The sequence below is a fragment of the Hevea brasiliensis genome, chromosome 11, assembly GCF_030052815.1.
Source record: "Hevea brasiliensis isolate MT/VB/25A 57/8 chromosome 11, ASM3005281v1, whole genome shotgun sequence".
In the NCBI taxonomy this organism is placed as follows: Eukaryota; Viridiplantae; Streptophyta; class Magnoliopsida; order Malpighiales; family Euphorbiaceae; genus Hevea; species Hevea brasiliensis.
The window spans coordinates 61,901,345-62,045,523 of NC_079503.1; positions in this window are offsets into that span (position 1 = coordinate 61,901,345).

The following is a 144,179-nucleotide window of genomic DNA, read 5'->3' on the forward strand; positions in this document are numbered from 1 at the left end:
GACAAATATGGACTATGCATCCTAGTCAAAATTGTTAAAAAGAAATTAGGCCATAAATTTGAAATCCATGAAATATTCATGGATTACTTGAAACATGAAAAATAAGTCACCTAATTGATGTGAATAGATAGTTAGGGCATATATGCCCATCACAAATGGAATTCATAAAATATTAGTAACTCAACTTGAAATATAAAATTTGTAATTACATAAGTAGATTCTTGAATGTATAAATGAGAAAGGAAAAATGTTTTGAATACAATGGTACATGTGAACCATTGTTTAGAATTGTGATCAATATGAATAACATAATGAATGGATAAATAAACCATATTAATGTATGAATGAGACATTAGTTCTCATTATTGTAAAGAGGAGAAGTATTTTGAGTACAATGGTATAAAAGAATAATTGATGTGAATTGTGATCATATAAATGATCAAATGAATGTATGAATTATGATTGAAATTTATCATGAAATAATGAAGTCATAAAGCACAATATATTAACATTTTAAAATATCAAATGCCCTAGTATACCTAACAAGATTGGTTTGGATAGTTTGGCATGCCAATAGGGTATTGTTTTAGCAGTACTGCGAAAGGCTTTATGCTTGTATTCATGGCTTTATGCCCGTATTCATGGCTTTATGCCCGTATTCATGGCTTTTATGCCCGTATTCATGGCTTTTATGCCCGATTATGTGATTTCATGGCTTTTTAACAATACTGACTGCATACATGGTTGGCGTTCTGCGTCCCATGGTATGACGGCCGAGGCACCGGTGTCGGTGCCAACGACCGTTATCGATCCGATCGTCTAGTATAGGTTACTTGGGCGATCAATTAAAGTATTATTCAATTCGAGCTAAGTTAAGTTAAGTATAATGAAAATCCAAGTACAATTAAATTAAGTATTGAATGAATAAACAAAAGAGATTAGCAAAAGAAACATAACAAAAATATAAATTGCGAGCAAATGCAGACTTGAAATACAATACAGATAGAATAAATTATATACCTGCTAGTATTACTGATAAGTTATAAACTAAGCACTTCCAAAGAGGAACAAACTAGTATATAAGATCGTTGATACTAGAATTACCATACCAAATTAAATTGACTCGAGTATCCGAATTATCATTTATTTCTTTCTTTACTTGTATATATTATTTCTGGTTATATTATTGCACCACTAAGCGAAATGCTTAGCGCGATGGAATTGCTTCCTCGCGCAGTCTTGAAAGGTAAAACCAGATGGTATCGATGAGATTTTGGAGTCGGATCTGCGAAGTGTCGAAGAGTTCAAGATTGTCACCTCCTCGGAATGCATGTAGATAGGGCTCATTTTATGCATGTTATGTATATTGTTCATTCCAAGCACATTGTAAATTATTTGTATATCTTGTACAAAATAAACTCATGTAATTAACCTATGAATTATGGAAGCTATTCAAAGTAAGTATTTTAGTATGTGAATTGAATTTGAGTTATAATGAGATTATACTTGTGAATATTGAGATATTGAAAATCTAATGAGATTTCGAGAAATCAATCTGTATTGAGATACATTATGTTTAAAAATTTTGAGACTATTAAGTTTGAGAAATTGAGTATATATTGAAATTGTCTTTGGCGAGTTGGAAGAACTGTTAGTCCAAATTACAGCCGACACTTTGTCGGATTATCGTTAAAATTTTTGAAATTTCCAATTTAGTTAGATTTTGATAAAAGTAAAAATAGCCTAAATCTTCAATAAAGTTTTTGAATAAATAAATCAAGGACTGTAATGAAATCAGATAAAATAGAGTGCTCCGGCACACTGAGTGGCATAACTTGCTCGGCTGCTTGTAGTCGGGTAAGGGGTGTCACATTTAGTGGTATCAGAGCACGGTTTAGGCGTTTCTGGACCTAGATAGATTGCATATCATGCATTGCATTCATAAGAGTCGAGGTGACACTATTGCAGATCTGTATTTCCTGTTTATTTTAGGTTAAGGTATGGAATAAGAGAGTGAAGAGACAATGAGATAGCGAATGGAGATGAGAAAGAGACTGTATTTAAGATGAAAAAGGATAAGTACATAACTGTTTGAGGATAGGATTGAGACTAAGGAGAAAGTGAAGTAGGATAACAATGAAAGGTGAAGAAATAAAGAGGTAGTAGCTCCTTGGCTATTTACATTGGGTAAATTTCGAGGACGAAATTTAAATTAGAGGGGAAGAGTTGTAACACCCTCCCGGTAGCAACTCCGTACATTCTACTGTTTCGGTGACCGGTGTCGGTCCGGACAGCTAGAACGTCGGGAAAAATATTTAAACTAAAGTGAGGGACCAAAATTAACTCAAATATTAATAAGAAAAATATAGTAAAAATTTTAGAAATAAAATACAACCAAGTTAAATGAGCCGGTGCCTAAGCGATGGGTAACCAGAGGGAAGTTGCGGTTCTCGCAACGAGGAGCCCTAGACCCGGGGGAAAAATTATAAAATAATTTTTGAGACTCCAGAGAAGGGTCATTCAGGTTCATATGGCATTAGAATTCCAAGAAAAAATTAAGAAAAATTTTTCATTGATGCAGACAATTTTGACCGTTAAGCCAAGCGGAGGGCATTTTGGTCATTTCGCCTTGAGACGATTTTTGGCGAATTGTTCAGTTGAGTAAATAATTATTATGATCTAAAATATGAATAAATATTGCTAAAAATTAAATTGAAAATGATTAGAGAAGAGAAGAAAAGAAAATGAAAGAAAATGCTAATTATGACATCATATGTGTCATTTAAATTTCCTCCACCAATCACAATTTGTTAAACTTATTAAAAGAGATAAAATAGACCAAAAATATGAAAAACCAATCTGCATCTTCAACCTTGGGCAGCCTAAAAAACGTTGAGAGAGAGAGAGAGAAGAGGTTCCACCATTAAAGCTCCTTTAAGCTTCATTTCTCTCTTGTTTCCACTACTAGACCCTAAACCCCTTTCATTAAAACTTGTCCATAGCTCTTGGGAAAGTGTTTGGCAGCCTAGAAAGTGAAAGAAAGTGAAGTCAAGAAAATTCTGCCCTACAAGAGGTTAGTGCCTACTTATATATATACTTCTTTGATTCCATGTTAGAAGCTTGAAATAAGTGAGAAATTGTAAATTAAATGAATAAAAGTTAAGTGTATGCATCCCTTGAATTTTTGGCAGCCCTAAGGAAGGATGAGTTTGATTGTTTTAATGAATTTAGAGTGGATAGAAATGATGTTTAAGGTATGAATATGCATGGATGTTGAACTAGTGTGCTAATTGAGGTTTATGGGCAAATTGAATTGGACATTAGGGTTTTGAGAAGTGAAAAAATTTATTTGGCTTATGAAATTGTTAGAGCACATTTTAATGGTCAATTAGTGACCATTTTAGGTAAGTTGACCATATTATGGACTGAAAAATAGGATTGCAAAGTGAAGTTGTACGCTGCCCTAGGACAGCAGCAGAGGGACTGAAAATTCAGTCCACTTGCACTGCCATAACTTTGGCTGTGTAGGTCCAATTGATATTTGGCCAATTGGACATGAAACTAGGCTTATAATGGCACATTTTTGCTGAAGAAACCATGCCCAAAAGACCAAAGCAAGAGGACCAAAACTTGGCCCCAATCCGGACACCCTGCAACAGCACCTGCAGAAATGACCAAATGAACAGTAACTGTTCATTTGGCCATAACTCACTGTAGATTTGGTCAATTGACCAGAAATTTTTACAGCAACAAGTTAAGACATAGACAAACAACTTTCATGAAGAAACCTACCCAAAATTATGAGCAGAACCAAATCAAATCATTGAGCAAAGTGAAGTTTACTGTACTGAGATTTCCAGAATTTTCATTTGAGCAGCAATGTTTGGAGGACTATAACTCTCTCTAGAAAACTCGGATTTAGGCGATTCTTGAACCGATGGAAACCTAAGGCATAGTAGAACATTTCATATGAAGAAAGTTAGACCAAATTAGGAACTTAACTTGGTCAAATTACTGACCAAAGTTGGACCAAAATCTGCCAAAACCCAAAATCTTAGCAGGAACAGTACACGTGAACAGTAAACTTATTTTGGCCATAACTTGAGCTACAAAACTCCAAATGGAGTGATTCAAAAAAAGAAATTCAACTAGACAAAATAAGGAACATTTTCTATGAAGGAAGTTTTGTCAAATTCCAACAGTAAATCGACCAATGAAACAGTGAAACTTCGCAGCACCAAAACCGAAAATTGGTAATTTTGCCAAAATCACCTAAGCTTTGAGAAAGTGACCAAAACCAACAAGTTTTAAATGAAAAATGTAGTATGTTTGAAGTGTCAAAGTCAATGTACATATTTTTTATGCAAAAGTCAACATTTTAGTTGACTAATGAAGTGAATAGTGACATGAAAACTTGAAATAAGCTTGGAAATGGATTTGGTAATTGATTCCAACAAGTTTTAAATGCAAAATGTGGTACATCGGGAGTGTTAAAACTAATGTACCTATTGTCTATGCAAAAGTCAACATTTTTGTTGACCAATGAGGTGAATAGTGACACCAAAACTTGAAATTCAAAATTTGAAATTAGAAATGCATCTAGGTGACTTTATATTTAAATTGGCAATTAATTCTATTATTTGTAATACTCAAAATGTGGGATCTTGGTGTAATTAGAATTAATATATCCATTAAGTATAAAAAGGTCAACATTTTGGTTGACTAGTATGGTGAATAGTAATCAAAATGATTAGTGAATTAAGATGAAGACCTAGAACCAATTCTAAGCTTAAATGCTTAGAATTGTATGACAAATATGGACTATGCATCCTAGTCAAAATTGTTAAAAAGAAATTAGGCCATAAATTTGAAATCCATGAAATATTCATGGATTACTTGAAACATGAAAAATAAGTCACCTAATTGATGTGAATAGATAGTTAGGGCATATATGCCCATCACAAATGGAATTCATAAAATATTAGTAACTCAACTTGAAATATAAAATTTGTAATTACATAAGTAGATTCTTGAATGTATAAATAAGAAAGGAAAAATGTTTTGAATACAATGGTACATGTGAACCATTGTTTAGAATTGTGATCAATATGAATAACATAATGAATGGATAAATAAACCATATTAATGTATGAATGAGACATTAGTTCTCATTATTGTAAAGAGGAGAAGTATTTTGAGTACAATGGTATAAAAGAATAATTGATGTGAATTGTGATCATATAAATGATCAAATGAATGTATGAATTATGATTGAAATTTATCATGAAATAATGAAGTCATAAAGCACAATATATTAACATTTTAAAATATCAAATGCCCTAGTATACCTAACAAGATTGGTTTGGATAGTTTGGCATGCCAATAGGGTATTGTTTTAGCAGTACTGCGAAAGGCTTTATGCTTGTATTCATGGCTTTATGCCCGTATTCATGGCTTTATGCCCGTATTCATGGCTTTTATGCCCGTATTCATGGCTTTTATGCCCGATTATGTGATTTCATGGCTTTTTAACCATACTGACTGCATACATGGTTGACGTTCTGCGTCCCATGGTATGACGGCGAAACGCGGTGTCGGTGCCAACGACCCGTTATCGATCCGATCGTCTAGTATAGGTTACTTGGGCGATCAATTAAAGTATTATTCAATTCGAGCTAAGTTAAGTTAAGTATAATGAAAATCGATTACAATTAAATTAAGTATTGAATGAATAAGCAAAGAGATTAGCAAAAGAAACATAACAAAAATATAAATTGCGAGCAAATGCAGACTTTAAATACAATACAGATAGAATAAATTATATACCTGCTAGTATTACTGAAAAGTTATAAACTAAGCACTTCCAAAGAGGAACAAACTAGTATATAAGATCGTTGATACTAGAAATACCATACCAAATTAAATTGACTCTGAGTATCTGAATTATCATTTATTTCTTTCTTTACTTGTATATATTATTTCTGGTTATATTATTGCACCACTAAGCGAAATGCTTAGCGCGATGGAATTGCTTCCTCATGCAGTCTGAAAGGTAAAACCATGGTATCATTGAGATTTTTGGAGTCGGATCTGCGAAGTGTCGGAAGAGTTCAAGATTGTCACCTCCTCGGAATGCATGTAGATAGGGCTCATTTTATGCATGTTATGTATATTGTTCATTCCAAGCACATTGTAAATTATTTGTATATCTTGTACAAAATAAACTCATGTAATTAACCTATGAATTATGGAAGCTATTCAAAGTAAGTATTTTAGTATGTGAATTGAATTTGAGTTATAATGAGATTATACTTGTGAATATTGAGATATTGAAAATCTAATGAGATTTCTGAGAAATCTGAATACTGTATTGAGATACATTATGTTTAAAAATTTTTGAGACTATTAAGTTTGAGAAATTGAGTATATATTGAAATTGTCTTTGGCGAGTTGGAAGAACTGTTAGTCAAATTACAGTGACACTTTGTCGGATTATCGTTAAAATTTTTGAAATTTCCAATTTAGTTAGATTTTGATAAAAGTAAAAATAGCCTAAATCTTCAATAAAGTTTTTGAATAAATAAATCAAGGACTGTAATGAAATCAGATAAAATAGAGTGCTCCGGCACACTGAGTGGCATAACTTGCTCGGCTACACTGTAGTCGGGTAAGGGGTGTCACAGAATCATATTTAAATCTGATTTTTTAAAATTGATTCAATAAAATTCAGATATGATTTTTTAAAAAATATTTGAATGTGATTCAAATCTGATTTTTTTAAAAATGTTTGAATGTGATTCAAATCTGAATTTTTGAAGTTGTTTGAATGTGATTCAATTCTGAATTTTTAAATTTGTTTGAATGAGATTCAAATCTGAATTTTTTAATTTATTTGAATCATATTCAAATCTGGATTTTTAAGTTGAATATGAGATATTCAATTTAATTTAAGTATGTATGTTTTATTTAATTGTTAAATAGTGATGTGCATGATGGATGATCATGGACTATAAAAGACCAATGTGATTGGATTTATTTCTTTTATGTTTCTTTGGGATTGTAAATTAATTAATTTATTTTAATTTATTTTGGGCATGTATTATTAAGTTTGTAATATTTTTGGGTTGTAATTTCATTTATTTAAGTTCTTGTAAATTCGCCTTGGTATGCCAAGGATTACTATGTAATATTGGATTGCAAGAAGTTCAAGGAGGTCAAGAGCATTGGTGGTACCAGTGGGAGGAATTCAATATCAAGTGTTGATTATGTACTCCTTCATCAACTCTTGTAAAATGAATGAATGAAATGCACCTAGGAATGCCCTGATTCAATTCTTGGTGGCTCAGAATTGAATCCCTTAGAAAGTCCATGATCATACCATATTTACTGCTTATCCATGAATGCATGAGATTTATGGGAATGTATGCAATTATATGATATATGCATGCTAAATGGATAATGTGCAAAGTGAGACCTTAATAGTAATAAGGATGGCTATAAAATCTTCCAAACAAATGATTAAGTTGGAAATGCTATAATTAAAGTAATTATAACATAAGCCCTCCATTGGGGCAATTATTTTAAGAAATTTTAAATAGTTGCATGAGATGCAATTAATTTAAGAGATTTTCTTAAGAATAATTGTTAAGCATGAGATGTTGTAAATATGTAAATGGTTTGGTGGCCAATATTGGATGTACCTGAGGATATTAAAATTATTTGCATAATTACTGACTCAATGGGATCAACTTAACTAATGCAAGATAAGTCAATAATGGATGTACCTGAGATTTTGAGCATTAGGGGCTAGGTAAAGGATTGAACCTCACGTGAGATGTGATGGGCAAGGAGTTGCTCACTTATAGTTTATTGTAATTCCAATAATGGATGTACCTGAGGATGATCAATAGAATTATAAGAATTCAATCACGCACAAGAAATCCATCCAACTAGGATTTCCGTTTTCTACTCTGGAAGTGTAGGATTCGCTAAGTTAGTGGGAGGACCAATTTGATTAAAAGACCATAATCATTTTGGTTAATTACATGATACATTTACTAATTAATCTGGTTATTTTCTGCGATTAATTTTACGATAAAAATGAGCACAAAACAACCACCACCATCCAATATCCTTGCAAGCATACTTGATCACAATAGGTTGTCAGGACCTAATCATCGATTGGCTAAGAAATTTGAATCTTGTCCTGAACCTTGAACATATAGGATATGTTCTAGATTCAAATGTTCCTGGTCCCTTACCTCCAGAGGCCACACAAGAGGAACATGAAACTTTGGACAATTGGAAGGAGCATGATATGAGAGCTAAGTGTTACATGCTTGCTTCCATGAGTAATGAGTTACAGAAGCAACATGAGAACATGCAGAGTGCAAGTGAGATCCTCCTTCACCTACAAGAGTTGTATGGTGAGCACAAAGAGAATGCTAGGTATGAGATATCTAGATAGCTATTCCGTATGAGGATGTCCGAGGGATGTAATGTTGGGGATCATGTCCACAAGATGATTCGGTGATTGAGCAGCTTGGAACATCTTGACTTCAACATGGATTTCCATCTACAAACGGATTTGATCCTTGATCGCTTCTCGAGTCTTTTGGGAATTTTGTGACAAATTTCCATATGACTAAACAGAATGCACCTTAGCCGTTTACTCAACATGTTTGGTTATTGTCTAAAAGAATATGCCGTGCAATAAAGGAAAAGAGGTAGCTTTGGTTACATCTTCTTCACTGGAAAGTCCAATAAGAAGAAGGGCAATAAGAAAAAGAAACCTCGATTCTGGTCCTTCCAATAAAATAGCTAAACAGAAAAGGAAGACCAAAGCTGACAAAGGCAAAGGAAAGTGTTTCCATTGCCAACAGGAAAGTGTTTCCATTGCCAGTAAGAAAGTGTTTCCACTGGCCAGAGTATAGCAATCTAAATGAATGCAATGCCATGGTGAAAACCAACTCAAGTTCAAAATATATTTAGCACTTAAGGTTATGTCATGTTGCAGAAGATAGGATTACAAAATTGGAGAAAATGGGGATTTTATCCTCATTGGGCTCTGAGCCTACTCCAACTTGTGAATCTTGCCTTCAGGGTAAAATGACTAGATCACCTTTTGTTGGACAAGGGCTAAGAGCTGAAAATATTTTGGAGCTAATACATAGTGATGTATGTGGTCCATTTAAAGAAATGGCTAGAGGGGGTTTTCATTATTTTATTACCTTTACTGATGATAAATCAAGGTTTGGGTATTTGTATTTGATGAAATACAAACATGAATCCTTTGAAAAGTTTAAGGAATTTTAAATCTGAAGTAGAAAATCAAACAGGAAAAAGTATTAAAGCTCTTCGATCAGATCATGGAGGTGAATATTTGAGTACTGAATTTGATGAATACTTGAGAGAGCATGGCATTGTTTCTCAGCTGACTCCTCCAGGAACGCCACAGCTGAATGGTGTATCTGAAAGGAGAAATCGTACCCTATTGGATATGGTACGTAGTATGATGAGCTATACTGATATGCCAATCTTCTTTTGGGGATTTGCATTAGAATCACTTTGTATATTCGAATAGGATTCCATCAAAATCGCTTTCTTCCACACCTTATGAGATATGGCATGGAAGAAAACCAAGTCTTAAGCATGTTCAGATTTGGGGTTGTCCAGCTTATACCAAAAGCTGAACACTGATAAATTGGAGACCAGATCAGAAAAAGGTCGATTTGTTGGATATCCAAAAGATAGTTTTGGATATTATTTTTATTTGCCTACTTCACAAAAGGTTGTGATAAGTAGAGATGCCACATTTCTTGAACAACAGTTTGTTCAAGAAGGAGGCAAAGGAAGGCAAATAGAGTTAGAATTGGAGAGTTCTGACCAACCAACAGATCAGATGGATATAAATCCATCTAGTCAACCTATACCCATTGATGAAACATCTACAGCTGTTCCTCGTAGAACAACCAGGTATCTCACCCACCTGAGATATGGTTTTCTTCATGAAGAAGAACAAGAGTTGTCTACTCATGAAGAAGTAGATCATGGAGATGATCCACTTACCTATGAAGAAGCTATATCAGATATAGACTCTTCAAAATGGATTGATGCTATGAAATCCGAGATTGATTCCATGTATAAGAATCAAGTTTGGGATCTTGTTGACCCACCAAGGTATTGTACCTATAGGGAACAAATGGGTTTTCCGTAAGAAAATTGGTTACGATGGAAAGATAGAGACCTATAAGGCAAGGCTAGTAGGAAAGGGTTTCGCCAAAGGCAAGGAATAGACTATGAGGAGACTTTCTACTTTGTTGCCATGCTTAAATCAATTAGGATTTTATTAGCAATAGTGCATACTATGATTATGAGATTTGGCGGATGGATGTCAAACAGCCTTTTCTCAATGGATACATTGAAGAAAACATTTTCATGGAACAACCTAGGGGATTTGAATCCCAAGATGGTTCCAAGGTATGCAAGCTAAAGCGATCCATTTATGGGTTGAAACAAGCTTCGAGGAGTTGGAACATCCGTTTTGATGAAGCCATTAAATCTTTTGGTTTTATCAAAAATGAGGATGAGCCATGTGTATATAAGAAGGTTAGTGACAGAGCTATCACTTTCCTTGTCTTATATGTGGATGACATACTGTTGATAGGTAATGACACAGGTATGTTGACAACTATAAAGGTATGGTTGTCAAATACATTCTCCATGAAAGACTTAGGGGAGGCAACCTATATTCTTGGGATTCGCATCTATAGAGATAGAGCGAAAAGAATAATAGGTTTATCCCAAAGTCTATACTTGGAAAAGGTGTTAAATAGGTTTAACATGTTTGATTCCAAGAGAGGATTGTTACCAGTGAGACATGGTATCCATCTTTCTAAAGAGATGTCTCCAAAGACACTCGAAGAAAGAGATAAGATGGCCAGGATTCCATATGCTTCGGCTATTGGAAGTTTAATGTATGCAATGTTGTGTACTAGGCCAGATATCGCATATGCTGTTAGTTTGACTAGCAATTATCAATCCAATCCAGGTTTAGAACACTGGATAGCAGTCAAGAATATCCTTAAGTACTTGAGAAGAACTAAGGATTTATTCTTGATTTATGGAGGTGGAGACTTGCAATTAGATGGTTATACTGATTCTGATTTTCAATCAGATATCGATGATAGAAAGTCTACCTCTGGATATGTGTTCATTTGTAATGGAGGTGCAGTCAGTTGGAAGAGTTCCAAACAGAGCACGACTGCAGATTCCACTCATCGAGGTCGAGTATATTGTTGCATCGATGTCGCAAAAGAAGTCGTTGGATAAAGAAGTTCGTGATGTAACTTACAAGAGTTCCTTCCATTGAGTCGCCAGCCCACTACACCGTGACAATAATGGAGCGATACTGAGCTAAGGAACCAAGGTCTCACCGTAAATCCAAACACATAGAAAGGCACTACCACATTATCGGAGATATAGTTGGGCAAGGCGATATAGCCATGCAGAAAAATAACATCACCAAAAATCCAGTGATCCATTCACTAAGCCTATGTCACGCACTCGCTTAGACCGACATCTTGAGAAGATAGGTCTAAGATATTGTAATGAATGGCTCTAGTGCTAGTGGGAGATTGTTAGTAGTATGCCCTAGAGCATATCATTTAGTATGTATCTTGTACATATTTTTATTAATAAAAGGCATTACCACTTTTCTGTTTACATAATATATTTATGTGTAATAGAAAAGGTCCATTGATATTTTGTTAGAAATATTATTCTTAAGTTATTAAGAATATGAGTGACAATATTTCTAGCACAAAGTATCATAAATAGGTTCACAATCGAGGATACTTCATAATAAGGACATGACTTAACCAGAAAGATTGTATTCATGTTTGTTCCCAAGTTATTTATATGAGATATAAATAAGATGGAATGGTGAGTCTCATGCCATATAACAAACATGATAGGCACTTATAAATGATAAGTAGGTCGAACCAAGGACACTTATGACAAGCACATGGAGTTTACTCTTGTCAATGTTTTGTCATAAATCATATCGATGCATATAATCTTTAGACTGAGATAGCAGATTATCTTGTATATAGGTAGTTTGAGTTTGATACTGCTTTCATACTTGTACTATGTATGGGTATATGGGCATGTGTTGGCTCTTGCTAGTTATATATGGAGGTAGGTGTTGATCAAGATGGAATTTGTTCCTCTAAGTAAATAGAGATAAAATCTTATGTTCATTTAATTGTTCTTGATGTTTCAAGTTCCTGGCCAGGACAGATAGATTTATTCGTAAAAGAGTTTCGATGAGAAAAATCTTTTAATCAAGAACTGGAATTAAAAGAGAACATAATATTCATAGCAAATAGAGTTTGACATAAACCATGACTCAAATTGAGTTGGGATTTTGTAACAGAGAGATTCTAGTGCATGGTAACATATGATTATAGGTTCATTTAAGGTAAATCTTATTACTAATTGGGTGGCCATGGCATGCTATGCTAGGTGTTAACCATGGTCTATGAGGTTCATAAAATGATTTAGAGAAATCATTTATGGTAAGAAAGAGTTCTGATGATATTAAGAGTTGATATCATTTCTCATTGCCAATTAGTGATGAGCCTAGTAAGTCACACACATACACAAGTTATCACCTATTTAAATATGATTTAATTAATTAATTAAAGAGTTTAATTGATTAATTAAATAGATTTGGTTTGCAATTAAATTGCAAAGTCCCTAGCATGACTTGAAACCAAATCTAGATTATTGGATGTGTAGTATAAATTAAATTTATATTTAAAGTGTTTAAATATGAATTTAATTGATGAGAAATTAATTAATAGAGATTAATTAATTAATTTATATTTGATATAAATTAATTAGAAGAAGAAAATAATTGTTTTGGGTTAAGAACTCAAAATTAAGACACAGGGGCATTTTGGTCATTTCACAGTGTGACACGTGGCACCATGAGATGGTGACACATGGGATTACACATAAGCTTGCCAAATGTTTTTTAATCATGTAAGATGATTAAAATCAAGATTAAATATAGGTTTGACACTTGGCACAATGTGATTGGGTCACTTAAACCTAGAGCTAATCAAAAGGTGACATGTGGCTAGGGTTTAATGTGTTAACCTAGCTATTTAAGTGTGGTTATGAAAAGAAAAAATAACCAGCAGCCTCTCCTCTCATTTTTCATGCCACTTTGAGCCTCTCCAGTTATTTCTCTTCATCTCTCATCAATTCAAAGAGATTAGCCATCAATCTCTTGAATTAAGAACACTAGAAATTGTTTCTAGTGTCTTGTTTACATCTCTAATCTCTTAAAAGGCAGAACTTGAATTTCTAATTAATAGAAAAAGCTTTAGAGGCTGTTCAAGGGCTGCCATAGGTGTTCTTGGTGTGGACAAGCTAGAGGGACAACATTTGGTGTCCTGAAGACGAATCTCAAAGGCGCAGACACGCTGCAGTGCATCAAGAGGTTAGTGTAATCGTTCTTGATTTAATCTAGGGTTCTAAAATTAATCTGATTAATTTTAAAATCTTAAATGGAAAATACAGATCCAAAAACATATTAAAAGAGTTTTAATATGTTGTTTATCATTGAAATCAAATAGATAAAAATAAATCTTGCATGGTGCATGTGACCCTAGGTGAAAATTTTTGAATTCAATGGTATAATCTTGTGTTTTTCACGCTTCCGTTCCTAACATGCACCACTGAGTAAATTTTACTCAACGATAGCTTTTCATTACTGTCGCAGGTAGACAGACTGACAGGGCAGCAGACTAGGCTGCTAATGCTATATTGAGAGTTCATCGGGTATATTGATTATACCATATTTTGCATTTTGTATTGTAATGTATGTTCGCTGTATGTATATAGTGTTCTTGGTTTTGAGCAGTTGTAAATTTAAAATTGTACATTGAAGTTGTAAAATAAGTTGTAAATTATTTTGACTTGTAAAATTTGTGATATATTTCTTTTATCTTAGCCTTTGAAAATATTGAAAAATTACTGTGGATTTGAGTTGAGAAACATATTGAGTTGATTAAATGTTGGAGTTTGAGATTGAGAAATATATTTGAAGTGCTTTTTACAGGTTTTTGAAGAATTATTTTATTCCAAAATACAGATGGCACTCTGCCAAAATTTTTACAAAAATTACCAATAATCCAAATGTGTTAGCTGTTTCACTTCAGTTCAAAAAAGAAAAACTTTTTAACACCTGTAAATAGCGCTCACCACTGTAAAAAGAAGTAAGAAAAGTTTTAAAATCCCTTGTAGTGTATTCAATGGGTTATCAGTAGACGAAGTTGGTAATTCATTAGGTATACTACGGGATCATGTTAAACCTTACAGAGGGGTAGGGTGTGACACTCCTACAAGATTAGGAAGTAGAATTTATAACCAGGAGTGGGAGATGTTACGGAAATGATGACGCAAAAAAGAAGAAGGGGAAAGTAAAAATGGGAGAGCCACAAGAAAATATGGAAGAAGGGGCTGTAAGGGTTGAGAAAAGGGAACCTAGTGAAAAGAAAGAAGAAGAGGAACTGCTACTACAGATCATGAAACGAAGTGAATATGACATCATTGAGCAATTAGGAAAGACACGCTCGAATTTCCTTGCTGTCATTGATTTTAAGCTCGGAAGTGCATCACCATGCCTTGCAAAAAGTTCTCGACCAGGCCTTTGTGACCCCCGACATCACACCGGGGCAATTTGAGAAAATAGTTAGGCAAATTCAAGCATTCAATTTTGTTACTTTCTCGAAAGATGAAGTAGACTCGGCTGGCTTGAAGCATACCAAAGCTCTGCATGCGACAGTTAAGTGTAAGGGGTGCATAGTCGCTAAAGTTCTAATTGATAATGGATCTGCCCTCAATATCTTGCCTAATTCCACCTTAGCAAAACTACCTATTGATCCATCAGCCTTGCGCCAAAGTGCCATGGTAGTAAGAGCCTTTGACGGTACAAAGAGAGAGGTACTAGGGGACATCGATTTGCCGCTTCAGATCGGGGCATGCACTTTTAACATCACTTTCCAAGTAATGGATATTAAGCCAGTATACACCATGTTGTTGAGGAAACCCTGGATCCATTCGGTAAATGTGGTACCTTCAACTTTGCATCAGAGGATCAAATACATCATGAGCAGTAAAATCATCACAGTAAGAGGGGAGGAAGCCATGCTAGTCACTAAGCATCAATCGATTCCTTATGTAGAAACAACCGAAAGATCCTTGGAAAGTTCTTTCCAAGCACTGGAGTTACAAGGAACTACTCTGAAGGATGAAGGAGCTGCGGTAATTGTTGCAAAGGTGATGTTGAAGAGTGGCTATGAAAAAGGCAAGGGATTGGGCACTGCATTACAGGGGATTATTGAGCCTATACCAGCTATTCAGAAGATCAGTCGCTTCGGCTTGGTATATGATGAAGATGCTTTAGTGGATGGAAGATTTTGGATGAGGAATATGCTCAAGGATCAAAGGTTTGACAGAACATTCGGGAAAGTGAAAGTTGTCCCAAAAATCACAGATGTTTTCAACAAACCAATCATCGAGAATCCAGAAGAAAGTGAAGAGTCTCCTTTAAAACCATCCATTGATGTCATACAACTAGACTCCATGTCCGAGGCGCTGATTTCACTAATCGCTGAAGGGCAAGAGCTTGATAATTGGGAAGCAGAAGATATCCCTGTGCTTAATCTCGAGTAAAGTACATTTTGTTATCAACACTTGATCATTCTGTCTATGCTGACAAGTGTAATGCTGTAAATGGACCATTTTTTTTATGATAAAAGTATTGATAAATTAATAGCGCATTTTGTGTCCAATTCTCTTTTCCTAATAGCGCATTAAAATCCATTTTTTTTAATATACTCCACTTTCATTTCTCCAGGGCCATTGACCAATCCATACCTAATAATTCAATTGACTCTGAAATTCCATATGTTAACTTTGAAATTCCCATAACTGCCATTGGTTTGAGTGATTCCGAAGAAGAGTATGTAGAAGAACAGGGCGAAAGAGATGAACCTTCCCTGGTGCCTTGTAGGAATGAAATGCACACCATAAATCTAGGGACTGAGGAAATGAAAAGGGAACTTAAGGTCGTGAATAACAGAGAATTAGAGAGTATGGTCAGTTTGCATAAGGAATTCATTGATGTATTCTTGTGGAGCTATGATGACATAACAGGATTGGATCCTCAGATAGTAACACATAAAATCCCTCTGATTCTTGGGACGATTCCAGTGAAACAGAAGTTGAGAAGAATGAACCCCGACATGCTGCTCAAAGTTAGGGATGAAGTCAAAAAGCAGTATGATGTAGGATTCCTAGAAGTGGTGAAATACACCCAGTGGATAGCTAATGTTGTCCTTGTAATGAAGAAGGATGGAAGAGTAAGGGTATGTGTTGATTACAGGGATTTTAATAAGGCAAGCTTGAAGGATGATTTTTCTCTCCCACACATAGATGTGCTGGTAGACAATGCTGTAGGGCTGGGAAGATGTTCATGTATCGATGGGGCATCGGGGTATAACCAAATCCCCATGGATGAGGGGGACAAAGACAAAACTGCTTTTATCACCCAGTGGGGGGTATTTTGCTATCGGGTGATGCCCTTTGGATTAAAGAATACTGGAGCTACCTACCAACGCACCATGGTCACATTATTCCACGACATGATGTACAACGAAGTAAAAGTATATGTGGATGATATGATCATCAAATCCAGAGAGGCAGAAAGTCAAGCACGGGTGTTGAGAAAGGTGTTCGAAAGGCTCAGGAACTATCAACTGAAGCTGAACCCGGCTAAGTGTGTGTTTGGGGCCAAGTCTGGTAAGCTATTGGGATTCATAGTAAGCGAGAAGGGAATAGAAGTGGATCCAGACAAAGTTCGAGCCATTCAAGAAATGCCATCCCCAAAGATAGAAAGGGAGGTGCGTAGTTTCCTGGGAAAACTGAACTACATTTTGAGATTCATCTCCAATCTCACTACTAAAGCTAAGCCCATTTTTAAACTACTCAAGAAGAATAACACTGCCCAGTGGGATCAAGTTTGTCAAGAGGCTTTTGAAAAGATTAAACAGTACCTGTCAAATCTGCCAATATTAGTTCCTCCAGTGACGGGAAGGCCATTGACTTTGTACATGGCAGTTCAATAAAGTTCGATGGGATGTGTGCTCGGAGAACACGATGACACAGGGAGAAAGGAAAAAGCCATTTACTATCTAAGCAAAAAATTCAACAAATGCGAGTCGAGATACTCATTCCTAGAGAAAACTTGTTGTGCATTGGCATGGACAGCAAATCGACTCAAGCACTACATGTTGAATCATAAAACATGGCTCATCTCCATAATGGACCCAATCAAGTATGTATTTGAAAGTCTGTTCGTGCCAGGAAGGATAGCAAAATGGCAGGTCATACTTTCTCAATATGACATTGTCTACATGACCAGAAAGGCTGTGAAAGGAAGCGTGATTGATCTCCTAGCAGAAAACCCGATCCAGGATTATGAAGCCCTGGATTTTGAATTCCCCGATGAGTATATTAATGAAGTCAGCAGTGATAACAAAGAACCGAATTATGTATGGGAAATGTATTTTGATGGAGCAGTCAATTTGTCCGGTAATGGGATTGGGGCAGTTTTGATATCCCCAGATGGAAAACACTTCCCAATAGCTATCAAGCTAAGGTTCAACTGCACCAACAACGTTGTAGAGTATAAAACCTGTGTGATGGGTTTACAAACTGCCATTGAAATGAAGATCAAGAAATTAGAGGTGTACAGAGATTCAGCCTTGATCATTTACTAAGTCAAAGGGGAATGGCAAACTAAAGACCCGAAACTGATCCCGTATCAAAAGTATCTCCCAGGATTGATCAAGAAATTTGAAGAGATTTCCTTCACTTACCTTAACCGTGACAAGAACCAATTCGCCGATGCCTTAGCCACTCTAGCTATCATGACTCAGATGGAAGAGGGACAGATAACACAAGTGTTACAAATCAAAGCAAGGAGTGAGCCGGCGTACCGCTTCATGATCGAAGAAGAAACAGATGGTAAACCCTGGTATCATGACGTCTAGGTCTATATCAAAACCATGGAATACCCTCCCGGGGCAAGCAGAAATGAAAGAAGAATGATCAGGAGATTAGCACTAGGATACTTTCCCAGTGGTCAAATTTTATACAAAAGGAGCTCTAATGGCCAATTGTTAAGGTGCGTGGATGCAAAAGAAGTAAGGAGGATCCTTTTTGAAACTCATGAGGGGAATTACGCTACTCACACCAATGGGCATATGATGGCCAAGCAAATCATGAGACGGGGATATTTCTAGACTACTTTGGAAAAAGACTGCATTGAGTACTTTTAGAAGTGTCATAAATGTCAAATTTATGCTAATCCGATAAATGTCCCGCCTCATCAGCTTTTTAATCTTGTCTCACCTTAGCCTTTTGCAAAGTGGGGCATCGACGTAATCGGTCATATTAATCCCAAAGCGTCCAATGGGCACAGGTTCATCTTAGTGGCTATTGACTACTTTTCCAAATGGGTTGAGGCAATGTCATATGCTCATATCATGCAAAATACATTCCTTAAATTTTTCAAGAATAATGTTATCTGCTGATATGGTCTTCCTAGCGAGATTGTCACTGAGAATGCTAAGAATCTGAATGGCCCAAAGATCCAAAATTTATGTGACCAGTACAAAATTCGGCATCTCAATTCATCACCATATCGTCCCCAAATGAACGCAGCAGTGGAAGCCACTAATAAAATTCTCAAGAGAATAATCAGGAAAATGACCGTTACTTATAAAGATTGGCATGATATGCATCCCTTCTCCCTTCATGCTTATCGGACCTCCATAAGGACATCGACTGGGGTAACTCTATATTCATTGATCTACGGAATGGAAGCTATTTTATCGATAGAGGTGGAAATTCCCTCCCTAAGAATTCTAAAAGAGTCGGAAATCTATAAGTTAGAATGGATTCAGTCGAGGTTAGATCAGCTGAATCTAATAGACGAGAAAAAACTAACAGCGGCGTGTCATGGGCAATTATACCAAAGGAGAATGGCTAAAACATTTACTAAAGACATTCGCTCGTGCAAATTCTAATCGGGAGATATGGTTTTCAAAAAGATCCTCCCAAATCAAAATGATCCTTGGGGCAAATGGTTACCAACTTATGAGGGACCTTATGTGGTTCAAAAGATATTTTCTGGCGGTGCACTGATCTTAACTCATATGGACGGGGAAGAATTCCCAAGACCCGTGAATGCAGATGCTGTAAAAAGATATTATGCCTAAAAAAAAATATAGGAGTGAAAACCCAAAAGGGCACTCCTAGCAAAACGTGTGAAAGAGGGTGAAAACCCACAGGGGCGCTTTCTGCAAAATGAGTAAGGGGTGAAAACCCTAAAGGGCATCTTGAAAAAAGTGAGCAAAAAAAAAAAAAAATAAAAAAGATCATCCTCTAGGTGTGAAAACCTAAAAGGGCGCTCCTAGGACCAAAAACTAGAGAAATATAAATGGGTGCCCAAGACCAGAAGAGGTAATAAGTCACCACGACACGAACGTTCGTCGGAGGATTACTTGAAATGGTGGCAGTTAAGGGAGTTCAAAGTTAGCTAAAAGGAATTTGTGAGATTTATTCTTGTACCCTTTTCCTTTGAAATTGTACCTTGCTTTTTAAGCCATAATAAAATTGTTCCTTCACTCTAATTTTTTTTTTCTTATATACCTTGATTTATACGCTATTAATTCGTTAAAACTTTATTATAAGATCAGGATTTGAATATTGGTAACCTCATATACTTTGCTATGAGATTTGCAGGGGATAAATGATGGCCGGGTGATTGGTGTAAAAAAAAATAAATATATAGGAGTGAAAACCCAAAAGGGCGCATTCAATTAATTAATTAAATCATTTAATTAATTAATCAAATTAATTTTGCTTTGATCATATTGTTCTTATGTGGGTAACTTACTGGGCTCATTCCTTATTGGCAATGAGAATAATATTAACTCTTTAATATTATTGAAACTATTCCAAACTCAAAATGAAATTCCCTTTTCATTTAAATTCTCGCAAATCTTGATTGACATCTAGCATGATATACCATAACTACCCAATTAGTTATAAATTATTCCCTAATTCATGAACGTTGATCATACATGCTATGCACTAAAATCTCTCCATTGCAAATTCTCGATTCTAGCTAGAGTCATAGTTTATGTCAAATTCTTATGCTTAGAATCAAATGTCCTCATTTTAATTTTAATTTTTTTTATTAATGAGACTTTCCAGTTATAAACTCTTTTTTCACTAAGTCTACTTTTCCTAGCCAGGAACTTAAATCATAAAAACCAATTCAAATGGACATTGGATTTTATCCCTATTTACTTAGGATAATGGATCCCATCTTGACTAACACCTATCTCCGTATATAATTAGTCGGAGCTAATACATGCTCATATACTCATACATATTACAAGTATGAAAACAGTATCAAACTCAAATCACCTATATACAAGATAACTGTGTTATCTCAGTTCAAGGGATTATATGCACTGTTGTGATCTAGATGACTGTAGACACCATATTTTGGCCGACCTTCGAAGGCAAGATTCTTTTAAAATTGAAACTTTATTAACCGTTCTCGACCAATGTCCCAATCACAAATAGCTTTTCCAAACCTACTAATCACTCGTACCTGGAACAAATTGATCTCACGCTCAACCTAGATTGCTTTCCGATCCCTTGGTCTTTATCAGATGAGTTCGAGTCAATATTGGATCTCCGGACCATCCAATCTTGCTTGCTGTTGTTCTCCAACCTCTCTATGTACAAATATCACAAAATTCCATTTGACTAATATTATGATCGGGCTTCTCGCTCGAATTGCCCTGATATTCCTCAAAATGAAGTTAAGGTTTTTATCCGGTCTAATACTGGTTTCGACCTTAAAAGTTAAAGTCAGTGTCAAATCTTTGTAATTCTAATATTCTAAAGTTCCATTCGATATTTGGTCATGGCTCCGTCTAATCTCATGTTCGCGTGTAACATTTTTTCGATCTCTTGGAGTAATTTGATATCTTTTGATTAATAGTCACTCTCAGGTTTAATGTTCAACTGCATTCAATCAATTAAGTACTCAGACAATTTAGTTTGGATGCTTTTCGATCTCATCAAAGACTTCAATTCATTTTAAAAATAAAAAATATATACAAGTCAATTAGCAAGGGGAGTCTTCTCCGCCCTGTACCCCAGTTACATTCCTCTCTCCCTCCTCACCCTCGTGCTCCTCATCGCTATCCTCTTCAGCCGCTGGGATGAGCTTATCCATCCAGGAAAAGTCCTCCTCACGGATAATGCTTCTTTAGCTAGGACAGGAGGTCGTTATGGGCATTCACATATGCCCCAACCTCTTTTGCAGTGCCCTCCTCCTCCTTTTCTTGGAGCTCCTCCTTCTTTGCTTGAAGTTCCTCAGAAAAATGAGTGAGATCGGCAGATCGACAAGCCTGAGAGACTTCAAGTTCTCGCTCTACTTCAGTTATCCTCTCTTCGCAATACTTCACCCGATCTTCCAGTTTGATGATGTAATCATTGGCAGTGGAGAGCTGAGCCTTTGCAGTTGATAAATCTTGGACCGCCTTAAGAATCTCTTTCCTTAAGACGTGGGCTTTTTCTCTAATCACGTGTTGGTTTGCAATAGCCTCCAAGCCCAAACTCATTGTCTGAGTTAGAATATAGTCAATACTCTCCTCAGCCAACTGGTTCCAATCTTCTTGAAAGCATATGGAAGCGCCCATGACCTTGGATAGACTAAGATTCCCTCGGGTAGAGTGGTTTCTTTCCAGTGATTAGATAAGGAGTTGAGCTCCTCTGGAGAGCGTTCTAACAGTAGGGCCAGAAGACACCCGTTCTACATTGAAAGAGATCGGAGGAGGTGGACATTCAATTTGCTGAGGTGGAGAGACGACGACCTCTACTTCCGAGGCTAGCTGCTCCTAAGGTCGAGGAGGGGAGCTCGGTACTTCTACCAAGCCTCATCGAGGTGTTTGAGCAGCGGTGGCAGTAGCCTTTTTCATCACTCGTACCTTTCGGGAGACCTCCCTCTTTTGCTTGCGGCTCTCTTTGGAAGCGTTATCACCCACCATACCTGCACAAAGAAGAAGTCAGTGAGTTCGCTAAGATTGAGAGACTAGAGATCTGGATTGTACCAGTAGTAGGACCGAGGTCAGAAAGTTAAAGCTCGTAATCTTCATGGGAGATCAGCCGCATCATCCACCATTTTAGTTCGGCCATGATCGCATCTAACCACGAATATTTATGGGTGGCCGCCTGAGTTTTTAATTCTTTCACCATGGCATCTTCGTTTTTATTCAAAGTAAGTTTCTTAGGGACTTGACAGACTAAATAATTCTAATTGCGTGGGATTCCCCCAAAGTCGTTTCGATCCTTGCTCCTAAGGATGAAAAATCGATCCTTCTAGTTCTTCAGTGAAGAAGGGAGATCAGTGAAAAGTCCATAGTTCGGCTTTGCCTGAAAAAACCAAAATTCATCATTCTTTCTTTAGGTAAGCCTATGCAGCTAGGAAAAGATCCTAATCGTGGGCTTTAGTCTTTTGGCTCGGTAGAGACCTCTGAAGGCTACTAAAGTCCGCCAGGAGTTCGGATGCACTTGAGCAACCGAGATATTGTAGAATTTTAGGACGGCCTTGTAAAATCCATCTAAGGGAAAATGGAGCCTGGACTTCAGCTGCTCCTCGCACACTGTGATAAGATCGCCTTCTTCAAAGAAGTGATCGGGCTGATGATCGCCATGGCATCTGATTAGTTCAAAAGAGTCAATCCGCAGATTGTATTCTTGATTATGGATTGGAGATCAGTCTCTGTCACACCTTACCCCTCCGTAAGGCATAACATGATCCCGTAGAATACTTAATGAACTACCGAACGTCACCTATCGATAACTCATTAAGTACCCTACAAGGGATTTTAAAACAATTTTCTTACATTTTGGAAGTGGTGAGCATTTTGGTAGGAATTAAAAACCATTTATTCAAGTTTAAATACTAGTAAAAATTTTTTGTCTATTTTAATTTTCCGCAAATTCTATAAAAATTTTGACAGAGTTTCCTCTGTATTTTGAGAAAACTGTTCTTCAAATACTTGTAAAAAGCACTTCTAAAATTTTTTCTCAACCACTACTTCAATTTCATACTCAATCCCAATCAATTTCTCAACACATTTATCAACTTTCAAATTTCAAATCCACTATCCAATGATCATCAAAATATTAGCAATCCATTTCATTCAAATTAAATAAAATAGTTGTACTCATTTTTCATTAGAGACAAAATAATTTATCTACATTCTTACAAAATTTACATCAAAAGAAATACAACTAAACTTTATTACCAACTTCATACAAATTTTTGTACAGCTGCTCAAGACCCATTTACATGTTCATACATTTATGTGCAATATATACATCAAAAGAAATATTTACAGTTAGGGTATAAATTATACCCGAAGACTTCAAGCTGATGACTCCTCACACCTCAACAGCTCAGTCTGCTGCTCCTCTAGTCTCTGTATCTGCGACAGCAATAGAAGCTATCGCTGAGTACTAGGACTCAGTGGGGCACAACATACTAAAATAATCTTTATGCAAAAATAAAATCACATTTATTCAAAAATTTGACTAAACATGAGAATTAAGTACAAATCATGCATTGTGAGATTTTAAATGCAAACCAAGTTCATTTCAAAGTATCAAAACACATTTCATAAAACCCACAGTTAGATCATGCCATTCGAAACAAATAGAATCTCAATAGCCAGAGGCTAAAGAGAAATCACATCACAAGGCTAGCTAGCTCAAATATATGGATATCCATTCACATCCTCTTCTACTGGCACACCTCAACACTTCTCCAGAGAAGGAATCAAAATTCGAAACTAATTACCCCCACTAATCGTGCTAGTGAGGTGTTCAAATATATGGTCATGACACTGTGGTTTCAAAACTTATCTTAACAATTTGCTAAACATTGTCATTTCAAATATACACAGTAACTTTCACAATTTAAATCAAACATATAAGAATGCCATAATCCAATATTTCACATTATTCAAAACAGTATGTAAAAGATGATTATAAAAAGTATACGTTGTGCACAAACCTCAAATGAGTCGCCTTTTGGCCTTAACTCGGCTCCTCGGGTTCTGTCCCGGTATTCTTTTCCACTGAAACACACAATTTTATAGTGTTTCAGTACCATAATTTAACATAAATCCAAAAATAAATTTAACTCCACTTATACCTAGCTCTAACGTGCTAATTTCGACGTTCTTGAAATTTTTGTGTTTCGGGTTACTATTCACTATACTATTCAAGTCAAATTGTTGAATTTTTAAGGCTTAATAGGTATGGGAACTCCAACTTCACCCACATACCACATTTTGGCCACTAAACTTGTTGGTTTTGGTCATTTTCTCAAAGCTTAAGTCATTTTGGCAAAATTGCCAATTTTCGGTTTTGGTGCTCCGAAGTTGCACTGTTCCATTGGTCAATCTACTGTTGGAATTTGGCAAAACTTCCTTCATATAAAATGTTCCTTATTGTCTTAAGTGTATTCTCATTTTTGGATCACCCCAATCGGAGTTTTGGAGCTCAAGTTATAAGCAAATTACTATTACTGTTCATGCTATAGAATTTGGTTCTGCAGATTTGTTGATCTAACTTCATTCAGTAACTTGATCAAGTTAAGTCCATAATTTGGTCTAATTTTCTTCATATGAAATGTTCTACTATGTCTTAGGTTTCAATCGGTTCAAGAATCTCCTAAATCGGAGTTTTCTAGAGAGAGTTATAGCCATTGAAACTTTACTGTCCATATGGCAATCTGCAGTTCTGCAGATTCAGGTCACCAAATTTGCTCAGTAATTTGATTGGGTTAATGGCATAATTTGGGTTGGTGTTCTTCATGAAAGTTTTAGATCTATATCTCATCTAACCTCTGGTAAAATTTCAGGTCATTTTGACTTGCCTAGCTCGAGGTATGACCAAATGAACAAACACTGTTTATTTGGTCAGTTTGTGCAGAGGCAGCCTACGATTTTCCGACTTCGGCCACTTTGTTCACTAGGTTTTAGTCACTTTTTGGGCATGGTTTCTAAATGCAAATTGTGTCATTTAGTGCCTATTTTCATCCCCAATTGGTCCCATATCCATTGGACTTGTAAAATTCCATTTTTGGTCCCTCAAAGTTGACTTTTGGTCATGGTGCATAGCCAATCCGAATTTGACTTTATTTCCAACCATTCCAACACAACTCATTTGGTTACAAATGACCATTTTTCACTTAAAATTAGGTCAAAGACATCATTTACTCATTTCTCACATTTTTGGTTCATAAACCCTAAGTCCAAACCCTAACTTTCATATCTTACTCACTTGTTAAATTCTAAATGCATTTTTAGTACTCATGCCCTCACTTACACTTAACCACTTCATTATTTGTATCAAAATTACCCATTTCAACATTAGTTTGCTGCTGGCCAAAATTCCTAGGGTTCTAGATAGGCATGATTTTGCATGTTTTCATGTATTTCTAACCACTTTCATCTTACTTCTATACTTATAATTTAATCAAAATTAAGGAAGAGAGCTTACCTCAAATGGAGCTTTCCAACTTCTTGATTCTTCAAGCTTCTTTCAATTTTTCTCTTTCCAATCTTCTTAACAAGACTCAACTACAAGTTTTAATTAAGAAACTTATAAATTTTATGCCTCAAATCTTGGGTTTAAGAAGCTTTTTAGTGAGCTTCAATGGAAGAGGTTAAGAAAATGAGAGAGATGAGAGAGGAGATGAGAGTGGCGGAAATGAAAAAAAAGGAACCAATTTTTTTTCTTTTTATTTTGTCTTTTAATTATTAAGATTTATCCACAAATTTTCAATTATTTAAATATTAGGTTTATTGCATCATGCATGATGTCATACATGATGTAATAACCTTTTTCAACCTTTTTTTTTCTTTTTTTTTCTATTAGTTCTTTAATTTAATTCTCAATTACGAAATTTTCTTTTCTTTGATTTTATTTGACAGTTAGGTCAGGAGTCAGCTCTCGGGATCAATTGACCAAATTGCCCCTCGTCGGTTCATCCCGGTTTGCAAATAATTCCATATTTCTTTCGGTTCCCTGACCTAATTATTTGACTGACTTAACAGTTCTTTTTCATGATTTTCTCTTTTCCAATGTGTCCATAAGGGTCCTAAGGACCGCAACGTCACTTTTTACGGTTCAAAATTTGAGTTTAAAACGACTACGCAGTCGTTCCCGAGGAGGTCACTCATCGCTGTGACTCTCGGCTCGTTTAACTTCTTATGTTCTGTTTTTCTTATTTATAGTTAACTAATTAAACATTACTAATTATTTGTGTTTATGGCTTCTTAAGTTGTCTTACGTGTGGCTCTAATCTCCTTAATTGTCCGGACCGACACCGGTCACCGGAACAGTGAAATCTACCAGGCTATGCAAACGGGGGTGTTACAATTCTCCCCCCGTAAATAAATTTCGTCTCGAAATTTTACCTGGTATCAATCTCTGAACAGCTGTGGGTGCTGTCTCCTCATGTCCTCTTCTTGTTCCCAAGTAGCCTCCTGGCCCGAATGATGTTTCCACAGCACTTTCACCAACGGTATCTGCTTGTTCCGTAGCTGCTTCACCTCATAAGCCAGAATCTCTATGGGTTCTTCTTCATATGTGAGGTCTGGATTCACTTCAATTTCTTCTACTGGTAGTACATGAGATGGGTCTAATCGATATCTCCTCAGCATTGACACATGGAAGACAATATGTATCTTCTCCAACTCTGTAAGTAGTGCCAAACGATATGCCAAAGGACCCACTCTTTCCAGAACCTCATATGGCCCGATAAAACGAGGACTTAGTTTCCCCTTTCTGCCGAATCTCATAATCCTCTTCCAAGGAGAAACCTTGAGGAAAAATTTTTCACCCACTGCATACTCAATATCCCTTCTTTTCAAATCAAAATAGGACTTTTGACGGTCTGATGCAGTTTTAAGTCGATCTCTGATCACCCTGATTTTCTCTTCAGTCTGTTGAACAATTTCAGGTTCAATCATTTTTCTTTCACCCACGTCATCCCAACACAACGGGGTTCTACATTTCCTGCCATATAAAGCTTCATATGGAGGCATCCTAATGCTTGATTGGTAGCTATTGTTGTAAGCAAACTCAATCAAAGGCAAGTGTGTATCCCAACTACCCTCAAAATCAATCACACAAGCCCGTAGCATGTCCTCCAAGATCTGAATTACCCTCTCAGACTGGCCATCTGTCTGTGGGTGGAATGCAGTACTGAAGTTCAATCTAGTTCCTAGGGCTCTCTGAAGACTACCCCAAAATGTAGAAGTGAACCTAGGATCTTTGTCTGACACGATGGATACTGGCACTCCATGCAGTCTCAAAATCTCATCGATGTATAACTTGGCCAATCTTTCTAAACTATAGTCCATCCGAACTGGCAGAAAATGAGCAGATTTAGTCAGTCTGTCAACAATGACCCAAACTGCATCATGACTCCTCTGTGTCCTCGGAAGTCCCATCACAAAATCCATCATTATTCTCTCCCATTTCCACTCTGGTACTGGTAGTGGATGTAACAACTCAGCGGGTACTTGATGCTCTGCCTTCACTTGCTGACAAGTTAGGCATTTAGAAATAAACTCTGCCACATCTCTTTTCATACCCATCCACCAGTAATGCTCCTTTAGTCCTCTATACATTTTTGTGTCACCAGGGTGCATGGCAAAAGGAGACTCATGTGCTTCCTTCAAAATGATCCTCCTCAATTCAACATCATTAGGAACACATATTCTACCCTAATGTAGCAGTAAACCATCATCTCTGATTGAGAATTATGGTTTCTTGCCCTGTCAGACTTCTTCCATCAGCTTCTGATATTTCTGATCATTTTGAGCATCCCTTCTGATCTGATCAATCAACACTGGCTGTACATGCCATGCAACTGCTGTCTGCCCATCATCATTAATCTCTAAGCTGGCATGCAATGATCTCAACTCGTGTACCAAGGACAAAGGAGTAACTCATAGACTTGCCATAGTCTTGCGACTTAAGGCGTCAGCCACAACATTAGGTTTCCCTGGCTGATAGTCTATCAAACAATCATAGTCTTTTATCAACTCTAACCATCTCCTCTGTCTTAAATTCAACTCTTTCTGGGTGCCCAAATACTTCAAACTCTTATGATCTGTATAGATGTAGCACTTCTCCCCATACAAATAATGTCTCCAGATCTTAAGAGCAAACACAATTGCTACAAGCTCCAAATCATGTGTTGGATAATTCCTCTCATGCGGTTTTAGCTGGCGTGATGCATAGGCAATGACATTTCGATCTTGCATCAACACACAACCTAACCCGTTGTGAGAAGCATCGCTGTAAACTGTATATTCTTTACCCGGTGTAGGTAAAGTCAGGACTGGAGCTTCAGTCAAACATCTCTTCAATTCATCAAAACTCTGCTGACATTTGTCCGTCCACTGAAATCTTACATCTTTTCTAAGCAGCTTGGTCAATGGAGATGCCAACATGGAGAATCCCTTCACAAATCTACAGTAGTATCCAGCTAAACCCAGAAAACTACGAATCTCTGTGACATTTCTGGGTGGCCTCCAATTAAGGACAGCTTCAATCTTACTTGGATCTACCTTAATGCCCTCTTCTGATACTACATGCCCCAAGAAAGATATTTCCTTCTGCCAAAATTCACACTTCGACAATTTGGCATATAGTTGTTTCTCCCTCAAAGTCTGCAGTACAATCCGCGGATGTCTATCATGCTCTTCTGCATTCCTCGAATAGACCAATATATTATCTATGAATACCACAACAAACTGGTCGAGGTATGGTCTGAAGACAGTGTTCATCAGATCCATAAAAGCAGTCGGAGCATTAGTTAACCCGAATGGCATAACCAAAAACTCATAATGGCCATAGTGGGTTCTGAAGGTAGTTTTAGGAATACTCTGCTCTTGTACTTTCAGCTGATAATAACCTGATCTCAGGTCAATTTTGGAGAACACAGCTGCACCCCTCAACTGATCAAACAAGTCATCAATACGGGGTAATGGATATCTGTTCTTTATTGTCACCTTATTCAACTGCCGATAATCAATACACAAGCGGAGAGTGCCATCTTTCTTCTTTACAAACAACACTGGTGCTCCCCAAGGTGACACACTAGGGCGGATAAAGCCCTTGTCAAGCAACTCCTGCAACTGTACTTTTAACTCTTTTAATTCTGCAGGTGCCATTCTATATGATGTTATGGAGATTGGGTCCACACCAGGCATAACATCAATCTCAAACTGCACCTCCCTTTCTGGAGGTAATCCTGGCAATTCATCAGGAAATACATCCGGAAAATCACATACAGTAGGGATGTCCCTTAGTGCTGGACTCCCCACTTGGGTGTCTATCACATGTGGTAAGTATGCTTCACACCCCTTTCTGATCATTCTTACGGCGGTCTGGTGAAATGATGTTTGATGGCAGTAAATGCCTCTCCCCGTGTATTACCACATCACCGTACAAAGGGAGACCAAAAGTGACTGTCTTCAGTCTACAGTCAATCATGGCATGATGCCTGGCTAACCAATCCATGCCCAAGATAATATCATACTCTCTGAAGGGCATTTCAATCAAGTCTGACAGGAAAACATGTCCTTGAATCACCAAAGGACAATCTCTATAGATTCTGTTGACCCGGACCTCTTGTCCTAATGGACTAGTTACTAGCACTTCAAAATCCATTTGTACACATGGAATAGCAAGTGAACTAACTATGCTAGCACTAACATATGAATGGGTTGAACCCGGATCAAACAACACAAATACTTCTTGATCAGAGATAGAGAATGTACCAGCTACCACATCAGAAGTCTCAGCCTCTTCTCGCTGTCTCATTGTGTAGATTCTGGTTGAAGCACTTCCTTGTCTGGATCGACCAAGCGTGCCTGATCGACCAATCGTGCCACTGGCACTGAGCGGTGCCTCTACCTCTACCTCTTCCTCTGCCAACTGACTGTGAACCTCTGGGAGCAGGACTCTGAATAGATCCCTCGGCAGTAGTAGGAGCTGGACTATATCTCGAAGCACTAGTACAGTCTTTAGCTATATGGCCCTTGCCACATGATTAAGCGAGCTCCAGTGGCCCAATAACACTCCCCCCCATGAATCTTGCCACAAGTCTCACAGGGGCGGGCAGAATGTGAACCCCTGCTCGACTGCTGACCAGACCTAGGGGGTCTCTGTCCGGAGAATCTTCTTAAATTTTATGGCTCAAATCTTGGGTTTAAGAAGCTTTTTAGTGAGCTTCAATGGAAGAGGTTAAGAAAATGAGAGAGATGAGAGAGGAGATGAGAGTGATGAAAATGAAAAAAAAGGAACCAATTTTTTTTCTTTTTATTTTGTCTTTTAATTATTAAGATTTATCCACAAATTTTCAATTATTTAAATATTAGGTTTATTGCATCATGCATGATGTCATGCATGATGTAATAACCTTTTTCAACCTTTTTTTTTTCTTTTTTTTTCTATTAGTTCTTTAATTTAATTCTCAATTACGAAATTTTCTTTTCTCCGATTTTATTTGACAGTTAGGTCAGGAGTCAGCTCTCGGGATTAATTGACCAAATTGTCCCTCGCCGGTTCATCCCAGTTTGCAAATAATTCCATATTTCTTTCGGTTCCCTGACCTAATTATTTGACTGACTTAACAGTTATTTTTCGTGATTTTCTCTTTTCCAATGTGTTCATAAGGGTCCTAAGGACCGCAGTGTCACTTTTTACGGTTCGAAATTTGAGTTTAAAACGACTTCGCAGTCGTTCCCGAGGAGGTCACTCATCGCTGTGACTCTCAGCTCGTTTAACTTCTTATGTTCTGTTTTTCTTATTTATAGTTAACTAATTAAACATTACTAATTATTTGTGTTTATGGCTTCTCAAGTTGTCTTACGTGTGGCTCTAATCTCCTTAATTGTCCGGACCGACACCGGTCACCGGAACAGTGAAATCTACCAGGCTATGCAAACAGGGGTGTTACAGTATCTCTAAGGACTAACGATAGTTTATCAACTAGCAGGTTCTCCTTTCTTGAAGACGTTCCTCGCTTCAGTCTGGTAGCTGGACCAGTTACTGGAATGATGGCTGTACTGGATCGTCTGCTTGGTCTAATCGCGTCACCTTCTTCCGAGGTCCATGAAATATGGATGGAAGGCGGGCTCGTAGCTCTCTGACCCTTGGTACAGCTTTCACAAAATAAAAAGGAAAATTGATCGAAAAAAGATTAAAGCCCTTACCGGAGTGTGAATCGGTGCCTAAAAACCTTAAAAATCGAAAGGAAGTGTTGAAATCGCTAGGGGAAGGTCTGAAAATGACATAAGGTTAAAGCAGCCCTATACATCCCGATCTACACCATTGATTATAATTGTAAGGATGGATTTGGAGCCCTCAGATCAAAAGCAGATGACAGATTCAGCGCCTTTGGATCCATTTCGTAAGGCGAGACCCTTGACCTTTAGATTAAGGGAAGAAAAGACATATATTCTGAATGGAATCCCGACCCTCCATTTTGATTCTCTTTAATTCTCAGACATCAGTCCTTTTGAATCTAAGCCTTCCGTCTCCCCCTGATAAGATCCTGACCCTTCATTTTGGACACCCATTCCCTATAAATACCTGCATGCAACACTGTAGAAAAAAGGTGGTGATTATCGTGGAAAGACTCTAGACTTTGATTCAGTCTTGCTGCTTGTCATTTGGAGCTTTCAAAGTGTTGAGAAACTTTAGAAACCAGTTTTCTGAAGCATCAAAAGGAGATCTAAATCCTGAGATTTTCATTTTCAATACCTGTGCACTACTCTGTGAAACTATCTTCGCACCGCCTCATTCCCATCACTTTATTATTTGGGCATTGCCTTATGTGCTTAGCCTCATTTCACTTTATTCCTATTACCTCTGGTAAGCTCAAGCTCTGCGGCCGTCAGCTTTCACCTCTCCAAGGTTTGTGGATACTAGAGTTAGCTCGCCTGTCTCCCCAACTTTCCACAGGTAAGTGTCTAAACTGCCATTTTGTTGAATATCCTTAGTCTATTTTCTCCAGTTTTCTTTTAAAGTTTCTTTTATATCCAGTCACACTAAATCTCAGAATAGGTTATCTTGGCCCGTAGTTATTTCTTGTGTCTTTATTCTTATTCATTTGTAAATTTTATTTATCGTCACCTAGTTTTCATTCCTTTTGAGAGTAAATGTTTGAGTCATCGGTGACTCATAAATACTCTAAATAATATAGGTAGGAGTACTTTAACATGAGAATTTTTGGTCTAAATAAATGAAAAATGATAAAGGAAGATAGGTGTAGCAAAGGTCGAATAGGTTGAAGATAAGATTAGGTCAAACAAATAAGTTATGAGATCAGGCCTTGGAACGAACCAAGACGATAAGACAATAGATCGGGAATCATGAAAAGTTTGAATCTCGGGCGAGCGACTAAAAAGAGATTGGATGTTGCAAACCAGATTGTTCTGATAAGTCGATCATGCAAAAGATCGGCAAGGAGTTCGGCCTATCGTCAGCCATCTAGTTATAAAGTCCTGTAGGCTAGGAAAAGCATTACATAGGGGTTTCTTGTGTCTTCAATATTTCATTCCTGTATAAAAGGGACCAAGAAAGACCCTTTACTTGAATCCCTAATTAGAAGTTCTTATAAAACATCATTCTTATTAATATATTAAGAGATCAGGGGAGAGTTCTTACCCGAACTCAGCCTAATTTTTTAACGCAATATATTTTTAACGTAATATATTAAGAGATCGGGGGAGAGTTCTTACCCGAACTCAGCCTAATTTTTTAACGCAATATATTAAGAGATCGGGGGAGAGTTCTTACCCGAACTCAGCCTAATTTTTTTAACACAATATATTAAGAGAAAGGGGGAGAGTTCTTACTCGAACTCGGCCTAATTTTTAATGCAACATATTAAGAGATCGGGGTTGAGTTCTTACCCGAACTCAGCCTAAATTTTTTTAACGCAATATATTAAGAGATTGGGGGAGAGTTCTTACTCGAACTCAGCCTAATTTTTAATGCAATATATTGAGAGATCGGGGGAGAGTCCTTAGCCAAATTCTCAGCCAAAATCTTAATAAAGTATATAGAGATTAGGGGAGAGTTCTTACCCGAATTCTCCGCCAAAATCTTAATGAAATATGTGGAGATCGGGAGAGAGTTCTTACCCGAAATCCTTCGCTTAAATTTTAATAGAATACATTAAGAGATCGGGAGAGAGTTCTTACTTAAATTCTCTTAGCTTAAATTTAAACTAAAATATACTAAAAGATTGGGGGGAGAGTTCTTACCCGAGCTCTCGAATTAAATGCTTAATACACCAAGGGATCGGCGGGAGAGTTCTTCCCAAAGTATCCCGAATATTAGGTTGAGGCCAGATGAGAGTTCTCCTTCAGGCACTCATATTTATAGGACAAAAATTTCTCCGAGAATATCACAACTTCAGCATTCATATTAACCCCCTAAAAATCTATTACATAACACCTATTCACTGAAGGGTCATCTCATCTACTTGTGTTCTTGGGCAACCTGAAATAGTAAAATATCAAATATTCCTTTTATCCATACAAAAGATTAACATCATCATTCTAACCCCTAAATTATCAATTTATAAAAAGCACAACACTAAATCTGCTTACCCTCATTGAGGGATGAGGTGGGGTGCCTAACACCTTCCCCACCCATATACGGACCTCGAACCTAGAATCTCTGTTTTCAAAGTGGATTTTAATTTTTACAAATGGTTTTCTTTAATTTCCCTCAAAATTAATGTGGCGACTCCTTACTTTTCCCACTTTGATGAGAATTCATTCGGTGACCGCAAATCCCTTGCGACAATGACTATATACTGATAAGAGTAAACTCCATGTACATTGATATGCTTAAATTGTACAGATGTTTTTAAACACATTTGTATACTATCTCATAGCATTTAGGTAAGTAATCTCATGCATAGTAGTTGATTTCATTAGTTTTTGTAATTTTATGGCTTTTAGCCATTCTGACATTATGTTGATACTTGGCCTTGTGCCTAATGTTATTACAGCTTATTAGCTGTTCTGTTGCACACCGGGAGATGCAGATGTGATCGATGGTGTGACTGCCCGAGGTACTAGATACCTAGTGCCAGTTTACCCATTTATCCAGTCCAGTCATCCAGTATAGGTTACTTGGGCAACCAAAAATGAAAGTGAATAAATTTAATAAAATTATGAATATAACAAGTACAAAATAAATAAGATTACCAATAATGACTGAAAAATTGTTTGTATAAGACATCAAGACATACACTACATATTTATTTTATGTTATTTCTTTTTATTTTATTATTGGCACCACTAAGCATTATTGCTTAACGCGTTACTTTTTGCCACACTTAGGTTCTGGAGAGATCGACCGAGAGCCCAGTAGACCACAGACTGAGTGAGATCTTCTGCAGCTCTACATAGTGTTCATGTCACCTCACCATCATCAGTGCATTGGTAGGACACTAGGTTTTATTTTGGTATTTTGTAATTAACTTTTATTTTCTCATGTGTAATTAAGACTTATGTAATGTATTTTGGGTATTGATGTAAATAATGGAAATTGTGTTTATGAATGAAAAAGTGAATATTTTTTTATGACTTTTATATGAATATCATATGAAATGAATGATGAGAAATGGGAGTATATTTGAGAAATATTGAGATTTTGTTGATGAAATGGAGTTTGGGATTGATTGAAAATTTTGGAAGTGTTTTTCACAAGTTCCGAAGAACTGTTTTATCCATTTTTAGCCGACACTCTGCCGAATTTTCTATAAAATTTACGGAATCTCAAATAAATTATAATTTCAGTAAATGACTTAAATGAAATATATTGTACTTCATAACTTTGATAAAAATAAATTAAGGAAGAATAAAAATGATTGAGATAAAATAGGGTGTTTCGGTACACTGTGTGACATATCTTACTCGGCTATACTGTAGACGAATAAGGGGTGTCACATTATATCAACATTCCCTTCATTGAAGCACTCTCTCAAATGCCATTCTATGCCAAATTTCTTAAGCAAATTCTGTCAAAGAAAAGAATACTGGAAGACTATGAGACAGTTGCTCTAACAGAGGAATGCAGTGCCATACTGCAAAACAAACTGCCTCCAAAGTTGAAAGACCTAGGAAGCTTCTCCATACCCTGTCTCATTGGCAACAAGAAAATAGACAAGGCCCTCTATGATCTTGGGGCAAGAGTGAGTTTAATGCCTCTATCAATATGACAAAAGCTAGAGATCGGAGAATTGAAGCCCACGACAATTTCATTGCAATTGGCTGATCGATCTGTTAAATATCCTGTGGGCATACTTGAGAACATCCCCATCAAAGTGGTCAAATTCTTCATTCCAGTAGACTTTATTGTCCTTAAGATGAAAGAAGATGTTCAGATCCCTATCATCTTAAGAAGACCATTCTTGGCAATCGCTGGAGTAATCATAGACATCAAAAATGGGCAATTAACCCTTAAGGTAGGAGAAGAAGAAGTTGAATTCAACTTGTTTGACACAATGAAACACAAATTCGAACCTGACGAATGCTTCAAGGTTGACATAATTGACAAACAAGTTAAAGAAGAATTTCATAAGATACATCCTAAAGATCCTCTTGAAGCATGCATTGTGCATAGCCACACAACGAATATGAAAACACAGAAATAGCAGCCTGTGCACAATAGTTAGCAGCTCATCCACCCCTACCCTTGGCTCAAGCTTCTAAGATGGAGAACTTGAAGGAGGAACAAACCAAAACCAAACCAGAGAGCACCACTGAACAGGTAGAGCTTAAACCTCTCCCCTCCTCACTAAGGTATGCATTTCTGGACTCAAACTCTAAATATCCGGTTATAATCAATGCTAGTGTAACACCCCTATGTTCGATAGTACGTTCTACTGTTTCGGTGACCAGTGTTGTCCGGACAGCTAGGATGTCTAGAACTACACTTCGATATGAGTGAGGAGACATAAAATAATGAAATACAAGAAAAGAAAATAGAAGAAAAATAAAGGAAAAATAATAGCAAAGAAATGCAACCAAGTTAAGCGAGCCGAGAACCCTAGCGATGGGTGACCGCATCGGGAAGTCACGGCGTGGACCGTTGACTAGCCCTGGACTGCGGGAAACCCTGGAAAATATTTTTAAGACTTATAGAGAAATCAATTGAAGTATAAATACCATTAGAAATATCAAAGAATAATTAATTAATTAGTACAAAGAAAAGTGAGAAATCGAAAAATGGACAAAATCCGGTGTTACCGAAAAATCGGGAATGCAACCGAAACAGGGGTATTGTGGTCATTTGATACCCCGAGTTCTCTTTTGACCTAAATGTCCACTAAAAATAAATAATATTACATCTGGAAAATATAATAAAAAATTAATTTAGTGGTACCTAATGTAAATAGCAAAAATGGGGTTCAAATTGGGTAATTAACATTTAAAACATATAATATAGTTAAATTAGGGTGAGTGGAGCACTATGGATTAAAATATTCACTAAGTGGGCAGATGTATACTCATTATACTTCATCTTCAACCTTTCAAAACCACCATTGCCGAAATGAAAAGCTTCCAAAATCCTCCATGGCCGCATTGTTGAAAGCTTCCTAATCTCCTCCATTTTCACCTCCAAATACCAAAGTTTCTTCACTAATCTTGATCCCCACCTCACAAGGAAGAAGTAGATACTAAAATCAAGGGAGTTTGGTGAAGATTTAACAAGCCCCAACAATAGGTAAGTGTTTAAATTGATTTATTTCTTAAGTAAAGTTTATGGGAAGCTTGAGATGAACAAATTGATGAAGAAAATTTGAGGTTTTGGTGAGTTGTTATTATACACTAGTTAGGCAGCCATGGTACTTAAATAACTTGAATTATTTTCACATGCATTTGATGGGTATTAGTGTTGATTAAAGTAAATCAAAGTTTAGTAGGTTAATTATTGATGTATGTTAAATTGAACACTTGAATTGGAAATTTTTGTTGAATTTGGAATTGTATGCGTGATTGTCTAAATGGACAACCATGGGATTGTACACTAAATGAAATATTATTACATGTATTGTGGAGAATTAACTTTGACTAATGTGATTCAAAGTTTTGGTAAGTTAACTTCATGTATATGGAATGGTGATCAAGTGAAAAATTTGAGTTTGAAGGCAATTATGAAGGTATACCATTGTAGCAGTTTGTTAACTCTTGAAGAATGCTGGAATTCATGCTTGGTTTATGGAATAATAATGTTGAATTGTGATAGTGGTTATGGCAGTTTGAGTGTATGTATGATGGTGTGAGGTTGGACATGTAAAAGTGTTATGGTTAGGTGATTGAATTGTTATAAATTGGGTTTGAAAAATTCTGTACTAAATGATGCACAATGAATGAAATTGTAAGCTGCCAAAATGACCTATAATATGTTGTGAATTATGTTTAGGTTATGGTACAACAAGAATTGGCTTGAATGTTGAGTTTGGTAAGTGTTAAAAGTGATCCTTGATGAGTATAAACAAAATGTAATAGGGCAGTTTGTGTTTTGGGCTTAGAACCTTAAGTGTGTAGCTCCAATTGGTATGAGACCAATTGAAGGTGAAACTAGGCACAAAATGTGCCAACTTTCATGAAGGAAGCTTGCCAAAATTCTGTTTGCAAGGTAGCTTGAAAAATGACCAAATCTGAATTAAGTGCAAATAAAGCCTGAAAATTGACCATTTGGGCAGCAGTTAGTATTTAGGCCATAACTCACTCACAACAGGTCAAATTGACCTGAAATTTTGACCATGAATAGTTAAGACCCCATATCTACAAGTCTTATGAAGACACCAAAGCCCAGAAATGACCATAAGCAAGTCAAACAGCTTGCACAAGTTCGGGTCCAAAAACTGGCCGAACCAAAATTGACCTAAAATGACCTAAAGTGACCAATTTTAATGCAATTTGACCAGCAATAGTAAAATGACCATAACTTGGTCTAAATAACTCGAAATGACCTGAAATTTTTTCCCGCATGCAATAATTCATAGATCTAAAAGTTTTTAGTTTTGACCGAAACTCGAAAACCGAGGGAACTAGGTCGTCTGGCTAGGTCAAACTAGTATCCCGGAATCCAGCAAATTGCAAGAAAATGCAATATACAAGGAAATGTATTTGGTAACATGTACCAACCCTAAAAGGCTATCGAATGTGACATATTAGGAACATTAAAACCTAATTTACCTAGAAAGCATCGAGGGTCATCATATTAAGTTGACCAAGCAAATAATAGCATTCAATGAATTACTTATCAAGCATTATCGTTAGAGACAGTTTAATTAAGTACTGAAACACTTCAAATTGTGTTTCTCAGTTAGCAAAGACTCAGGGAAAGGGAAGGAAACACTGAGTCAAGACCAGGAGACAGTTATCAGATGTTTGTGCACAATAGCTATTTCTTTTGAATATTCTTTCAATTGAAATGAATTATGACTATTTGTACATTATTGTTTTAAATTGTGGAAATGTGTTTGAATGGATATTTATTGCTTGAAAAGCATTGTAAATGGTTTGAAACTGTGAAAAATTGGTTGAATGACATTGATGGATACTTATTGATTGAAAAGCATTAGAAATGGTTTGAAACCACAGCTATCATGTATATTGATTGTATTCCTCGCTAGCTTGTCTAATGGGACGAATTGAATTCCCTCTCTGGCTGAAGTGTTGAGGTGTGTGCTTGTTGAGGACGAATCGAATGTGTACTCATATTTTTTCTAGCTAGCTATGTTATTCCTCATTAGTCATCGACTTTTGGGATGAATTGAATACCTCATTAGCCATCGGCTTTGGGACGAATTGAACTTTGGAACATGATTAAGCTGTGTGTGATTTATTGATATGTATTCTGAGATTGTGAAATAGAGTTTAAATTCTTATTGACATTCACTGTCTTTTGAATTTAACTATGTTTTGATTAATGAAATTTATTGTGATATTGAGAAATGGAGTTTAAATTCTTGTTGACATTTACTGTCTTGAATTTAACTATGGTTTTAAGTATCCACTATTTATATGATTATGATTTGTGATTTAAAGTTGTATTTGGTTAATGTTATGCACCACTGAGACATTGTCTCAGCGATAGCTTTTCATTACTGTCGCAGGTAGACAGACGGACAGGGCAGCAGACTAGGCTGCTAGTGCATATAGCGAGAGATCATCCGGTATATTGAGTATACCACATTTTGCATATTGTACTGTAATGTATGTTCACTGTATGTATATATTGTTCTTGGTTTTGAGCAGTTGTAAATTAAAATTGTACATTGAAGTTGTAAAATAAATTGTGAGTTATTTTGACTTGAAAAATTTATACTATATTTCTTTTATCTCATCCTTTGGAAATATTGAAAAGTTATTGTGGATTTGAGTTGAGAAATATATTGTGTTGATTAAATTTTGGAGTTGAGATTGAGAAACATATTGAAGTGCTTTTTACAAGTTTTTGAAAAACTATTTTATCCAAAATACAGAGGGCACTCCGCCAAAATTTTTACAGAAATTACTAATAGTCCAAATGTGTTAACTGTTTCACTTCAGTTAACAAAAGTTTTAACACCTGTAAATAGTGCTCACCACTATAAAAGAAGTAAAAAAAGTTTTTAAAATCCCTTGTAGTGTATTTAATGGATTATCAGTAGACGAAGTTGGTAATTCTTTAGGTATACTACGGGATCATGTTATACCATACAGAGGGGTAGGGTGTGACATGTTTTAGTAGTATCAAAGCTAGTTTTTAAATTCTGTTTTCACATGTTATTTGAATATTCCTTTCTTCATTGTACAACTGCTCAATATCATTGTTTGATACATACAGTACATTACATTATAAATATGCACTAACGGGAGTAAATCTCCTTGTGTTATTTGTTCAGGAGATCTAAGATCCTCGCATTGTCCATGGAAGAGGGTGATTGTTCAGTCGATCAATCTATAGAGTCTGAAGTGCAAGGGAATGCCCTCGCCCTACACAATGTCAGTGCTTCAGCAGCACCAGCCCCCGCATTACTGGTAATTCAGATAAAAATATGTCCTTGATGCTTATGTAGACCAGAAGCTGCAAGAGTTCCTAAGTCTGAAACAGGGAAACAGATCAGTGGCTGAGTATGAAAGGAAATTTTCCCACCTGAGCCATTATGCAGTAAGTTTACTTGCTACCAGCAGGGAGAGATGCAAGAGGTTTGAAACCGGCTTGAAGCCCAGTATCAGATTACAGGTGGTCGGATTCAAACACACTAACTTCTCTGAACTTATTTCTCAAGCACTAGAGTTAGAAAGAATTGAATCTGAAGCAGCTCCTGAGAAAAAGAAATCAGAGAAGACAGAGAAAGAGGGAAAATCAGTAGAATAGAGTTCCAGTGGTCCTACTGGAAAGAGGAAGAACCATGGGGGACATGGCAGAGGTGGCAAGAAGTCTGGTAGGGGAAGAGATTCAGGACAGAAACCTCCTCTATCTGGTTAGCAGAGTACCAGAGGTTCCTACCCTCCCCGCCAATGTGAAACTTATGGAAGAAATCATGGTGGGATATGCTACAAGGCTATTGGAGCCTGTTATAACTGTGGAGGCACATGACACTTTGCCAAGGACTACACCAGTAGTTGCAGAGTTGGACCACCTTCTACTATTGCAGAAGGGTCAGTTCAGAGCCCTGTCACTAGAAGTTCACAAGCACCCAGCAGAGATAGAGGCAGGGGTAGAGGTAGCCCAGCAGGCAGCCAAGGCACAGTGAAACAGTCAGAGCAAGACAGTGCTCCAGTCAGAATCTATACAATGAGGCAGAGAGAAGAGGCTGAGACATCTGATGTTGTGGCTAGTACCTTCTCACCTTTTAATCAAGATGTGTTTGTGTTATTTGATCCGGGTTCTACCCATTCTTATGTGAGTGCTAGCATCATTGATTGCATTGTTGTTCCATGTACAAAAATGGACTTTGAGGTGCTAGTAACAAGTCCGTTAGGACTGGAGGCCAGGGTTAATAAAATGTATAGGGATTGTCCTTTGGTGATCCAAGGACACACTTTTCTATCTGATTTCATTGAAATGCCCTTCAGAGATTATGATATCATCTTGGGTATGGATTGGTTAGCCAGGCATCACGCCATGATTGACTGTAGGCTGAAGACAGTCACTTTTGGTCTCTCTTAGTACAGTGATGTGGTAATACATGGGGAGAGGCAACTATTACCATCAAACATCATTTCGGCTGCACTAGCCAGAAAAATGATCAGAAAGGGGTGTGAAGCATACTTGGCACATGTGGTAGACACCCAAGTGGGGAGTCCAACATTGAAAGACATCCCTACAGTATATGACTTTCCAGATGTGTTTCCTGATGAATTGCCAGGATTACCTCCGGAAAGAGAAGTGCAGTTTGAAATTAATGTTATGCCTGGTGTGGATCCAATCTCCATAATGCCATACAGAATGGCACCAGCAAAGTTGAAGGAGTTGAAAATACAATTGCAAGAACTACTTGAAAAGGGCTTCATCCGCCCTAGTGTGTCACCTTGGGGAGCACCAGTGTTGTTTGTTAAGAAGAAAGATGGTGCTCTCCGCTTATGTATAGACTATCGATAGTTGAATAAGGTGACAATAAAAAACAGATATCCATTGCCTCGCATTGATGATTTGTTTGATCAGTTGAAGGGTGCAGCTGTATTCTCCAAAATTGATTTGCGATCTGGTTATTATCAGTTGAAGGTGCAAGAGTAGAGTATTCCAAAAACTGCTTTCAGAACTCGGTATGGTCACTATGAGTTTCTAGTAATGCCATTTTGGTTAACAAATGCTCCAGCTGCTTTTATGGATCTGATGAACACTATCTTCAGATCATATCTCGATCAATTTGTGGTGGTGTTTATTGATGACATTTTGATATATTCGAGGAATGCAGAGGAGCATGACAGACATCTGAGGATTGTACTGCAGACTTCAAGGGAGAAACAGCTATACGTCAAATTATCGAAGTGTGAATTTTGGCTAAAAGAAATCTCCTTTTTGGGACATGTTGTGTCAGTTGAATGGATCAAGGTAGATTCCAGCAAAGTAGAAGCTATCCTTAATTGGAAGCCGCCCAGGAACATCACAGAAATTCGCAGTTTTCTAGGTTTAGCTGGATATTACCGTCGGTTTGTGAAAGCGTTTTCTATGTTATCTTCTCCACTGACCAAGCTGCTTCGAAAAGATGTAAAATTTCAGTGGACAGATAAATGCCAGCAAAGTTTTGATGAGTTGAAGAGGTGTTTGACTGAAGCTCCAGTCCTTACTTTACCTACTCCGGGTAAAGAATACACAGTTTATAGTGATGCTTCTCACAATGGGTTAGGCTGTGTACTGATACAAGATCGGAATGTCATTGCTTCATGCCAGTTGAAACCGCATGAGAGGAACTACCCAACACATGATCTAGAGCTAGCAGCTATTATTTTTGCTCTTAAGATCTGGAGACACTATTTGTATGGGTAGAAATGCTACATTTACACAGATCACAAGAGCTTGAAGTACTTAGGCACCCAGAAGGAATTAAATTTGAGGCAGAGGAGATGGTTAGAACTCATTAAAGACTATGATTGCTTAATAGACTATCAGCCAGGAAAAGCAAACGTAGTGGCTGACGCCTTAAGTCGCAAGACTATGGCAAGTCTCAGAGTTTCTCCTTTGTCCATGGTATATGAATTGAAAGCACAACATGCCAGTTTAGAGATTGATGATGAGGGACAGACAGTAGTTGCATGGCATGTACAGCCAGTGTTGATTGATCGATCGTAATGGTCGCTCGTAATGATGATAAATATCAGAAGCTACTGAAAGAAGTCCAGCAGGGCAAGAAACCTGAATTTTCTGTGAAAGATAATGGTTTATTGCTACAACAGGGTAGAATGTGCGTTCCTAATGATATGGAATTGAGACAGATCATTATGAAGGAAGCACATGAGTCTCCTTTTGCTATGCACCTTAGTGGAAATAAAATGTACAGAGGGCTGAAAGAGCATTACTAGTGGATGGGTATGAAGAGAGATATAGCTGAATTTGTTTCCAAATGCCTAACTTGTCAGCAAGTAAAAGCAGAACATCAAGTTCCAGCTGGTTTGTTACATCCTTTGTCAGTACCAGAGTGGAAATGGGAACGAATAACTATGGATTTTGTTATAGGACTTCCAAGAACACAGAATAGTAATGATGCAGTATGGGTTATAGTTGATAGATTGACCAAGTCTGCTCACTTTTTGCCAGTTCGGATGGACTATAGCCTGGAAAGATTGGCCAGATTGTACATATATGAGATTGTAAAACTGCATGGTGTGCCGGTATCAATTGTGTCTGACAGAGATCTTAGGTTCACTTATAGATTTTGGGGTAGTCTTCAGAGAGCCCTAGGAACTAGATTGAACTTTAGCACAACATTCCACCCACAGACAAATGACCAGTTTGAAAGGGTTATTTAGATATTGGAGGATATGCTACGGGCTTGTGTGATTGAATTTGAAGGTAGTTGGGATACACACTTGCCTTTGATTGAGTTTGCTTATAACAACAGCTACCAATTAAGCATTGGGATGCCTCCATATGAAGCTTTGTATGGCAGAAAGTGCAGAACTCCCTTATGTTGGGATGAAGTAGGTGAAAGGAAGATGATTGGGCCAGAAATTGTTCAGCAGACAGAGGAAAAGATTATATTGATCAGAGATAGACTCAAGGCTGCATCAGACCGTCAAAAGTCTTATGTTGATATGAAGAGAAGAGATATTGAATATACAGTGGGTGATAAGGTATTCCTCAAAGTTTCTCCTTGGAAGAGGATTATGAGATTTGGCAGAAAGGGAAAACTGAGTCCTCATTTCATTGGACCATATGAGATTCTGGAAAGAGTGGGTCCTTTGGTATATCGGTTGGCATTACCTCCGGAGTTAGCAAGGATACACAGTGTCTTCCATGTGTCCATGTTAAGGAGGTACAGATCAGACCCATCTCATGTACTATCGGTTGAAGAGATTGAGGTAAATTTAGACCTCTCATATGAGGAAGAACCCATATAAATTCTGGCTTATGAGGTGAAACAGCTGAGGAATAAACAGATACACCTGGTTAAAGTGCTGTGGAACCATCATTCAGGCCAGGAAGCTACTTGGGAACGTGAAGAGGATATGAGGAGATAGCACCCACAGCTGTTCAGAGACTAATGCCAGGTAAAATTTGGAGACAAAATTTATTTTAAGGGGGGGAGAATTGTAACACCTTACGTTCGGTAGTGCGTTATACTGTTCCGGTGACTAGTGTTGTCCGGACAGCTAGGATGCCTAGAACTACACTTTGATATGAGTGAGGAGACATAAAATAATGAAATACAAGAAAAGAAAATACAAGAAAAACAACGGAAAAATAATAGCAAAGAAATGCAACCAAGTTAAGCGAGCCGAGAACCCTAGCGATGGGTGACCGCACTGGAAAGTCACGGTGTGGACCGTTGACTAGCCCTGGACTGTGGGGAACCCTAGAAAATATTTTTAAGACTTATAGAGACATCAATTGAAGTATAAATACCATTAGAAATATCAAAGAAAAATTAATTAATTAGTACAAAGAAAAGTGAGAAAACGAAAAACGGACAAAATCCGATGTTATCGAAAAATCGGGAATGCAACCCGAACAGGGGCATTGTAGTCATTTGACACCCCGAGTTGTCTTTTGACCTAAATGTCCATTAAAAATAAATAATATTACATCTGGAAAATATAATGAAAAATTAATTTAGTGGTAGCTAATGTAAATAGCAAAAATGAGGTTCAAATTGGGTAATTAACATTTAAAACATATAATATAGTTAAATTAGGGTGAGTGGAGCACTATGGATTAAAATATTCACTAAGTGGGCAGATGTATACCCATTATACTTCATCTTCAACCTTTCAAAACCACCATTGCCGAAATGAAAAGCTTCCAAAATCATCCAAGGCCGCATTGTTGAAAGCTTCCTAATCTGCTCCATTTTCACCTCCAAATACCAAAGTTTCTTCACTAATCTTGATCCCCACCTCACAAGGAAGAAGTAGATACTAAAATCAAGGGAGTTTAGTGAAGATTTAACAAGCCCCAACAATAGGTAAGTGTTTAAATTGATTTATTTCTTAAGTAAAGTTTATGGGAAGCTTGAAATGAACAAATTGATGAAGAAAATTTGAGGTTTTGGTGAGTTGTTATTATACACTAGTTAGGCAGCCATGGTACTTAAATAACTTGAATTATTTTCACATGCATTTGATGGGTATTAGTGTTGATTAAAGTAAATCAAAGTTTAGTAGGTTAATTATTGATGTATGTTAAATTAAACACTTGAATTTGAAATTTTTGTTGAATTTGGAATTGTATGCGTGATTGTCTAAATGGACAGCCATGGGATTGTACACTAAATGAAATATTATTACATGTATTGTGGAGAATTAACTTTGACTAATGTGATTCAAAGTTTTGGTAAGTTAACTTCATGTATATGGAATGGTGATTAAGTGAAAAATTTGAGTTTGAAGGCAATTATGAAGGTATACCATTGCGGCAGTTTGTTAACTCTTGAAGAATGCTGGAATTCATGCTTGGTTTATGGAATAATAATGTTGAATTGTGATAGTGGTTATGGCAGTTTGAGTGTATGTATGATGGTGTGAGGTTGGACATGTAAAAGTGTTATGGTTAGGTGATTGAATTGTTGTAAATTGGGTTTGAAAAATTCTGTACTAAATGGTGCACAATGAATGAAATTGTAAGCTACCAAAATGACCTATAATATGTTGTGAATTATGTTTAGGTTATGGTACAACAAGAATTGGCTTGAATGTTGAGTTTGGTAAGTGTTAAAAGTGATACTTGATGAGTATAAACAAAATGTAATAGGGCAGTTTGTGTTTTGGGCTTAGAACCTTAAGTGTGTGGCTCCAATTGGTATGAGACCAATTGGAGGTGAAACTATGCACAAAATGTGTCAACTTTCATGAAGGAAGCTTGCCAAAATTCTGTTTGCAAGGTAGCTTGAAAAATGACCAAATCCGGATTAAGTGCAAATAAAGCCTGAAAATTAACTATTTGGGCAGTAGTTAGTGTTTAGGCCATAACTCACTCAAAACAGGTTGAATTGACCTGAAATTTTGACCATGAATAGTTAAGACCCATATCTACAAGTCTTATGAAGACACCAAAGCCCAGAAATAACCATAAGCAAGTCAAACAGCTTGCACAAGTTCGGGTTCAAAAACTGGCCGAACCAAAATTGACCTAAAATGACCTAAAATGACCAATTTTAATGACCATAACTTGGTCTACATAACTCGGAATGACCTAAAATTTTGCCCTGCGTGCAATAAGACATAGATTTACAAGTTTGTAGTTTTGACCAAAACCCAGAAACCGAGAGAACTAGGTCGTCCGGCTAGGTCAAACTAGTATCCCGGAATCCAGCAAATTGCAAGAAAATGCAATATACAAGGAAATGAATTTGGTAACATGTACAAACCCTAAAAGACTATCGAATGTGACATATTAGTAACATTAAAACCTAATTTACCTAGAACGCATCGAGGGTCAACATATTAAGTTGACCAAGCAAATAATAACATTCAGTGAATTACTTATCAAGCATTATCGTTAGAGACAGTTCAATTAAGTACTGAAACACTTCAAATTGTATTTCTCAGTTAGCAAAAACTCAGGGAAAGGGAAGGAAACACTGAGTCAAGACCAGGAGACAGTTATCAGAGGTTTGTGCACAACAGCTATTTCTTTTGAATATTCTTTCAATTGAAATGAATTAAGACCATTTGTACATTATTGTTTTAAATTGTGGAAATGTGTTTGAATGGATATTTATTGCTTGAAAAGCATTGTAAATGGTTTGAAACTGTGAAAAATTATTTGAATGATATTGATGGATACTTATTGATTGAAAAGCATTGGAAATGGTTTGAAACCACAGCTATCATGTATATTGATTGTATTCCTCGCTAGCTTGTCTAGTGGGACGAATTGAATTCCCTCTCTGGCTGAAGTGTTGAGGTGTGCGCCTGTTGAGGACGAATCGAATGAGTACTCATATTTTTGCTAGCTAGCTATGTTATTCCTCATTAGTCATCGACTTTTGGGACGAATTGAATACCTCATTAGCCATCGGCTTTTGGGACGAATTGAACTTTGGAACATGATTAAGCTGTGTGTGATTTATTGATATGTATTGTGAGATTGTGAAATAGAGTTTAAATTCTTATTGACATTCACTGTCTTTTGAATTTAACTATGTTTTGATTAATGAAATTTATTGTGATATTGAGAAATGGAGTTTAAATTCTTGTTGTCATTTACTGTCTTGAATTTAACTATGGTTTTAAGTATCCACTATTTATATGATTATGATTTGTGATTTAAAGTTTTATTTGGTTAATGTTGTGCACCACTGAGACATTGTCTCAGCGATAGCTTTTCATTGCTATCGCAGGTAGACAGACGGACAGGGCAGCAGACTAGGCTGCTAGTGCATCCAGCGAAAGATCATCCGGTATATTGAGTATACCACATTTTGCATATTGTATTGTAATGTATGTTCACTGTATGTATATATTGTTCTTGGTTTTGAGCAGTTGTAAATTGAAATTGTACATTGAAGTTGTAAAATAAATTGTGAGTTATTTTGACTTAAAAAATTTATACTATATTTCTTTTATCTCATCCTTTGGAAATATTGAAAAGTTATTGTGGATTTGAGTTGAGAAATATATTGTGTTGATTAAATTTTGGAGTTGAGATTGAGAAACATATTGAAGTGCTTTTTACAGGTTTTTGAAGAACTGTTTTATCCAAAATACAGAGGGCACTCCGCTAAAATTTTTACAGAAATTACTAATAGTCCAAATGTGTTAACTGTTTCACTTCAGTTCACAAAAGTTTTAACACCTGTAAATAGTGCTCACCACTGTAAAAGAAGTAAGAAAAGTTTTTAAAATCCCTTGTAGTGTATTTAATGGATTATCAGTAGACAAAGTTAGTAATTATTTAGGTATACTACGGGATCATGTTATGCCTTACAGAGGGGTAGGGTGTGACAGCTAGCGTGTCTAAGATAGAAGAGGAAAAATTCCTAAGAGAATGTAGGACTCACAAAAAGGCCATAGGGTATAAAATAGAAGACCTGAAAGGGATTAATCCCTTGATTTGCATGCATAGGATACCTATGGAAGAAAACAGTAAACCTACTGTCGAGCACCAAAGAAGACTTAACCCAAACATGAAAGAAGTAATCATGAAAGAAAATTTGAAACTATTAGATGCAGGTATCATATACCCAATTTTTGATAGTAAATGGGTTAGTCCAGTACATGTAGTTCCTAAGAAGGGTGGGACAATTGTTATCCAAAATGCAAACAATGAACTGATCCCTACTAGGGTCGTCACTGGTTGGCGAATGGGCATAGATTATAGGAAATTAAACAGTGCCACCAGAAAAGGCCATTTTCCTCTCCCTTTCATTGACCAAATGTTAGAGAGGTTAGCAAAACACTCTTACTTATGTTATCTAAATGGGTACTCGGGATTCTTTCAAATTCCTATTCACCTAGAAGACCAAGAAAAGACCACATTCACTTGCCCTTATGGAACCATTGCATATAGGAGAATGCTTTTTGTTCTTTGCAATGCCCCTGCTACCTTTCAAAGATGCATGATGGCTATTTTTTCTGATTTTATTGAAATATCATGGAGGTTTTTATGGATGATTTTTCTATCTATGGAGCTACTTTTGATGATTGTCTAGCTAATTTATCTAAGGTGTTGCAAAGATGTGAAGAATCAAGCCTGGTCCTAAATTAGGAAAAATGCCACTTCATGGTAAGGGAATGTATAGTTCTGGGACATTTGATATCAGAAAGAGGAATTGAGTTTGATAAGGAAAAAATTGAGATCATTGAAAACATGCCACCACCAACATCAGTCAAGGGAGTGTGAAGCTTTTTGGGACATGCAGGGTTCTACAGAAGATTCATTAAATATTTTTTCAAAATATCTAAGTCACTTACCAACCTGTTAAGTCAAGATGTTCCCTTTGATTTTGATGAAAATTTCCTTATCTCTTTTAACAGGATCAAAGAAGCCCTGATCTCAGCATGAATAATGCAGCCACTAGATTGGGAGCTACCATTCGAGGTGATGTGCGATGCGAGTGACTTTGTAGTTGAAATGATGCTTGGGTAAAGAAAAGATAAAAACTTCATGCCATTTATTATGCCAACAAAACACTCAATGATGCACAAATCAATTATGCCACCACAGAGAAGAAATTCCCAGCAGTGGTGTTTGCAATGGACAAATTCAGATCCTACTTAATTGGGTCGAAAGTCATTGTATTCACAGATCATGTTGCCATCTGGTACCTTTTGAACAAGAAAGATGCGAAACCAAGGCTGATTCGATGGATTTTACTCTTGCAAGAATTTGACCTTGAAATCAAGGAGAAAAGGGAACCGAAAATGTAATAGCTAACTACCTCTCCAAACTGAAACTAGAAGACATAGGGGACATTGAAGATTTTCCAATCAATGATTCATTCCCTGATGAGCAATTACTAGCACTCTCCCTAGCTCCATGGTATGCTGACTTTGTTAATTTCCTTATATGCAGGATTTTGCCACCCAATATGTCTTACTAGCAAAGGAAGAAATTCCTACATGATGCGAGATACTACACATGGGAGAAACCTCTGATATACAAGAGATGCAATGATGGACTAATAAGAAGATGCATACCAGAGGAGGATATGGAGAGCATCCTCCAGCACTACCATTCATCAGTATATGGAGGACACTTTGGCACCACAAAAACAGCAGCTAAAATTTTGCAAGCTAGATTCTACTGGCCTAATCTATTCAAGGATGTGAGATCCTTCGTGCTAGCTTGTGATCAATGCCAAAGAACAGGTAACACTTCAAGAAGGAATGAAATGTCACTGCATGGTATACTTGAGGTAGAATTGTTTGATGTATGGGGGATAGACTTCATGGGTCTATTCCCCTCTTCCCATGGAAACAAGTATATTCTGGTTGATGTTGATTATGTGTCAAAATGGGTAGAAGCAATAGCCACACCAACCAACGATGTTAGAGTGGTCACAAGGTTCCTTAAGAAGAATATCTTCACAAGATTTGGCACAACACAAGTAATAATTAGTGATGGAGGAAGTCACTTCTGCAACCAATAATTTGAAACACTATTGAAAAAGTATGAAGTGACTCACAAGGTGGCCACACCTTATCATCCTCAAACCAGCGGCTAAGTAGAAATCTCAAATAGAGAACTGAAGCGAATTCTAGAGAAAACTGTAAACCGATCCAGGAAGGACTGGTGCATGAAGTTAGATGATGCACTATGGGCATACTACACTGCATATAAAACCTCAATTGGCAAAACACCCTTCAGTCTGGTTTATGGAAAATCATGCCATCTCCCTTGAACTTGAGTATAAACCTTACTGGGCAATTCAGATCCTAAACTTTGACCTCAAAACTGCTGGCGAAAAAAGGCTCCTACAACTGAATGAGTTAGAAGAAATTCGATAGGATGCGTACATAATGCCAAAATCTTCAAAGATAAAACCAAAAGATGGCATAACAGGCACATAGCAAGGAAAGAAATAAAAGAAGGAGACCTTGTCCTATTATTCAACTTTAGATTGAAACTCTTTCCAGGGAAGCTAAGATCAAGATGGTTTAGACTTTTTAAGGTCACTCAAGTCTTCCTGCATGGAGCAGTATAAGTGTGGAGAGAAACCTCAGGAGCATTTAAAGTCAATGGGTAGAGGCTAAAGCCTTACTTTCAAGGAGAACCCATAGAAAAGGGAGTCAACTGCACCTTCGACTATCCATCGGACAGACCGTGATAGAATGAAGGCAAAGTCGAGCTAATGACTATAAACAAGCACTTTTTGGGAGGCAACCTAAAATTTCTAATTTTTCTTTATTTCTTATTTTAATTTTGTTAATATTTGTTCACATTTTCTTTTGTAGGAACCCCAAAAATCTCAAATCCGAAAAAGCAAGGGGCAGAAGAGAATAAGAAAGAAGAGGAAACGTCAAGTCAACTCCACATTAGAGGAATTTTAACACAATCAGGGAAGTAACCATGCACTTAATCCTTGCATTCATCTCATTCGTATAAATAGGAATTCTCTAGCATGAATCAAGAACTTAAAACAGGAGAGAAAAGAAAAGCCAGAAAATTACACCCCGTGTAACATTCTGGAACCCGGAAAAAGGATACAGGAAGTTACACGGGTCTCCCGGCTAAATTGCACGGTCCGTGTAACATCGTCAACAAGGTAACTTGGAGGACGGTAAGTTACACGGGTCCTTAAGCCAATTTACAAGGCCCGTGCATCTTAGTATGAGTAACAAAATTTTGGACAGTAAGTTACATGGGTCCCCGAATGGAATTACACGGCCCATGTAACTCAGCAGAAGTGACGAAATTTCGAGCAGAAAATTACACGGCCCTACATGACGGGACCGTGTAGTGATACATGACCCATGTATCATGTCGCAGACGCGACTCCTGGGGTGCAAAATGCGCTAAATGAAGAGTCCTAATGACTCTTTAAATGCACCTCTCTTCCTTAAACCGCTCCCCATGCAAAAACCTTTCCTCTCCACCCTTCCTAGTCTATAAAAACCCCTCAAATCTCCTCTCCCTTCACCAAACCCTAGTTTTCTCTTTCCCAAAACTGATCAATGGCTCCTGTAAAATGATCTGCATGAAGAATGGGGTCTTCCTCAAGGCAAGGTGGAGAATCCTCGCCTTCTCCCCCTCAGCCGACACCCCAATGCCCAAGAACAAGGGCAACCTCTCCTTAACCAACCCCTCCTCAACCACAACCCTCTCAACCAGCCCCACCATAACCCCAGCCACGAGCCACTCCACAACCCAAAATCTCTAATCCTTGGAGATTCCGTGATGATGCCCACAAGGCCATGTGCACCCGGCTTCACACTCGGAAAATTAGCTCCACAAAATACATGGATTTCATGCTACTGGAGCAAATCAGGCTGCAAGACAAGATTAATGGACTCCTCGACAATGTCGGGTGGACAAGGTTTGCCCAACTCCAATTCCCCGCATACCGGGACACCACACTGGAGTTTCTGGGTAGTTTCAAGGCCACCTTATGGCCCACCGACAGGGAAGATAGAGGCAGAATTGAATTTCACTTCCTTGGTGTCGACCGGGTAATGAATGTAGATGAGTTCAATGCCATCTTCAGCTTCGACAGCACCGGCCACCAAGAGATCCCTCGGAACTGCATGCTCTACAATAGCATTGACTTCTGGCATCCACAACCCTGAACACGGAGCCTTATAACTCCAGCAAGTCAAAATCCTTGGGTATCACCAGTCCAACCCTGCGTTACATGCATTGGTTACCAGTCCACACCATCATGGGCCATAGTGACAGCCTTGGTGTAGTAAATGCCAATGAGCTCTTTTTCCTGTGGTGTATGGTCATCGGGCAGCACTGCAGCACCGGCTTCTCTTTGTGCAACCACCTCTACCGCTTATCTCACCAGCCTACCATGCACATCGTGCTTGGTGGTCTCATCACAATCATCGCCCTCCACTTTGGATTCATCTTAGGACATCACATGCTGGGCTTCGTCAGCGGAACATCAAAAATCGATCAAACCATCTACATATCCATGGGGATATGTAAGAAGGTCGGCAACACCTGCTACCTGCTTAATACGAAAGGGAATGCCATCCCTTGGGGAGACGAAGCACAAGAAGGGCCTAGCGAGACCTCGCAGCCATAGACGAAAGCCTAAGAGCCATTCTTTCATGTGTCCCCCGCTCAAGTGCCTCCATACACACCACCACCCACGGACCCGGTCCTCGCATACCTATAGCGTATGGAGACCACTATCAACAATAGGATGCAAGCAATTGAGGACAGCCTCCAGGAAGCCCACAATAATCTAGACATGCTAATGGAGAGGCTCGATGAAGAGGAGCCATCGTCGCCATCATCACCATCAGAGACCTTTTAGAGCTAGGACTATAGGATAGGTTCTTTATTGTAAAATCTTACATACCTTAGTCCTAAAATGTAATCATAGGTCTCTTTTATTTGCTTTTTGTCCAACCTTTCCATGCTTAATACATAATATGCTTTCTTATTATTTTTGTACGATTTTCTTTAATTTTACATATTATGTTGACATTGAGGACAATGTCCGATTTGAGTTTGGGGGGGTATGTAACACTCCTATATTCGGTAGTGCGTTCTACTGTTTCGGTGACCAGTGTCTGTCCAAACAGCTAGAATGCCTAAAACTACACTTAAATATTAGTGAGGAGACATGAAAAAATGAAATACAATAGAGAAAAATACAAGAAAAATAAAGGAAAAATAAGAGCAATGAAATGTGACTAAGTTAAACGAGCCAAACCCGTAGCGATGGGTGATCGCACCGGGAAGTTACAGCGGGGATCGTTGACTAGCCTTGGACCACGAGAAACTCGGGGAAACATTTTCGGGACCAAATTAAAGATCTACAGAGGTGTAATTGATATTGGAAATGTCAAAGAAAATTTAGTAAGTCAATATAAACAAAAACGAAAATTAAAGAAATCGGCGGGTCAAGAAGTTAATTGATAGCACCGAAAAATTCGAAATGCAACCCGAAGGGGGGCATTTTGGTCATTTGACACATAGAGTGGACTTTTGACCTAAATTTCAACTAAAAATAAGTGATACTAAACTTTAAAAATGTCAAAGAAAATTAAAAAATTAGTACAAAGAAAAACAAAAAAAAATCGAGAAATAGACAAAAATTGGTGTTACCGAAAAATCGAGAATATAACCCAAAGAGGGGCATTTTAGTCATTTGACACCTAGAGTTGACTTTTAACCTCAATTTCCATTAATAATAAGTGGTATTAAATTTAAAAAATGCCATGAAAAATAAGAAATTGGATATATAATAGAAATAGTAAAAAATTAGTGGCAAATTGCAGTTAAAGGGACTTGGATTAATTTAATCATTTAATTATCAATTAGTGCTCCACTAACCATGAATTATGGGACCTATATTAAGCAAAGTGGACAGAATTTCAGTCCATCTTCAACCTTCCATATACCTAGCCGAATACATCCACCATTAAACCTCCAATGGCCAAAGCTTGATCGACCTTCATGCACTCCATTTCTGGCCACCTTTCATACTAATTTCCTTCATTAATCTTTGCCTACTCAACTTGGGGAAGCTATTGGGAGCAAGAAAGGAGAGTTTTGGTGAAGATTTAGCAAGCTCCAACAAGAGGTAAATGTCCATTTTCTTCCCTTGCTTAATTAAAACTTGTGTTGAGGTTGTGGGTAGTATTTTGGTTGAAAAATTGAAAGAATTACTTGAGTAATTGTTGGGTGTAACTTTTGGTAGCCATGGATATTGAAGGAGCTTGATTTCTTTTTACATGTAATTGGTAGGTAATGAAGTTAATTAGGTTATGATGTTATGTGTAAGTAGGGAATTGATGTTTAGAGTTAGAATTTTGAAGTAGATTTTGAAGGATTGTGCAATGTTTAATTTGGCAGCGTGTTAACTTCTTGAAGAATGTTGGAATTCATGAAGTTGTTTGATGCATTGTGGTCTTAAAGATTGCTAAATGTGTATGTAAATTAGTAGTGAAGTTATATGTTATGGTAGTGGTGAAGTTATATGTTCTGGTTAGAAGTGATTATGTGTATATATTGTTAGAATTGGATTTAGTGAATTAGAATTGTAATTGGTGTATTGTCAATTGGTTATATATTGCCCAAACTAACTATAATGTGAAGTGAGGAATGGATTTGGTACCATACCAAATTATAATTCGTATGAGAAGTTTAAATTTGGCAAGTTGAATGTATATGTGATTGGTGTTTGAGAAAAGTGTAAAGGGCAGTATACAATTTAACTTATAACCCTAAATGTGTGACCCCAATTGGTATGAGGCCAATTAGAGGTAAAACTAGGCACAAAATGTGCCAACTTTCATGTTGGAAGCCTACCTAAATTCTGTCCAGAAAGTAACATGAAGATTAACCAAATCAGGATTGGTGACTTTGCAAACCTGAAAATTGACCATTTGAACAGCAGTCAGTATTTTGGCCATAACTCACTCAAAACAGGTCCAAATGACCTAAAATTTATACCATGGAAAGCTTAGACATAGAGATACAACTCTTATGAAGACACCAAAGCTAGAAATGACTAGAACCAAGTCAAAATGCTTGCACAATTTGGGTTACAAAAACTGGCCGAATTGACTTTGACCTAAAAATGACCTAAACTTTGCAATATAAGTGCAACTTGACCAGTGTAACACCCCTATGTTCGGTAGTGCATTCTACTGTTCTGGTGACCAGTGTTGTCCGGACAGCTAGGATGCCTAGAACTACACTTCGATATGAGTGAGGAGACATAAAATAATGAAATACAAGAAAAGAAAATAGAAGAAAAATAAAGGAAAAATAATAGCAAAGAAATGTAAGCAAGTTAAACGAGCCGAGAACCCCAGCGATGGGTGACCGCATCGGGAAGTCACGGCGTGGACCGTTGACTAGCCCTGGACCGCGGGGAACCCTGAAAATTATTTTTAGGACTTAAATAGACCCCTATTGAAGTATAAATACCATCAGAAATATCAAAGAAAAATTAATTAATTAGTACAAAGAAAAGTGAGAAATCGAAAAACGGACAAAACCCGGTGTTACTGAAAAATCGGGAATGCGACCCGAACAGGGGCATTGTGGTCATTTGACATTCTGAGTTGTCTTTTGACCTAAATGTCCATTAAAAATACATGATATTACACTTGGAAAATATAATGAAAAATTAAATTAGAGGTACCTAATGTAAATAGCAAAAATGGAGAGTTAAATGTGGGAAAATGAAACTTATGAATAAACTAATATTTATTTTAAGCTTAGTGCTCCACTCACCCATCAAAGTGGACCACTAACTCACCATTTGGACAGATTTCATCTTCTTCCTCACCTTGCCAAAAAACTCGCCGAAATGCTCTCAAGGGAAACCACCATTGCCGTCCACCTTGGAGCTCCATGCATGTGAGATTCAAGCTCCTTTCTTGGCACTTTCTGTAACACCCCTCACCCGTCTACAGTGTAGCTAAGCAAGGCGTGCTACACGGCGTACCGGAGCACCTGATCTTATCTGATTTCATTATAGTTCTAGATTTACTTGTTTAAAAACTTTATTTGAGGTTTAGGCTACTTTTACTGTTTATCAAAATCTGACTAATTTGGAAATTTCAAAAATTTTAACGATAATCCGGCAACGTGCCGACTGTAATTTGGACTAACAGTTCTTCTGAACATGCCAAAAACAATTTCAATATATACTCAATTTCTCAAACTTAATAGTCTCAAAAATTTTCGAACATAATGTATCTCAATACGATTATCAGTTTCTCAGAAATCTCATCAGATTTTCAACATCTCAATATTCACAAGTACAATCTCATTATAACTCAAATTCAATTCACATATTAAAATACTTACTTTGAGTAGCTTCCATAATTCATAGGTTAATTACATGAGTTTATTTTGTACAAGATATATAAATAATTTATAATGTGCTAGGAGTGAACAATATACATAACATGTATAAAATGAGCCCTATCTACATGCATTGCTGAGGAGGTGACAATCTTGAACTCTTCTGACACTTCTGAAGATCTGGACTCCAAAAATCTCAGTTGACAGTCTACTGGTTTTACCTTTAGTACCTGCACGAGAAAGCAATTCCATCGCGCTAAGCATTTCTGCTTAGTGGTGCAATAGTATAACAAGAAATAATATATATACAATTAAAGAAAGAAATAAATCATAATTCAGATACTCAAGAATCAATTTAATTTGGTATGGTATTTCTAGTATCAACGATCTTATATACTAGTTTGTTCCTCTTTGGAAGTGCTTAGTTTATAACTTTTCAGTAATACTACCCAATATACAATTTATTCTAACTGTATTGTATTTCAAGTCTCTACGATTCTGCAATTTATATTTTTGTTATGTTTCTTTTGCTAATTTCTTTTACTCATTCATTTAATACGTAATTTAATTATACTAAAATTTCATTATACTTAACTTAACTTAGCTTCCTGAATTGAATAATGTTTTAAATGACTGCCCATATAGCCTATACACTGACCAGACTGGATAAACGGATATACTAGCACTGGGTACCTAGTACCTCGGGCCGTCACACCATCGGTCATAAAGTATCTCCCGGTGTGCAAACAGTGTGGCTAAAAAGCCATATAATCAATCAGGCATTAAGCCGAGTATAATAACACAAACTGTATAGCCATAGGCTATTAAAATCATAATATGGCATAATAAGCCATAAAACACAGTACGACGTAAAGTCATTTACAGAACAGCTGTCAGAATCCTATTGGCATGCCAACCTATCCAAACTAGTCAACTAGGCAAACTAGGGCATATTACAAGATTAAATATTTATTTCTTTATTTTCAGGATTTACTGGTCATTACACAATTCACTGGTCAATGAAAATATTAACCTTTTTATACATCATGGATAAGTTGATTCTAGTATCAACATGTCACAATTTGCATTTCAATATGCTGCCAATATAGTGCAATTTACCATTTTTACAAGTTGGCATTCATTGCCAAATTGCTTCAAGCATTATTGTATGTAAATGTCAAATTCTCAAATTTTGTGTGCTAGATTGGTCTAGCTTAAAGTCCTATTTCTCTTGGTTTTTAGCTTCAGTCAAAGAAGCAAAATTGTAGCTCTATGTTTCATTGCACGCAGGGCAAAATTTCAGGTCATTCCGAGTTATATAGACCAAGTTATGGTCAATTTACTAAAACTGGACAGATTGCACCTTTAGTGCAAAATTTGGTCAATTTCTCAATTTTTGTGTGCTAGATTTGTCTAGCTTAAAGTCCTATTTTCCTTGGTTTTTAGCTTCTGGTCAAAGAAGCAAAATTGTAGCTCTATGTCTCATTGCACGCGGGGCAAAATTTTAGGTCATTCCGAGTTGTGTAGACCAAGATATGGTCAATTTGCTAAAGCTGGACAGATTGCACTTTTAGTGCACAATTTGATCAATTTTTAGGTCACTTTTGATTCGGCAGTTTTTGTGCCCAAACTTGTGCAAGCCATTTGACTTAGTTATGGTCATTTCTGGCTTTGGTGTCTTCATAAGACTTGTAGATATAGATCTTAACTATTGATGGTCAAAATTTTAGGTCAATTGGACCTGTTTTGAGTGAGTTATGGCCTAAACACTAACTGCTGCCCAAATGGTCAGTTTTCAGGCCTTAAATGCACTAATCCGGATTTGGTCACTTTTTAAGGTCAGTTTCTAGGCAGAATTTTGGCAACATTTCTACATGAAAGTTGGCCTATTTGGTGTCTAGTTTCACCCCATATTGGCCTCATACCAATTGGGTTCACAGTTTGGCACTTATGGCCTAATTTAGGTGTTGCCTTCAATACACAACCTGCACAAAGCACATACACTCCCAATTTGATGTTCCTTCTCCTCCTCATTACTACAATATTCAATCAACAACACTTCCATATATATATATATATATATATATATATATATATATATATATATATATATATATTGTACACAATTCCAGCAAAAATTCTAGGTAGAATACTCAAGTGCACAAGGCACACAATACACCATTAAACTTCAATATTTACATCCACCCAAATTCAATGTGCATTAACACTTATGTTATATAAACACTTTCATTTTAACTACACATGCTGCCCACAATTTAACACCATTACATTTCATTAATAAACTACATATTCACACACACAAATTCATGATTTAATAGGTTGTCCAATATGGCAGTTTGCCCAAAGCATTAAAGCTCCATTTCACACCCTTAATTCAAATGTTCTAATTCAACAATTCACATTCAATCAATTCAATTCCTATACATATATCCATATCAAACTTCATCTTTAAACTCATCTACATCATTTAAACACATCAAAATCCCATGAATTTCTTGGCTGCCGAAATGAAGGGCTCACCAAATATACATTAATTTATTTAATTTCTTCACAAATCAACTCACCCAAAGCTCAAAACAAGATCTAATGAAAGAAAATGGGGAGATTAAGCACTAACCTTAATTCAAGAACTTCCCAAGCTTGTGAAACTTCAAAATTTTCCTTTCTTTTTGCTGCCTATAGCTTTCCCATGAGGTGAGGACCAATTTTAATAAAGGGACTCTTGAGTTTTAAGTGGAAAATGATGAGTTTGGTGAGCTTGCATGGAACTCATTCATGGAGGAAAGGAAGAGCTCCATTTCGGCCATTTGAGAGAATTGAAGAAGATGAAGTGAGTTAGTGGATTGTTCCTTGTCATCTTATGTATTTTATATGCCCACTAACTTAGGTTTATTATTATTATAATTCAAAGTTCAATATTTGCAAATTAATCCCCCACTTTTTCCTTTAATTGCTTTTCATATATAATTTCTTATTTTCATGAAATTTTAAAATTTAATGCCACTTATTTTTAATGGACATTTAGGTCAAAAGCCAACTCTAGGTGTCAATTGACCAAAATGCCCCACTTCGGTTTATATTCCCGATTTTTCGGTAATACCGATTTTTGTCTGTTTCTCGATTTTTCTTTTTTCTTTGTACTAATTTATAAATTTTTCTTTGATATTTCTAGTGTCAATTGCATTTCAATAAACCTTTATTTATGTCTCAAAATTAGATTCAGAGGGTTCCCCGCGGTCCTGAGGTCGGCAACGGCCTTCCCAGTGCGGTTACCCATCGTTGTGGTGCCGGTTCGTTTAACTTAGCTTCATTTTCTCTCTTTCATTTTTTTTTATTTTTCTTGTATTTTATTTTTATTTATTTCATCATTATATGTCTGTTCACTATCACCGAAGTGTAGTTTCAGACATACTGACTTGCCTGGATTGTTATTTGACTACTGGAGCAATAGAACGTACAAAATATGTACAGTGGGGATGTTACACTTTCCTTCATTAAAGATTGTCCATACACCTTGGGCAGTAGATAGGCAATAAGAAGACCAAGTTTTGGAGAGGTTTTGAAGAGTTTCCAAAGTGGTAAGTTTGTGTTTTTGGTTATTGCTTCATTAAAGTTAGTAAGAATGTTATGGCTACTTGAATTATGGAGAGATTTTTGAGGTTTGATGTTTAAAGGGAGAGATGTATTTTTGGCAGCCATGGAAACTCCTTAAGGACAGTTTATTCTTGCTTGTAAATAGTAGATTAAAGGGTTGATTAAGTGTTTATGTGTGTAGGAATTTATTTAGGTGATGTATATTAAGTATATGTAAATGTGTACTTGAATTTGGAAGCTTAGAAATTAATGGAGTGTGATGTATGAATCGGCAGTTTGAATGGTGAACCATAAAAATGTTATTTCATGTTTGGTTTATGGAATATTAATGTTGAATTGTGGTACTTGTTATAGCAGCTTGTGTATATGTATGATGGTGTGAGGTTGGACATGTAAATGAGCTAGGTTAGGTGATTGAATTGTTGTAATTTGAGCTTGAAAAATTCTGTACTATATGGTGCATATAGAGTGTGATTGTAAGCTGCCAAAATGACCAACAATATGTTGTGAATTGTGTTTAGGTTATGGTACAAACTAGAATTGGCATGAATGTTTAGTTTGGTGAATGTTAAAAGTGTCCTTTGATGAGTAATGAATAAAATGCAATAGGGCAGTTTATGTTTTGGGCCTAGAACCTTAAATGTGTGGCTCCAATTGGTATGAGACTAATTGGAGGTGAAACTAGGCATAAAATGTGCCAACTTTCATGAAGGAAGCTTACCAAAATTCTGCTTGTAAGATAACTTGAAAAATGACCAAATCCGGATTAGTGCAATTAAGGCTTGAAAATTGACCATTTGGGCAGCAGTTAGTGTAACTCACTCAAAACAGGTCCAATTGACCTGAAATTTTGACCATGAATTAAGACATATATCTACAAGTCTTATGAAGACACCAAAGCCCAGAAATGACCATAAGCAAGTCAAACAGCTTGCACAAGTTCGGGTCCAAAAACTGGCCGAACCTAAAATGACCTAAAGTGACCAATTTTGATGCATTTTGACCAGCAATAGTAAAATGACCATAACTTGGTCTACATAACTTAGAATGACCTGAAAATTTTCCCCGCGTGCAATAAGACATAGATCTACAAGTTTGTAGTTTTGACCGAAACCCGAAAACCGAAGGAACTAGGTCGTCCGGCTTGGTCAAAGTAGTATCCCGAAATCCAGCAAATCGCAATAAAACACAATATACATAGAAATGAATTGGGTAACATGTACCAACCGTAAAAGGCTACAAATGTGACATATTAATAACATTAAAACCTAATTTACCTAGAATGCATCGAGGGTCGACATATTAGGTTGACTAAGCAAATAATAGAATTTAGTGAATTAATTATCAAGCATTATCATTAGAGACGGTTTAAATGAGTACTGAAACACTTCAAATTGTGTTTCTCAGGTAGCAGAGACTCAGGGAAAGCGAAGGAAACACTGAGTCAAGGCCAGGAGACAGTTATCAGAGGTTTGGGCACAATAAACTCTATTTCAGCATTTTATCCTTGAAAAATTGATTTAGTACGCATTATGAGTTTAAGAACTTTTGTGTTGCCACTTTGTGATGAGATTGTAACTTTGGAAATTAATTTGATTTTTGTATGCAATATTTGAATAAAATGATTGAAATGGATTTTTGATTCACACTTAGCATGACAGTGCCTTATTATTCCTCCTCCATTTATGGGGTTGAGATCGATTATTTTCCTCCCTCTCTGGTTTATCAGTTGAGGTTGTAGATCGGATGAGTACTCATTAGCTAGCTGGCCACCTCCCTCATTGATTTCGATTGGTGGGGTTGTAGATTGCTTTGTCGTGGTGTACAACGCGGCATTGATCGGAAATTTGTGTTATGGCTTAAGTTATGTATGAATTGGCAACACTGTGTTCTTAAATTATTTGACTAAATTGTGTTATTATGAGCTTTCACAATTTGTGAAATGGAGTTTAAATACTTATTGACATTCACTGTCTTTTGAATTTAACCATGTTTTGACTTATTGAGATTTATTGTGATATTGTGAAATGGAATTCAAATTCTTTATGACATTTATTGTCTTGAATTTAACTATGGTTTAAGTATCCACTATTTATATGACTTATGATTTGTGATTTAAAGTTATATTTGGTTAATGTTGTGCACCACTGAGACATTGTCTCAGCGATAGCTTTTCATTGCTGTCGCAGGTAGACCAACGGACAGGGCAGCAGACTAGGCTGCTAGTGCATTTAGCGAGAGATCATCGGGTATATTGAGTATACCACATTTTACATTTGTACTGTAATGTATGTTCACTGTATGTATATATTATTTTTGGTTTTGAGCAGTTGTAAATTAAAATTGTACATTGAAGTTGTAAAATAAATTGTGAATTATTTTGACTTGTAAAATTTGTACTACTATATTCCTTTTATCTCATCCTTTGGAAATATTGAAAAGTTATTGTGGATTTGAGTTAAGAAATATATTGTGTTGATTAAATGTTGGAGTTTGAGATTGAGAAATATATTTGAAGTGATTTTTACAGATTTTTGAAGAACTGTTTTATTCAAAATACAGAGGGCACTCTGCCAAAATTTTTATAGAAATTACTAATAATTCAAATGTGCTAGCTCTTTCACTTAAGTTCAAAAAAGTTTTTAACACCTATAAATAGTGCTCACCACTATAAAAAGAAGTAAGAAAAGTTTAAAATCCCTTGTAGTGTATTTAATGGGTTATCAGTAGACGAAGTTGGTAATTTATTAGGTATACTACGGGATCATGTTATGCCTTACAGAGGGGTAGGGTGTGACATGTTTTAGTGGTATCAGAGCTAGTTTCTAAATTCTGTTTTCACATGTTATTTGAATATTCTTTATTCATAGTACAACTGCTCAATATCATTGTTTGATACATGCAGTACATTACATTATAAATATGCACTAACGGGAGGAAATCTCCTTGTGTTATTTGTTCAGGAGGTCTAAGATCCTCGCATTGACTATGGAAGAGGGTGATCATTTAGCCGATCAGTCGATAGAGGCTGAGGTGCAAGGGGATGCCCTAGCCCTACACAACATCAGTGGTTCAGCAGCACCAGCCCCCGCAGTACTGCAGTTTCCTGCTCAGTTTGCTCAACAGATAGCTGCAATGTTCCAACAAATGGCTGGTAATGTGCCTATTCAAGTCCCAATACAGACACCAGTGGTCCAACCACAGTTTTCTGCTAGGCAGTATGACAAATTGATGAAATGTGGGGCTACAGAGTTCAAGGGGACAGTTGTAACACCCTCCCGGTAGCAACTCCGTACATTATACTGTTCCGATGACCGATGTCGGTCCGGACAGCTAGAACGTCCGGAAAAATATTTAAACTAAAGTCAGGAACCATAATTAACTCAAATATTAATAAGAAAAATTTAGTAAAAATTTTAGAAATAAAATACAACCAAGTTAAATGAGCCGGTGCCCAAGCGATGGGTAACCCAGAGGGAAGTTGCGGTTCTCGCAACTAGGAGCCCTAGACCCGGGGAAAAATTCATAAAATAATTTTTGGGACTCCAGAGAAGGGTCATTGAGGTTCCTATGGCATTAGAATGCCAAGAAAATATTTAGAAAAATTTTTCAATCGGTACAGACAATTTTGACCTGTTAAGACAAACGGAGGGCATTTTGGTCATTTCACCTTCAGAGACGATTTTTGGCCGACTTGTCCAGTTGAGTAAATAATTATTATGACATAAAATATGAATAAACATTACTAAAAATTAAATTGAAAATGAGTAGTGATGAAAAGAAAAGAAAAATAAAGAAAATTAGGGATAATGACATCACATGATGTCATTATCTTACTCCCAACCAATCACAAGTTAACAAGCATTCTTAAAACACTTAAAAGAGTCAAAATAGACCAAAAGAAATTTTGGTCTTCTTCTTCTCCTTCAGCCAGCTGAAACCCTTCTCCCCTCTCCCTCCATTGATTCTCAATCAAAGCTCAATTTCTCTCTTTGTTTCACTACTAAACCCTAGACACCTTTCATTAAAACTTGTCCATACCTCTTGGGAAAGTGTTTGGCAGCCTAGAAAAGGAAAGAAAATGAAGTTTAAGTTTGGAAAATTCTGCCCTACAAGAGGTTAGTGCTTATTTATGTATATATTTCTTTTATTCCATGTTAGGGACTTGAAATTAATATGAAATTGTGAATTAAATGGACTAAAACTCATGTGTATGTATACCATGGAATTCGGCTGCCTAGTGAGGGTTATGACTTTGATGGTTTAGATGGGCTTAGAGTGGATTAGAGAGGGTGTTTAAAGTGTGTATATATATATATATATATATATATATATATATATATATATATATAAGGAATGAAAGTGTTAACTAAGGTGTGTGGTGTGAATCATAATGGGAAATTAGGGTTTTGGGAGTGAAATTTGGACTTGGCTTATGAAATGATGAGTGAACATTCTAATGGTCAATTAGTGACCATTTGAGGTAAGTTAACCATAATTTGAAGTGAACTAGAGTGTTACAAACCAAATTGGTAGGCTGCCTAGTGACAGCAGCAGGTGAAGCTGTGAGTCCAGCCTGTTTGGACTGTCATATCTTTGGATGTGTAGGTTCAATTGGTATTTGGCCAATTGGAAATGAAACTAGACACATAATGACACAATTTTGCTGAAGAAACCATGCCCAAAAGACCAAAGCAAGTGGACCAAAAACTGGCCCCAATCCGGATACCCTGCAACCAGAATCTGCAGAATGACCAAATGAACAGTAATTGTTTATTTGGCCATAACTCATTGTAGAATGGGTCAATTGACCTGAAATTTTTACAGCAATAAGTTAAGATATAGACAAACAAGTTTCATGAAGAAACCTACCCCATATTATGACCAGAACCTATCCAACAAGGCAGTGGCAGTCACTGTTCACTGCACTGTAGATATGGTCAATTCTGTAGTTTTGCAATCCGGCCAGCTGTGGTTTTTGGACCATATCTGGAGTTACAAAACTCCAAATGGAGTGATTCAAAAAAAGAAATTCAACTAGACAAAATAAGGAACAACTTTCTTGTTTACCAGTTCCTCAAATTCCCACTGTAACAGTCACTAATGGAACAGTAAATTTAGGGTACAAAAACTGAAAATTTTGCTCCCTTAGTTCTAAGCTTAGAAATGGTATTGGTAATTAATTCCAACAAGTTTTGAATGCAAAATGTGGTACATTGGAGGTGTTAAAACCAATGTACCTATTTTCTATCCAAAAGTCAACATTTTTGTTGACCAATGAGGTGAATAGTGACACCAAAACTTAAAATTCAAACATTGAAGAATTCAAAAGTATCAAATGCTCTAGTATACCTAACAAGATTGGTTTGGATAGTTTGGCATGCCAATAGGGTTCAGTTAACAGTACTGCACATGGCAATATGCCATTCTGTGATTTTATGGCTTTTAGCCATTCTGACTTTGTGTTGATATTTGGCCTTGTGCCTATTGTCATTACAGCTTATTTGCTGTTCTGTTGCACACCAGGAGATGCACATGTGACCGATGGTGTGTCGGCCGGAGGTACTAGATACCCAGTGCCAGTTTACCCGTTTGTCCAGTTCAGTCGCCCAGTATAGGTTACTTGGGCAACCAAATGAATGAAAGTGGACAAAGTTAACGAAATAAATGGATATACAAATACAAAACAAATAAGAAATATACATTCAATGCATATTTATTTCTGTTATTTCTTTCTATTTTATTATTTGCACCACAAAGCATTATTGCTTAGCGCGTTGCTTTTGCCACGCGTAGGTTCTGGAGATACTGATCGAGAGCCCAGTAGACCACAGACTGGGTGAGACCTCCTGCAGCTCTGCATAGTGTCCGTGTCACCTCACCATCCACAGTGTATTAGTAGGACACTAGGTTTCATTTTGGTATTTTGTAACTAATTTTTTTTTTTTATTTTCTCATATGTAATTGAACTTATGTAATGTATTTTGATATTCATGTAAATAATGAGAATTGTATTTGTGAATGGAAAAGTGAATATCTATCTGTGACTTATACATGATTATCACATGAAATGAATGATTGAGAAATGAAATTGAAAAGTGTTGAGATTTTGATATGGGAGTTTGAAATGATTGAATATGATTATAGGAAGTGTTTTTCACAGGTTCCGAAGAACTGTTTTCTCCATTTATAGCCGATACTCTGCCGGATTTTCTTTAAAATTTTCGGAACCTCAAATAAATTATAATTTCAATAAATGACTTAAATGAATTATATTTCACAAGTTATATTCAAAACTATGATAAAAAAAATACTTAAGATAAAATAGAGTGTTCCGGTACACCGTGTGACATATCTTACTCGGACACACTGTAGACGGGTAAGGGGTGTCACATTTAGTGGTATCAGAGCACGGTTTAGGCGTTTCTGGGCCTAGATTGAGTCCATACCATGCATTGCATTTGTAAGACTCGAGGTGACACTAATGCAGATCTGTTTGTTTTTCTTATTTTGAATAGGATATGGACCCTACATCTGAGAGGGCAGTTGAGGAGGAAGTGGAGAGTCATGCTCCACCTGCAGCAGCTGAGACTGGGGGTGTGGGAGAACCTGCTCCACCAGCTCAAGCAGAGCCTGCTCAGCCTCCACAGGCCATGTTCCAGCAAATGGCCGATTTCTTCAAACAAATGGCTGGAGTAATGCCACCACCACCACCACCTCCACAACCAAAATCACATCTAGAAAAATTGAGAAAGTTTGGAGCAGTGGACTTCTTTGGCAAGAGAGAAGATGATTCTGTTGCAGCCGAGAATTGGTTGAACAGAACAGGCAGAGTTTTAAAACAACTCCACTGCACTCTAGAGCAAAACTTGGAAGCTGCCATATCCTTGTTACAAGATGATGCATATGAATGGTGGGATACTGTGTCCAGTGAAGTACAGCCAGAAATAGTAACTTGGGACTTCTTTCTCTCCGAATTTAAGAAGAAATATGTGGGTAGTGTATACCTGAAAGAGAGAAGAAGAGAGTTCATTAACCTGAGGCAGAGGCAAATCGGTGGCGAGTATGAGAAGGAATTCGTCAGATTGAGCCGCTATGGAAGGGAGATAGTCCCTAATGAGGCTGAAAGGTGTAAGAGATTTGAAGAGGGACTAAATGACAACATAAAGATCATGATCACTGCCTTGGGAATTACAGACTTCACCAAGTTAGTGGAAGCTGCAATAAAGGTTGAAAAAGTAAGAATCAGTGAGTAGACTAGAAGGGAAAGACAGCAGAAGAGGGACCCAGGTCAGTCTAGTTCATCTCCTGCATTTGGGAAGAAGTTCAAGGGTCCACCTGCACAGAGTTCAGGTCAACCACAAGGTCGTGGTCACCTCAGGGCCCAGCCACGCTTACCCCTAGGAGAGGTCAGTCCACACCATCAGTGGGCAGCTCTCCAGGGATGGGGTTCAGGGGACCAGCCCCAGCATCTTCTGCGTGTCCGCATTGTTTGAAATGGCATAAGGGGGAGTGTTGGAGAGTGACTGGTGCCTGCTTAAGGTGTGGGTCAACAGAGCATCAGTTGAGGAACTGTCCACGCAGAACTACTACAGCTGCTCCAACACAAGCAGACAGACCTACTCCTGCACCACAAAGGGGTAGGAAATCTGGCAAATCTGATGCAGTGGGACCATCACAGAGGCCTGCATCTGAGCCAGCAGAGAGGCCAGATAATAGACCACCTGCCAGAGCTTATGCCATGAGAGCTTAGGAGGAGCAAGATGCCTCGGATGTCATCAGGGGTACGTTCTCCCTCTACAATACACATGTGCATGTATTGGTGGATCCAGTAACCACTCATTCATACATCTGCATCAACCTACCCATAGAAAGGGGGATACTAGTAGGGGAGAGTGACCAAGACATTCTGGTCACTAATCCATTGGGCCACAGTGTTGTGGTGAACAAAGTATACAAGGGTTGCCCGTTAAGGATTCAGGGGTATGAATTCTTGGCAGACCTAATTGAGTTGCCCTTCCATGAGTTTGACGTGATTTTGGGAATGGACTGGTTGTCACGTCATCAGGCAATAGTTGATTGCAAATTGAAGAGAATTTCTTTGAAAACTTCTGAAGGTAATGAGATCACTGTTGTGGGTGAAAGGACAGATTTCCTGTCCAATGTTATCTCAGCCATAGTTGCAAGAAGAATGATGAGAAAAGGCTGTGAAGCCTACCTAGCAGATGTGGTGGATACTAGGCAGGCTAAGCCAAACCTGAGTGACATACCCACAGTAAAAGACTTCCCAGATGTGTTTCCTGAAGAATTACCTGGTTTGCCACCATAAAGGGAAGTTGAATTTGCTATTAAGACACTGCCGGGTACAGCACCCATTTCCATTGCTCCTTATAGGATGGCACCCACTGAATTGAGGGAGTTGAAAACTCAGTTGCAAGAGTTACTTGATAAGGGGTTTATACGCCCCAGTGTGTCACCATGGGGAGCTCCAGTGCTGTTTGTAAAGAAAAAGGATGGGACTTTGAGGCTATGCATCGATTACCGGCAGTTGAATAAAGTGACTGTGAAGAACAAATATCCGTTGCCTAGAATTGATGATCTGTTTGATCAGTTGAAGGGAGCAGGAGTATTTTCCAAAATTGATCTCAGATCAGGGTATCATCAGTTGAGGGTAAAGGATGCAGATGTGCCAAAGACTACATTCAGGACCCGATATGGGCATTATGAGTTCCTAGTGATGCCCTTTGGCCTAACAAATGCACCAGCAGCATTCATGGACCTTATGAACCGTATCTTCCATCCATACTTAGATCGGTTCGTAGTGGTCTTTATTGATGATATTTTGGTGTATTCCAAGACCAGGGAAGAACATGATGAGCATTTGAGGATTATTCTGCAAACCCTGAGAGAAAAGAAGCTGTATGCTAAGTTATCCAAGTGTGACTTTTGGTTGAATGAGATTGCATTCCTTGGACACATAGTGTCAGCTGATGGGATTAGGGTGGATCCCAAGAAAATAGAAGCAGTGATGGAATGGAAGCCTCCCAGGAATACAACTGAGGTCAGAAGCTTCTTGGGGCTAGCTGGGTATTACAGGAGATTTGTGAAGGGATTTTCCTTAATAGCCGCTCCAATGACCAAGTTATTACACAAGAATGTCATATTTGACCGGAATGACAAGTGTCGCACAGCTTTGAGAAGTTGAAGGCTATGTTGACAGAGGCACCGCAGCACACACCAAAGGTCGTGAAAGGACTTTGTGGTCTACAGTGATGCCTCTCATAACGGGTTAGGTGTGTACTAATGCAAGAGGGGAAGGTGGTCGCTTATGCTTCCAGCACTAAGGCCACATGAAATGCAATTACCCTACCCATGATCTAGAGCTTGCAGCAATTATCTTCGCACTAAAGATATGGAGGCATTACTTGTATGGTGAAAAGTGCTACATTTACACAGACCACAAAAGTCTGAAATATTTGCCAACTCAGAAAGAACTCAACCTTAGACAGAGACGGTGGATTGAATTCCTGAAGGACTATGATTGTGTAATTGACTACCATCCTGGGAAGGCAAATGTAGTTGCTGATGCTTTGAGCAGAAAATCCATGACAGCTTTGAGATCATTGAATGCCCGTCTATCTTTGGTTCGAGATGGAGCTATTTTGGCTGAGTTGCAAGTGAGGCCAAACTTGTTACAGCAGATTTTAGATGGGTAGAAGGTAGATGAGAAGCTAATGGCTATTATGAGCAAAATCTCAGAGGGAAAAGCAACTGACTATGGGTTGAAAACAGATGGGTGTCTGTACTACAAAGGAAAAGTATGTGTACCAGATGATGGGGAATTGAAGGCCAGTATTCTGAAAGAGGCACATACCAGTGTTTATGCTATGCACCCAGGAAGTACAAAAATGTATCATGATCTGAAACTTCAGTGTTGGTGGCCTGGTATGAAGAAGGACATAGCTGACTATGTGACTAAATGCTTGACATGTCAGCAAGTCAAGGCAGAACATCAAGTTCCATCAGGTTTGCTACAGCCTATACGCATACCTGAATGGAAATGGGATCGGGTCACCATGGATTTTGTGAGTAGTCTACCTCTCACCCAGAAGAAACATGATGCAGTATGGGTGATAGTTGATAAATTGACAAAGTCAGCACACTTTCTGCCAGTTAGGACTGACTACTCACTGGAGAAGTTAGCAGAATTGTATATCAGTGAGATAGTTAGACTACATGGAATTCCACTTTCCATCATATCTGATCGAGACCCAAGGTTTACATCGAGATTTTGGAAGAAGTTGCATGAGTCCTTGGGTACACAACTCCACTTCAAAGACAAAGATTCCATCCTCAGACGGATGGGCAATCCGAAAGAGTAATCCAGGTAAACAATTGAACCAATTGAATTAATACAACTATTGAATTAAAATGATAATAATAACATGAAATATATGTTAGGTCCTTGAGGATATGCTAAGGGGTTGTGTCATTGAGTTTGAGGGAAGTTGGGATAGATACCTCCCACTGGCAGAATTTGCATACAACAATAGCTACCAAGCTAGTATCCAAATGGCCCCGTATGAAGCACTGTATGGGAGGAAATGTAGAACTCCAGCAGTCTTGGACTGAATTGGGCGAAGAAAACTGTGGGGCTGCACTGTGAAACAGATCGAGGAGAAAGTGAAACTAATCAAAGCCAATCTGAAAGTTGCCTCGCATGCATGTAAATCTTATGCCGACCTGAAGAGAAAAGAAATAGAATATGCGGTTGGCGATAAAGTGTTCCTCAAAGTGTCACCGTGGAAGAAAGTATTGAGGTTTGGAAGAAAAGGTAAGTTAAGCCCTAGGTTTATTGGCCCATATGAAGTCATTGAACGTATGGGTCCAGTGGCCTATAGGCTAGCTTTACCACCGTAGTGGACAAGATCCACAATGTGTTCCACGTGTCCATGCTCGTAAGATACCGCTCGGATCCTTCACATGTCATCTCCAGGAAGAAATTGAAATACAATCGGATTTGACATATGAAGAAGAACCTCTACGGATCCTGCTCTGAAGTGAAAGAGTTGAGAAATAAGCGATTCCATCGTGAAAGTGCTTTGGAGGCACCATAACACCGAGGAGGCAACTTGGGAAAGTGAAGAAACGATGAGGCAATAGTTCCTCAACTGTTTAGATCGGGTAAAATTTCGAGGACGAAATTTAAATTAGAGGAAGAGTTGTAACACCCTTCCAGAGCAACTCCGTACATTCTCATCGCTCCAGAATCCAGACGGGTCCGACAAATAGAACGTCCTAAAAATATTTAAACCAAAGTCAGAACCATAATTAACTCAAATATTAATAAGAAAAATTTAGTAAAAATTTTAGAAATAAAATACAACCAAGTTAAATGAGCCTAGTGCCCAAGCGATGGTAACCTGCAGAGGAAGTTGCGGTTCGCAACTAGGAGCCCTAGACCCAGGGAAAAATTCATAAAATAATTTTTGGGACTCCAGAGAAGGGTCATTGAGGTTCCTATGGCATTAGAATGCCAAGAAAATATTTAGAAAAAATTTTCAATTGATACAGACAATTTTGACCCGTTAAGCCAAACGGAGGGCATTTTGGTCATTTCGCCTTCAGAGACAATTTTTGGCCGACTTGTCCAGTTGAGTAAATAATTATTATGACATAAAATATGAATAAACATTACTAAAAATTAAATTGAAAATGAGTAGTGATGAAAAGAAAAGAAAAATAAAGAAAATTAGGGATAATGACATCACATGATGTCATTATCTTACTCCCAACCAATCACAAGTTAACAAGCATTCTTAAAACACTTAAAAGAGTCAAAATAGACCAAAAGAAATTCTGGTCTTCTTCTTCTCCTTCAGCCAGCCGAAACCCTTCTCCCCTCTCCCTCCATTGATTCTCAATCAAAGCTCCATTTCTCTCTTTGTTTCACTACTAAACCCTAGACACCTTTCATTAAAACTTGTCCATACCTCTTGGGAAAGTGTTTGGCAGCCTAGAAAAGGAAAGAAAATGAAGTTTAAGTTTGGAAAATTCTGCCCTACAAGAGGTTAGTGCTTATTTATGTATATATTTCTTTTATTCCATGTTAGGGACTTGAAATTAATATGAAATTGTGAATTAAATGGACTAAAACTCATGTGTATGTATACCATGGAATTCGGCTGCCTAGTGAGGGTTATGAATTTGATGGTTTAGATGGGCTTCGAGTGGATTAGAGAGGGTGTTTAAAGTGTGTATATATATATATATATATATATATATATATAAGGAATGAAAGTGTTAACTAAGGTGTGTAGTGTGAATCATAATGGGAAATTAGGGTTTTGGGAGTGAAATTTGGACTTGGCTTATGAAATGATGAGTGAACATTCTAATGGTCAATTAGTGACTATTTGAGGTAAGTTGACCGTAATTTGAAGTGAACTAGAGTGTTACAAACCAAATTGGTAGGCTGCCTAGTGACAGCAGCAGGTGAGGCTATGAGTCCAGCCTGTTTGGACTGCCATATCTTTGGCTGTGTAGGTTCAATTGGTATTTGGCCAATTGGACATGAAACTAGACACATAATGGCACAATTTTGCTGAAGAAACCATGCCCAAAAGACCAAAGCAAGTGGATCAAAAACTGGCCCCAATCCAGATACCCTGCAACCAGAATCTGCAGAATGACCAAATGAACAATAATTGTTCATTTGGCCATAACTCATTGTAGAATGGGTCAATTGACCTGAAAGTTTTACAGCAACAAGTTAAGATATAGACAAACAACTTTCATGAAGAAACCTACCCCAAATTATGACCAGAACCTATCCAACAAGGTAGTGGCAGTCACTGTTCACTGCACTATAGATATGGTCAATTCTGCAGTTTTGCAATCCGGCCAGCTGTGGTTTTTGGACCATATTTGGAGTTACAAAACTCCAAATGGAGTGATTCAAAAAAAGAAATTCAACTAGACAAAATAAGGAACAACTTTCATGTTTACCAGTTCCTCAAATTCCCACTTTAACAGTCACTAATGGAACAGTAAAATTAGGGTACAAAAACTGAAAATTCTGCTCCCTTAGTTCTAAGCTTAGAAATGGTATTGGTAATTAATTCCAACAAGTTTTGAATGCAAAATATGGTATATTGGAGGTGTTAAAACCAATGTACCTATTTTCTATCCAAAAGTCAACATTTTTGTTGACCAATGAGGTGAATAGTGACACCAAAACTTAAAATTCAAGCATTGAAGAATTCAAAAGTATCAAATGCCCTAGTATACCTAACAAGATTAGTTTGGATAGTTTGGCATGTCAATAGGGTTCAGTTAGCAGTACTGCACATGGCAATATGCCATTCTGTGATTTCATGGCTTTTAGCCATTCTGACTTTGTGTTGATATTTGGCCTTGTGCCTATTGTCATTACAGCTTATTCGCTGTTCTGTTGCACATCGGGAGATGCACATGTGACCGATGGTGTGACGGCCCGAGGTACTAGATACCCAGTGCCAGTTTACCCGTTTATCCAGCCCAGTCCTCCAGTGTAGGTTACATGGGCAACCAAATGAATGAAAGTGGACAAAGTTAACGAAATAAATAGATATACAAATACAAAACAAATAAGACATATACATTCAATGCATATTTATTTCTGTTATTTCTTTCTATTTTATTATTTGCACCACTAAGTATTATTGCTTAGCGCGTTGCTTTTGCCACGCGTACGTTCTGGAGATACTGATTGAGAGCCCAGTAGACCATAAACTGGGTGAGACCTCCTGCAGCTCTGCATAGTGTCCGTGTCACCTCACCATCCACAGTGCATTGGTAGGACACTAGGTTTCATTTTGGTATTTTGTAACTAATTCTTTTTTTTATTTTCTCATATATAATTGAGCTTATGTAATGTATTTTGATGTTCATGTAAATAATGAGAATTGTATTTGTGAATGAAAAAGTGAATATCTATTTGTGACTTGTACATGATTATCACATGAAATGAATGATTGAGAAATGAAATTGAAAAGTGTTGAGATTTTGATATGGGAGTTTGAGATGATTGAATATGATTATAGGAAGTGTTTTTCACAGGTTCCGAAGAACTGTTTTCTCCATTTATAGCCGGTACTCTGCCGGATTTTCTTTAAAATTTTCGGAACCTCAAATAAATTATAATTTCAATAAATGACTTAAATGAATTATATTTCACAAGTTATATTCAAAACTATGATAAAAAAAATAATTAAGATAAAATAGAGTGTTCCGGTACACCGTGTGATATATCTTACTCGGATACACTGTAGACGGGTAAGGGGTGTCACAACAGTAGATCCTCTAGAGGCAGAACAGTGGTTAGAGAGGATGGATAGGGTATTCAAGAAACTGCACTGCACAAAGGAGCTCAGATTTGAATATTCAGTATCTTTGCTACAGGGGGATACTTATGACTGGTGGAAAACCATTCCCCACAGTCTGGTAGAGCCTGCAGTGCTAATATGGAATGACTTTCTCAGGGAGTTCAGACAAAAATATGTCCCTGATGCTTATGTAGACCAGAAGCTGCAAGAGTTCCTAAGTCTGAAACAAGGGAGTAGATCAGTGGCTGAATATGAAAGGGAATTTTCCCGCCTAAGCCATTATGCAGTAAGTCTACTTTCTACCAGCAGGGAGAGATGCAAGAGGTTTAAAATGGGCTTGAAGCCCAGTATCAGATTACAAGTAGTCAGATTCAAACACACTAACTTCTCTGAACTTATTTCTCAAGCACTAGAGTTAGAAAGAATTGAATCTGAAGCAGCTCCTGAGAAAAAGAAATCAGAGAAGACAAAGAAAGAGGGAAAATAAGTAGAACAGAGTTCTAGTGGTCCTATTGGAAAGAGGAAGAACGATGGGGGACACAGCAGAGGTGGCAAGAAGTCTGGTAGGGGAAGATATTCAGGACAGAAACCTCCTCTATTTGGTCAGCAGAGTACCAGAGGTTCTTACCCTCCCCGCCAATGTAAAACTTGTGGAAGATATCATGGTGGGATAAGCTACAAGGCTATTGGAGCCTGTTATAACTATGGAGGCACAGGACACTTTGCCAAGGACTGCACCAGTACTCGCAGAGTTAGACCACCTCCTACTACTGCAGAAGGGTCAGTTCAGAGCCTTGTCACCAGAAGTTCACAACCACCCAGCAGAGGTAGAGGCAGGGGTAGAGGTAGCCCAGCAGGTAGCCAAGGCACAGTGAAACATCAGAGCAAGACAGTGCTCCAGTTAGAATCTATGCAATGAGACAGAGAGAAGAGGCCGAGACATCTGATGTTGTGGCTGGTACCTTCTCAACTTTTAACCAAGATGTGTTTGTGTTATTTGATCCGGGTTCTACCCATTCTTATGTGAGTGCTAGCATCATTGATTGCATTGCTGTTCCATGTACAAAAATAGACTTTGAGGTGCTAGTAACAAGTCCGCTAGGACAGGAGGTCAGGGTTAATAGAATGTATAGAGATTGTCCTTTGGTGATCCAAGGACACACTTTTCTGTCTGATTTCATTGAAATTCCCTTCAGAGATTATGATATCATCTTGGGCATAGATTAGTTAGCCAGGCATCATGCCATGATTAATCAGAGGTCAAGATCACTTTTGGTCTCCTCAAGATGCTGATGTGGTAATACATGGGGAGAGGCAGCTATTGCCATCAAACATCATTTCGGCTGCACTAGCCAGAAAAATAATCAGAAAGGGGTGTGAAGCATACTTGGCACATGTGGTAGACACCCAAGTGGGGAGTCCAGCATTGAGGGACATCCCTACAATATATGACTTTCCAGATGTGTTTCCTGATGAATTGCCAGGATTACCTCCAGAAAGAGAAGTGCAGTTTGAAATTAATGTTATGCCTGATGTGGATCCAATCTCTATAACACCATACAGAATGGCACCAGCAGAGTTGAAGGAGTTGAAGATACAGTTGCAAGAACTACTTGAAAAAGGCTTTATCCGCCCTAGTGTGTCACCTTGGGGAGTGCCAGTATTGTTTGTTAAGAAGAAGGATGGCACTCTTCGCTTATGTATTGACTACTGGCAGTTGAATAAGGTGACAATAAAGAACAGATATCCATTGCCTCGCATTGATGATCTGTTTGATCAGTTGAAGGGTGCAGCTGTATTCTCCAAAATTGATTTGTGATCTGGTTATTATCAGTTGAAGGTGCAAGAGCAGAGTATTTCAAAAATTGCTTTCAGAACTTGGTATGGCCACTATGAGTTTCTAGTAATGCCATTCGGGTTAACAAATGCTCTAGCTGCTTTTATGGATCTAATGAACACTATCTTCAGACCATATCTCGACCAGTTTGTGGTGGTGTTTATTGATGATATTTTGATATATTCGAGGAATGCAAAGGAGCATGATAGACATCTACGGACTGTATTGCAGACTTTAAAGGAGAAATAGTTATATGCCAAATTATCGAAATGTGAATTTTGGCTGAAAGAAATCTCCTTTTTGGGACATGTTGTGTCAGCTGAAGGGATCAAGGTAGATTCCGGCAAGGTAGAAGCTATCCTTAATTGGAAGCCGCCCAGGAATATCATAGAAATTCGCAGTTTTCTGGGTTTAGCTGGATATTACCATCGGTTTGTGAAAGGGTTTTCTATGTTATCTTCTCCACTGACCAAGCTGCTTTGGAAAGATGTAAAATTTAAGTGGACAGATAAATGTCAGCACAGTTTTGATGAGTTAAAGAGGTGTTTGACTGAAGCTCCAATCCTCACTTTACCTACTCTGGGTAAAGAACACACAGTTTATAGTGATGCTTCTCACAATGGGTTAGGCTATGTACTGATGCAAGATCGGAATGTCATAGCTTATGCATCATGCCAGCTGAAACCGCATGAGAGGAACTACCCAACGCATGATTTGGAGCTAGAAACTATTATTTTTGCTCTGAAGATCTGGAGACACTATTTGTATGGGGAGAAATGCTACATTTACACAGATCACAAGAGCTTGAAGTACTTAGGCACCCAGAAGGAATTGAATTTGAGGCAGAGGAGATGGTTAGAACTGATTAAAGACTATGATTGCTTAATAGACTATCAGCCAGGGAAAGCAAATGTGGTGGCTGACGCCTTAAGTCGCAAGACTATGGCAAGTATCAGAGTTTCTCCTTTGTCCATGGTATATGAATTGAAAGCACAGCATGCCAGTTTAGAGATTGATGATGAGGGACAGACAGTAGTTGCATGGCATGTACAGCTAGTGTTGATTGATCAGATCAGAATGGTTGCTCAGAGTGATGATAAATATTAGAAGCTACTGAAAGAAGTCCAGCAGGGCAAGAAACCTGAATTTTCTATGAGAGATGATGGTTTATTACTACATCAGGGCAGAATGTGCGTTCTTAATGATGTGGAATTAAGACAGAAGCACATGAGTCTCCTTTTGCTATGCACCCTGGTGGAAATAAAATGTACAGAGGGCCGAAAGAGCATTACTGGTGGATGGGTATGAAGAGAGATATAGCTGAATTTTTTTCCAAATGCCTAACTTGTCAGCAAGTAAAGGCAGAACATTAAGTTCCAGCTGATTTGTTGCATCCTCTGCCAGTACCAGAGTGGAAATGGGAACGAATAACTATGGATTTTGTTACTGGACTTCCAAGGACACAAAATAGTCATGTAACACCCTTATGTTCGGTAGTGCGTACTACTGTTCCGGTGACCAGTGTTGTCCAGATAGCTAGGATGCTTAGAACTACACTTCGATATGAGTGAGGAGACATAAAATAATGAAATACAAGAAAAGAAAATATAAGAAAAACAAAGGAAAAATAATAGCAAAGAAATGTAACCAAGTTAAGCAAGCCGAGAGCCCTAGCGATGGGTGACCGCACCGGGAAGTCACGGCATGGACCGTTGACTAACCTTGGACCGCGGGGAACCCTGGAAAATATTTTTAGGACTTAAAGAGACATCAATTGAAGTATAAATATCATTATAAATATCAAAGAAAAATTAATTAATTAGTACAAAGAAAAGTGAGAAATCAAAAAACGGACAAAACCCGGTGTTACCGAAAAATCGGGAATGCAACCCGAACAGGGGCATTGTGGTCATTTGACATCCCGAGTTGTCTTTTGACCTAAATGTCCATTAAAAATAAATAATATTACACTTGTAAAATATAATGAAAAATTAAATTAGGGGTACCTAATATAAATAGCAAAAATGGGGTTCAAATTAGGTAATTAACATATTTAAGCATATAATATAATTGATTTCATGTGAGTGGACCACTAAGGACTATAATATGCATTAAGTGGGCAGATTACTCCACTAAAACTTCATCTTCAACCTTTGAAGACCACCATTGCCGAAATGAAAGCCTTAGAAACCTCCATTGCCAAAATTTGAAGGAGCTTCACCATCCTCTTCATTTCACCTCCAAACACCTAGGTTGCTTCATTAAAGTTTATCCCCACATCACAAGGAAGAGTTTGATAGCAATTTCAAGAAGTTTTGGTGAAGATTTAAGAAGTCTCATCCATAGGTAAGTTTGAGTTTTTGATTGTTGCTTTGTTAAAGTTTGTAAGGGTGTTATGGGTGTTTAATTTATGGAGAAATTTTTGAGGTTTGATGTTGAATGGGAATATGTACTTTTGGCAGCCATGGAAACACCTTGAAGGCAGTTTATTTGTGCTTGTAAATGGTGAATTAAATGATTGATTAAATATATATTGTGTAGGAAATGGTTTGGGTGATGTATACTTAGTATATGTAAATGTGAAATGAAATTTAAAGCTTGGAAATTAATAGAATGTAAATGTACCATTGTGGCAGTTTGTTAACTCTTGAAGAATGCTGGAATTCATGCTTGGTTTATGGAATAATGATGTTAAAATGTATTGGTTGTTATGGCAGTTTGAGTGCATGTATGATGGTGTGAAGTTGGACATGTAAATGAGCATGAATTGGTGATTGAATTGTTGTAAATTGAGTTGGACAAATTCTGCACTTGTTGGTGCACATTGAATGTAATTGTAAGCTGCCAAAATGACCTATAATGTGTTGTGAATTATGTTTAGGTCATGGTACAACCAGAATTGGCTTGAATGTTAAGTTTGGTAAGGGTTAAAAGTGATGCTAGATGTGTATGAAAGAAATGCAATAAGGCAGTTTGTGTTTTAGGCCTATAACTTTAAGTGTGTGGCTCCAATTGGCATGAGACCAATTGCAAGTGAAAATAGGCACAAAATGTGCCAACTTTTATGAAGGAAGCTTGCCAAAATTCTGCTTGCAAGGTAGCTTGAAAAATGACCAAATCCGAATTAAGTGCAATTGAGGCCTGAAAATTGACCATTTGGGCTGCAGTTAGTGTTTAGGCCATAACTCACTCAAAAGAGGTCCAATTGACCTGAAATTTTAACCATGAATAGTTAAGACCCATATCTACAAGTCTTATGAAGACACCAAAGCCCAGAAAGGACCATAAGCAAGTCAAACAGCTTGCAAAAGTTCGGGTCCAAAAACTGGCCGAACCTAAAATGGCCTAAAGTGACCAATTTTGATGCAATTTGACCAGCAATAGTAAAATGACCATAACTTGGTCTACATAACTCGGAATGACCTGAAATTTTGCCCCGCATTTCATAAGACCTAGATCTACAATTTTTTAGTTTTGACTGAAACCCGAAAACCAAGGAAACTAGGTCGTCCGGCTAGGTCAAACTAGTATCCCGGAATCCAACAAATTGCAAGAAAATGCAGTATACACGGAAATGAACTTGGTAACATGTACCAACCCTAAAAGACTATCGAATGTGACATATTAGTAACACTAAAACCTAATTTACCTAAAATGCATCAAGGGTCGATATATTAGGTTGATTAAGCAAATAATAGCATTCAGTGAATTACTTATCAAGCATTATCGTTAGAGACAGTTTAATTAAGTACTGAAACACTTCAAATTGTGTTTCTCAGTTAGCAAAGACTCAGGGAAAGGGAAGGAAACACTGAGTCAAGACCAGGACACAGTTATCAGAGGTCTGTGCACAATAGCTATTTCTTTTGAATTATTTTCAATTGAAATAAATTATGACTATTTGTATATTATTGTTTTAAATTGTGAAACTGTGAAAAATTGTTTGAATGATATTTAATGGATACTTATTGATTGAAAAGCACGGTAAATGGTTTGAAACCACAGCTATCATGTACATTGATTGTATTCCTCGCTAGCTTGTCTAGTGGGATGAATTGAATTCCCTCTCTGGCTGAAGTGTTGAGGTGTGTGCCTGTTGAGGACGAATAGAATGAGTACTCATATTTTTGCTAGCTAACTATGTTATACCTCATTAGCCATTGGCTTTTGGGACGAATTGAATACCTCATTAGCCATCGGCTTTTGGGATGAATTGAACTTTGGAACATGATTTCAAGCTATGTGTGATTTATTGATATGTATTGTAAGATTGTGAAATGGAGTTTAAATTCTTATTGACATTCATTGTCTTTTGAATTTAACTATGTTTTGATTACTGAAATTTATTGTGATATTGTGTTAAATTCCTTATGACATTATTGTCTTGAATTTATCTATGGTTTTAAGTATCCACTATTTATTTAACTTATGAATTGTGATTTAAAGTTGTATTTGGTTAATGTTGTGCACCACTGAGACATTGTCTCAAATGATAGCTTTTATTACCGTCGCAGTAGACAGATGCAGTAGGCACAGACTAGGCTACTAATATATCCAGCGAAAGATTATCGGGTATAATGAGTATACCACATTTTGCATTTTATACCGTAATGTATGACCACTGTATGTACATATTATTCTTGATTTTGAGCAGTTGTAAATTAAAATTGTACATTGAAGTTGTAAAGTAAATTATGAGTTATTTTGACTTGTAAAAATTGTATTATATTTCTTGTATCTCAGTCTTTGAAAAATTACTATGGATTTGAGTTGAGAAATATGTTGGAGTTGAGATTTGGAAATATATATTTGAAGTGCTTTTTACAGGTTTTCTGAAGAACTGTTTTATCCAAAATGCAGATGGCACTCTACCAAAATTTTTACAGAAATTCCAAATAATTCAAATGTGTTAGTTTTATCACTTCAGTTCAAAAAGGTTTTTAACACCTGTAAATAGTGCTCACCACTGTAAAAGAAGTAAGAAAAGTTTTTAAAATCCCTTGTAGTGTATTTAATGGGTTATTAGTAGACAGAGTTGGTAATTCATTAGGTATACTACGGGATCATGTTATGCCTTACAGAGGGGTAGGGTGTGACATGTTTTAGTGGTATCAAAGCTTGTTTTTAAATTCTGTTTTTACATGTTATTTGAATATTCTTTCTTCATAGTACAACTGCTCAACATCATTGTTTGATACATACAATACATTACATTATAAATATGCATTAACGGGAGGAAATCTCCTTGTGTTATTTGTTCAGGAGATCTAAAATCCTCGCATTGACTATGGAAGAGGGTGATCGTTCAGTCAATCAATCTATTGAGGCTGAGGTGCAAGGGGATGCCCCAGCCCTACATAATATCAATGGTTCAGCAGCACCAGCCCTTGCAGTACCGCAGTTTTCTGCTCAGTTCGCTCAGTAGATGGCTGCAATGTTCCCACAAGAGGCTGGTAATGTGCCTACTCAAGTCCCAATACAGACACCAGTGGTATAACCACAGTCTCCTGCTAGGCAGTATGATAAATTGATGAAATATGGGGCTACAGAGTTCAAGGGGACAGTAGATCCTCTAGAGGCTGAACGGTGGTTAGAGAGGATGGATAGGGTATTCAAGAAACTGCATTGCACAGAGGAGCTCAGATTTGAATACTCAGTATCTTTACTATAGGGGGATGCTTATGACTGGTGGAAAACCATTTCTCACAGTCTGGTAGAACCTGCAGTGCTAACATGGAATGACTTTATCAGGGAATTCGGACAAAAATATGTCCCTGATGCTTATGTAGACCAGAAGCTACAAGAGTTCCTAAGTCTGAAACAGGGGAGTAGATCAGTGGCTGAGTATGAAAGAGAATTTTCCCGCCTGAGCCATTATGCAGTAAGTTTACTTGCTACCAGCGGGGAGAGATGTAAGAGGTTTGAAACCGGCTTGAAGCCTAGTATCAGATTACAAGTGGTCGGATTCAAACACACTAACTTCTCTGAACTTGTTTCTCAAGCTCTAGAGTTGGAAAGAATTGAGTTTGAAGCTGCTCCTGAGAAAAAGAAATAAGAGAAGACAGAGAAAGAGGTAAAATCAGTAGAACAGAGTTCCAGTGGTCCTACTGGAAAGAGGAAGAACCATGGGGGACATGGCAGAGGTGGTAAGAAGTCTGGTAGGGGAAGATATTCAGGACAGAAACCTCTACTATCTGGTCAGCAGAGTTCCAGAAGTTCCTACCCTCCCCGCCAATGTGAAACTTGTGGAAGAAATCATGGTGGGATATGCTACAAGGCTATTGGAGCCTGTTATAACTGTGGAGGCACAGGACACTTTGCCAAGGACTGCACCAGTAGTCGCAGAGGACCACCTCCTACTACTGCAGAGGGGTCAGTTCAGAGCCCTGTCACCAGAAGCTCACAACCACCTAGCAGAGGTAGAGGCAGGGGTAGAGGTAGCCCAGCAGGCAGCCAAGGCATAGTGAAACATTCAGAGTAAGACAGTGCTCCAGTCAGAGTCTATGTAATGAGACAGAGGGAAGAGGCCAAGACATCTGATGTTGTGGCTTGTACCTTCTCAATTTTTAACCAAGATGTGTTTGTGTTATTTGATCCGGGTTCTACCCATTCTTATGTGAGTTCTAGCATCATTGATTGCATTGTTGTTCCATGTACAAAAATGGACTTTGAGGTGCTAGTAACAAGTCCATTAGGACAGGAGGTCAGGGTTAATAGGATGTATAGAGATTGTCCTTTGGTGATCCAAGGACACATTTTTCTGTCTGATTTCATTGAAATGCCCTTCAGAGATTATGATATCATCTTGGGCATGGATTGGTTAGCTAGGCATCATGGCATGATTGACTGTAGGGTGAAGACAGTCACTTTTGGTCTCCCACAGTATAGTGATGTGGTAATACATGGGGAAAGGCAGTTATTGCCATCAAACATCATTTGGGCTGCGCTAGCCAAAAAAATGATCAGAAATGGGTGTGAAGCATACTTGGCACATGTGGTAGACACCCAAGTGGGGAGTCCAGCATTGAAAGACATTCCTACATTACATGACTTTCCAAATGTGTTTCCTGATGAATTGCCAGGATTACCTCCGGAAAGAGAAGTGTAGTTTGAAATTAATGTTATGCCTGGTGTGGATCCAATCTCCATAACGCCATACAGAATGGCACCAGCAGAGTTGAAGGAGTTGAAGATACAATTGCAAGAATTACTTGAAAAGGGCTTCATCCGTCCTAGTGTGTCACCTTGGGGAGCGCCAGTATTGTTTGTTAAGAAGAAGGATGATACTCTCCGCTTATGCATTGACTACCGGTAGTTGAATAAGGTGACAATAAAAAACAAATATCCATTGCCTCGCATTGATGATCTGTTTGATCAGTTGAAGGGTGCAGCTGTATTCTCCAAAATTGATTTGCGATCTGGTTATTATCAGTGGAAGGTGCAAGAGCAGAGTATTCCAAAAGCGCTTTGTAACTCGGTATGGCCACTATGAGTTTCTAGTAATGCCATTCGGTTAACAAACGCCCACCGCTTTTATGGATCTGATGAACACTATCTTCAGACCATATCTCGACCAATTTGTGGTGGTATTTATTGATGACATTTTGATATACTCGAGGAATGCAGAGGAGCATGATAGACATCTGCGGATTGTACTGCAGACTTTAAGGGAGAAATGACTATACGCCAAATTGTCGGGTGTGAATTTTGGCTGAAAGAAATCTCCTTTTGGGACATGTTGTGTCACCAAGGATCAAGGTAGATTCCAAAGAAGGTAGAAGCTATCCTTAATTGGAAGTCGCCAGGAACATCACAGAAATTCGCAGTTTTCTGGGTTTAATTGGATATTACCGTCGGTTTGTGAAGGGTTTTCTATGTTATCTTCTCCACTGACCAAACTGCTTCGGAAAGATGTGAAATTTCAGTGGACAGATAAATGTCAGCAAAGTTTTGATGAGTTGAAGAGGTGTTTAACTGAAGCTCCAGTCCTCACTTTACCTACTCCGGGTAAAGAATACACAGTTTATAATGATGCTTCTCACAATGGGTTAGGTTGTGTACTAATGCAAGATCAGAATGTCATTGCTTATGCATCAATGAGAGGAACTACCCAACACATGATTTGGAGCTAGCAGCAATTGTTTTTGCTCTGAAGATCTAGAGACACTATTTGTATGGGGAGAAATGCTACATTTACACAGATCACAAGAGCTTAAAGTATTTGGGCATCCAGAGGGAATTGAATTTGAGGCAGAGGAGATGGTTAGAACTCATTAAAGATTATGATTGCTTAATAGACTATCAGCCAGGGAAAGCAAATGTGGTGGCTGACGCCTTAAGTCGCAAGACTATGGCAAGTCTCAGAGTTTCTCCTTTGTCCATGGTATATGAATTGAAAGCACAGCATGCCAGTTTAGAGATTGATTATGAGGGACAGACAGTAGTTGCATGGCATGTACAGCCAGTGTTGATTGATCAGATCAGAATGGCAGCTCAGAGTGATGAAAAATATCAGAAGCTACTGAAAGAAGTCCAGCAGGGTAAGAAACCTGAATTCTCTATGAGAGATGATGGTTTATTACTACATCAGGGTAGAATGTGCGTTCCTAGTGATGTGGAATTGAGACAGATCATTATTAAGGAAGTACATGAGTCTCCTTTTGCTATGCACCCTGGTGGAACTAAAATGTACAGAGGGCTGAAAGAGCATTACCGGTGGATGGGTATGAAGAGAGATATAGTTGAGTTTGTTTCCAAATGCCTAACTTGTCAACAAGTAAAGGCAGAATATCAAGTTCCAGCTGGTTTGTTACATCCTTTGTCAGTACCAGAGTGGAAATGGGAATGGATAATTATGGATTTTGTTACAGGACTTCCAAGGACAGAGAGTAGTCAAGATGCAGTATGGGTTATAGTTGACAGATTGACCAAGTCTGCTCACTTTTTGCCAGTTCGGATGGACTATAGCCTTGAAAGATTGGCCAGATTGTACATATATGAGATTGTAAAATTGCATGGAGTGCCAGTATCAATTGTATCTGACAGAGATCCTAGGTTCACTTCTAGATTCTGGGGTAGTCTTCAGAGAGCCCTAGGAACTAGATTGAGCTTCATCACAGCATTCCACCCACAGACAGATGGCCAGTCTGAGAGGTTTATTAAGATATTGGAAGATATGCTATGGGCTTGTGTGATTGAATTTGAAGGTAGTTGGGATACACACTTGCCTTTGATTGAGTTTGCTTATAACAACAGCTACCAATCAAGCATTGGGATGCCTCCATATGAAGCTTTGTATGGCAGAAAGTGTAGAACTCCCTTGTGTTAGGATGAAGTAGGTGAAAGGAAGATGATTGGGCCAGAAATTGTTCAGCAGACAGAGGAAAAGATCAGATTGATCAGAGATAGACTCAAGGCTGCATCAGATCGTCAAAAGTCCTATGTTGATCTGAAGATAAGAGATATTGAATATGCAGTGGGTGATAAAGTATTCCTCAAAGTTTCTCCTTGGAAGAGGATTATGAGATTTGGCAGAAAGGGGAAACTGAGTCCTCGTTTCATCGGACCATATGAGGTTCTGGAAAGAGTGGGTCCTTTGGCATACCGGTTGGCATTACCTCCAGAGTTAGCAAGGATACACAGTGTCTTCCATGTGTCCATGTTAAGGAGGTACAAATCTGACCCATCTCATGTACTATCAGTTTAAGAGATTGAAGTAAATCCAGACCTCTCATATGAGGAAGAACCCATAGAAATTCTGGCTTGTGAGGTGAAGCAGCTAAGGAACAAACAGATACACCTGGTTAAAGTGCTGTGGAACCATCATTCAGGCCAGGAAGCTACTTGGGAAAGTGAAGAGGATATGAGGAGACAGCACCCACAGCTGTTCAGAGACTAATGCCAGGTAAAATTTCGAGACGAAATTTATTAAAGGGGAGGAGAATTGTAACACCCCTATGTTCGGTAGTGCGTACTACTGTTCCGGTGACCAGTGTTGTCCGGACAGCTAGGATGCCTAGAACTACACTTCGATATGAGTGAGGAGACATAAAATAATGAAATACAAAAAAAGAAAATACAAGAAAAAAAAGGAAAAATAATAGCAAAGAAATGTAACCAAGTTAAGCGAGCTGAGAACCCTAGCGATGGGTGACCGTACTGGGAAGTCACGGCGTGGACCGTTGACTAACCTTGGACCGCGGGGAACCCTGAAAAATATTTTTAGGACTTAAAGAGACATCAATTGAAGTATAAATATCATTATAAATATCAAAGAAAAATTAATTAATTAGTACAAAGAAAAGTGAGAAATCAAAAAACGGACAAAACCCGGTGTTACTGAAAAATCGGGAATGCAACCCGAACAGGGGCATTGTGGTCATTTGACATCCCGAGTTGTTTTTTAACCTAAATGTCTATTAAAAATAAATAATATTACACTTGGAAAATATAATGAAAAATTAAATTAGGAGAACCTAATATAAATAGCAAAAATGGGGTTCAAATTAGGTAATTAACATATTTAAGCATATAATATAATTGATTTCATGTGAGTGGACCACTAAGGACTATAATATGCATTAAGTGGGCAGATTACTCCACTAAAACTTCATCTTCAACCTTTGAAGACCACCATTGCCAAAATGAAAGCCTTAGAAACCTCCATTGCCGAAATTTTGAAGGAGCTTCATCATCCTCTTCATTTCACCTCCAAACACCTAGGTTGCATCATTAGAGTTTATCCCCACATCACAAGGAAGAGTTTGATAGCAATTTCAAGAAGTTTTGGTGAAGATTTAAGAAGTCTCATCCATAGGTAAGTTTGAGTTTTTGATTGTTGCTTTGTTAAAGTTTGTAAGGGTGTTATGGGTGTTTGATTTATGGAGAAATTTTTGAGGTTTGATGTTCAATGGGAATATGTACTTTTGGCAGCCATGGAAACACCTTGAAGACAGTTTATTTGTGCTTGTAAATGGTGAATTAAATGATTGATTAAATGTATATTGTGTAGGAAATGGTTTGGGTGATGTATACTTAGTATATGTAAATGTGAAATGAAATTTAAAGCTTGGAAATTAATGGAATGTAAATGTACCGTTGTGGCAGTTTGTTAACTCTTGAAGAATGCTGGAATTCATGCTTGGTTTATGGAATAATGATGTTAAAATTTGTTGGTTGTTATGGCAGTTTGAGTGCATGTATGATGGTGTGAAGTTGGACATGTAAATGAGCATGAATTGGTGATTGAATTGTTGTAAATTGAGTTGGACAAATTCTGCACTTGTTGGTGCACATTGAATGTAATTATAAGCTGCCAAAATGACCTATAATGTGTTGTGAATTATATTTAGGTCATGGTACAACCAGAATTGGCTTGAATGTTAAGTTTGGTAAGTGTTAAAAGTGATGCTTGATGTGTATGAAAGAAATGCAATAAGGCAGTTTGTATTTTAGGCCTATAACTTTAAGTGTGTGGCTCCAATTGGTATGAGACCAATTGGAGGTGAAAATAGGCACAAAATGTGCCAACTTTCATGAAGGAAGCTTGCAAAAATTCTGCTTGCAAGGTAGCTTGAAAAATGACCAAATCCGGATTAAGTGCAATTAAGGCCTGAAAATTGACCATTTAGGCAGCAATTAGTGTTTAGGCCATAACTCACTCAAAACAGGTCCAATTGACCTGAAATTTTAACCATGAATAGCTAAGGCTCATATCTACAAGTCTTATGAAGACACCAAAGCCCATAAAGGACCATAAGCAAGTCAAACAGCTTGCACAAGTTTGGGTCCAAAAACTGGCCGAACCTAAAATGACCTAAAATGGCTTAAAGTGACCAATTTTGATGCAATTTGACCAGCAATAGTAAAATGACCATAACTTGGTCTACATAACTCGGAATGACCTGAAATTTTGCCCCGCGTTCCATAAGACCTAGATCTACAAGTTTGTAGTTTTGACCAAAACCCGAAAACCGAGGAAACTAGGTCGTCCGGCTAGGTCAAACTAGTATCTCGGAATCCAGCAAATTGCAAGAAAATGCAGTATACACGAAAATGAACTTGGTAACATGTACCAACCCTAAAAGACTATCGAATGTGACATATTAGTAACGCTAAAACCTAATTTACCTAAAACGCATCGAGGGTCGATATATTTGGTTGATTAAGCAAATAATAGCATTCAGTGAATTACTTATCAAGCATTATCGTTAGAGACAGTTTAATTAAGTACTGAAACACTTCAAATTATGTTTCTCAGTTAGCAAAGACTCAGGGAAAGGGAAGGAAACACTGAGTCAAGACCAGGAGACAGTTATCAGAGGTTTGTGCACAATAGCTATTTCTTTTGAATTATTTTCAATTGAAATAAATTATGACTATTTGTATATTATTGTTTTAAATTGTGAAACTATGAAAAATTGTTTGAATGATATTTGATGAATACTTATTGATTGAAAAGCACTGTAAATGGTTTGAAACCACAGCTATCATGTACATTGATTGTATTCTTCGCTAGCTTGTCCAGTGGGATGAATTGAATTTCCTCTCTGGTTGAAGTGTTGAGGTGTGTGCCTATTGAGGACGAATTGAATGAATACTCATATTTTTGCTAGCTAGCTATGTTATACCTCATTAGCCATCGGCTTTTGGGATGAATTGAACTTTGGAACATGATTTCAAGCTGTGTGTGATTTATTGATACGTATTGTAAGATTGTGAAATGGAGTTTAAATTCTTATTGACATTCACTGTCTTTTGAATTTAACTATGTTTTGATTACTGAAATTTATTGTGATATTGTGTTAAATTCCTTATGACATTATTGTCTTGAATTTATCTGTGGTTTTAAGTATCCACTATTTATTTAACTTATGAATTGTGATTTAAAGTTGTATTTGGTTAATGTTGTGCACCACTGAGACATTGTCTCAGCGATAGCTTTTATCTTTGTCGCAGTAGATGCATTGCAGGCAAGCAGACTAGGCTACTAGTACATCCAGCGAAAGATTATCGGGTATAATGAGTATACCACATTTTGCATTTTGTACTGTAATATATGACCACTGTATGTACATATTGTTCTTGATTTTGAGCAGTTGTAAAATAAAATTGTACATTAAAGTTATAAAGTAAATTATGAGTTATTTCGACTTGTAAAAATTGTATTATATTTCTTGTATCTCAGTCTTTGAAAAATTACTATGGATTTGAGTTGAGAAATATGTTGGAGTTGAGATTTGGAAATATATATTTGAAGTGCTTTTTACAGGTTTTGTGAAGAACTGTTTTATCAAAAATACAGATGGCACTCTGCCAAAATTTTTACAGAAATTCCAAATAATTCAAATGTGTTAGTTCTATCACTTCAGTTCAAAAAGGTTTTTAACACCTGTAAATAGTGCTCACCACTGTAAAAGAAGTAAGAAAAGTTTTTAAAATCCCTTGTAGTGTATTTAATGGGTTATCAGTAGACGGAGTTGGTAATTCATTAGGTATACTACGGGATCATGTTATGCCTTACAAAGGGGTAGGGTGTGACATGTTTTAGTGGTATCAGATCTAGTTTTTAAATTCTGTTTTCACATGTTATTTGAATATTCTTTCTTCATAGTACAACTGCTCAACATCATTATTTGATACATACAGTACATTACATTATAAATATGCACTAACGGGAGGAAATCTCCTTGTGTTATTTGTTTAGGAGATCTAAAATCCTCGCATTGACTATGGAAGAGGGTGATCGTTCAGTCAATCAATCTATTGAGGCTGAGGTGCAAGGGGATGCCCCAGCCTTACATAATATCAGTGGTTCAAGAAGACCACTCGTAGTACCACGCTTCCTACTCGCTGGCCACAGATGGCTGCAATGTTCCGACAAATGGCTGGTAATGTGCCTACTCAAGTCCCAATACAGACACCAGTGGTACAACCACAGTCTCCTGCTAGGCAGTATGATAAATTGATGAAATATGGGGCTACAGAGTTCAAGGGGACAGTAGATCCTCTAGAGGCTGAACAGTGGTTAGAGAGGATGGATAGGGTATTCAAGAAACTGCATTGCACGGAGGAGCTCAGATTGAATACTCAGTATCTTTGCTACAGGGGGATGCTTATGACTGCTGGAAAACCATTCCCCACAGTCTGGTAGAACCTGTAGTGCTAACATGGAATGACCAGAAGCTATTATGCAGTAAGTTTACTTGCTACCAGCGGGGAGAGATGCAAGAGGTTTGAAACCAGCTTGAAGCCCAGTATCAGATTACAAGTGGTTGGATTCAAACACACTAACTTCTCTGAACTTGTTTCTCAAGCCCTAGAGTTGGAAAGAATTGAGTTTGAAGCTGCTCCTGAGAAAAAGAAATCAGAGAAGACAGAGAAAGAGGGAAAATCGGTAGAACAGAGTTCCAATGGTCCTACTGGAAAGAGGAAGAACCATGGGGGACATGGCAGAGGTGGCAAGAAGTCTGGTAGGGGAGGATATTAAGGACAGAAACCTCCACTATCTGGTCAGCAGAGTTCCAAAAGTTTCTACCCTCCCCGCCAATGTGAAACTTGTGGAAGAAATCATGGTGGGATATGCTACAAGGCTATTGGAGCCTGTTATAACTGTGGAGGCATAGGACACTTTGCCAAGGACTGCACCAGTAGTCGCAGAGTTGGACCACCTCCTACTACTGCAGAGGGGTCAGTTCAGAGCCCTGTCACCAGAAGCTCACAACCACCTAGCAGAGGTAGAGGCAGGGGTAGAGGTAGCCCAGCAGGCAGCCAAGGCACAGTGAAACATTCAGAGCAAGACAGTGCTCCAGTCAGAGTCTATGCAATGAGACAGAGGGAAGAGGCCGAGACATCTGATGTTGTGGCTGGTACCTTCTCAACTTTTAACCAAGATGTGTTTGTGTTATTTGATCCGGGTTCTACCCATTCTTATATGAGTGCTAGCATCATTGATTGCATTGCTGTTCCACGTACAAAAATGGACTTTGAGGTGCTAGTAACAAGTCCGCTAGGACAGGAGGTCAGGGTTAATAGGATCTATAGAGATTGTCCTTTGGTGATCCAAGGACACACTTTTCTGTCTGATTTCATTGAAATGCCCTTCAGAGATAATGATATCATCTTAGGCATGGATTGGTTAGCTAGGCATCATGCCATGATTGACTGTAGGGTGAAGACAGTCACTTTTGGTCTCCCTCAGTACAGTGATGTGGTAATACATGGGGAAAGGCAGTTATTGCCATCAAACATCATTTCGGCTGCACTAGCCAGAAAAATGATCAGAAAGGGGTGTGAAGCATACCTGGCACATGTGGTAGACACCCAAGTGGGGAGTCCAGCATTGAAAGACATCCCTACAGTACATGACTTTCCAGATGTGTTTCCTGATGAACTGCCAGGATTACCTCCGGAAAGAGAAGTGCAGTTTGAAATTAATGTTATGCCTGGTGTGGATCCAATCTCCATAACGCCATACAGAATGGCACCAGCAGAGTTGAAGGAGTTGAAGATACAATTGCAAGAATTACTTGAAAAGGGCTTCATCCGTCCTAGTGTGCCACCTTGGGGAGCGCCAGTATTGTTTATTAAGAAGAAGGATGGTACTCTCCGCTTATGCATTGACTACCGGCAATTGAATAAGGTGACAATAAAAAACAGATATCCATTGCCTCGCATTGATGATCTGTTTGATCAGTTGAAGGGTGCAGCTGTATTCTCCAAAATTGATTTTCGATCTGGTTATTATTAGTTGAAGGTGCAAGAGCAGAGTATTCCAAAAACTGCTTTCAGAACTCGGTATGGCCACTATGAGTTTCTAGTAATGCCATTCGGGTTAACAAATGCTCTAGCTGCTTTTATGGATCTGATGAACACTATCTTCAGACCATGTCTCGACCAATTTGTGGTGGTATTTATTGATGACATTTCGATATACTCGAGGAATGCAGAGGAGCATGATAGACATCTGCGGATTGTACTGCAGACTTTAAGGGAAAAACAGCTATACGCCAAATTATCGAAGTGTGAATTTTGGCTGAAAGAAATCTCCTTTTTGGGACATGTTGTGTCAGCTGAAGGGATCAAGGTAGATTCCAGCAAGGTAGACGCTATCCTTATTTGGAAGCTGCCTAGGAACATCACAGAAATTCACAGTTTTCTGGGTTTAGCTGGATATTACCATCGGGTTGTGAAGGGGTTTTCTATGTTATCTTCTCCACTGACCAAACTACTTCGGAAAGATGTGAAATTTCAGTGGACAGATAAATGTCAGCAAAGTTTTGATAAGTTGAAGAGGTGTTTAACTGAAGCTCCAGTCCTCACTTTACCTACTTCGGGTAAAGAATACACAGTTTATAGTGATGCTTCTCACAATGGGTTAGGTTGTGTACTGATGCAAGATCGGAATGTCATTGCTTATGCATCACACCAGCTGAAACCGCATGAGAGGAACTACGCAACACAAGATTTGGAGCTAGCAGCAATTGTTTTTGCTCTGAAGATCTAGAGACACTATTTGTATGGGGAGAAATGCTACATTTACACAGATCACAAGAGCTTAAAGTATTTGGGCACCCAGAAGGAATTGAATTTGAGGCAGAGGAGATGGTTAGAACTCATTAAAGATTATGATTGCTTAATAGACTATCAGCCAGGGAAAGCAAATGTGGTGGCTGACGCCTTAAGTCGCAAGACTATGGCAAGTCTCAGAGTTTCTCCTTTGTCCATGGTATATGAATTGAAAGCACATCATGCCAGTTTAGAGATTGATGATGAGGGATAGACAGTAGTTGCATGGCATGGACAGCCAGTGTTGATTGATCAGATTAGAATGGCTGCTCAGAGTGGTGAAAAATATCAGAAGCTACTGAAAGAAGTCCAGCAGGGCAAGAAACCTGAATTCTCTATGAGAGATGATGGTTTCTTACTACATCAGGGTAGAATGTGCGTTCCTAGTGATGTGGAATTGAGACAGATCATTATGAAGGAAGCACATGAGTCTCCTTTTGCTATGCACCCTGGTGGAACTAAAATGTATAGAGGGCTGAAAGAGCATTACTGGTGGATGGGTATGAAGAGAGATATAGCTGAGTTTGTTTCCAAATGCCTAACTTGTCAACAAGTAAAGGCAAAACATCAAGTTCCAGCTAGTCTGTTACATCTTTTGTCAGTGCCAGAGTGGAAATGGGAATGGATAACTATGGATTTTGTTATAGGACTTCCAAGGACACAGAGTAGTCATGATGCAGTATGGGTTATATTTGACAGATTGACCAAGTCTGCTCACTTTTTGCCAGTTCGGATGGACTATAGCCTGGAAAGATTGGCCAGATTGTACATATATGAGATTGTAAAATTGCATGGAGTGCCAGTATCAATTGTATCTGATAGAGGTGCTAGGTTCACTTCTAGATTCTGGGGTAGTCTTTAGAGAGCCCTAGGAACTAGATTGAACTTCAGCACAGCATTCCACCCATAGATAGATGGCCAGTCTGAGAGGGTCATTAAGATATTAGAGGATATGCTACGGGCTTGTGTGATTGAATTTGAAGGTAGTTGGGATACACACTTGCCTTTGATTGAGTTTGCTTATAACAACAGCTACCAATCAAGCATTGGGATGCCTCCATATGAAGCTTTGTATGGCAGAAAGTATAGAACTCCCTTATGTTGGGATGAAGTAGGTGAAAGGAAGATGATTGGGCCAGAAATTGTTCAGCAGACAGAGGAAAAGATCAGATTGATCAGAGATAGACTCAAGGCTGCATCAGACCGTCAAAAGTCCAATGTTGATCTGAAGAGAAGAGATATTGAATATGCAGTAGGTGATAAAGTATTCCTCAAAGTTTCTCCTTGGAAGATGATTATGAGATTTGGCAGAAAGGGGAAACTGAGTCCTCATTTCATCGGACCATATGAGGTTCTGGAAAGAGTGGGTCCTTTGGCATACCGGTTGGCATTACCTCCAGAGTTAGCAAGGATACACAGTGTCTTCCATGTGTCCATGTTAAGGAGGTACAGATCTGACCCATCTCATGTGTTAGTAGTATGCCCTAGAGCATATCATTTAGTATGTATCTTGTACATAATTTTATTAATAAAAGGCATTTCCACTTTTCCGTTTACATAATATATTTATGTGTAATAGAAAAGGTCCATTGATATTTTGTTAGAAATATTATTCTTAAGTTGTTAAGAATATGAGTGACAATATTTCTAGCACAAAGTATCATAAATAGGTTCACAATTGAGGATACTTCATAATAAGGACATGACTTATCCAGAAAGATTGTATTCATGTTTGTTCCCAAGTTATTTATATGAGATATAAATAAGATGGAATGGTGAGTCTCATGCCATATAACAAACATGATAGGCACTTATACATGATAAGTAGGCCAACCAAGGACACTTATGACAAGCACATGGAGTTTACTCTTGTCAATGTTTTGTCATAAATCATATCGGCATATAATCTTTAGACTGAGATAGCACGATTATCTTGTATATAGGTAGTTTGAGTTTGATATCGCTTTCATACTTGTACTATGTATGGGTATATGGGCATGTGTTGGCTCCTGCTAGTTATATATGGAGGTAGGTGTTGATCAAGATGGAATCTGTTCCTCTAAGTAAAAGAGATAAAATCCTATGTTCATTTAATTGTTCTTGATGTTTCAAGTTCCTGGCCAGGACAGATAGATTTATTCAGAAAAGAGTTTCTGATGAGAAAAATCTTTTAATCAAGAACTGGAATTAAAAGAGAACATAATATTCATAGCAAATGGAGTTTGACATAAACCATGACTCCAGCTTGAGTTGGGATTTTGTAACAGAGATTCTAGTGCATGGTAACATATGATTATAGGTTCATTTAAGGTAAATCTTATTACTAATTGGGTGGCCATGGCATGCTATGCTAGGTGTTAACCATGGTCTATGAGGTTCATAAAATGATTTAGAGAAATCATTTATGGTAAGAAAGAGTTCTGATGATATTAAGAGTTGATATCATGTCTCATTGCCAATTAGTGATGAGCCTAGTAAGTCACACACATACACAAGATATCACCTATTTAAATATGATTTAATTAATTAATTAAAGAGTTTAATTGATTAATTAAATAGATTTGGTTTGCAATAAAATTGCAAAGTCCCTAGCATGACTTGAAACCAAATCTAGATTATTGGATGTGTAGTATAAATTAAATTTATATTTAAAGTGTTTAAATATGAATTTAATTGATGAGAAATTAATTAATAGAGATTAATTAATTAATTTATATTTGATATAAATTAATTAGAAGAAGAAAATAATTATTTTGGGTTAAGAACTCAAAATTAAGACACAGGGGCATTTTGGTCATTTTGCAGTGTGACACGTGGCACCATGAGATGGTGACACATGGCATAACACATAAGCTTGCCAAATATTTTAATCATGTAAGATGATTAAAATCAAGATTAAATATAGGTTTGACACTTGGCGCAATGTGATTGGGTCACTTAAACCTAGAGCTAATCAAAAGGTGACATGTGGCTAGGGTTTAATGTGTTAACCTAGCTATTTAAGTGGGGTTATGAAAAGAAAACACAACCAGCAGCCTCTCCTCTCATATGTCACGCCACTTTGAGCCTCTCCAGCTATTTCTCTTCATCTCTCATCAATTCAAAGAGATTAGCCATCAATCTCTTGAATTAAGAACACTAGAAATTGTTTCTAGTGTCCTGTTTGCATCTCTAATCTCTTAAAAGGCAGAACTTGAATTTCTAATTAATAGAAAAGGCTTTAGAAGCTGTTCAAGGGCTGCCATAGGTGTTCTTGGTGTGGACAAGCTAGAGGGACAACATCTAGTGTCCTGAAGACGAATCTCAAAGGCGCAGACACGCTGCAGCACATCAAGAGGTTAGTGTAATCGTTCTTGATTTAATCTAGGGTTCTAAAATTAATCTGATTAATTTTAAAATCTTAAATGGCAAATACAGATCCAAAAACATATTAAAAGAGTTTTAATATGTTGTTTATCATTGAAATTAAATAGATAAAAATAAATCTTGCATGGTGCATGTGACCCTAGGTGAAAATTTTTGAATTCAATGGTATAATCTTGTGTTTTTCACGCTTCCGTTCCTTCATCATGTACTATCAGTTGAAGAGATTGAAGTAAATCCAGACCTCTCATATGAGGAAGAACCCATAGAAATTCTGGCTTATGAGGTGAAGCGGTGAGAACAACAGATACACACAGTTAAAGTCTTTGTGGAACCATCATTCAGGCCAGGAAGCTACTTGGGAAAGTGAAGAGGATATGAGGAGACAGCACCCACAGCTGTTCAGAGACTAATGCCAGGTAAAATTTCGAGACGAAATTTATTAAAGGGGAGGAGAATTGTAACACCCCTATGTTCGGTAGTGCGTACTCATCGCTCCGTGACCAGATTGTCCTGGACAAACTAGGATGCCTAGAACTACACTTCGATATGAGTGAGGAGACATAAAATAATGAAATACAAAAAAAGAAAATACAAGAAAAACAAAGGAAAAATAATAGCAAAGAAATGTAACCAAGTTAAGCGAGCTGAGAACCCTAGCGATGGGTGACTACACCGGGAAGTCACGGCGTGGACCGTTGACTAACCTTGGACCGCGGGGAACCCTGAAAAATATTTTTAGGACATAAAGAGACATCAATTGAAATATAAATATCATTATAAATATCAAATAAAAATTAATTAATTAGTACAAAGAAAAGTGAGAAATCAAAAAACGGACAAAACCCGGTGTTACCTAAAAATCGGGAATGCAACCCGAACAGGGGCATTGTGGTCATTTGACATTCCGAGTTGTTTTTTGACCTAAATTTCCATTAAAAATAAATAATATTACACTTGGAAAATTTAATGAAAAATTAAATTAGGGGTACCTAATATAAATAGCAAAAATGGGGTTCAAATTAGGTAATTAACATATTTAAGCATATAATATAATTGATTTCATGTGAGTGGACCACTAAGGACTATAATATGCATTAAGTGGGCAGATTACTCCACTAAAACTTCATCTTCAACCTTTGAAGACCACCATTGCCAAAATGAAAGCCTTAGAAACCTCCATTGCCGAAATTTGAAGGAGCTTCATCATCCTCTTCATTTCACCTCCAAACACCTAGGTTGCTTTATTAGAGTTTATCCCCACATCACAAGGAAGAGTTTGATAGCAATTTCAAGAAGTTTTGGTGAAGATTTAAGAAGTCTCATCCATAGGTAAGTTTGAGTTTTTGATTGTTGCTTTGTTAAAGTTTGTAAGGGTGTTATGGGTGTTTGATTTATGGAGAAATTTTTGAGGTTTGATGTTCAATGGGAATATGTACTTTTGGTAGCCATGGAAACACCTTGAAGACAGTTTATTTGTGCTTGTAAATGGTGAATTAAATGATTGATTAAATGTATATTGTGTAGGAAATGGTTTGGGTGATGTATACTTAGTATATGTAAATGTGAAATGAAATTCAAAGCTTGGAAATTAATGGAATGTAAATGTACCATTGTGGCAGTTTGTTAACTCTTGAAGAATGCTGGAATTCATGCTTGGTTTATGGAATAATGATGTTAAAATGTGTTGGTTTTTATGGCAGTTTGAGTGCATGTACGATGGTGTGAAGTTGGACATGTGAATGAGCATGAATTGGTGATTGAATTATTATAAATTGAGTTGGACAAATTCTGCACTTGTTGGTGCACATTGAATGTAATTGTAAGCTGCCAAAATGACCTATAATGTGTTGTGAATTATGTTTAGGTCATGATACAACCAGAATTGGCTTGAATGTTAAGTTTGATAAGTGTTAAAAGTGATGCTTGATGTGTATGAAAGAAATGCAAAAAGGCAGTTTGTGTTTTAGGCCTATAACTTTAAGTGTGTGGTTCCAATTGGTATGAGACCAATTGGAGGTGAAAATAGGCACAAAATGTGCCAACTTTCATGAAGGAAGCTTGCCAAAATTCTACTTGCAAGGTAGCTTGAAAAATGACCAAATTCGGATTAAGTGCAATTGAGGCCTGAAAATTGACCATTTAGGCAGCAGTTAGTGTTTAGGGCATAACTCACTCAAAACAGGTCCAATTGACCTGAAATTTTAACCATGAATAGTTAAGACCCATATCTACAAGTATTATGAAGACACCAAAGCCCAGAAATGACCATAAGCAAGTCAAACAGCTTGCACAAGTTCGGGTCCAAAAACTGGCCGAACCTAAAATGGCCTAAAGTGACCAATTTTGATGCAATTTGACCAGCAATAGTAAAATGACCATAACTTGGTCTACATAACTCGGAATGACTTGAAATTTTTCCCCGCGTTCCATAAGACCTAGATCTACAAGTTTGTAGTTTTGACCAAAACTCGAAAACCGAGGAAACCAGGTCGTCTGGCTAGGTCAAACTAGTATCCCGGAATCCAGCAAATTGCAAGAAAATGCAGTATACACGGAAATAAACTTGGTAACATGTACCAACCCTAAAAGACTATCGAATGTGACATATTAGTAACACTAAAACCTAATTTACCTAAGACGCATCGAGGGTCGATATATTAGGTTGATTAAGCAAATAATAGCATTCAGTGAATTACTTATCAAGTATTATCGTTAGAGACAGTTTAATTAAGTACTGAAACACTTCAAATTGTATTTCTCGGTTAGCAAAGACTCAGGGAAAGGGAAGGAAACACTGAGTCAAGACTAGGAGACAATTATCAGAGGTTTGTGCACAATAGCTATTTCTTTTGAATTATTTTCAATTGAAATAAATTATGACTATTTGTATATTATTGTTTTAAATTGTGAAACTGTGAAAAATTATTTGAATGATATTTGATGGATACTTATTGATTGAAAAGCACTGTAAATGGTTTGAAACCACAGCTATCATGTACATTGATTGTATTCCTCGCTAGCTTGTCTAGTGGGATGAATTGAATTCCCTCTCTGGCTGAAGTGTTGAGGTGTGTGCCTGTTGAGGACGAATAGAATGAGTACTCATATTTTTGCTAGCTAGCTATGTTATACCTCATTAGCCATCGGCTTTTAGGACGAATTGAATACCTCATTAGCCATCGGCTTTTGGGATGAATTGAACTTTGGAACATGATTTCAAGCTGTGTGTGATTTATTGATACGTATTGTAAGATTGTGAAATGGAGTTTAAATTCTTATTGACATTCACTGTCTTTTGAATTTAACTATGTTTTGATTACTGAAATTTATTGTGATATTGTGTTAAATTCCTTATGACATTATTGTCTTGAATTTATCTATGGTTTTAAGTATCCACTATTTATTTAACTTATGAATTGTGATTTAAAGTTGTATTTGGTTAATGTTGTGCACCACTGAAACATTGTCTCAACGATAGCTTTTTATTGCTGTCGTAGGTAGACAAACAGACAGGGCAGCAGACTAGGCTACTAGTACATCCAGCGAAAGATTATCGGGTATAATGAGTATACCATATTTTGCATTTTGTACTGTAATGTATGACCACTGTATGTACATATTGTTCTTGATTTTGAGCAGTTGTAAATTAAAATTGTACATTGAAGTTGTAAAGTAAATTATGAGTTATTTTGACTTGTAAAAATTGTATTATATTTCTTGTATCTCAGTCTTTGAAAAATTACTATGGATTTGAGTTGAGAAATATGTTGGAGTTGAGATTTGGAAATATATATTTGAAGTGCTTTTTACAACTTTTCTGAAGAACTGTTTTATCCAAAATACAGATGGCACTCTGCCAAAATTTTTACAGAAATTCCAAATAATTCAAATGTGTTAGTTCTATCACTTCAGTTCAAAAAGGTTTTTAACACTTGTAAATAGTGCTCACCACTGTAAAAGAAGTAAGAAAAGTTTTTAAAATCCCTTGTAGTGTATTTAATGGGTTATCAGTAGACGGAGTTGGTAATTCATTAGGTATACTACGAGATCATGTTATGCCTTACAGAGGGGTAGGGTGTGACAAGTCATGATGCAGTATGGATTATAGTTGACAGACTGACCAAGTCTGCTCACTTTTTGCCAGTTCGAATGGACTATAGCCTAGAAAGATTGGCCAGATTGTACATATATGAGATTGTAAAACTGCATGGAGTGCCAGTATCAATTGTGTCTGACAGAGATCCTAGGTTCACTTCTAAATTCTGCGGTAGTCTTCAGAGAGCCCTAGGAACTAGATTGAACTTCAAAGACAAAGATTCCACCCACGCATGCGATGGCCACGAAAGGGTAATTCGGATATTGGAGGATATGCTACGGGCTTGTGTGATTGAGTTTGAAGGTAGTTGGGATACACACTTGCCTTTGATTGAGTTTGCTTATAACAACAGCTACCAATCAAGCATTGGGATGCCTCCATATGAAGCCTTGTATTGCAGAAAGTGCAGAACTCCCTTATGTTGGGATGAAGCAGGTGAAAGGAAGATGATTGGGCCAGAAATTGTTCAGCAGATAGAGAAAAAGATCAGATTGATCAGAGATAGACTCAAGACTGAATCAGACCGTCAGAAGTCCTATGTTGATCTGAAGAGAAGAGATATTGAATATGCAGTGGGTGATAAGGTATTCCTCAAAGTTTCTCCTTGGAAGAGGATTATGAGATTTGGCAAAAACAGGAAACTAAGTCCTCGTTTCATCGGACCATATGAGGTTCTGGAAAGAGTGGGTCCTTTGGCATATCGGTTGGCATTACCTCCGGAGCTAGAAAGGATATACAGTGTCTTTCACGTGTCCATGTTAAGGAGGTACAGTTCAGACCCATCTCATGTACTATCAGTTGAAGAAATTGAGGTAAATCCAGACCTCTCATATGAGGAAGAACCCATAGAAATTCTGGCTTATGAGGTGAAGCAGCTGAGGAACAAACAGATACACCTATTTAAAGTACTGTGGAACCATCATTCAGGCCAGGAAGCTACTTGGGAACGTGAAGAGGATATGAGGAGACAGCACCCATAACTGTTCAGAGACTAATGCCAGGTAAAATTTTGAGACGAAATTTATTTTAAGGGGGGGAGAATTGTAACACCCCTATGTTCCGTAGTGCGTTCTACTGTTCCGATGACCAGTGTTGTCCGGACAGCTAGGATGCCTAGAACTACACTTCAATATGAGTGAGGAGACATAAAATAATGAAATACAAGAAAAGAAAATAGAAGAAAAATAAAGGAAAAATAATGGCAAAGAAATGTAAGCAAGTTAAACGAGCCGAGAATCCTAGCGATGGGTGACCGCACCGGGAAGTCACGGCGTGGACTGTTGACTAGACTTGGACCGCGAGGAACCCTGGAAATTATTTTTAGGGCTTAAATAGACCCCTATTGAAGTATAAATACCATTAGAAATATCAAAGAAAAATTAATTAATTAGTACAAAGAAAAGTGAGAAATCAAAAAACGGACAAAACCCGGTATTACCGAAAAATCGAGAATGCGACCCGAACAGGGGCATTGTGGTCATTTGACATCCCAAGTTGTCTTTTGATCTAAATGTCCATCAAAAATACATGATATTACACTTGGAAAATATAATGAAAAAATAAATTAGTGGTACCTAATGTAAATAGCAAAAATGGGGAGTTAAATGTGAGAAAATGAAACTTATGAATAAACTAATATTTATTTTAAGCTTAGTGCTCCACTCACCCATCAAAATAGACCACTAACTCACCATTTGGATAGATTTCATCTTCTTCCTCACCTTGCCAAAAAACGAGCCGAAATGCTCTCAAGGGAAACCACCATTGCCGTCCACCTTGGAGCTCCATGTATGTGAGATTCAAGCTCCTTTCTTGGCACTTTCCTTCATTAAAGATTGTCCATACACCTTGGGCAGTAGATAGGCAACAAGAAGACCAAGTTTTAGAGAGGTTTTGAAGAGTTTCCAAAGTGGTAAGTTTGTGTTTTTGGTTATTGCTTCATTAAAGTTAGTAAGAATGTTATGGGTACTTGAATTATGGAGAGATTTTTAAGGTTTGATGTTTAAAGGGAGAGGTGTATTTTTGGCAGCCATGGAAACTCCTTAAGGAAAGTTTATTTTTGCTTGTAAATGGTATATTAAAGGGTTGATTAAGTGTTTATGTGTGTAGGAATTTATTTGGTTGATGTATATTAAGTATATGTAAATGTGTACTTGAATTTGGAAGCTTGAAAATTAATGGAGTGTGATGTATGAATCGACAGCTTGAATGGTGAACCATAAAAATGTTATTTCATGTCTGGTTTATGGAATAGTAATGTTGAATTGTGGTACTTGTTATGGCAGCTTGTGTATATGTATGATGGTGTGAGGTTGGACATGTAAATGAGCTAGGTTAGGTGATTGAATTGTTGTAATTTGAGCTTAAAAAATTCTGTACTATATGGTGCATATTGAGTGTGATTGTAAGCTGCCAAAATGACCAACAATATGTTGTGAATTGTGTTTAGGTTATGGTACAAACCAGAATTGGCATGATTGTTTAGTTTGGTAAATGTTAAAAGTGTCCTTTGATGAGTAATGAATAAAATGCAATAGGGCAGTTTATGTTTTGGGCCTAGAACCTTAAGTGTGTGGTTCCAATTGGTATGAGACCAATTGGAGGTGAAACTATGCACAAAATGTGCCAACTTTCATGAAGGAAGCTTACCAAAATTCTGCTTGTAAGGTAACTTGAAAAATGACCAAATCCGGATTAGTGCAATTAAGGCCTGAAAATTGACCATTTGGGCAGTAGTTAGTGTTTAGGCCATAACTCACTCAAAACAGGTCCAATTGACCTAAAATTTTGACCATGAATAGTTAAGACATATATCTACAAGTCTTATTAAGATACCAAAGCCTAGAAATGACCATAAGCAAGTCAAACAGCTTGCACAAGTTCGGGTTTAAAAACTGGCCGAACCTAAAATGACCTAAAATGACCTAAAGTGACCAATTTTGATGCATTTTGACCAGTAATAATAAAATGACCATAACTTGGTCTACATAACTCAGAATGACCTGAAATTTCGCCCCGCGTGCAATAAGACATAGATCTACAAGTTTGTAGTTTTGACCGAAACCCGAAAACCGAAGAAACTAGGTCGTCCGGCTAGGTCAAACTAGTATCCCAGAATCTAGCAAATCGCAATAAAACGCAACATACATGGAAATGAATTGGGTATCATGTATCAACCCTAAAAGGCTACAAATGTGACATATTAGTAACATTAAAACCTAATTTACCTAGAATGCATCGAGGTTCGACATATTAGGTTGACTAAGCAAATAATAGAACTCAGTGAATTAATTATCAAGCATTATCGTTAGAAACAGTTTAAATGAGTACTAAAACACTTCAAATTGTATTTCTCAGTTAGCAGAGACTCAGGGAAAGGGAAGGAAACACTGAGTCAAGGCCAGGAGACAGTTATCAGAGGTTTGTGCACAATAAACTCTATTTCAACATTTTATCCTTGAAAAATTAATTTAGTACGCATTATGAGTTTAAGAACTATTGTGTTGCCACTTTGTGATGAGATTGTAAGTTTGGAAATTAATTTGATTTTTGTATGCAGTATTTGAATAAAATGTTTGAAATGGATTTTTGATTCACACTTAGTATGACAGTGCCTTATTATTCCTCCTCCATTTATGGGGTTGAGATCGATTATTTTCCTCCCTCTCTGGTTTACTAGTTGAGGTTGTAGATCGGATGAGTACTCATTAGCTAGCTAGCCACCTCCCTCATTGATTTCGATTAGTGGGGTTGTAGATTGCTTTGTCGTGGTGTACAACGCGGCATTGATCAGAAATTTGTGTCATGGCTTAAGTTGTGTATGAATTGGCAACACTGTGTTCTTAAATTATTTGACTAAATTGTGTTATTATGAGCTTTGATAATTTGTGAAATAGAGTTTAAATTCTTATTGACATTCACTGTCTTTTGAATTTAACCATGTTTTGACTTATTGAGATTTATTGTGATATTATGAAATGGAATTCAAATTCTTTATGACATTCATTGTCTTGAATTTAACTATAGTTTAAGTATCCACTATTTATATGACTTATGATTTGTGATTTAAAGTTGTATTTGATTAATGTTGTGCACCACTAAGACATTGTCTCAGCGATAGCTTTTCATTGCTGTCGCCGGTAGACCGACGGACAGGGCAGCAGACTAGGCTGCTAGTGCATTCAGCGAGAGATCATCGGGTATATTGAGTATACCACATTTTGCATTTTGTACTGTAATGTATGTTCACTGTATATATATATTGTTTTTGATTTTGAGCAGTTGTAAATTAAAATTGTACATTGAAGTTGTAAAATAAATTGTGAATTATTTTGACTTGTAAAATTTGTACTACTATATTTCTTTTATCTCATCCTTTGGAAATATTGAAAAGTTATTTTGGATTTGAGTTGAGAAATATATTGTGTTGATTAAATGTTGGAGTTTGAAATTGAGAAATATATTTGAAGTGCTTTTTACAGGTTTTTGAAGAACTATTTTATTCAAAATACAGAGGGCACTCCGCCAAAATTTTTATAAAAATTACTAATAATTCAAATGTGTTAGCTCTTTCACTTAAGTTCGAAAAAGTTTTTAACACCTAGAAATAGTGCTCACCACTGTAAAAAGAAGTAAAAAAAGTTTAAAATCCCTTATAGTGTATTTAATGGGTTATCAGTAGACGAAGTTGGTAATTCATTAGGTATACTACGGGATCATGTTATGCCTTACAGAGGGGTAGTGTGTGACAACCAGCATTAGTAAAATGATCATAACTTGGTCCATAGAACTCCAAATGACATGAAATTAGTCCCAAAATTTCAATAAGACATAGATCTACAATATTGGTAATTTGACTAAAACCCAAAAATTAAGGGAACTAGGTCAATTAACTTGATTAATTTGACACACTAAATATGGAATTAGCACATTTGATCATAAAATCCAGAAAATTCAAATAAGCATATCTCCCACTAGAAATGTCCAATTTAAATGAGCCATACCAATCTGGAAAGCTAAGAAAGAGACCTAAAATATTGTTTTAGATAACTTCCTCAAATTATAAATGTATAAGGTAAGAATTTAAGGTCAAAGCCATTGACCTAATTGAGGACCATGCCAATATAGGACCTTTGAGTCCAAGTTAACAATTTATCTATAAAGAATTCTATAAGACTTGAAAAATGGTAAGCAAAATTTCTGGTTGTCCCTAAGACATAGGGCAACAATACTTATGAAGAATGCTAGACCTCAGTGTGATTACAAACAGTCCAAATAAATTAGTAAAGTCAGAACTGAAAATGCCTAAAAAGGAAACTAAAATTTATATTTGACCTAGTTATGGTTAATTGACCATAACTTGAGCTATACAACTCCAAATGGAGTGATTCAAAAAGGAAATTAAAGAAGACACATTGAGAAACAATTTAATGAAGAGAAATCTGTTAAATTTACACTATAGCTTGGTCCAATAGACGGTAAACATTGGCCATGAAATCTAGAAAATGGCAATAAAATGCAATAAGCTTTAAAATGAAATTGGTAACATATACCAACACTTAGAGACTATAAAATGTGAAAAATTGAGAACATTAAAATTGACTCACTTAGAGTGCATCAAAGGTCAATATTATAGGGTTACTAATGAAATGAATTGAAGGGAATAGTACTAAGAAAATTTAGATATTGGATTTTATTGTTAGAAACAATTTAACTGAGTACTGAAGCACTTTAAATTGTGTGTTTCAGTTGAAAAGGATATTGAAAAGCATAAGGAAATTGAGTCAAGGCCTAGAGGCGACTCAAATTAGGTCTGTGCACAATATTTTTTATATTCACTACTTTTACTAGAAACTTTATTTAGAGAAATGAGTTATGAATAATTTTTTATTGTTTTGGCTTTGGGAATTTTATTTGAGAATTATTGTGTTTCCTACTTTTTAAATGGAAATTTTGAGATAAAATATGTTTAGTGGTATCAGAGCAAAGTAGGGATGGTGATACGTAAAGCCTACGATTCCTGGGAACTCTCACGCGTGAACTGTGGCAAAGCGTGACTCTTCGCTTAGGAGCTTGCAGGGACGGTGATACATAATGCCTGCAAGTGCTCTGATAAGTACACTATATTCCTCCTCCATTTATGGGGTGAGTATGACTATATTCCTCCCTCTTTGACTTCGCAATCTGAGGTGAGTATGGATGAGTACTCATTAGCTAGCTAGCCACCTCCCTCATTGATTTCGATTAGTGGGGAGAGTATGTCTCATTGTGGTGTACAACACGGCATGTTTGAAAAATTTGTGTCATGACCTAAGTTGTGTTATTGATTGGCAATACTGTGTTATCAAATTGTTTGATCAAATTTGTGTTATATGAGCTTTGAAAATTGTGACATGAAATTGTGAATCATTTGAATAGTGAATTGTCAATAAATATTTTATATACCCCATTTTAAATTTTTATTGTGCACCACTGAGTAAATTTTACTCAGCGATAGCTTTTTCATTGCTATCGCTGGTAGACAGATAGATAAAGCAGCAGAGTAGGCTGCTTGTAACTTCGCTTTGGGATTTTGCCGGGTATATTAACTATACCACTTCCTTGTAAATATTATTGTAATGTATGTGAACTGTATGCATATATTGTACTTGGTCTTGAGCAGTTATAAAATAAAGTTGTAAATTATTTTGGCCTATAAAAATATTGTACTATAATTTTCTTATCTCAGCTTTGAAATACTTAGTCATTTTGCATTCTATTTTTGAAACTACTGAAAGTGATGTTGAATTGAGTTTGACTTATGTTTGAGAAAATTGATTTGTGTTGAGCCATATTGGAGTTTGGGACTGAAACAAATATATTGGAAGTGTTTTCTACAGGTTTTTGAAGAACTGTTTTGCTCAAAATACAGACGGTACTTTGCTGAAATTTTTATAAAATTTGTAGCTATTTCAGACCTAATGTGTGATTTAACTTCGATTAAAAAGTTTTAACACCTGTCAAAAGTGCTCACCACTTTAAAAAGAAGTAAGAAATTGTTTAAAATCCCTTATAGTGTATTTAATGGGTTACCGGTAGGTAAAGTACGGTAATTCATTAGGTGTACTACGGGATCATGTTACATCTTACAGAGGCATAGGGTGTGTCATGTTTAGTGGTATTAGAGCAAGTTTTTTAAATTCTGTTTTGACCTGTAATTTAAATATTTTTCCTTTATAGTACAACTGCTCAATGTCATGGTTTGATACATACAGTACATTACATCATAAATATGATCTAATAGAGAGAAATCTCCTTGTATTGGTTGTATAAGAAATAGAAAATCCTGTGAAAAGATATGGAAGAGAAGAATAAGACAATAGAACAGTCTGTGACGGCGAAAGTACAAGGTGAGGCCCCAGCCCCTCAGAGAGTCAGAAGTCCGACTTTACTAGCCCCACCTGTATAAATTACTACACAAATGGCCCAGTAAATGGCCATTTTCTTTCAACAAATGGCTGATAATCTATCAGCCCAAGCCCAAGTACAAACCTAACCCCACAAGGGCAACATGAAATAGAGAAGAGGGAGAAACCTATGAGTCAGAGCTCGAATAGTCATTTGGAAAATAAAGGCAAGACATAGAAGAACAATTTCCTTTTAGGAAATGGGGCCAAACAGTGGCCACAAATTGTCCAAAGTGATATGCAAAGTTAAAATCTCGAAATTGAACCTAAAGAAAAGTTCTTGAAAAACATTATTGGCTTATCCCTACTAAGTCACTATATACTAAATTACTTAAAACAGGTATGTGGGACCCACTTTCCCACTATACATTGACATGGAAATTCATTATCACTACATGCTAAATCACATGAAATAGTGATGTGGGACCCACCTTTTCCACAATACATGGACATGAAGATTTTGTTAGACAATTAATAATGCTTAATTACTCAAAGTAAACCTAAGCTTATGTATATTGTATGGATCATTGGTATACCAATTAGGGATTACAAATAGCAGTACTGCCTACATGGAAAGTCATGGATTGACAATATATGGTTGATATGATTTTAAAAGACAATGAATATCAGTATCAGGGGGCTTGCAGGGACAGAGATATATAACGCTTGCAAAGTGCTCTGATAGGTACCACCCAAGGGCTTGCAGGGACGGCGATACGTAACACCTGCAGGTGCTTTGATAGGTACCCTTAATTGTTACCAAAGATAGAGAAGGGGCTTGCAGGGACGGCGATACGTAACGCCTGCAAGTGCTTTGATAGGTTACTTGGGCATAAATATAAGTAATGAGTTTTAAATCTAAATAATTACATGAAGAGGCCACTGATATGACTTTAAAAGACAGAGAAGGAAATAAGTGTACAGATAAGATGTTAGAAAACTTAGTCCATGAGATTATAACGTAGTGACTATGTAATGTTCTCGATGTTTGTATTGTAAGCTGCAAATTACAGTACTGACATAGGATTATTATGTAGAGCTACGTGCTTCCTCGTGGTATACCAAGATAAAGATATTTGTAAGTAGTCTCTGATTTGGTACAGAAGAGTACTATTACGGGAAATAAATATGAAAATTTTAGTTAGAAATTAAAAACTTTAAAACTAACATATTGAAAAGTCACTATTAGTCAGTGACTCGGTTACACTAATGTGAGCTACCGATATGACAGAAATTACTATAAAATTTGAGATTTTAGTATGAATATAAATTAAAAAGAATACCTTCAGGACGAAGATATCTAGACCTCGATACGGAGTCTTATAGTTATTTTGATATTTTTGTCAGAAAGAAATAATTTAGGCATTTGAGACATTTGTGTGAGATAAATGTAGAATACCAAGACGAGGGCAAGTTAACAGGATTAGAGTAAGTAAAGGAGACAGAAGGACTAGTAAGGATTCAAGCATGAGAAATCAAGGAACTAATGAATAAGAGAATTTCATGAGTGGAAACAAAAAAGGCAAAGGACACAATGATGGGAAAGTGAGTAAGATTATTGACTAGAATGGTTAGAGGACCAATGATGAGATAAATAATTCTAACATGACCTCAATGGTCATTCAATAAGGAAACATGAATCGAAATATTAGAAAGAACAATAGTAAGAGAAGATTGGTGTTATACAAACAAATTAAATGTTGTATTAGATTGTTAAAAGTCTTACACAAATTCAAAGGAAAGAAGATTATACGATCATATAGAAAGGAGAAAATAAACGTATGACTATTGTAAGATGGCTATTGGATAAAATTTCACAGACAAAATTTATTTAAGGGGGGGAGAATTGTAACACCCCTATATTCGGTAGTGCGTTTTACTGTTTCGGTGACCAATGTCTGTCCGGACAGCTAGAATGCCTAGAACTACACTTAAATGTTAGTGAGGAGACATGAAATAATGAAATACGATAGAGGAAAATACAAGAATAACAGAGGAAAAATAAGAGCAATGAAATGTGACTAAGTTAAACGAGCCAAACCCGTAGCGATGGGTGACCGCACCTGGAAGTTACGGCGGGAACCGTTGATTAGCCCTGGACCGCGAAGAACTCGGGGAAACATTTTCGGGATCAAATTAAAGGTCTACAGAGGTGCAATTCACATTGAAAATGTCAAAGAAAATTTAGTAAGTCAATATAAACAAAAATGAAAATTAAAGAAATCGGCGGGTCAAGAATGTCACACTCGACACCTCCGTAAGATGTAACATGATCCTGTAGTACACCTGATGAATTACCATACTTTGCCTACCAGTAACCCATTAAATACACTACAAGGGATTTTAAATAATTTCTTACTTCTTTTTAAAGTGGTGAGCACTTTTAACAGGTGTAAAAACTTTTTAATCGAAGTTAAATCACACATTAGGTCTGAAATAGCCACAATTTTTATAAAAATTTCGACGGAGTGCCGTCTGTATTTTGAGCAAAAAAGTTCTTCAAAAACCTGTAGAAAACACTTCCAATATATTTGTTTCATTCCCAAACTCTTATATGGCTCAACACAAATCAATTTTCTCAAACATAAGTCAAACTCAATTCAACATCACTTTCAGTAGTTTCAAAAATAGAATGTAAAATGACTAAGTATTTCAAAGCTGAGATAAGAAAATTATAGTACAACATTTTTACTGGCCAAAATAATTTATAACTTTAGTTTATAACTGCTTAAGACCAAGTACAATATATACATACAGTGCACATACATTACAATAAAAATTACAAAAAAGTGGTATACTCAATATACCCGGCAAAATCCCAAAGTATAGCACAAGCAGCTTACTTTGCTGCTCTGTCTGTCTGTCTACCTGCGACAGCAATGAAAAAGCTATCACTGAGTAAAATTTACTCAGTGGTGCACAATAACAATTTAAAATGCAGTATATAAAACTTTTATTGACAATTTACAATTCAAATAATTCATAATTTTCAAAGCTCATATAACACAAATTTGATCAAACAAATGGCCGAATTCTTTAAATGGCTGAGGTAATGCCACCACCACCACCACCTCCACAACCGAAATCATACTTGGAAAGATTGAGAAAATTTGGAGCAGTGGACTTCTTTGGCAAGAGAGAAGATGATTCTGTTGCAGCCGAAAATTGGTTGAACAGAACAGGCAGAGTTTTAAAACAACTCCACTGCACTCCTGAACAAAATCTAGAAGCTACTGTATCTCTATTGCAAGATGATGCATATGAATGGTGGGATACGGTGTCCAGTGAAGTACAGCTAGAAGTAATAACTTGGGACTTTTTCCTCTCCGAATTCAAGAAGAAATATGTGGGTAGTGTATACCTAGAAGAGAGAAGAAGGGAATTCATTAACCTAAGGCAGAGACAGTTGACAGTGGCCGAGTATGAAAAGGAATTTGTCAGATTGAGCCGCTACGGGAGGGAGATAGTCCCTAATGAAGTTGAAAGGTGTAAGAGATTTGAAGAGGGATTAAATGACAATATAAAGATCATGATCACTGCCTTGGGAATCACAGACTTCACCAAGTTAGTGGAAGCTGCAATAAAAGTTGAAAAAGTAAGAATAAGTGAGCAGACTAGAAAGGAGAGCGAGAAGAGGGGCCCGGTCAGTCTAGTTCATCTCCTGCACCTGGGAAGAAGTTCAAAGGTCCACCTGCACAGAGTTCAGGTCAACCACAAGGTCAGGGTCAGTCTTAGGGGCCCAGGCCACAGTTCACCCCTAGGACAGGTCAGTCCACACCATCAGTGGGCAGCTCTCCAGGGTTGGGGTTTAGGGGACCAGCCCCAGCATCTTCTGCATGTCCACATTGCCTGAAGTGGCATAAGGGGGAGTGTTGGAGAGTGACTGGTGCCTGCTTAAGGTGTGGGTCAACAGAGCATCAGCTGAGGAACTGTCAATGCAGAACTACTACAACTGCTCCAACACAAGTAGACCGACCGACTCCTGCACCACAAAGGGGTAGGAAATCTGGCAAATCTGAGGCAGTGGGACCATCACAGAGGCCTGCATCTGAGCCAGCAAAGAGGCCTGAGGGCAGACCACCTGCCAGAGCCTATGCCATGAGAGCTCAGGAGGAGCAAGATGCCTCGGACGTCATCAGGGATACGTTCTCCCTCTACAATACATCTGTGCACGCATTGGTGGATCCAGGATCCACTCATTCATACATCTGCATCAACTTACCCGTAGAAAGGGGGATACTAGTAGGGGAGAGTGACCAAGACATTCTGGTCACTAATCCATTGGGCCACAGTGTAGTGGTGAACAAAGTATACAAGGGTTGCCCGTTAAGGATTCAGGGGTATGAATTCTTGGAAGACCTGATTGAGTTGCCTTTCCATGAGTTTGACGTGATTTTGGGAATGGACTGGTTGTCACGCCATCAGACAATGGTTGATTGTAAACAGAAGAGGATTTCTTTGAAAACTCCTGAGGGTAATGAGATCACAGTTGTGGGGGAAAGGTCAGATTCCTTGTCCAATGTCATATCAGCCATAGTTGCAAGAAAACTGATGAGAAAAGGCTGTAAAGCCTACCTAGCACATGTGGTGGATACCAGGTAGGCTAAGCCAGATCTGTGTGACATACCCACAGTAAAAGACTTCCCAGATGTGTTCCCTGAAGAATTTCCTGGTTTGCCACCAGAAAGGGAAGTTGAATTTGCTATTAAGACACTGCCAGGTACAGCACCAATCTCTATTGCTCCTTATACGATAGCGCCCACAGAATTGAAGGAACTGAAAATCCAGTTACAGGAGTTACTAGATAAGGGGTTTATACGCCCCAGTGTGTCACCATGGGGAGCTCCAGTGCTGTTTGTAAAGAAAAAGGATGGGACTTTGAGGTTATGCATTGATTACCGGCAGTTGAATAAAGTGACAGTGAAGAATAAGTATCCGTTGCCTAGAATTGATGATTTGTTTGATCAGTTGAAGGGAGCAGGAGTATTTTCTAAAATTGATCTCAGATCAGGGTATCATCAGTTGGGGGTGAAGGATGCAGATGTGCCAAAGACTGCATTTAGGACCCGATATGGGCATTATGAGTTCCTAGTGATGCCCTTTGGCCTAACAAATGCACCAGCAGCATTCATGGACCTTATGAACCATAACTTCCATCCATACCTACATCGGTTCGTAGTGGTCTTTATTGATGATATTTTGGTGTATTCCAAGACCAGGGAAGAACATGATGAGCAATTGAGAATTGTTTTGTAAACCTTGAGAGAAAAGAAGCTGTATGCTAAGTTGTCCAAGTGTGACTTCTGGTTGAATGAGATTGCATTTCTTGGACACATAGTGTCAGCTGATGGGATTAGGGTGGATCCCAAGAAAATAGAAGCAGTGATGGAATGCAAGCCTCCCAGAAATACAACTGAGGTCAGAAGCTTCTTGGGGCTAGATGGGTATTACAGGAGATTTGTGAAGGGATTTTCCTTAATAGCTGCTCCAATGACCAAGTTGTTACATAAGAATGTCAGATTTGACTGGAATGACAAGTGTCAGACTAGTTTTGAGAAGTTAAAGGCTATGTTGACAGAGGCACCAGTGTTAACACAGCCAGTGTCGGGAAAGGACTTTGTGGTCTACAGTGATGCCTCTCATAATGGGTTAGGGTGTGTATTGATGCAAGAGGGGAAGGTGGTCACTTATGCATCCAGGCAGCTAAAGCCACATGAACAGAATTACCCTACCCATGATCTAGAGCTTGCAGCAATTATCTTCGCACTGAAGATATGGAGGCACTACTTATATGGTGAAAAGTGCTACATTTACACAGACCACAAAAGTCTAAAATATTTGCCAACTCAGAAGGAGCTCAACCTTAGACAGAGACGATGGATTGAGTTCCTGAAGGACTATGATTGTGTAATTGACTACCATCATGGGAAGGCAAATGTAGTTGCTGATGCTTTGAGCAGAAAATCCATCACAGCTTTGAGATCATTGAATGCCCGTCTATCTTTGGTTCGAGATGGAGCTATTTTGGCTGAGTTGCAAGTGAGGCCAAACCTGCTACAGCAGATTTTAGATGGGCAAAAGGTAGATGAAAAATTAATGGCTATTATGAGCAAAATCTCAGAGGGAAAAGCAACTGACTATGAGGTGAAAGCAGATGGGTGTCTGTACTACAAAGGAATAATATATGTACCAGATAATGGGGAATTGAAAGCCAGTATTCTAAAAGAGGCACATGCCAGTGTTTATGCTATGCACCCAGAAAGTACAAAAATGTATCATGATCTGAAGCTTCAGTATTGGTGGCCTGGTATGAAGAAGGACATAGCTGACTATGTGACTAAATGCTTGACATGTCAGCAAGTTAAGGCAGAACATCAAGTTCCGTCGGGTTTGCTACAGCCTATACGCATACCTGAATGGAAGTGGGATCGGGTCACCATGGATTTTGTAAGTGGTCTACCTCTTACCCAGAAGAAACATGATGCAGTATGGGTGATAGTAGATAGTTTGATGAAGTCAGCACACTTTCTACCAGTTAGGACTGACTACTCACTGGAGAAGTTAGCAGAATTGTATATCAGTGAGATAGTTAGACTGCATGGAATTCCACTTTCCATCATATCTGATCGAGACCCAAGGTTTAAATCGAGATTTTAGAAGAAGTTGCATGAATCCTTGGGTACACAACTCCACTTTAGCACAGCTTTCCATCCTCAAACGGATGGGCAATCAGAAAGAGTAATTCAGGTCCTTGAGGATATGTTGAGGAGTTTTGTCATTGAGTTGGAGGGAAGTTGGGATAGATACCTCCCACTGGCAGAATTTGCATACAATAATAGCTACCAAGCTAGCATCCAAATGGCCCCGTATGAAGCACTGTATGGGAGGAAATGTAGAACTCCAATGTGTTGGATTGAATTGGGCAAAGATAAACTAGTAGGGCCAGACCTGGTGAAACAGACTGAGGAGAAAGTAAAACTAATCAAAGCCAATCTGAAGGTTGCCTCAGATAGACAGAAATCTTATGCCGACCTGAAGAGAAAAGAAATAGAATATGCGGTTGGCGACAAAGTGTTCCTCAAGGTGTCACCGTGGAAGAAGAATCGAGGTTTGGAAGAAAAGGTAAGTTGAGCCCTAGGTTCATTGGCCCATATGAAGTCATTGAACGTGTGGGACCAGTAGCTTACAGGCTAGCTTTACCACCAGAGCTGGACAAGATCCACAATGTGTTCCACGTGTCTATACTAAGAAGATACCGCTCAGATCCTTCACATGTCATCTCCATGGAAGAAATTGAAGTACAACCGGATTTGACATATGAAGAAGAACCCATACGGATCCTGGCTCGGGAAGTTAAAGAGTTGAGGAATAAGCAGATTCCACTGGTGAAAGTGCTTTGGAGGCACCACAACACCGAGGAGGCAACTTGGGAAAGTGAAGAGACGATGAGTCAACAGTTTCCTCAACTGTTTGCATCAGGTAAATTTCGAGGACGAAATTTAAATTAGAGGGGAAGAGTTGTAACACCCTCCCTGTAGCAACTCCGTACATTCTACTGTTTCGGTGACCAGTGTTGGTTCGGACAGCTAGAATGTCCGGAAAAATATTTAAACTAAAGTGAGAAACCATAATTAACTCAAATATTAATAAGAAAAATTTAGAAAAAATTTTAGAAATAAAATACAACCAAGTTAAATGAGCCGGTGCCCTAGCGATGGGTAACCTAGTGGGAAGTTGCGGTTCTCGCAACTAGGAGCCCTAGACCAGGGAGAAAATTCATAAAATAATTTTTGGGACTCCAGAGAAGAGTCATTGAGGTTTCTATGTATTAGAATGCCAAGAAAAGGTTTAGAAAAAATTTTCAATTGGTACAGACAATTTTAGTCTGTTAAGCCAAACGGAGGGCATTTTGGTCATTTCGTCTTCATATATTATTTTTGGCCAACTTGTCCAGTTAAGTAAATAATTATTATGACACAAAATATGAATAAATATTGCTAAAAATTAAATTAAAATTGAGTAGAAAAGAAAAGAAAAAGAAAATGGAATTAAATTAGATTTATGACATAGGATGACATCATTAAAAAGCTTCCCACCAATTAGAAATTGACAAGCCAATTAAAATGAGATAAATACAACTAAAGTGAAGTAAAAAAACAAACAAATTTCTGCAATTCTCTTCCCATTTCAGCCATAACCCATTTTCTCTTCCACCCAAACCACCATTAAAGCTCCCTTAAGCTTCATTTCCCACTTCAATTCACCTCAAAACCTTATCCTCCCTTCATTAAAAATTATACCCACACCAAGGAGAAGTGTTTGGCAGCCAAGAAAGAGTAAGAAAGTAAAGAAAAATTAAAGTCTTGGTTGGCTTGGATTTGAGCTAAAAGAGGTTAGTGCCAATTCCTTCTAGAAATTTTATGTATATCATATGTGGAGTAGGAATGAAGTGTGAAAATTAAGTGAAATTAAACAAAAGTTGCATGATGATTTTTTACCATTTTTGGCAGCCATGGATTTATTAGAGTTTTGATGATTTCTTTGGATTAAATGAATATATGAGCTGCCCTTGATATGAACTTAACAATTAGCACATTAAATTGTAGGTTAATGGAAGAGTAGAGAAATTGAGATTTTAGGGTTTTGAGCAAATTGGAGTTTAGCTCCTATAATAGTGTAGGAACATTTTAATGGTCAATTAGTGACCATTTGGTAATTGGTAAACAAGAAATGAAGTGTGTTTAGTGATGGGATTTAGGTTTAGTGTGGCTACCCTAGGTGGCCTGCAGAATTAGACATGAGTCCAGCAGGTTTGGGCAGCCATAACTTGAATTGTAGAGGTTCAATTGGTGTTTAGCCAATTGGACATGAAACTAGACACATAATGGCACAACTTTGGTGAAGAAACCATGCCCATAAGACCAAACCAAGTGGACCAAATGTTTGCCCCAATCCGAGTAACCTGCAATCTATTTCTGCAGAATGACCAAATAAACAGTGTTTGGTCATTTGGCCAGAACTCAGTGTAGAATGGTCCAATTGACCTAATATTTTACCAGCAACAACCTAAGATATAGACCAACAACTTTCATGAAAGAACCTACCCCAAATTATCAGCAGAACCTATTCAACAAGGGAGTTTCAGTCACTATTCACTGTACTGTAGATATGGTCAGTCCAGAAAAATTCCAATCCGGCCAGTTGTGGCTTTTGGACCATAACTTGAGCTACAAAACTCCAAATGGAGTGATTCAAAAAAGGAAATTCAACTAGACAAAATAAGGAACAACTTTCATGTTGATCATTTTGCCAAATTCCCACTGAAAAAATGACTAATGGAACAGTAAAGATAAGGTATGAAAACTTAAAATTCTGCTCAATTAACTTTAAGCTTAGAAATGGTATTGGCAACCAATACCAACAAATTTTGAATGCAAAATGTGGTATGTTGGGAGTATTAAAACCAATGTACCTATTGCCTATGCAAAAGTCAACATTTTTGTTGACCAATGAATAGAATAGTAACACTAAAACTTAAATTCCAAAAATTGTGAAATTTAAAAGTGTGAAATGCCCTAGTATACCTAACAAGATTGGTTTGGATAGCTTGGCATGCCAATAGGGTTCAGTTAGCAGTACTGCACATGGCATTATGCCATTCTGTGATTTCATGGCTTTTAGCCATTCTGACATTGTGTTGAGACTTGGCCTTGTGCCTAATGTTATTACAGCTTATTAGCTGTTCTGTTGCACACCGGGAGATACATATGTGACCGATGGTGTGACGGCCCGAGGTACTTGATACCCAGTGCGCTTATCCGCTTATCCAAATCGATGCCCAAAGATAGGTTACTTGGGCAACCAAAAATGAAAGTGGATAAATTTAATGAAATAAGGAATATAACAAGTACAAAATAAGTAAGACTACAAATACTCAACGAAAATTTATTTGCAATGAGACATCAATACATTCACTGCATATTTATTTTCTGTTATTTCTTTTTATTTTATTATTAGCACCACTAAGCATTATTGCTTAGCGCGTTGCTTTTGCCACGCGTAGGTTCTGGAGATACTGACCGAGAGCCCAGTAGACCACAGACTGGGTGAGACCTCCTGCAGCTCTGCATAGTGTCCGTGTCACCTCACCATCTTCAGTGCATTGGTAGGACACTAGGTTTCATTTTGGTATTTTGTAACTAACTTTTATTTTCTCATGTGTAATTGAGATTTATGTCATGTATTTTGATGTTAATGTAAATAGTGAAAATTGTGTTTATGAATGGAAAATTGAGTATTTATTTATTGCTTGTATATGAATACCATGAGAAATGAATGATTGAGTAATGGAAAGGTTGTTGAAAAATATTGAGACCATGTTGATGGTTATTGGAGTTTGAGAATGATTGGAAATGATTATTGGAAGTGTTTTTCACAGGTTCCGAAGAACTGTTTTCTTCATTTTTAGCCGGTACTCTACCGGATTTTCTATAAAATTTTCGGAACCTCAAATAAATTCTAATTTCAATAAATGACTTAAATGAATTATATTTCCCAAGTTATATTCAAAACTATGATAAAAATAAATTAAGGAAGAATAAAAATGATTGAGATAAAGTAGAGTGTTCCGGTACACCGTGTGACATATCTTACTCGGATATGCTGTAGATGGGTAAGGGGTGTCACATCTAGTTATGGTCAATTTACCAAGTACTAGTCTAGTAACCCATACTGTTACAAATTAGGGCAGATTCTGGAACTCAAATTTTTCCAGCTAATTGGACATGTTACAGTCATAATTTGGCTTAGTGTTCTTCATATGAGTTGTTCCCTTGTGTTTCACGGTTACACAGGTTTAAAAATCACTAAATTTAAAGCTGTATTGGGTGAGTTATGGCAATTTAACCAACCTGGACTCATGAACCCTGTACATTCAGGATTTCAAGTTCAGGTCAGCTCTTGCATTTAACATTTAAGGATTTTACATCCAGCATTTAATTAAGGTTTCTAAACAAAAGTTGTAACCCTGATTCTTAGGTTTTCAGATCATTTTGGCTCATCCCATTTGGAATTTTCTATTGAATGTTACAGTCTAATTACTATCCTGGGGTCAAATGGCTAAAATGATTTCAGTGCAAGAATTCCAGATTGGGAAGTTTTGAATTCTCCTAACATTTTCCCTAAGTTACTTTAAGATTTGGATTTTAGTCAAAACACAAAAATTGTAGTACTATGTGCTATGAACATTTTGGCTTTTGAATCACTACATTTGAAATTTTGTAGCCCAAGTTATGGTATTTTTGCTAAAATTGGTCGGATGGCCATTTATCCAAGATTTCTAGGTTAGTCCAAAATCAGGTAGATTTTATAGACTAATTTTGCTTAGCAATTTGACCAATTAAGGGTCACAATTTGGGTTTATGATCTTCATAAGAAGTGTTCTACTATGTTTCAAGTTTCCATTGATTTAAGAATCACCTAATTTGGAGGTGTCTAGAGTGAGTTATGCCTAATTGAAAATGTACTATTCATTTGGTCATTTCTGGTCAGTCCATAACACTAATTCTGGATTTAATTAATTTTTAGGGCAATTTGTGGTCAGTTTCTGGGCAAGATTTCTTCATGAAATTTGTGGCTTTTGGTCTTAAGTTTCATCTCTAATTGGTCTCATACTAATTAAAGCTAGGTAGCTCACATTATACTCAATCAAATCTAATGGACTCAAGGGTCCAGAATTCAGCACAATAACACACTACTAATCCATCGATCTTTTTCATCAATTTAACATCAATTCTCACTCAAACATACCAAATAAACATAATTAGGTCTTATAACCATTAATTGGTCAATATATCATAAAACCCTAATTTTCCATAAACCCTAATTTTTCATCATCCCAAACTCATGCAATCCTTATGCAATTCACTTCACAATCAGGCACACAACTTCATTTAAGCTAGAATTCCACATAAATTCAATTAAAAACACATCAAATCCTTAAGTCCTTATGTTGATCGAATTCTATCCTTCCCCATTCATGCATGATTTCAAGCTTTCTCAAGTTAATTCTACTTAATCACCCTTAATTCCATGCCCACATACTTAATTTAGCTAGAGGGATGACTTACCTTAAATGGAGCTTTTCCAAACTTGAATTTCCTTTACTCTTTCTTGTCTTTCTTTCTTTAAATCTTCAAATCAAAGTCTAATATGGGATTTTCTACTAACTTGGTAGGAGGTTTATGGAAGGAAAGTGGAAATTCAAGCTTGATTTTAGATGAAAATGGAGGAAAATGTGAGAGAATTAGAGAGAGAGGGAGCTGGCTGGGTTTGGGAGGAAGAAGAAAATCTTTTTAATTTGATTTTTTTGGTCTTTTGTCTTATATTTTATGTAGATAATCTCTTAATTAAATAATTTAAATTATAATTATAAATTGTGTCATGATTATTTCAACCATGATGTCATAATGAAATTAAAAGTTAAATTTTCAATTCTTTCATTCTTTTCCATACACATTTCTTCATATTTAATTTCTTTTTCAAAATTTTAATTTTACACATTTAATGGACACTTAAGTCAAAAGTCACCTCTTGAAGTGAATTGACCAAAATGCCCCTCATAGGTTATAATCCATCTTTTTAATAGTGCTTCATAACTCATTAAGTTCAGATTCACTTATTTGAGCTTATTTTCTTTTCTTTTCTATGATTTTCTAGTTCCCAATAGTTTCACAATTATCCCTTTACCTAGAATGTCATGGGGTCCCACACGAATTTATGGTAGCAATTGAGCTCGCAGTCGCTTCCTGGGTCGGTCACCCATCACTAGGACCTTGGCTCATTTAACTAATTTAGGCTTTATTTCACTTATTCTCTTCCTACTACATTTGATCTTTATCAATTTTACTTATGGTTTCTCTATGTGATCTAAGTATAGTTCTAGACATTCTAGTTGTCTGGACAGACCTAAGTCTTTGGAACAGTAGAATGTACAGACTACTTAATATGAGGGTGTTACAATTCTCCCCTTCTTAAAAGAAAATTTCATCTCAAAATTTTACCTGGTATCAATCCCTGAAGAGTTGTGGGTGTTGTCTCCTCATGTCCTCCTCACGCTCTCATGTAGCCTCCTAGCCTGAATGATGGTTCCACAGCACCTTGACCAGTGGTATCTGTTTGTTCCTCAGCTACTTCACCTCATGTGCTAAGATCTTTATGGGCTCTTCATCATAAGTGAAGTCTGGATTCACCTCAATCTCCTCTACTAGAAAAATGTGTGAGGGGTCTGATCTATACCTCCTTAACATGGAGACATGGAAGACATTGTGGCTCTTTTCCAACTCCGGAGGTAAGGCAAGTTTGTATGCAAGAGGACCCATTCTTTTGAGAACCTCATATGGCCCGATGAAATGAGGACTTAGTTTCCCCTTTCTACCAAACCTCATAATTTTCTTCCTGGGAAAAACTTTGTCACCCACATAATACTCAATATCCTGTCTTTTCAAATCTATGTAGGACTTCTGTCTATTTGATACAGCCCTAAGCTTGTCTCTAATGATCTTAATCTTTTCCTCTGTTTGCTGTACAATTTCTGGACCAATCAATTTCCTTTCACCCACTTCATCTCAATGCAAAGGAGTTCTACACTTCTTGCCATACAAAGGCATCCCTATGCTTGACTGATAACTATTATTGTTGGCAAATTCAATCAAAGCCAAGTGTGTGTCCCAACTGCCTTCAAACTCAATCACACAAGCCCGAAGCATGTCCTTCCAAATCTGAATTACTCTCTCAAACTAGCTATCTGTCTGTGGATGGAATGCTGAGCTAAAGTTCAATCTAGTTCTTAGGGCTTTTGGAAGACTACTCCAGAATATAGAAGTTAACCTTGGATCTCTATTAGACACAATGGACACTGCACTCTATGTAGTCTGACTATCTCATCAATATACAGTATACCTAATATGTTTAAGCGATAGTCCATTCTCACTAGTAGAAAGTGTATAGACTTAGTTAATCTGTCCACAATGACCCAAATTGCATCATGATTCTTCTATATTCTAGGAAGTCCCATCATAAAATCATTCGTAATCCATTCCCATTTCCACTCGAGAATTGGTAGTGGCAATAGTAAACCAGCTAGTACTTGGTATTTTGCCTTTACTTGCTGACAAGTTAGGCATTTGGCTACATATTCTGCTATGTCTTTTTTCATACCCATCCACTAATAGTTCTCTTTCATAGTTCTGTATATTTTGGTCCCATCAGGGTGCATTGCAAAAGGTGAGTCATGTGCTTCCTTCAAGATGATTTACCTCAATTCCACATCAATTGGAACGCACATTCTGAAGGAGTGGAAGCATGAAAAACATAAATTTAGATCATTGAAATTCAAAATTTTTCATATAGGGTCACATGCATCATACAAGATTTATTCTTATCTATTTGATTTCAATGATAAACAGCATATTAAAACTCTTTTAATATGTTTATGGATCTACATTTTCCATTTAAGATTTTAGAATTAATAGATTAATTCATTAGAACCCTAGATTAGATCAAGAACAAGTGCACTAACCTTTTTGATGCACTGCAGTGTGTTTGGCACCTTTGGGATGCATCTAGGACACCAGATGTTGTCCCTCTAGCTTGTCCACACCAAGATCACCAATGGCAGCCCTTAAACAGCTTCTAAAGCTTTTTCTATGAATTAGAAAATCAAGTTTTGCCTTTTGAGAGATTACAGATATAAACAAGACATTAGAAACGATTTCTAGTATTTTTAATTTAAGAGATTGTTTGCTAATCTCTTTGAATTGATGAGAGATGAAGAAAAAGAGAGGGAGAGGCAGCCAAGGGGTGGCGGCACAAAATAGATGAATGGCAGCTTATATTTTTTCTTTTCATCCTATTCCTTATATAGCTAGGTTACCACTTAAAACCCTTGCCACATGTCACCTTTTCATTAGCTCTAGGTTTAATTGACCCAATCACATTGTGCCAAGTGTCAGACCTATATTTAATCTTGACTTTGATAATCTTACATGATTAAAAGACATATGGTAAGCTTATGTGTAGTTCCATGTGTCACCATCTCATGGTGCCACATGTCACCCTATGAAATGACCAAAATACCGTACTTCGCCTACCGATAACCCCTTAGATATACTACAAGGGATTTTAAAATAATTTTCGTGAAATTTAAATCATCGATTAAAATCTAGTGTTATAAAATTTTTTTTAAAATTTTGGCAAAGTGTCGGTTGTGTTTTGAGAAAACAGTTCTTCAAACCTAAAAAGGAAAACACTCCCAATATGTTTTCTTAAATACAACTCCATGAAACTTCATTTCATCTCACAATTCAATCTCAATAATCAATCATTTCATTTTCAAACCAACCTCATCATAAAAGAAACATTTCATTCATTACAAGACTCAAAAATTAATATTACAAAACTATTCAGGTAAATGAAACCTCAAATTTACATTTACAATAATTTACATTTAATTACATACCAAAATATTTTACAAGAGTTTTTATATAACTACTCAAATAATTTACATACATATTATTACATGCATACATCAAAACCTATATACATGGGTATACCTATGATATACCTGAAGCTAATCTGAATGTCTCTTCAAAGAAGCTTACTCAACTGCTCTATGCTCTTTTCACCTGCGACAGCATACAAAGCTATCGCCGAGTGGTGAACTCAGTGGTGCACAACTATAATTTAAAACATAGTACAATATATTTAAAAAAAAATTACAGCAAATAATTTGGAAATCTGAATACTCATCAAATTCCAAAACTCAAAATATTCATTGCCAATAATATAAATCATTTGTATAAAATGACTTTGATTACGAAATTCAATTTATCAAATTATAACTAATCATTTAAGGTAATTCCAACAATTTATTGGAAATAAAGATTAATTTCAACAAAATCAATTATACATAAATCATGATTGAAATCACAATTCTTTACTATTCAAAAACCATTCTTTATCTTGAAAACTATTCTTTATCTCGAAAACCATTCTTTATCTCAAAAACCATTGTTTATCCTAAAAACCATTCTTTATCTCACTAACTATGCAAGACTAATCCGAAAGGGCCATCTTCGGGGTGATTCTAACTCCCTATAGTAGGGGAGGTCGAATCAGATTCTAACTCCTTATGGTCGGGGAGGTCGAATCATCGTGCATAATACACATCACAATAATGAATCTTCCGAAAGGGCCAAAACATAAAACTTAGATCTAACCTCTAATAAGAGGAGAATCTAAGCCTGTGCACGTACCATGGTAATCAAAACACAACTAACTCCATTGTCTTCTCAATAAATGAGAGAGACTGGTAACAACCTTGTCACACCCTACTCCCCCGTATGATGTAACATGATCCCGTAGTACACCTAATGAATTACCGTACTTCACCTACCGATAACCCATTAGATATACAACAAGGGATTTTAAAAAATTTTTTATGAAATTTAAATCATCGATTAAAATCTGGTGTCATAAAATGTTTTCAAAATTTCGGCAAAGTGCCGGCTGTATTTTGAAAAAACAGTTCTTCAATCCTACAAAAGAAAATACTCTCAATATATTTTCTCAAATACAACTCCAATAACTTCATTTCAACTCACAATTCAAATCTCAATAAACAATCAATTCATTTTCAAACCAATCTCATCATAAAGAACATTTCATTGATTACAAGACTCAAAAATTAATATTACAAAACTATACAGGTAAATGAAATCTCAAATTTATATTACAATGATTTGCATTTAATTACACACCAAAATATTTTACAAGAGTTTTTATACAACTGCTCAAATAATTTACATACATATTATTACATGCATACATCAAAACCTTTGTACATGGGTAAACCTGGAGCTAATCTGAATGTCTCTTCAAAGAAGCTTACTCAATTGCTCTATACTCTTTTCACCTGCGACAGCATACAAAGCTATCGCTGAGTGGTGAACTCAGTGGTGCACAACTATAATTTAAAATATAGTACAATATACATTGACAAAATTTATAGCAAATAATTTGGAAATCTGGATACTTATCAAATTCCAAAACTCAAAATATTCATTGCCAATAATATAAATTGTTTGTATCAAATGACTTTGATCACGAAATTCAATTTATCAAATCATAACTAACCATTTAAGGTAATTCCAACAATTTATTGGAAACAAAGATCTAACAAAATCAATTATACATAAATCATAATTGAAATCACCATTCTTTACTATTAAAAAACCATTCTTTATCTCGAAAACCATTCTTTATCTCAAAACAATTCTTTATCTCACTAACTCTGCAAAACTAATCCGAAAGGGCCATCTTCGGGGTGATTCTAACTCCCTATGGTCGGGGAGGTCGAATCAGATTCTAACTCCATATGGTCGGTGAGGTCGAATCATCGTGCACAGTACACATCACAATAATGAAACTTCCGAAAGGGACATAACAAATAAGAACTTAGATCTAACCTCTAATAAGAGGAGAATCTAAGCCTGTGCATGTATCATGGTAATCAAAACACAACTAACTCCATTGTCTTCTCAACAAGTGAGAGAGACAGGTAATAAACTAGTCAAGCATCTATAGTGAGATATAAAACAATATCACAATCCTTTTAGTGAGCATAAATTACAATACAATTCGATTCAAAGTCAATTCCAATATCCAATAATTTTTATGCTCATCACAATTCAAATCATAAATTTGCATTTTTCCATGCAAATTGCCCATCACAATTCAAAATATGTTCTATCACAATTTTCCAACACATAATTTATTCAATCCACAACAATGCTTAATACTTATGGAAATCCATTTCACAAAGTTAAATTCATACATACTATAACAATTTCAATAATCATTGAATTAAATCCGATGCTTGTTAAACATAATATATAAGAAAAATATATCATTTAATCATATGAAATATTCAGAACAAAATCAGTTAAAAACTAGTTGTGCACAAACCTGATTTGAGTCGCCCCTAGGCCTTGACTCAATGTTCCTTATGCTTCCCAATATCCTTTTCAACTGAAACACACAATTTAAAGTGTTTCAGTACTCAATGAATTTGTTTCTAATAATAAAATCCAATATTTAAATTTTCTTGGTACTATTCCCTTCAATTCATTTCATTAGTCAACCTATAATGTTGACCCTTGATGTACTCTAAGTGAGTCAATTCCAATGTTATCAATATGTCACATTTTATAGCCCTTTAGTGATTGTATATGTTACCAAATTCATTTTTCAAGTGTATTGCATTTTATTGCAATTTATCGAATTTCGGTGTACTATTTTGACCTAGCCGGACAACCTAATTCCCTCGGTTTTCGGGTTTCGGTCCAAACTACAAACTTGTAGATTTATGTTGTAACATCCTCATTTTAGCTAGTCCATACAGTCTACTATTCCGGTGACTAATGTCGGTCCGGACAGCTACAACGTTCGGAAAAAAATATTTAAACTAAAGTGAGGAACTAAAAATTAACTCAAATAATTAATAAGAAAAAAATTTAGGAAAAATTATAAAATAATTCTTGGGACCCCAGAGAAGGGTCATTGAGGTTCTTATGGCATTAGAATGCCAAGAAAATACTTAGAAAAATTTTTCAATCGGTACAGACAATTTTGGCCTGTTAAGCCAAATGGAGGGCATTTTGGTCATTTCGTCTTCAGAGATGATTTTTGGCCAACTTGTCCAATTAAATAAATAATTTATATAACATAAAATATAAATAAATATTGTCAAAAGTTTAATTGCAATTAAATAGACAAAAAATGGAGAGGAAATGAAAGAAAATGGATTTATGACATCATCATGATGTCATTAAAACTCACCCAACCAACCCAATCTTGACACATGGCATAAACATATATAAAAGAGGTAAAATGGGCTGAAAAAAGAAAGAAAAATCAGTTGCTTCTTCAACCTTTGGGGCAGCCAAAAACGTGGAGAGAGAGAGAGAGGAAGGAAAAACTCCATTAAAGCTCACCCAAGCTCCCAACCTCACCAAATCTCACTCCAAAACCTTAGCCTTCTTCACAAAAAATTAACCTAGCACCTTGAGGAAACTTTGGGCAGCAAAAAGAAAGAAAAATCAAGAAGTTTTCTAAGCTAGGGAAACTCTCCAACAAAGGTTAGTGACCCAACCATGAATTTTTCTTTAAATTCATGTTAAGAACTTTGAATATGTGTAAATTGCAAAGAAAAATTCTTGAATACCATTGGGATGGAAACCCTAGATTTTTGGTAGCCATGGTTAGGGTTTGATTGTGTTGAGTTTAATGAAATTAAAAGACTATCATGGCTGCCCATAATATGTATTTACTAAGTGGATTGAAGAAATGCAATGAAAATGCATGAAGGGTAATGTGTGAGTTAGGGTTTGGGGTGGAAAAATGGGATTTTGACCATGTGATGATGAAAATAGGTTTTAATAGTCAATTAGTGACCATTTAGTTCTGTTTAAATTAAAAATGAAGTGTTATTGAGTGATGGGATTGGGTTTGGTGTGGCTGCCATGAAAGGGACTTACGGAATGGAGTGACCTGCATAATTGGACTTGAGTCCAGCAGGTTTGGGCAGCCATAACTTGAATTGTAGAGGTTCAATTGGTGCAAGGCTAATTGGACATGAAACTAGACACATAATAGCACAACTTTGGTGAAGAAACCATGCCCATAAAACCAAACCAAGTGGACCAAAAGCTTGCCCAAATCCGGGTGACCTGCAGTCTATTTTTGCAGAATGACCAAATGCATAGTGATTGTTCATTTGGCCATAACTCAATGCAGAAAGGTCCAATTGACCTAAAATTTTACAAGAAACAAGATAAGATATAGAAAAACAACTTTCATGAAGAAACCTATCCCAAATTATGACCTGAACCTATCCAACAAGGGAGTTGCAGTCACTGTTCACTGCACTGTAGATAAGGTCAGTCCAGAAAAATTCCAATCCGGCCAGTTGTGGTTTTTGGACCATAACTTGAGCTACAAAACTCCAAATGGAGTGATTCAAAAAAGGAAATTCAACTAGACAAAATAAGGAACAACTTTCATGTTGATCATTTTGCTAAATTCCCACTGAAAAAATGACCAATGGAACAGTAAATATAAGGTATGAAAACTAAAATTTCTGCTCAATTAACTTTAAGCTTAGAAATGGTATTGGCAACCAATACCAACAAATTTTGAATGCAAAATGTGGTATGTTGGGAGTATTAAAATCAATGTACCTATTGTCTATGCAAAAGTCAACATTTTGGTTGACTAATGAAGTGAATAGTAACACCAAAACTTGAAATTAAAAAATTATAAAACTTAAAAGTGTAAAATGCCCTAGTATACCTAACAAGATTGGTTTGGATAGCTTGGCATGCTAATAGGGTTCTGTTAGCAGTACTGTATATGGCTTCATGCCATTCTGTGTTTCATGGCTTTCCCATGCCATTCTGTGACATAATAGCCTTTAGCTAAGTTATTTTAGTTGATATACTTGGGTTTGAACCCTGATAATTATTACAGCTTATTAGCTGTTCTGTTGCACACCAGGAGACACAGTGTGATCGATGGTGTGATGGTCCGAGGTACTTAGTACCCAGTGCCAATTTACCCATTTATCCAGTCCAGTCAACTAGTATGGGTTACTCGGGCAATGATAATAAACCTTATTAAATTTTAAGTAAATAATACTACAAACAATACCAAAAATTAAGTTTACCCAAAAATGAAATCATACATTCTGCATAATTATTTTATTTTATTTTATATTGTCACCACTAAGCAGAATTGCTTAGCGCGTCGCTTTTGCCACGCACAGGTACTGGAGACCTAGCTGGGGAGCCCAGCAGACATCAAACGGGGTGAGCCTTCAGAGCTGCATCCGGGGTCCAGAGTCACCTCACATCTGCACTGCATATGGTAGGACATTAGGACTATAGGTGGCCCTTTTGTATTTTGGATTTTGTATTAGTTTGGATTGTAACTATAAACTCCTGTAATTATGTATTAATGCAAATGCATGAAAGTTCATATTATTGAGATTTGCTGCATAATGTATGTTGATTGATGAAATGTTGAGAATTATTTGTGAATATGCTTCGAGTGATGAAGTGAACAGAAAAGTTTTGAAAATAGTATTGTAGATTGAGATTTTGAGATTGGCTTGAAGGTGTATAATGGAGTTTGGATTTGGAAATTATTTTTGAAGTGTTTTTAAACAGGTTCAAAAGAACTGTTTTTCCAATTTACAGCCGGCACTTTGCCGAATTTTCTATAAAATTTAAGGTTAAAATTTAGATTTATAAAAATTGAAAATGAATGAATTAAAAAGAGATAAATTGTAATAGAAACATAAATTAGTGCTCCGACACACTGAGTGGTGACTGTAGACGGGTAAGGGCTGTCACATATGTCTTATTGCACGCGGGGCAAAATTTCAGGTTATTCTGAGTTGTGTAGACCAAGTTAAGGTCAATTTACCAATGCTGAATAGAATGCATCAAAATGGTAACTTTAGGTCATTTTTAGGTGACTTTTGATTCGGCCAGTTTTGGTACCTAAAATTGTGCAAGCTATTTGGCTTGGTTCTGGCCATTTCTGGGCTTTTGTGTCTTCATAAGAGTTGTAGATATATGTCTCAACTAATCATGGTGAAAATTTTAGGTCAATTGGACCTGTTTTGAGTAAGTTATGGCCAAAACACTAACTACTGTCCAAATGGTCAATTTTCAGGCTTTCAAGTAACTAATCCGAATTTGGTCATTTTTCAAGTCACCTTTTAGGCAGAATTTTGGTAAGCTTCCTTCATGAAAGTTGGCACATTTTGTGCCTAGTTTCACCTCCAATTGGTCTCATACCAATTGGAGTCAGCCACTTAAGGTTCTAAGCCAAAACATACCCTGCCCTATTACACATTGTTCATCCTTTACCAATTACACATTCAACACTTACCAAGTTATCTCTTCCATGCCAATTCTGGTTTGTAACCACTCTCAACATACACATTATAACTCAGAATTTTTCTAAGTCCAATTACAACAATTATATACACATAATCACTCCTAACCATAACATATAACTTCTCCACTATCATAACATATAACTTCACCACTAATTTACATACACATTTAGCAATCTTTAGGACCACAATTCATCAAACAACTTCATGAATTCCAGCATTCTTCAAGAAGTTATCAAGCTACCGAATTGTAAAGCCTCCCATAGTTGCTTCAAGCTCCAAATTTTCACTTGGTCCATCATCACATATACATGAAGTTAACTTACTAAAATCTTAAATCACATAAGTCAATATTAATTCTCCACAATACATGTAAGAATAGTTCATTTAGTATACAATCCCATGGCTATCCATAAAGGAAATTACGCAGAAAATTTCAAACTCAAAATAAATTTCCAATTCAAGTACTTAACTTTAACATACACCAATAATTAACCTACTAGAACTTTTATTACTTCAATCAACATCAATACCCATCAAATTCATGTGAAAACAATTCAAAGCTCTTTAATCACCATGGCTGCCTAAAATAGTACATAATAATAACTCACCAAAACCTCAAAATTTCTTCATCAATTTACTTATCTTAAGCTTCCCACAAACTTTACTTAAGAAAGAAAGGAATTTGAGCACTTACCTATTATTAGACTTTGTTAAATCTTCACCAAAATCTCTTGAATTTAGTATTAACTTCTTCCTTGTGATGTGAGGATCAAAATTAGTAAAGTGAGCTTTGGTGTTTGAGTTGAAAATGGTAGAGGTTCGGAAGCTTTCATAATTTCAGCCATGGAGGATTTAAAGGAATTCACTTCGGCATGGAGAAGGTGAAGGTTGAAGATGAAGTGCTTAGTGGACATACACTTGTCCCTTAGTGCTTTTATACCTCCACTCATCTTTAGTGTAATTAATTAAATAATCAAGTTTAAATATTTCCACTTAGCACCTCTAATTTTTCTCTAATTACATTTTTATACATAATTTCATTTTTCATGTGATTTTCAAATTTTAATATTTCTTATTTTCATGGACATTGTGGTCAAAAGTCAACTCTAGGTGTCAAATGACCAAAATGCCCCACTTTGGGTTATATTCCCGATTTTTCGGTAACACCGATTGTTGTCGTTTTCTCGATTTCTCTTTTTTTTTTTAACTAATTAATTAATTTTTCTTTGATATTTCTAATGACATTTATACTTCAATAGACATTTATTTATGTCTTAAAAATATTTTCCAGGGTTCCCCGCGGTCCAGGGCTAGTCAACGGTCCACGCCGCAACTTCCCGGTGTGGTCACCCATCGCTATGGTTCTCGGCTCATTTAACTTGGTTACATTTCATTGCTATTATTTTTCCTTTGTATTTCTTGTATTTTATTTTCTTGTATTTCATTATTTTATGTCTCCTCACCCATATCTAAGTGTAGTTCTAGGCATCCTAGCTGTCCGGACCGACACTGGTCACCGGAACAGTAGAACGCACTACCGAACATTGGGGTGTTACAAACCTAGTCAAGCATTGATAGTGAGATATAAAACAATATCACAATCCTTTTAGTGAGCATAAATCACAATACAATTCGATTCAAAGTCAATTCCAATATCCAATAATTTTTATGCTCATCACAATTCAAATCATAAATTTGCATTTTTCCATGCAAATTGCCCATCACAATTCAAAACATGTTCTATCACAATTTTCCAAAATATAATTTATTCAATCCATAACAATTCTTAATACTTGTGGAAATACTATTTCACAAAGCTAAATTCATACATACTATAGCAATTTCAATAATCATTGAATTAAATCTAATGCTTGTTAAACATAATACATAAGAAAAATATGTCATTTAATCATATGAAATATTTAGAACAAAATTAGTTAAAAACTAGTTGTGCACAAACCTTATTTGAGTAGCTCCTAGACCTTGATTCAATGTTCCTTATGCTTCTCAATATCCTTGTCAACTGAAACACACAATTTAAAGTGTTTCAGTACTCAATGAATTTGTTTCTAACAATAAAATCCAATATCTAAATTTTCTTGATACTGTTCTCTTCAATTCATTTCATTAGTCAACCTATAATGTTGACCCTTGATGTACTCTAAGTGAGTCAATTCTAATGTTACCAATATGTCACATTTTATAGCCCTTTAGTATTGGTATATGTTACCAAATTCATTTTCAAGTGTATTGTATTTTATTGCAACTTATCGGATTTCGGTATACTATTTTGACCTAGCCGGATGACCTAGTTCCCTCAGTTTTCGGGTTTTGGTCCAAACTAAAAACTTGTAGGTCTATGTCTTATTGCACGCAGGGCAAAATTTCAAGTCATTCTGAGTTGTGTAGACCAAGATATGGTCAATTTACCAATGCTGGACAGAATGCACTAAAATGGTAGGCTTAGGTCATTTTTAGGTCACTTTTGGTTCGGTTAATTTTGGTACTCGAATTTGTGCAAGCTATTTGGCTTGGTTCTAGCCATTTCTGGGCTTTAGTGTCTTCATAAGAATTGTAGATCTATGTCTAAACTATTTATGGTAAAAAGTTCAGGTCATTTGGACCTGTTTTGAGTAAGTTATGATCAAAACACTAACTATTACCCAAATGGTCAATTTTCAGGCTTTCAAGTCACTAATCCGGATTTGGTCATTTTTCAAGTCACCTTCTAGGCAGAATGTAGGTAAGCTTCCTTCATGAAAGTTAACACATTTTGTGCCTAGTTTCACCTCCAATTGGTCTCATACCAATTGGAGTCACACACTTAAGGTTCTAAGCTAAAATATACACTGCCTTATTACACGTTCATCACTTACCAATTACACATTCTATACTTACCAAGTTAACCTTTCATGCCAATTCTGATTTGTCACACCCTACCCCTCTGTAAGGCATAACATGATCCCGTAGTATACCTAATGAATCACCAACTCTGTCTACTGATAACCCATTAAATACACTACAAGGGATTTTAAAAACTTTTCTTACTTCTTTTACAGTGGTGAGCACTATTTACAGGTGTTAAAAACCTTTTTAAACTGAAGTGATAGAACTAACACATTTGAATTATTTGAAATTTCTGTAAAAATTTTTGGCAGAGTGCCATCTGTATTTTGGATAAAACAGTTCTTCAGAAAACCTGTAAAAAGCACTTCAATATTTTTCCAAATCTCAACTCTAACATATTTCTCAACACAACATGTTTCTCAACTCAAATCCACAGTAATTTTTCAAAGACTGCGATACAAGAAATATAATACAATTTTTACAAGCCAAAATAACTCATAATTATTTTACAACTTCAAGGTACAATTTGAATTTACAACTGCTCAAAACCAAAAACAAAATGTACATACAGTGGTCATACATTACAGTACAAAATGCAAAATGTTGGTATACTCATTATACCCGAAAATCTCTCGCTAGAGGTAATAGCAGCCTAGTCTGCTGCCCTGTCTGTCGGTCTACCTGCGACAGCAATAAAAAGCTATCGCTGAGACAATGTCTCAGTGGTGCACAACATTAACCAAATACAATTTAAATCACAATTCATAAATCATATAAATAGTGGATACTTAAAACCATAGTTAATTTCAAGACAGTAATTGTCAACAAGAATTTAAACTCCATTTCTCAATATCACAATAAATTTCAATAAGTCAGATCATGGTTGAATTCAAAAGACAGTATATGTCAATAAGAGTTTAAATTCATTTCACAATCTCACAATACATATCAATAAATCACACACAGCTTAAATCATGTTCCAAGGTTCAATTCGTCCCAAAAGCCGATGGCTAATGAGGTATTCAATTCGTCCCAAAAGTCGATGACTAATGAGGAATAACATAGCTAGCTAGCAAAAATATGAGTACTCATCCAATTCGTCCTCAGCAGGCACACACCTCAACACTTCAGCCAGAGAGGGAATTCAATTCGTCCCATTAGACAAGCTAGCGAGGAATACAATCAATATACATGATAGCTGTGGTTTCAAACCATTTCCAATGCTTTTCAATCAATAAGTATCCATCAATATCATTCAAACAATTTCTCACAATTTCAAACCATTTACAGTGCTTTTCAAGCAATAAATATCCATTCAAACACATTTCCACAATTTAAAACAATAATGTACAAATAGTCATAATTCATTTCAATTGAAAAATTCAAAAGAAATAGTTGTTGTGCACAAACCTCTGATAACTGTCTCCTGGTCTGGACTCAGTGTTTCCTTCCCTTTTCCTGAGTCTTTGGTAACTGAGAAACACAATTTGAAGTGTTTCAGTACTAAATTAAATGGTCTCTATCGATAATGCTTGATAAGTAGTTCACTGAAAGCTATTATTTGCTTAATCACCTAATATACCGACCCTCGATGCGTTCTAGGTAAATTAGGTTTTAGTGTCACTAATATGTCACATTCGATAGTCCTTTAGGGTTGGTACATGTTACCAATTTCATTTCCTTGTTTGGTGCATTTTATTGCAACTTGCTGGATTCCGGGATACTAGTTTGACCTAGCTGGACGACCTAGTTCCCTCGGTTTTCGGGTTTCAGTCAAAACTATAAACTTGTAGATCTATGTCTTACAGAACGCGGGGAAAAATTTTAGGTCATTCTGAATTATGTAGACCAAGTTATGGTCATTTTACTATTGCTGGTCAAATGGCATCAAATTTGGTCATTTTAGGTCAAATTTGGTCAACTTTGGTTCGGCCAGTTTTTGGACCCGAACTTGTGCGAGCTGTTTGACTTTCTTATGGTCATTTCTGGGCTTTGGTGTCTTCATGAGACTTGTAGGTATGGGTCTTTAATATTCATGGTTAAAATTTCAGGTCAATTGGACCTGTTTTGAGTGAGTTATGTCCTAAATACTAACTGCTGCCCAATTGATCAATTTTCAGGCCTCAATTGTACTTAATCCGAATTGGTCATTTTTTTATGCTACCTTACAAGCAGAATTTTGGTATGCTTTCTCAATGAAAGTTGGCACATTTTGTGCCTAGTTTCACCTCCAATTGGTCTCATACCAATTAGAGTTACACATTTAAAGTTATGGACTAAAATGTAGGCTGTCCTTAATTACATTGCTTATACATGTATCAATTACACATTTACCTTGCTACAAATCCACCTCTCAACCCCATTCTGTTTTCGTACATTACCAAACCATTTACCACTTCACATTAAAATCATTTTGGGCAGAATACAAACATCCTCAATGCACCAAATGAAGCTCTAATTCACAAAGTCCAAATAAAACAATACATACACATGAACATTTCTAATTCTTACATACACTTTACACAACCAATTTACATACATTTTCATCAATCCTCAATATCATAATTTATCCAATATCTCCATGAATTCAACATTCATCAAAGAGTCCCAAAGCTACCGAAAGCTTCACATTGCCAAAATTTCACATAACTTACTAGGACATTACAATTTCAAATGCCCAATCACCACATATACATGGAAATAACTTACTAGGACTTTAATCACCCTACTCAACATAATTTCCCATCAAATAAATGTAAGAATAAATCATCAAATATACAACTCCATGGCTGTCCAAACTAGATATATCAAGAACTTCTCAAAACTTAAAAATTCCTTCACAAAGCACACACCCATAACATGTATACAAAGTTTAACAAAGCAATATTCAAAATCTCAAACTTACCTATTATTGGGACTTGCTAAACCTTCACTAAAACTTCTTAATATTGGTATCTACTTCTTTCTTGTGATGTGGAGGTAATCTTTAATGAAGAAAAGTAATCAAAATCTAGTTTGAAAATGGGTGAAATGAAGCCATGCAAATGGGGTGGCCATGGAAGGGCTTTAGGAGTTCTTCCTTACGGCAATGGATGAATAAATGAAGAAGATGAAGTTTTAGTGGAAGTAATCTGCCTACTTAATCAATATTTTAATTCATATTATAATTCTTAGTGGTCCACTTACTCAATTTAATCATATAATAAGCTTAAAGTGCTAATTACACAATTTTCACTCTACTTTTGGTTATTTGCATTAGGTACCACTAAACTAATTTTTCATTTTATTTTCTAAGTGTAATATTATTTATTTTTAATGGATATTTAGGTCAAAAGACAATTCGGGATGTCAAATGACCATAATGCCCCTGTTCGGGTTACATTCCCGATTTTTCGGTAACACCGAGTTTTGTCTGTTTTTCGATTTCTCAATTTTCTTTGTACTAATTATTTAATTTTTCTTTGATATTTCTAATGATATTTATACTTCAATTGATGTCTCTTTAAGTCCTATAAATATTTTCTAGGGTTCCCCGCAGTCCAGGGCTAGTCAACGGTCCACGCCGTGACTTCCCGGTGCGGTCACCCATCGCTAGGGTTCTCGGCTCGCTTAACTTGGTTATATTTCTTTGCTATTATTTTTCCTTTGTTTTTCTTGTATTTTCTTTTCTTGTATTTCATTATTTTATGTCTCCTCACTCATAACGAAGTGTAGTTCTAGGCATCCTAGCGGTCCGGATAACACTGGTCACCGGAACAGTAGAACGCACTACCGAACATAGGGGTGTTACATGATTTGGTACCATACCATTAGCACACATTACATCACATTTTGGTCATTTTAGGCAGCTTGTAACCATTCTCAATATGCACACTATAATACAGAATTTTCCAAAGTCCATTTACATCATTTAACCATATGAACATACCCCATTTACATACCCAATTCCAAACCATTATACACATATCCATGCTGCCATCAATAACAACATCTTAAACAACCATAAAAAAGTAAAAACAAGCTACATATACAGAATTTCCAAGGCTGTCAAAATGTACATCTCCATTAAAACATCAAACTTCAAAAATTCTTCTATAAATCAACTACCCACAACCTTGGTTACACTTTTAATGAAACAAGAATTGAAAACACTCACTTACCACTTTTGAAGTTCTTCAAAACCTCACCCAAACTTCTTCTTTTTGCCGCCAATATTTTCCCCAAGCTGAGTATGCAAGGTTTAATAAAGGATTTATGGTGAAAGGAAGCTTGAATCATGGATGCATGGGTGTGGATGTAAGTTTGGCCATGGAGTCTCCCATGGAGTTCATTTCGGCCACTCTTCCAACGGTTGAAGATGACATAATTTTCTGTCCCAAAGGTTGATTAAAGGTCCACTTAAGTGATGTTAGTGGAGCACTAATTGATTAAAAATCTATTTTAATGTTAAACTTTGCAATTTTTGCAATTTGGCCACCACACTTTCACTATTTACATAAATGTATCTCATTTTAATTTTCTATGGTATTTTCAAAGTTTAATATTATTTATTTTTAATGGACATTTAGGTAAAAAGGCAACTCGGGGTGTCAATTGACCACAATGCACCTATTCGGGTTGCTTTTCGATTTTTTTGGTAACACCGATTTTTGTCGATTTTTCGATTTTTCGTTTTTCTTTGTACTAATTATTTAATTTTTCTTTGATATTTCTAATATCATTTATTTTTCAATAGATGTTTATTTAAGTCTTAAAAATATTTTCCAGGATTCTCCGTGGTCTAGAGCTAGTCAACGGTCCACGTCGTAACTTCCCAGTGCTGTCACCCATCGCTATGGTTTTCGGCTTGTTTAACTTGGTTACATTTCATTGCTATTATTTTTCCTTTATTTTTCTTGTATTTTCCTTTATTTTTCTTGTATTTTCCTTTCTTGTATTTCATTATTTTATGTCTCCCCACTAACATTTAAATGTAGTTCTAGGCATCCTAACTGTCCGGACAGACACTGATCACCGGAACAGTAGAACGCACTACCAAACATAGGGGTGTTACAATTCTCCCTCCCTTAAAATAAATTTCGTCTCGAAATTTTACCTGGCATCAGTCTTTGAACAGCTGTGGGTGCTATTTCCTCATGTCCTCTTCACATTCCCAAGTAGCTTCGTGACCTGAATGATGGTTCCACAGCACTTTAACTAGGTGTATCTGTTTATTCCTCAGCTGTTTCACCTCATATGCCAGAATTTCTATGGGTTCTTCCTCATATGAGAGGTCTGGATTTACCTCAATCTCTTCAACTGATAGTACATGAGATGGGTCAGATCTGTACCTCCTTAACATGGACACATGGAAGACACTGTGTATCCTTTCTAGCTTTGGAGGTAATGCCAACCGATATACCAAAGGACCCACTCTCTCCAGAACCTCATATGGTCCGATAAAGTGAGGACTCAGTTTCCCTTTTCCGCTAAATCTCATAATCCTCTTCCAAGGAGAAACTTTAAGGAATACCTTATCACCCACTGCATATTCAATATCTCTTCTCTTCAGATCAACATAGGACTTCTGACGGTCTGATGTAGCCTTGAGTCGATCTCTGATCAATTTGATCTTTTCCTCTGTCTGCTGACAATTTCTAGTCCAATCATTTTTCTTTCACCTACTTCATCCCAACATAGGGGAGTTCTGCACTTTCTGCCATACAAAGCTTCATATGGAGGCATCCCAATGCTTGATTGGTAGTTGTTGTTATAAGCAAACTCAATCAAAGGCAAGTGTGTATCCCAACTACCTTCAAACTCAATCACACAAGCCCATAGAATATCCTCCAATATCTGAATTAGTCTCTCAGACTGGCCATCTGTCTGTGGGTGGAATGACGTGCTAAAGTTCAATCTAGTTCCTAGGGCTCTCTGAAGACTACCCCAGACTCTAGAAGTGAACCTAGGATCTTTGTCTGATACAATCGATACTGGCACTCCATGCAGTTTTACAATCTCATTTATGTACAATCTAGCCATTCTCTCCAACTATAGTCCATCCGGACTGGCAAAAAGTGAGCAGACTTGGTTAGTCTATCAACTATAACCCATACTGCATCATGACTATTTTGTGTCCTCGGAAGTCTCATCACAAAATCCATAGTTATCCATTCCCTTACAAAGTTTCATAGGGTGTCGTTTGTATGCTAGCTTGACACTTATTATTGTTTACAAATTCTGTTAGTGGGAGGTATCTGTCCCATCTCCCCTCGGATTCAAGGACACAAGTTCTCAGTATATTCTCGAGGGCTTATTACATTTTACAGGTTTTTAGTATCATTTCATTTCATTTCATTATTTATAGAAACTCAATGAGTTTCAGAATTTACCTGAATTACTTGTTTCGACTGTCCATCCCTCTGAGGATGATAAGTCGTAGTGATATCTCTAAACTTATAGCAATTACTGTGGTACAGGTAGTTTACATTATTGTAACCGAGTTATTGACTCCAGCTACCTTGCAAGTGTAGTCTTTCGAAAGGCTAGTTCTGAAGTTTTAAGTTTCTAACTAAAATTTTCATATTTATTTCCCGTAATAGTACTCTATTCGGGCATAACTGTATCAATTTATAGATTACTTACAAATATTCTTATTTTATTGTACCACGGGGAAGCACGTAGCTCTACACAATAATCTCGTGTCGGTACTGTAATCTGCAGCTTACAATACAAACATCGAGAACATTACATAGTCACTACGTTATAACCTCATGGACTAGGTTTTCTAACATCTCATCTTTCTCGAATCCACTAATATCCTAAACTGATTCTGATTACAATATCCCTTGACAATTACTAACAGTAACATCTTTGCCCTCATCTAAAGCAATTCTATTACTGTAACTTACTTTTAGATCCTCTTGCCTTACATTAAGTAGGCTCGCTAATTAGCTTTATAATTTATGGTATGTTAGAAAATACTTTTAGCTAACAATTCTTTCAAAATTAATGTTAATCATACTTGTTATTATAGTTTTTATCCTAAAGGACTAATCACTAATACATCAAAATTCATTCCCATATAAAGGAATAGCAACAGAACATATAGTTCTAACACTAACACACAACTAAGTAGTGCTGGGATCAAATAATAACTAATTGTTTCTTTCAAAAATTAAGAACTTACCAGCAGCTACATCCGAAGTTTCTGTTCTTTCTCCTTGGTGCATAGTAGACGCTCTAACTGATGCACTACTATGTTCGGGTTGATTCACTGTGTTATGATTGTGAGGAGTACCAACTCTATTTCTATCTCGACCTCTACTGACTGTTTGTGAACTTTCGAGAGCAAATCGAGGTACTCTAGTATAATTTTTAACAAAGTGTCCAAGTTTTCCACAATTGTAGCAGGCTCTAGAGGCCTTACGACAAATACCTCCATGTAGCTTACCACAAACATGGCAGAAATGGGCAGAATAGGAACTTCTGGTTGTTCGATGACTAGATCTTGGTATTCTCTGCCCTGATGATCTGCCTCTGTCATATCCTTGAGCTCGGGGTTCCTCAAATTCTTTTCTCTTCCCTAAATTACTGTTCGAGCTCTGACCCATAGGTCTCTCTTTCTTCTCTATTTCACACTGCCCTTATGGGGTTTGGGTTTGTGTTTGAGCTTGAGCTGACAGAGTATTAGCCATTTGTTGAAAGAAAGTGGCCATGTGCTGGGCCATTTGTGCAGTAATTTATACTAGTAAAACTGGTACAGTCGGGCCTTCGACACTTTGTGGAGCTGGGACCTCAACTTGTACTTCTGCCATCACAGACTGTTCTATTGTCTCATTCTTCTCTTCCATATCTTTTCACAGGATTTTCTATTCCTGTACAACCAACACAAGGAGATTCCTCTCTATTAGTTCATATTTATGATGTAAATGTACTATATGTATCAAACATTTGAGCAGTTATAGTTATCGACAAAAAGATTTCAAATTCACAGTTCAAAATTTACTTTAAAACTATTGCTCTGATACCAATAAACATGTCACACCCTACTCCCCCATAAGATGTAACATGATCCCATAGTACACCTAATGAATTATCGTACTTCGCCTACCGATAACCCATTAGATATACTACAAGGGATTTTAAAACAATTTTCGTGAAATTTAAATCATCGATTAAAATCTAGTGTTATAAAATTTTTTTCAAAATTTCGGCAAAGTGCAGGCTGTGTTTTGAGAAAATAGTTCTTCAAACCTGAAAAGGAAAACACTCCCAATATGTTTTCTCAAATACAACTCCAAGAAACTTCATTTCATCTCACAATTCAATCTCAATAATCAATCATTTCATTTTCAAACCAACCTCATCATAAAAGAAACATTTCATTCATTACAAGACTCAAAAATTAATATTACAAAACTATTCAGGTAAATGAAACCTCAAATTTACATTTACAATAATTTACATTTAATTACATGCCAAAATATTTTACAAGAGTTTTTATACAACTACTTAAATAATTTACATACATATTATTATATGCATACATCAAAACCTTTGTACATGAGTATACCTATGATATACCTGGAGTTGATCTGAATGTCTCTTCAAAGAAGCTTACTCAACTGCTCTATGCTTTTTTCACCTGCGACAGCATACAAAGCTATCGCAGAGTGGTGAACTCAATAGTGCACAACTATAATTTAAAACATAGTACAATATACCTTAACAAAAATTACAGCAAATAATTTAGAAATCTGAATACTCATCAAATTTCAAAACTCAAAATATTCATTGCCAATAATATAAATCATTTGTATAAAATGACTTTGATCATGAAATTCAATTTATCAAATCATAACTAACCATTTAAGGTAATTCCAACAATTTATTGGAAATAAAGATTAATTCCAACAACATCAATTATACATAAATCATAATTGAAATCACAATTCTTTACTATTAAAAAACCATTCTTTATCTCAAAAACCATTCTTTATCTCGAAAACCATTCTTTATCTCAAAAACCATTCTTTATCTCACTAACTATGCAAGACTAATCCGAAAGGGCCATCTTCGGGGTGATTCTAACTCCCTATGGTCGGTGAGGTCGAATCAGATTCTAATTCCCTATGGTCGGGGAGGTCGAATCATCGTGCACAGTACACATCACAATAATGAATCTTCCGAAAGGGCCATAACATAAAACTTAGATCTAACCTCTAATAAGAGGAGAATCTAAGCCTGTGCATGTACCATAGTAATCAAAACACAACTAACTCCATTGTCTTCTCAACAAATGAGAGAGACGGGTAATAACCTAGTCAAGCATCTATAGTGAGATATAAAACAATGTTACAATCCTTTTAGTGAGCATAAATCACAATATAATTTGATTCAAAGTCAATTCCAATATCCAATAATTTTTATGCTCATCACAATTCAAATCATAAATTTGCATTTTTCCTTGCAAATTGCCCATCACAATTCAAAACATGTTCTATCACAATTTTTCAAAACATAATTTATTCAATCCACAACAATGCTTAATACTTGTGGAAATACTATTTCACAAAGCTAAATTCATACATACTATAACAATTTCAATAATCATTGAATTAAATCTAATGCTTGTTAAACATAATACATAATAAAAATATGTCATTTAATCATATGAAATATTCAGAACAAAATCAGTTAAAAACTAGTTGTGCACAAACCTTATTTGAGTTGCTCCTAGGCCTTGATTCAATGTTCCTTATGCTTCTCAATATCCTTTTCAACTAAAACACACAATTTAAAGTGTTTCAGTACTCAATGAATTTGTTTCTAACAATAAAATCTAATATCTAAATTTTCTTGGTACTGTTCTCTTCAATTCATTTCATTAGTCAACCTATAATGTTGACCCTTGATGTACTCTAAGTGAGTCAATTCTAATGTTACTAATATGTCACATTTTATAACCCTTTAGTGTTGGTATATGTTACCAAATTTATTTTCAAGTGTATTGCATTTTATTGCAATTTACCGAATTTCGGTACACTATTTTGACCTAGTCGGATGACCTATTTTCCTCGGTTTTCGTGTTTCGGTCCAAACTAAAAACTTGTAGGTCTATGTCTTATTATAGATGGGGTAAAATTTTAGGTCATTCTAAGTTGTGTAGAGCAAGATATGGTCAATCTACCAATGCTGGACAGAATGCACTAAAATGGTAGACTTAGGTCATTTTTAGGTCACTTTTGGTTCGGCCAGTTTTGGTACCTAAACTTGTGCAAGCTATTTGGCTTGGTTCTGGCCATTTCTGAGCTTTGGTGTCTTTATAAGAATTGTAGAGCTATGTCTAGACTATTCATGGGAAAAAGTTCAGGTCATTTAGACCTGTTTTGAGTAAGTTATGATAAAAACACTAACTGTTGCCCAAATGGTCAATTTCCATGCTTTCAAGTCACTAATCCGAATTTGGTCATTTTTCAAGTCACCTTCTAGGAAGAATTTAGGTAAGCTTCCTTCATGAAAGTTGGCACATTTTGTGCCTAGTTTCACCTCCAATTGGTCTCATACCAATTGGAGTCACACACTTAAGGTTCTAAGCTAAAATATACACTGCCCTATTACACATTGTTCATCAATTACCAATTACACATTCTATACTTACAAAGTTAACCTTTCATGCCAATTCTGATTTGGTACCATACCATTAGCACACATTACATCACTTTTTGGTTATTTTGGGTAGCTTGCAAACATTCTCAATATGCACCTATAATACAGAATTTTTCAAAGTCCATTTACATCATTTAAACGCATGAATATACCCCATTTACATACTCAATTCCAAACCATTATACACATATCCATGCTGCCATCAATAACAACATCTTAAACAACCATAAACAAGTAAAAACAAGCTAAATATACTGAATTTCCATGGCTGCCAAAATGTATATCTCTATTAAAACATCAAACTTCAAAAATTCTTCCATAAATCAACTACCCACAACCTTGGTTACACTTTTAATGAAACAAGAATTGAAAACACTCACTTACTACTTTTGAAGTTCTTCAAAACCTCACCCAAACTTCTTCTTTTTGCTGGCAATGTTTTCCCCAAGCTGAGTATGTAACACCCTCCCGGTAGCAACTCCGTACATTC